General features: G+C 41.6%; 3 protein-coding genes across 7 annotated transcripts in view; all 3 read right to left on the bottom strand.

Moving 5' to 3' along the window:
- Window positions 1-41217, bottom strand: part of LOC149467327 (lethal(3)malignant brain tumor-like protein 3) — an 83095-nt gene extending 41878 nt beyond the window's left edge. The window contains exons 1-11 of one of the 5 annotated variants that reach the window (XM_089671899.1): window positions 41150-41217; window positions 29689-29791; window positions 18636-18759; window positions 18490-18550; window positions 17572-17740; window positions 16103-16157; window positions 15758-15846; window positions 12450-12554; window positions 10768-10903; window positions 7593-7684; window positions 4600-4751 (exon numbers count right to left, since the gene is read on the bottom strand). In XM_089671899.1, the coding sequence (XP_089528025.1) occupies window positions 4600-4751; window positions 7593-7684; window positions 10768-10903; window positions 12450-12554; window positions 15758-15846; window positions 16103-16157; window positions 17572-17740; window positions 18490-18550; window positions 18636-18759; window positions 29689-29778 (1073 nt within the window). In that variant the 5' untranslated portion in view covers window positions 29779-29791; window positions 41150-41217. The other 4 variants (XM_089671901.1, XM_089671902.1, XM_089671898.1 and 1 more) reach the window with 4 other exon arrangements.
- A 40529-nt stretch (window positions 41218-81746) lies between these two features.
- SRSF4 (serine and arginine rich splicing factor 4) lies at window positions 81747-97119 on the bottom strand. The gene is made up of 6 exons (XM_089671897.1): window positions 96824-97119; window positions 90722-90849; window positions 87538-87650; window positions 87175-87377; window positions 83710-83745; window positions 81747-83585 (listed from the first exon to the last, which is right to left on the bottom strand). Exons 1-6 carry the CDS (start codon window positions 96946-96948, stop codon window positions 82823-82825), a joined length of 1368 nt encoding a protein of 455 aa, XP_089528023.1. The 5' UTR covers window positions 96949-97119; the 3' UTR covers window positions 81747-82822.
- Window positions 97120-131962: 34843 nt separating this feature from the next.
- On the bottom strand, window positions 131963-143764 carry LOC149467325 (uncharacterized). Its single transcript, XM_089671938.1, has 3 exons — window positions 143674-143764; window positions 139569-139799; window positions 131963-134330 (listed from the first exon to the last, which is right to left on the bottom strand). The coding sequence occupies exons 1-3, from the start codon at window positions 143683-143685 to the stop codon at window positions 132243-132245; spliced, it is 2331 nt and encodes a 776-aa protein (XP_089528064.1). The 5' UTR covers window positions 143686-143764; the 3' UTR covers window positions 131963-132242.
- Between the last annotated feature and the right edge of the window lie 415 nt (window positions 143765-144179).

The following is a 144179-nucleotide window of genomic DNA, read 5'->3' as shown; positions in this document are numbered from 1 at the left end:
AAAAAACCCCAGTATCTATACCGCCACTTGAAAATTTTATAACTTTCACGTATTGGGATTGTTTTTTTTAGCAAAGACATGTAGCAGAATACATTTTGGCCTAAATTTATGACGAAATTTGATTTTTTTAATTTTTTACTGGACATGTTTTTACTGGACAGTATTAATAGCAAAAAGTCAATAATATTGTTTGTTTCTCAAATTTCGTCTTTTTTTTTTTTTATAGTGCAAAAAATTAAACAAAAAAACAAAAAAAAATGCACAGGCAATCAAATACCACCAAAAGAAAGCTCAATTTGCGGGGGGAAAAAAAAAGGACATAAATTTAATTTGGGTACAGCGTTCCATGACCACGCAATCGTCAGTTAAAGTAACAGCGCCATAACGCTAAAAATGGCCTGGTCAGGGAGGGGGATAAATCCTAAGGAGGGCAAGTGGTTAATAAATGTCCTGTTTTAATACTGATCTTCACTATGGGGAGTGTTCTCCTTTCTTTGATGTCTGCTTGCCAACCCTGGTCACATTCTTGAGTGCTGCTGACTTTTGGAGTGGACAGGCTGTTTGCGGGTGCCATACTTACCTGCGGGTCTGGAGAAAAGTTGTAGTGATCTGAGAGCTCCCTGGAAACATCATAAGCTCTGTTTGATCACTACATATTAGGGGTCATTCTGCTCTGGTAAGCTTCTGCCTACTCAAACGGGTGGTGTGGGGTGCATGTCCTCTGGGACCAGGAGGCTATTACCCACTTCTGTCATATATTGGGAAGATCATCTTTCCTCCAATTAGTTTCCATTAGGACTTTTTATTGCTACCATGCGAGTTTTAGAGATCTCTGGTTAATCATTCATGCTCCTCTGTGGACTCTGTTTTCACCTTTGTGATTTACATATATTAATTTGAAAAATGAAGTATAACTAAAAGGCAAAAAACTTTGACAGCATAAAACTGAAACTATACTGTATGTTGTATACACTGATCTGTATATAGCGTACAGTACAGTGTCAGGGTACAGACTGGTTGGTCTGTAATGTACAGTATGATGTAATCAGGGTGGACTGGTCTGTATATAATGTACAGTATGTTAGGGTACAGACAGTACATTTACACCATACTGTACATTATATACAGACCAGTCTGTACCCTGATGACACCATACTGTACATTAGATACAGACCAGTCTGTATACTGACACTGTACTATGTTATATACACTGGCCTGTATATAATGTACGTTACAGTGTCAGGGTAGACACCGTACTGTACATACATTAACCTGTTTGCAGGACTTGCCCCCCTCAGTATTGAGTTCTGCATCCAGGGACGCTTCCAGAGCTGCCTCACTACAGGAACAACATCCACATGCTCATGCTGTTCAGCCCCTTGGTGACCCTCCCTCTCTGTCACCGGATAGACTCTCCTATTGGTTTTCCCAGTCCAGTAAGGGAGGAGTCATGACGTCACCCCACACAGACAGGATAGGATGGCGGCACTGCATAGTAACACTAACATAAGACAGAAGGAGTTTGGCAAGCTGCAGCAGACTCACAGGCCTTTTCACTGTACTGCAAGCATGCAGGGACTTGCATCGCCCGATCGCACAGTGCTGAGTGGTGGGAGGAGGGGAGCCAGCTCCTCCGCCTGTGCAAGTTGGCTGGAAATTTTACCGCCCCCCTAATCCTGCCACCAGCCCTGGTGTCACCCGTCTTGCAGGTGTCACCCAGATGCGGTCCGCACCCCCATAGCGATGCCACTGCATCTTATAACCTGAGGGTTGTTATATAATTCTTGTTTCTGCAGTTGGGCACCAAGGGGGTGCTATAGTTATTTATTATCCAATGGCTCCCAATGCTACATCTAAGCCAATGAGGGGCGAGTGAGAGGAGAGCCTTGTGCACATCACTGGATCGCGATCAGGCAACAATAAGGGGGGCTGCAGTGAATGCTGCATGCAGAAGGTTTTTTTAGCTTCATGCATAGCCTTCATGAAGGTAAAAAAATCTTCTGCCTTTACAACCACTTTAACATGCCAAATGGATGTATAACCAAAAAGTTCTTGTTAGTTTTTTTGTTTTTTTTTGCCGTGTGCACTAGGACAGATCCTACCTCACTTCCAGGCCCAAAGACACAACTGGAACTGATGGAAAATGCAACCTCTCAGCCTTATTCCAGTCACAGCGTCCTTGAAAAGTATTTTCATTTCAAAGCACCCCAGGCTAAAGCCTGGCTCACATTACTGCGTAACAGAGAATGCATGAAAAATTGGTAGCGACACAGACAAAGATGCTATTCTTTAGCAGATACGCAGGGGTGTCATTAATTCTTAATATTCCTCCACACATTGGTAAATTCAGTGCATTTTTGTGAGTGGTACAATTTTAAAAAGAGGTCAAAAACTTCTTTCCCTGCATTTCTGTGGGTAGGGCAGCCCACTGAAATGCATGGTCTGCCCTACATGCAGCACTCAGCCACACAGATGTGAACCAAGGGCTGACTGACACACAAGGTCGGAGGGCCATAAAAACCATGCAGTTAAGTTGCGTTTATACCACCCTTAATGCTTCCCCTTTAGCTGCAGAGGCAGCAGCCAGGGTTGTTCACATGCTGTGCTGCATTTAGGGGGTTAAAACAGGGAGTGAGGAGGTGACTTGCCGCCTTTTCACAGCCTGTCAAACGACTCAGAAAATAGATCTGAGCATGGATTGCTTTTTAGAGGAGTGGCAGTCTTGGCCGCTATTACACATAAGCCCTAAAAAAGCAGTTCTGATTGATCCTACAGAATTAGGGATCAAGACTAAAAGACACACACACACACACACACCTTTCAAAAGATGCAGTATTGTACCCACACTTTCACTGCTAGCTGCTGCAATACTGGGTACTGTCCTGTAGGGGGAGGTGGAGAGGTCAGGTCTCAAGAAAGACACCTCTCACTTGCATTACTCTTCACTCACGGTCCTGATCATGCTACTGCCGTGCCAAGGTATAATTCAGAAGTGGAGCGGGAGCTTGGCCTGATCTGAATAATTTTCCCCCATCAGTATGCTGCAGCACCCCTGACTACCTCAGGCGGCATCCCTGTTGAGAAACTCTGCTGCCTAACTCAGCCTGACAGAGAAGAGCCAAGCGCTGGAACATTCTTTGTGTTCCAGTGCCTGTCATCCAAAGAAGGTCTGTACTGTAAGCTGGAGCTGTACGAGATGGGGAGAGAAGGGGGGGAAAGCGAGAGAGAGAGAAGGGGGGGAAAGCGAGAGAGAGAGAAGGGGGGGAAAGCGAGAGAGAGAGAAGGGGGGGAAAGCGAGAGAGAGAGAAGGGGGGGAAAGCGAGAGAGAGAGAAGGGGGGGAAAGCGAGAGAGAGAGAAGGGGGGGAAAGCGAGAGAGAGAGAAGGGGGGGAAAGCGAGAGAGAGAGAAGGGGGGGAAAGCGAGAGAGAGAGAAGGGGGGGGAAAGCGAGAGAGAGAGAAGGGGGGGAAAGCGAGAGAGAGAGAAGGGGGGGAAAGCGAGAGAGAGAGAAGGGGGGGAAAGCGAGAGAGAGAGAAGGGGGGGAAAGCGAGAGAGAGAGAAGGGGGGAAAGCGAGAGAGAGAAGGGGGGAGAGAGAGAAGGGGGAGAGAGAGAAGGGGGAGAGAGAGAAGGGGGGAGAGAGAGAAGGGGGGAGAGAGAGAAGGGGGGAGAGAGAGAAGGGGGGGAGAGAGAGAAGGGGGGAGAGAAGGGGGGAGAGAGAGGGGGGGGAGAGGGGGGAGAGAGGGGGGGGGAGAGGGGGGGAGAGAGGGGGAAGAGAGAGGGGGGGAGAGAGAGGGGGGAGAGAGAGGGGGGGGAGAGAGAGGGGAAGGAGAGAGAGAGGGGAAGGAGAGAGAGAGGGGGGAAGATAGAGAGGGGGGAAGATAGAGAGGGGGGAAGATAGAGAGGGGGGAGAGAGAGAGGGGGGAGACACTGTTCAACTAGGCTGCCAGCAAGAAGGTACAGAGCATAGGGGCAGTGCACACAGTGGATGGGGAAAATGACAGCACACACAGGAGAGGTGCATAACTTCTGCAGCTGTGCCATCTAATCTACAGCCTTGTGCCTCCACTGCTCTGCCTTGTACACACAGCAAAATCTATTGAGCCCAGACCTGCCCACCAGCTATTGTAGGAAGAGGGTCTAAAGTCGTGAATGATGGCAAGCTGCAGACTAGAGCCGTTGTTTATAAACCACAAGCCAGCAGCTACGACTCCAGTCCTTCTTCCCGCAGACCTGACTCAGTTGCCGGAGAGAGGAGTGCTTGCTAGCTTGTATTTTTCACAACACAAGCTTGCAACTAGTACTGTAGTAGTCTCTCTCTCCAGATCAGCAGTAGCCCTTATTCAGCCTGGGGTGGAGCTACTGCCAACACAAACATTAAAAAAAAAAAATGTGCTTTTGTAGCACAATGTAGCCAGGAATCAGAATGGAAGCAAATGTTCTGTGCAATTGGTCTCCTGAAGGATACCACAAAGATTTAAAAACCATAGTCATAGTTTTTCTTCAACTGAAGTCCTGTAGGGCATATGTGTTTGGTCTATGAAAGACTAGGCAGGTAAAGTGTAATTATATTTTAAAAGAAAGAAAAAAAGATGGCTGTTACCAGTAATCATAACTGTGGTCCCAGTTATCAAAATGAATAAGTAGTCTGTTCTCCACAATATCTGAAATTGTAGCCACACACAGTAAAGATGGATTCTTCCGATCCACAGCTTCCAGTTTCATACCCACACGGAAGCCAGATGGCGTTACTGGCTGTAAACAAATGAGTACAAAACATGAACTGAATAATAGGTTTACAAAAAAAACAGTATAACAAAAAAGATGAATGGGCAGAATTAAGGGATTTATCTCATTAAAATAAAACAAAAATCCCTACTTGAGAAGCTCCTACAGTGGACGACCCCACTTGGAGTTGCTTAGCAAGAGTGGTTCATGATCATGTTATCAATATATCAGTTATGATATAATGAGCATATGCCAGCTAGAGGCTTCAATTAGAAAAATGTAGTTTCAGCTTGCATAGGCCACTGCAGCGTGCTGGTTTAAAACTGTAATTTTCTGACACTATTATAGTATTTAAAAACAATACATTAAAATCGATGAGATGCCAAAAATATATTAATTAAAAAACATTTTCCTGGGCCCAGTCACACTGCCCACACACTAAATGCTTCGTTTTAGTGTGCGAACAGCTGTCAGTTTTCGGCTTCTGTGAGGGGGGGCAGTATAAATGTGTTTCAGTGCATCAGTTTCTTTTGGGTTTTTTTTTTTAGCATTATAAGACATGCACTTCTGCAGGCCATAGATGGGTCGTTTATCGGCCGAATTTTCGTCCGCACAAATAAATCGGCTGATAATCACGCCGTTAGTGGGGCCAGCCCGTCAGACGTTTTTTGCAGACCTCCTCATTTATTTTTATCGGTCATGCTGGAAAATCCACGAAAAACGGCCATTTTTCGTGGACATGGATGGCAGCATCGGCAACGGGGCCGACCGATTTCGGCCGAATATGGCCTGCCTTCATTCATGTCTCCACACAGTAGCACTGGGGTGGCAACCTGTGCACTGTGATAAAATGTAGCTTGTCTGCATTTTTCCACAGCTCGCTGCACTGCACTTCCTGGTTGGCTGCAGTGCAATAAGGGCACACAGAAAACAACAATTTCTTTTCTGCATTAGTGGTCACTGGCATTTGGCCAGTGCAGAAAAACCACCATTAACTGCGCTGTGTGTGTGAACTAGCCTTTACTAAACCATGAAGAGAAAGTGAAGATAGTGCTTGGTTAATGTAAACATGAAGACAATGTGTGTGCTAATTAACTTAAAGGATAAGTTCACCTTTGGGAACATGTTAACCTCCGTTTTAAGGGTGGAACATGTAATATGTTCGCAATGCTGTAGCCGCTGCACCCCAAGCCCCCGTCCCTCATGACAGAAGTATTGGCTGTCACTTTTTAAAACCAGCGCAGGCGATTGGGGCTCTGCCCACATGGGCTGCGTCATTCATTCACAGTGTTCTTTGAATGAATGAACTTCAAGTCCCAACAGCCTTAGCGGCTGTCAGCTTGTAGTTCTCAATAAACTACCACGGCATGGTGGAGCGCCATGGTAGATCATTGAATCTTCCTGCCAGTAGATCTGTTTGCCCATACATTCTGCAGGAGACCTGTATGGCACCGTCGATCAATGCCTTACAGTCTCCTGCAACCAAAAATAATAAATGCACATTTTTTTACCTGCAAAAAAATGTGCATTTATTATTTTTGGTCAAAAAGGTGAACTTATCCTTTAATACATTCCAGATGCATCAAAACAAGGTGTGCACCACTGTGTCTCACAGTTTGTTTTCTTTACAAAGCTGAGTAAAAAAAAAGCATGTTCCCTGCCAGCATGCTGCAGAATGCTCTCAATAGGGAAGCAGTGATCTTTTTGCAGAGGTCTGACACACCCTCTGTCAAACCACAGCTATAGGTTTGACTTGTCAGACCTCCACAGGGAGACCATTTCTTCCCCACAGCATGCAAAGTTCCTACTCATCTGCTGCTGAGGAGTGACTTTTTGTTTAGGCTGTGGCTGCTTTAGAAAGAAAACAAACTGTAATACAATAACCGCTTCCAGACCACCCTATAGCAGAAATACTGCTACAGGACGGCACGGGTGCGCAAAATCATATCATATATATATATATATATATATATATATATATATATATATATATATATATACACATATACATACAAGATTTTGCATCTCTGGGTGCACAGCACAGCCATCCAAAGTAGCGTGCTTACAGTGAAGCACACAGACACCGCCCCATAGTAAACACACCCAGCACACAGTTAACCCTTTGATCACCCCCCATGTTAACCCATTCCTGCCCAGTGTCAGTGCTTTTTTTTTTAGCATTGATCACTGTATTGGTGTCACTGGGAATGTCAGTGACACCAAGTCAGTTCTCCTCAGTGTCAGAATGTCCACTGCAGTTCTGCTATAAGTTGCTGATCACCGCCATTACTAGGAAAAAAAAAAAAAATCCCAGTATATATACCGCCATTTACAAATGCTACAACTTTCACGTAAACCAATTAATTTACACGTATTGGGATTTTTTTTAGCAAAGCCATGTAGCAGAATAAATTTTGGCTGAAATTTATGACAAAATTGCATTTTTTAAAAAAAAATTTCTGGACATGTTTAAATAGCAAAAAGTCGAAATTGTTGCTCTTTTATTTTTATAGCGCAAAAAATAAAAACCTCACAGGCGACCAAATACCACTTAAAGAAAGCTCAATTCGTGGGGAAAAAAAAAAAAGGACATCAATTTCATTTGGGTGCAGCGTTGCATGAGCACGCAATTGTCAGTTAAAAAAACGCAGCGCCGTAACGCAAAAAATAGCCTGGACGGGAAGGGGGTAAATCCTCAGGAGGGCAAGTGGTTAAAACACTTTTGCTTTGGTGCACCTGGAATTATTTGAGCCAATTTAAACTGAAGGTTCAGCTGGGCTTTAAATGAAGCCACAGCACCATGTACTAAAAATACAAACTAGAAATGTTTAATAGCTAAAGCATATTTCTGTATTTAGATTATCTCACCGTGTTATAACTTTTAAATAAGGTCTTTGGAGCAGCTTGTGACTTGCATTGCTTTAAGTAGGAAGGCCAGCTAAACTCTCCATCCTTATAACCTAAAAACAAAAATGTAAGAAACCATCAAACATTAGTGTGAAATATTTTAAAACTGAAATACTGATAAGTGCATTTTTTTTGTTTTTACAGAAAAAAGGTTTATTGAATATTTACAGCAAAATATACAAACTAGATGCCAGGTACAACAGATCACCATACATCAGAGAGAGCAATGTGTAATGACATTCCATCAAAATGTTAGCTCATGAAGGAAGCTAAGACATATTCAGTGTACAATAAAACAATACTTAACCAAAAAGATTCCGGAGTAACTGATCACAGTATTAAAAAGGAGGTCTTGATCACCATCACAACATACATGATCACAATCCACAGGGGGAAGCAGAGGATAATTGCCTGTGGACAGTAACCACTGCAGGTGGAAGCACATGTATTGGGGAGGGGGGAAGGAGAGAAAAAAAAAAAAAAAATAGGCCACACCTCATGTCACCTTGAGGAAGTATCCAGGCTGACCAACTTTTCTCGGATTTCCATGGCCAGTTCCTACCCTGATAAGTAAATTTGTTCAGGGGGCAGGACTCTGTTAATAGTGGCCTTCCAGGCAGCTAGGGCAGGAAGGATGGCCAGCTTCCAGTGAAGCAAGATTTCTCTTTGTGCATAAAACAAAGTGTAAGAAAAAAAAAACAAAAAACACCAAATCATAAAACCTTCCTAGAAGTAACATCTGGGGGTCTAGTCCCAGTTGTGTTTCACACAATTCATCAAGGACCGCCACCGACTCCCAGAAGGTTCGCAGAAGGGGAAAGGTCCACACCATATGGAGAAAACTACACACGAGGCACTGCAACATGCACACAAGGATACTGGTTTGACATAAGCCCTATGAAGTAATTTAAGTTGGAAAAATCTTTCTCTAGCTGTTATCAAGTAACGTACTTTTCCACATAGTCCTTTCAGTCATCCTCAGTATGGTTAGGAAAGATATTTGTCTATTTCTAGTAGATACACTCCAATTTGGCGGCATAAGCTAGAGATAGATGGAGAAATATATCAGATATTGGCTTTCTCCTTGGAGCAATCTCTCCAGAGGGTCAGATTCCAAAGTTAGGTGCAATGGGAAATGAGTCGCCACTGCATGCCGCAGCAGCAGATACCAGAAGAACATCTAGTTGGGTAGTGAAAATTTGGATTTCAGCTCATTAAAGTGCAGTAGCTTCCCATCCATCATATGGCCCATAGGTGAGGATCTGGCAAACTGGTAAAGAAGGGAGGGGCTACCACACAACAGTATTCGGCAGTTAGGTGGATGGGGGTGCACAATTTCACACTGGCATGATTCTATACTCGCAACGTAGTGCCCATCAAGCATGTGATTTGGTCATGTGATCAAAGCATCTGGTCATGTGATCAAAGCATCCGGTCATGCGATCAAAGCATCCGGTCATGCGATCAAAGCATCCGGTCATGCGATCAAAGCATCCGGAACACCAGATTACGGAGGGTAGAGCAGGAACCTAGTATAACTGCCTCAAGAGTCACCACAGGATTATCCTTGGGCTGAGAGAACCATTACCCGATTGTGACCAACCCTGTTGCCCAATAAGAAATTTGGAAAATAGGAAGGGCAAGTCCACCCTGGGAAATGGGTAGCTGAAACGCAGTCTTCGCCAAGTGAGGGACCTGTTCAGCCCAAATAAAGGAAAGGATAATGTCATAAATCATAAGAAAGAAATGTTTAGGGATAGGCACAGGAGTGTTCCTGGGAAAAACATTTTAAAGGAGATTCACTCTATTAAGAGATCACTATGAAGTTACATCTTGAGGCAAGTTATAGGAGTAATGGGTAGAGATGGGTAATGGGTAGAGATTAAATTCCAAATAGTTTGACATCTCACCACAAACTCTCACTCCAAGGTAGATGATTTCACCCACCCAACAAAGAGGAGGAGTGCCTACATCAATCTTGGGGCAGGATGGATGTAGTGAGAATATGACTTTTCTCAGGTTATTCTAACCCCAGAGTAGGAGCAGAATTAATCTAGAATATTAAGAGCTATATGGAGAGAGGAATAGGCCTCACTGGATATAGGAAGAGTTTTACCTCTAGCGGGACAACAATGATAAATAACAGGGATAAACTGAGGACCATATCCAAATTTCCATAGGATTGCCCAGAGGTATGTCCAATGCATTTTGTGTCTCCAGAGAAGCCACCACCCCTCCAGGGAAGGTGGTCCAGGGAAGCCAGGGCCATCTATAAATATTGATGTTGGTACCCCTACCCAGCATGAGCCTTGATTCGTGAATATATACTAAGGCAGTAATAACAAGGTTCAGGCTGTGGGCTAAAATCTTGGTAAGGAGTTTAGCATCAATATTAAGTAAAGATATTAGAAAATATCAGGAGCAGAGTTCTGGGTTCTTACCAGGTTTGGGGACAACAACCATAATTGCCTCCTGTATGGAGGCAGACAGAGAGCCCACCTCCAGTGAATGCTGGAGCATCGCGTGAAAGTACAGGGCTAAGTCCTCAGCATATGTTTTTAAAAATTCTGCCGGACGTCTGTCCGATCTAGGTGTCTTCCCAGACTGGGGGGGAGACCACTGTAAACAGTACCTCTTTCAGTGTGATGGGAGCCTCAAGTTTGTCTCTAAGAACAGGAAAGTCGATTTTCTCCAGATATGCCACTAGATCCGTGTCACTATAAGATACTTCAGAGTTGTAAAAAGACTGATAGTAAGAAGCAAAACTGCAGTGGATCTGTATCGGATCTGTCAACATGGGATCTGCAGGGTCAGCTAAATGTGGAATGTTAGCCGAGGGCGAACGCCCTTTTGCCAGCCATGTCAACAATCTACTGTTCTCCTCTCCCTGTTCAAAGACTCTGCATCTGGTGTAACAGCTTCCTCCTAGTCAAGGATGTGGGGAGTAGTAGAATGCCTGTCCCTTTCTAAGTACCCATCCTATAATGGACTGATACTGACCCCTAGCAAAGACTGTAAAGAAGGTATCCCACACCTGATAAGTGCATTATTAATTTCTGCTTCAAAACTACTAAGTAGAATTACATTAATAAAATACAGAAAAACAATTATCAATTGCAATTTTTTTTTTTTTTACCTTTAGGGGGAGTAAGTCTGTGTCCAGTTTTCTCACACCATCCCACTGGGTGTATATCCACGGAATCAGCGTTAACCCAAAAATCATAGCAATCTGGATATCCATCAAAATGTAGTCGCAATCGGTAACCTTGGACCTTTTTAAAAGCAAGATATGTAAAAATCCAATCTTAGCAGTCTCGTTTGATGCAGTCTTTGTTTATGCGTTCCAGTATTCAAAGAATGGAAGTCAGTTTTAATGAGCTGCTGCTTCAGCTAGGTGTGGAGTATGTTTATTGCATGGTTATAAGGCACAATAGATTTCAAGCTCTTCTGGGGTAGGCACTGGTATGAATAGTTAAAATTCTCTGGCAGATGTCTTGAAATACAATTACGCTATAATGAATACATTTAAGAATATTCATCATAGTTTTGTCCTTATTCTATTGTTTAAATCAAGCAACACGGTGCCACAAAGCAAATTAATGCTGCATATAGTTATGAGGCATGATACCACATTTCACTGTTACAGTGCCTGCCTGTCTGCTTCATACCTCACTAGATTCTATGCCAATATGAACGATCTGAAAGTCCAGATTAGGAAAGGACTACAAATTCCAACTCTATTAGAACTCACGTCTGACAGTAGGTTGCTTAAACACTTTGCACTGTATTGTGGAATGCAGGAGGAAAAGTGCAGGTTTTGCCCATACCCAAACTTTTTTTATGTTGCGCCAGGTATTGTAAAGGTGAGATGTGCTGAACATCTGTGTGTTACTTTGCTTTGCGACACAATGTTAAAAGATTAAGTCTACCTTCAAAAAAAAAAAAAAACAAATAATAATAATAATAAATGCACATCTTTTTGCAGGTTAAAAAAAGTGCATTTATTATTATTATTATTTTTTTTTTTTAATTAGGAGCCTGTAAAGCATTGCACCCTCGATCAGCATATTGCGGGTGCAATGCATGGCTCCTGCAGACTGTCAGCATACGCTGTCTGCTTGTACCTTGTACAGGCAGGGAGTTACACAATGACAGGAACCATCAATGAGCTACCGAGAGTGCTCACCAGTGCTCTGGTAGTTCATTGAAAACTACAAGTCTTTGCAGCTGACGGTAGTTGAAGTTTTTCCACTCACAGAACTCTATGAATGAGTGAATGAATGACGCGGCCGGGCAGGCGAAGCTCCGCAGGGCCATGTTGTTTTTTTAATCTGTGACAGCGAGTTCAGGGAGATGATCCTCGGCTCACTGTCAGAGGCAGTGGATCAGGGAGAAGTTGCAGCAGTGGGAACATGTTAAATGTTCCAGCCTAAAAATGGGTGGAATGTGTAACACGTTCCAAAAGGTGAACTTATCTTTTAAAAGGAAGAAGAAAAGAATACTGTGTAGGAAAATCATCTATTTATTCAAACGCTTATTTGTATAATCCTATGCTAATTGCTTTAAGTGCGTTCAACTCAAGCAAGACAGTGAACTGTAAGATTCCTGCAAAGTATTTGATCCATCTTGAACTACCCAACTCACAGCAAATCACTCTGATCTCAAGGCTAAAACCCCAAAATGCAGTAAATATCAAGAATATGAGGACTTCAAGGAGATAATAAACTGCACACAGAATGGAAGAAAAAAAAAAACACAAACACATGGGTGAATCCTTCTCAATAACTGACACAAAATGCAAACAGTGCATGCTCTTACCTCAACTGAAGTTAGGACACAGTATAAAGATGGATGTTCAGGATCTATCCCTTCAAGTTTGTATCCCACCTTAAATCCATTCCGTGACTGAGGGAAAGACTGATGCTGAAATAATAAATCAAAGGTTTTGCAGATATAAAATAGATCTGGTGAAGAATTAAAAAGGGTGTATAAGATCCAATCTTTCCTAAGGAGAAAGCTCATTCATTGCTGCAGGCAACAAAGATACCATTCTTGTGTAGTTCAATCCAATAGCTATGCAAAGAACGCATGTTTTCATCATTGTTTAGGATAGTTAAGGGCTCTTGCATGGCAAGACCACTTACTGTTATCTCACATATATATTCTTATTATTATAGCCAAATTTACCACCCTAACTCCTCCCACAGTTTTTACACTACATAGACAGTAATATTGCGGATTGTTACCGATTGGTGTGCTATTACTTTGTGGAACGTTTCGCCGAATGGTTCACGAAATATCTGCATTTTTGTGGTGAAATTGGTCCCATAGGAATGAATGGAGGAATGTTCAAAACTAGAGTGGGAGCTGACAAAACCTTTTCACAGTTACTCCAGCCACTCCAACCACACAACAGTTACTCAAGCCACTCCACCCAGTTACTCCACCCACTGCAGTTGTAGACTACTGGTGGAGGCAAGAACACTTCACACAATTTCCCCAGAAATTGTAGCTTTTCTAGTTTAGAAATGTTGTTTTTAACCACTTGCCTAATAAGGTACATTTATAAATGTCCTGGCAGTAGCAGCCATGAGCTTGGTATTGATTTTAGCAGACAACTCTCAACTTCAAGGTAAAAGTTATCGGGCAGATCTAGGGCCACTCTGATCACTTTTTACAAAGGTTTCGTCCCCCTCCCTCACATAGCACCATAGTGGCTCCTGAGCTCTCCCGTTCCTCCCATCCCCAGTAACTTTGAGAGAAGGTGATCAGGGAACATCTGTTCTCCAATTCCCCCTATGACTAGTGAACGCTGACGCAACATGCATTACGTCACTTCCTGGTTCACAGTTGTCACCCCTCAGCTACTGTAGCTGAGGACTCAGCCAATCAAGCACTATCTGTGCTTGATTAGCTGCAGTGGAGGGAAATAAACCCCTGATGTCTCCATAAGGAGGACCTGTATCTTGCCCATACTATCATGAAGCATCCTGTAATAGCAATAAAATCAAATGAAAAAAAAAATGAAAAAAATTGTAGTAAAACAAAAAGAAACATTTGAGGTATCACTATGAATGTTGTAGTGAGAGCAAAAATTCTAGGGCCATAAATGACGGTTAACGCCAAACTTACAACCTGTAAAAGTTCTTAAAGTGTAGCCTATGGAGAATTTTGGGTACCATCGTTTTTCATGATTTCAGTGACACACACAGTTTTAAGACTTGACATGTTTGGTATTGATTAACATAATACAACCCCATCTTTAGTATTAAAAAAAATGTGTGTTATATTGTGTTTGTTTGCACGAAAATTCATATTAGTGTATTATTTCCTTAAAATATACATTTAATAAAGTAAATAGTTGTGCAAATAATATGCAAAATAAAAAAAATGCAACTACCATAATTTTATTCTACATTGTATCTGCTTTAAGAAAATATATAATCATCTGGGTCCCATGCAACTCTTGCTGATTCTTTCTGTTGACCTTGACATCATTATTGTATCTTCTAATGCATGGATAATAGAAGGAGAAACCAGTGAGAGTTGCAGGGGCCCAGGAGATCAACTTCCGAACAGTGTCAGTTTTACCTACAGACTTCAACAGAAGATTATTACTGAACAGAGCACTGTTCTGGTGACGTCAGCAGCAGGACTAGTAAGTACTGAGAGTCCTCTTCTACAGGTACATTATTTTATTTTATTTACTTAACGCCTTCCTGCCAGTGTCTCCCGGCCCTTTAAGAGTTTTGGGGGCGGGCGTGGTTTAGGGATCATGTGACCGCCGTGACGCGTCGGATGATCGAGAAAGGTCCCGATCGAAAGAGCAGACCGGGATTTTTAATGAGTACCGGACATGTGTGCAGGGAGCGCGCAGGGAGCGAGCCCTCAGCACATACGTTTTTTTCTTACCTAAACGAAAATGTGCGGCCACTCGGCGTCTAGGCGTAAAGGGGTTAAGTTACAGTCAGCGCTAAATGGCCATCAATGCTAAAATAAATAACTGTTGGGAAAATAATGTTTATTATAGCCTAGTGAATTCAGTCTGTTATAATTAGTTTTTCCTGCTGTCTGAAGCCAACTATAATGTATTGTTTTCGGTTTCTCTCTCAACAAGCACTGACACTGTAACATGACAACAGCTCAACTAAATAGATTGGGATCTAGGTGTTAAAGTGTTACTAAACCCAGGACCCTGCATTCACTATATCTGGGCTCCCACAGTACACAGAACATGGAAATGCAATTATCTTAGTAAATATGAACTGCTAAATACCTTTTCTCATCAGACGTTAGAGCAGTCTTGTGGCTTCTATCAGTGTTCAGCCAAGCACTAGCTAAAGCTTGTAGGAGGAGTTTTCCTTCTGCTCTAGGAGGATGCAAAACCCCTGACCTCTGTTTGGGCAGTGATGATTGGCCCTGTGCTGATCACATGCACTCTCCCAAAAAAAAAACCCCGCTATAGCAATACACACCAAACTAAGCATGTGCAAAATTCCTACGATTCAGTCTGTCTTATCAGGAGATAAGAGATGGTTGCTTAAATAAGAGGAGAGATAGAACAATCAGGATCAAACAACCTTTTTACACCATGCAGAGGATTAACCCCTTAGGTTCCACAGTAATTATAACAAGCATGCTTTACTTCAGTTACAGACTGATTTTACTGTTGTGGGTTGAGTAACACTTTCAAGAGAAACTGAACTTACCATGCCTTGTTCTACACTATGAGGGAGGGCTTTGCTTCCCTGTGCCAGAATTCCAAGTGAGCAGCACAGTGGTGACATCACCAAATCTCCTGAGAATAGCTGTGAGAGGCAGAAATTCCTTAGATCTCAAACTGTAGTTATACAGCGATAAGGCTGTAGGTACATGAGTGCCTAGACACTTTCACACACCAGGAAGCACACTGCTAATTTTCAGGAGGAATTCCAGCCAAAAAGACACATTTTCAGGGTACTGCTTCAGCATAAATTACCATTTCTAGATGGTCCGTATAGCATAGCAAATATTCACTTTTTGAATTCTGTTCCACTTTAACTGGTTAAGGTGTATAAATCACAAGTTTTAGCATACGATACTGTCATCAGTAACATTTCCTAAGTGCACATTATTACAGAAATTACCTCTTTGAAGAGTTTTAAAGGAGCTGCTGGCATCTTCTCTTCTTCTAGGTAAGAGACCCAGTTCCATGATTTCTTCTTGGCCGTGGGTGCTAATGATTAAAGAATCATATTAAGTAATTATGAATAACATAGTGTACATTGTCTATGAAATGACAGCAGTACCACTAATACAAGTTAAAGAACAGATTGAAAAAAAAAAAAAAAAAAAAAAAAAAAATCATACCAGTTGTGGAAAGTAACCAAAGACACCAACTGGTGGGAAGATTCTGCCAAGAACTGCACACTCAGGAAATCATCTTAACCTTTAGAAAATGGTCATTAACATCACTGGCCCTTCTACCATACCTGATTTTGTTTGCTTGGAAGGTTTTCGACCTTTGTGGTGGCCTCTGACTTTATCCTATTTGTGAATAATAAGTATAAGAGTGACCGTGTTTAAGGAGATCTATAGTCACAGCATACATTTACAATTTACAACATCAGCATTGTAATATCAATACAAATAATAGTTATTGACATACCAATATAAGGCCTCATTGATATATGACTTACTAAATCATATGCCCATTGGGATACCATGTTTGCTTATGTGGGGATGCACATGTGTTCTGTGTATCCCCATGCAGGCAGTCCCATTGATGTCAATTGGGAAGCAGAGGCTGCACAGACACAATTTGACATCCGTGTGGGTGTGTCCCCCCAAACCCACACAGTACGCATTTGGGGACACGTGTGTACGGTTTAGTACTCCCTGTATGAATGAGACCCAAGCTTACTTAAAATATTTAATTTCTTGTTGTGATCTGCTGGCCATCTTTTCAAAAAATTCATGGATTCCTTGCATGCTTTGTAGCTTCTTCTCTACTCATGCCTTTGGTTTACTACATATCCCAAGGTAATGTGTTACCTGTATTAAATGATTTTATGGCATTTACTGTACTGACTGTGCCTCCTGAAACCCCTCTTCAGCACCTCTGCAGTTCAGAAGGCAGGCTCTGTGACATATGTGAGACACCAGTGCATATTTACATAATGTGTCACAGCATTCAAGGAAATAAATGTGCAGGAGTCTTCACAAAGTACATTATACAAATTTCAAGATCTTTCAGATTAATAGCAGTAGCTAGAAATAATTGAAATTTGACTTTGATTTGGGGAAAAAAAAATGTTTCAGATCTTGACCATAGATACACTTTAATACTTAAATTAAGCTTTCAAATATTGCATACTGAAAATAACAATTCTGTTTTTTCTTAACCAAATTACTCATATATTCACAGTTGTATTTGTTATCATGATAGAGTACACAGTTCCTGGATAGCCTAACCATAACAATCCTGTGTTCTTTATTTGGGTTTTCCTATCATATTCTCTCACAGCACAAGGAAAGCAGACAGAAATGTTAATTGGTTATATTTTTTTATTCGGCCTCCTTTTTAATAAAACATTTCTTAAAGCTAAAATCTATTTTTTTTGCATATCTACATTGGACCAGTTCTGACCAGTCAATTATTTATTAAATGATTTTACATTGTGCAGAAGGCAAATAGATGCATTGGGACATACAAAGGTGAGCTGGAAGACCTTAAACTTCCAAGTGGACAAGAACCGAGTTAAAAATGACAGTAAGGAGATCTCACCATTAGGCCCCATTCACACTCCCGGGGCCCCACCTATCACTAAGATAACACTTTTGGGTGAAATGGTCCTAGAAATAAAATATGGTTATCGCTGTTACTATTCTAAAAACACACTAACTCCATGCATCCATGGAAACAATCAGGATAATATAGAGCAATACAGATACAATCTACCTCTTCTTCATCAATAAAGTCCTCTTCATCCCCAGAATCCAAAAGCAGCTTTCTTTTTTTTCGCAGTCTCTGAGGACGCTCACTCTCTGTACTGGCCACCGGGGCTGTAGGCACTGTGGGTAGGGATGATGTATTTGATTGCTCCTCTACGGGTGGTGACACGCTTTCACTACAAAACCCATAACCATAAGTAATGAGTTATTCCCTTGTAGATCACACAAGCTAACAGTTTTTGTTCTTGATTATGTAGGTTTGAACCTCTGTAGTAAAGTGGTGGTCATGTGCAATTAATACATTAAATACACATACAGTACATTAAATACACATACAGGAGACTCAAGCGGGAGAACATGTCTTGAGAGTTTTAGGCAGTAATGAAAATCTAAATAAATATAGAATACTTACACATCTTCCCAAATTAGCCCACCCAACACCAGATTTTGTTAAAGGAAACCTGTAATGGAAAACCTATACAAGCTGCCATATCTGACCACCTCCTGAAAATACTAACTGCCTGGCTATCCTGCTTTTCATAGCCATGAAACAAGTATATAGGTCAAGAGTTTTTCCTTCACTAACTGCATGCTTCTTTCAGGTCTGTGACCCAGAATATTTTAAACCAGAGACAGTCAGGCAACAAGCATTCCCAGGAGGACAGCGCTGGCAGTTTACATACTTCTAGTACTACAGGCTTCTTTATTTAATGGAAACAATTAGTCACAGAATTAAAGAGCCAGGTATTGCCAACTTCCTTCTTTTCAGAAAGTAAGGTCGGCAATAGCAGACTCTCTTATTTGCAGGGCAGGTTTTCTTTTTACTTAATCTGATTTATTTCTCTGTTTCCATTTAGAAGAAAAAAAATCTCTGCTTGTTTGCTCCAGCTAAGGAAGTATGGCCTCTGTGTTATTGTGAACTTACCTCTCCCCAGCTGACTCCTTTTTCTCCATTTCAAGTCTCCCCTCACTGTTGCTTTTACTCTCTAAAAGGGAATCATATTAAAAGTCAAAGTCGGCACAGCAGGTGGAAACACGTCCACACATTAAACATAAGTTAAATATACATACCCTGTTTAGAGGCTAGGCAAATGGTGCTTGTAATGTTTTTTTCTTTATTTTGGGTGTTAGGAGCAGCGACAGTAGTGCCAGAATCTGTAATGATTTCCAGGGTGCCAAACTCACTGAGCCGAAACTGGGTGCAAAGATAGCAATGAAGGATCATAATGGTACGCTGTCACTAAATATTATTTAAAAAAGAGCTCAGGCACATCACATGGGTTTTAAATTAATTTCTGCACTTTTGCATCAGTTTTCACAAGTCCAACACATAATAAACAAGCAAAAATAAAGGCAATCCTCTGCCTTTCAAATTTAAAAACCGAGATTCATTGATGCACCCAAACTCAGTCAACAATATTTTTAAATAGGTAAACCCATGTATAAAATAAATAATCTACACTTCTTTTACATGAAACTTCATTTAGGAGGGCACAGACTAGTTGTGCCAAGTTTAAGATGTATCTACCCTGTTCTCTGCTCTGCACTCCCAAGGTTACAGATACCCATTTTGCATAAAATAATAAATGCACATATTTGCAGCAAAAAACTTACATTTATTAATTTTTTTTGCAAATAGGCCTGCAAAGCAGTTAAAACTACAATCAGTGTATCATAGATGTAATGATCAGGTTCCTACAGACTCGTCCTCTAGCTCCTTGTCCTTACAAAAAGGTATGGACTTTAAGTTAGTACTACAGTGGATATAAAAAGTCTACACACCCATGTTAAAATGTCAGGTTTCTGTGATGGAAAAAGTTCTGAAATGATTTATCTTTGTCTCTTTTTTTACACCTTTAACCTCTTCACGCCGGCCAAACACAAATGTGCGGCCTCCCGACGTCTGGGCCTAGACGCCGAGCGGCTGCACATTTGCGTTCTATTAAAAAAGAACATATGTGCCGAGAGCGCGCGCCCAGCACACATGTCCGGTACTCACGGAAAGGTCCCGATCTCCTCTTTCGATCAGGACCTTTCCCGATCATGTGTCCACCGTGACTGTGTCACGGCGGTCACATGACCCTAAACCCCGCCCCCCCAGCTTCTGAGAACCCTTAAAGGGCCGGGAGGCGCCGGCGTGAAGTGGTTAATGTAACCTATAAACTGTACAACTCAGTTGAACAACAAACTGAAATCTTTTAGGTGGAAGTAAAAATAAAAAACTAAAATAATATGGTTGCATAAGTGTGCACACCCTTAAACTAATACTTTGTTGAAGCACCTTTTGATTCTATTATAGCACTCAGTCTTTTTGGGTATGAATCTATCAGCATGGCACATCTTGACTTGGCAATATTTGTCCACACTTCCACTCCAAATCTGTCATATTGTTAGGGCATCTCCTGTGCACAACCCTTCTCAGATCATCATGCCACAGATTTTCCATCAGGCTCAGGTCTGGGCTCTGGCTGGGCCATTTCAAAACTTTATTCTTCTGGTGAAGCCATTCCTTTATTTGGATTGCTGTCATGCTAAAAGATCCTCTTCATGTTCAGCTTTCTAGCAGAAGCAAGAAGGTTTTGTGCCATTATTGAGTGGTATTTGGAACTGTTCATAATTCCCTTTCCCCTGACTAAGGCCCCAGTTCCATCTTAAGAAAAACAGCCCCAAAGCATGATGCTGCCACCACCATGCTTCACTGTGGGTATGGTGTTGTTTTGGTGATGTGCAGTGTTTTTGCGCCAAAAATATCTTTTGGAATTATGGCTAAAAAGTTCAACCTTGGTTTCACCAGACCAGAACACATTTTCCCACATGCTTTTGAGAGACTTCAGATGTGTGTTTGCAAAATTTGGCTGGGCTGGGATGTTTTTCTTCATAAGAAAAGGCTTCCGTCTTGCCACTCTACCCCATAGCCCAGACATATGAATATGGGAGATTGTTGTCAGATGTACCACACAGCCAGTACTTGCCAGATATTCCTGCTGCTCCTTTAATGTTGCTGTAGGCCTCTTGGCAGCCTCCCAGACCAGTTTTTGTCTTGTCTTTTCATCAATTTTGCAGGGATGTCCGGACCTTGGTAATGTCACTTGATGATGACTGTCTTCCATGGTATATCTAATGCCTTGGAAATTCTTTTGTACCCTTCTCCTGACTGATAGCTTTAAACAATGAGATCCCTCTGATGCTTTGGAAGCTCTCAGCGGACCCTGGCTTTTGCTGTAGGATGCGACTAAGAAAATGTCCGCAAAGATCTACTAGAACAGCTGAACTTTATTTGGGGTTAATCAAAGGCACTTTAAATGATGGCAGGTGTGTACTGACTCCTATTTAACATGATTTTGAATGTGATTGCTTAATTCTGAACACAGCTACAGCCCAATTATAAGAGGGTGTGCACACTTATGCAACCACATATTTTAGTTTTTTTAGGTTTACTCCCCCCCCAAAAAAAGAAAGAAAAGATTTCAATTTGTTTTTCAATTTGTACAGTTTCTAGGTCACATTAAAAGGTGGAAAAAGATCTGAAATGATTTATCTTTGTCTCCATTTTTTTACATCACAGAAACCTGAAATTTTAACAGGGGTGTGTAGATGTTTTATAGCCACTGTAAGTTGTAGGAAGAGTCAATGGACTGCAAGTGCAGTAATCACCGCACTTGTGTTCCATTGAGAACTACAAGTCCATCTGCCACAGTGCAGATAGGACTTGCAATTCATTAATTCACAGATTTCGGTAAACAAATGATGTAGCTGGGCAGGTGGAGCCCTGCACAGACATGCAAACTTTAAGAGTGACAGCTGCCACTGGAGAGAGGAACCCTCACACACTGACATAGGGGATTAGTTCGCTTGTCTAAATATTGGTAAAACATTTAACATGTCCTAAATGGTGGAGTTAGCTTTTAATCTTACCATCAGACATGGGAAAGAGAAACTCCAAGGAGGAACAGTCAAAGTCCTGAAACTCTAGCTCCACCTGAAATTATCTATCCTCTGAATTGCTGCTGTAGGCAGCGGTTCTGTACATAACTGCAACAAGCCTACCTAACCACAGGGTGACTCAGGACTCGACAAAGCATATACTGAGCTCTCGCTCTTTTACGGGACTGTCAGCTGGATCTACAGATTTGGATCAAGAAATCTCCTCTTCAAGGACTGAGAATTTACATGTGCTGAAAAGAGTGCAGGAAGTGGAAGATTGCCTCACTGTGAAGCTCCAAGATCAGGAATGCTCCACTTGGCGCAATACCAGATCAGCTTTCTATAAGATCAAGGACCAGGAGAACAGGAATAGGTTCAACTTGAGAATCAGAGGGCTAATGGAGGCCATTCAGGATGCAAATTTGGTGGACAGGGTATGGGGCATCTTCAATACTCTCTTGAAAAGGCCACACACCTCTCCTACATCATGACTCACCCCCCCCCCCCCCCCCCACCAAAGCAATGTGTAACAACCTAAGAGACATTCTTGTCAGGCTACATTACTAGGAGGAATGAAGCTTTCCTATGAATAAACTCAAGTTCTCCTTGGAAATAGAATTTGATGGTACTGAGCTGCAAATCTATCGTGATCTGGCCTCCGAGACCCTCGTTGGCGGAAAAGCCCTTACTTTCTTTCTGGCCCGCCTAGTCAGATTGCATGACGGCTGCTCAGCCATACTGAGATTTCTTAGGAGATCTACATGGCTACTGTGCCAATATGGATATCTCTCCACCTGCATTACCTGGATGAAGACGGACCAGATTCCACAATGGACAAACCCCCCTCCCATCTTCCACAACATTGGCAAAGTTCAAGCCCTAAACCTTAATGCTCGAGACAACGATCACACCAACCTCCATCAACCTGAGGTCTCTGATGGCCTGGTAAGATGTGAGATCTGACCATTTTTTCTCTACATGGTACCTGAGATCAAATGTTACTAATCAACATGCATAAACACTGGGGTCCTAGCCACTGAAATCCCCCAGCAGCTTTAGGTCTCAAAATATTTAGTGGTTTATGGAATACCATAAACAGTATTACAAGTTATAGTTTAGGTCTTCTCTTTGCTGCCCCTCCCAGGGTTCTATTTAATGGTCAAGACTAACAGGTCTCCTTTGGAGACTAACCCAGGCAGAAAAACACTAACGGTCCAGATATTTTACCTCTCTGCATACTGAACAAGAGTTTTAACACTGTAACACTATAGAACAAAAATACCTCTAATGGGACTTTGTTGGCAGCCATATTGTAACACAAGCTAATTCTCTCAAATGGGTTTGGAATTGTACGGTTTACGGTGCACAGTTCACACAGAAGAGATGCACCTACAGAACAAGTTGCGAGTCATCTCCATACGTGTTTTTTTTTTTGGCTACATCATTCATGAGCTGCCATGCATTCTGAATAGGCTTTGACCCTCCGATATGCCAAGCAGAGATAGGCGTGATGTCAAATTTGTGCCACTTTTTCGGCATATTCCCACTACAGGTTTCATCATTTAGCTGACAAATTATTATATTTTCATGTTCTTATACCGCTCTCCTTGTATGTCTTTCCCCATGCCTCTTCCCTCCCCCCTCCCTCTTGGCTGCAGCATGCAGCAACCCTTAATGTGGTTGTAAACCTCAGGCATGAAATATGAACAAAGCATATTTCTCTGTAGTGTGTAATTGTCTCAATTAAAAGCACCAAGTGTCATTTCTCTCTCTTTCTGCTGATTTGTTCCTTTGCTATCAGCATGAATCACTTCTGACATGTTTCCTGACACCAAGAAAAAAAAAAAAAAGGGAATGAAGAGGGGCCTCAGACACACAGCCTGTGATTGAAAGCCTCAGCTCTGTTCCTGCATGAAGTGTCACTTCCTTCCGATCAGCTCTAAGAGCTCTCCTCGCTAAGCAGTATGTAATTTAAGCTCTACACCCCCTGTTTTCTGACAGCTGACAGGTACAACTTCTGTAGGAGGATTGGTTTCATCTTTGTGTACCATATGAGGCCAGTCACTTCATTGGGTATATGTCAAGGTTTACAACGGTTTTAAGTTAATAACATATACGATGTAAGTGGCCCAAACACCGCTTCACAACACCATCAAATTCTTGATGAACATCACGAACATTCCAAAGTACCCACTATTTCCCTACTTTGTACTTCTGCATATGACAGACATGTCTGTAGGCGTGGCCTACGTTAGGACACTGGATGTGCGTACTGGGGGTTACAGTGAAGGAAATAAGTATTTGATCCCCTGCTGATTTTGAATGTTTGCCCACTCACAAAGAAATGATCAGTCTAAAAATCGAACGGTAGGTGTATTGTAACACTGAGAGACAGAATAGCAACAAAAAAAATTCAAAAGAATGCATATCTAACAAATGATGCACTGATTTGCATGTTCATGAGGGAAATAAGTATTTGATCCCCTATCATTCAGCAGGATTTCTGGCTACCAGGTATCCTTTATACAGGTAACAAGCAGAGATTACAAGCAATCTCTTAAAGGGAGTGCTGCTAATCTCATTTTGTTACCTGTATAAAAGTCACCAATCAGATTTCAAACTCTCCACCATGGCAAAGACCAAAGAGCTGTCCAAGGATGTCAGGGACAAAATTGTAGGCCTATACAAGGCTGGACTGGGCTACCGAACTATCACCAAGCAGCTTAGTGAGAAGGTGACAACAGTTGGTGAAATCATTCTCAAATGGAAGAAACACAAAACAACTGTCAGTCTCCCTAGGTCTGGTGCACCATGCAAGATCTCCTCGTGGAGTGTCAATGATCATGAGAACAGTGAGGAATCATCCCAGAACTACACGTGAGGATCTTGTCAATGATCTCCAGGCAGCTGGGACCACAGTCACCAAGAAAACAATTGGTAACACACTACACCGACAAGGACTGAAATCCTGCAGTGCCCGCAAGGTCCCTCTGCTCAAGAAAGCACATGTCCAGGCCCGTCTGGTTTGCCACTGAACATCTGAATGATGCAGAGGAGGACTGGTTGAAAGTGTGGTGGTCAGATGAGACCAAAATTGAGCTCTTTGGCATCAACTTAACTCGCCATGTTTGGAGGAGGAGGAGGAGGAGGATTGCTGCCTATGACCCCAAGAACACCATCCCACCTGTCAAACATGGTGGTGGACACATTCTGCTTTGGGGGGTTTTTTCTGCAAAGGGGACAGGACAACTGCACCGCATCAAAAGGACAATGGACGGGGCAATGTACTGTCAAATCTTGGGTGAGAACCTTTTTCCCTCAACCAGGGCAATGAAAATGGGTCGTGGATGGGTGTTCCAGCATAACAATGACCCAAAACACACGGCCAAGGCAACAAAGGAGTGGCTCACGAAGCAGCACATTAAGGTCCTGGAGTGGCCTAGCCAGTCTCCAGACTTTAATCCCATTGAAAATCTGTGGAGGGAGCTGACAGTTTGAGTTCCCAAACGTCAGCCACCAAACCTTAATGACTTGGAGAGGATCGGCCAAGAGGAGTGGGCCAAAATCCCTCCTGAGATGTGTACAAATCTGTTGGCCAACTACAGGAAACGTCTGACCTCTGTGATTGCCAACAAGGGATTTGCCACCAAGTACTAAGTCATGTGAAGGGGATCAAATACTTATTTCCCTCATGAATATGTAAATCAGTGCATAATTTGATAGACATGCATTTTTTTTTAATTGTTTGTTGCTATTCTGTCTCTCAGTGTTACAATGCACCTACCATTCAATTTTTAAACTGATCATTTCTTTGTGAGTGGGCAAACATTCAAAATCAGCAGGGGATCAAATACTTATTTCCTTCACTGTATATGGGTAAAAATTTATGTACCCTGTATACATTTTTTGTATGTTTGCATAATGCTACATTTCATATTTATAATCATGTATTATAATAATACGATTTTATGCTTGATCTTGCTAACAAGTTCCAGGTTGCTGTACTATAAAAGTAATATGTATCATTGAAAATGTATTCAAGGAGGGGAAAGAGCCTGCATGCTGTACAAGCTGTAAGCCAATATTGCTTTTGAATATAGACACTACTACCGTATTTTTCGCTCCATAAGATGCACTTTTTTCACCACAAAAAAGGGGGGAAAATGTCAGTGCGTCTTATGGAGCGAATATAAAGCGGCCGGTCCGGTATTTCTGTTGCCACCATGTCAGAATATCGGGCCAGCAGCTCAGCTCTTCTCTCCTACAGGACCTTACCTGTTCCTCGCTTCAGCGCTGCAATCTTCCCACGCCGGCTTCTGTGAGAGCCGGGTGCCCACTGCGCATGCGCGAGAAGCGCTGCGCTTGGTGAATGGTCCGGTTTCTTCTGGGACACATGACAGGTCCCAGAAGGCTCCGGGCCATTCACAAAACACCGCACTTTTTGCGCATGGGCAGTGGGCACCCGGCTCTCACGGAAGCCGACGCGGGAAGAAGGAAGGAAGGACAACTCCGCGGAAGTGGGAGCGGGTACCTGTCAAACTCAGATACTCGCTCCCCCTCCTTCCCCAAAGCTCCGCAGTCTCTGGTCAACTCCCGTGCCGTGTCCGCAGTCTCTGGTCAACTCCCGTGCCGTGTCCGCAGTCTCTGGTCAACTCCCGTGCCGTGTCCGCAGTCTCTGGTCAACTCCCGTGCCGTGTCCGCAGTCTCTGGTCAACTCCCGTGCCGTGTCCGCAGTCTCTGGTCAACTCCCGTGCCGTGTCCGCAGTCTCTGGTCATCTCCCGTGCCGTGTCCGCAGTCTCTGGTCATCTCCCGTGCCGTGTCCGCAGTCTCTGGTCATCTCCCGTGCCGTGTCCGCAGTCTCTGGTCATCTCCCGTGCCGTGTCCGCAGTCTCTGGTCATCTCCCGTGCCGTGTCCGCAGTCTCTGGTCATCTCCCGTGCCGTGTCCGCAGTCTCTGGTCATCTCCCGTGCCGTGTCCGCAGTCTCTGGTCATCTCCCGTGCCGTGTCCGCAGTCTCTGGTCATCTCCCGTGCCGTGTCCGCAGTCTCTGGTCATCTCCCGTGCCGTGTCCGCAGTCTCTGGTCAACTCCCGTGCCGTGTCCGCAGTCTCTGGTCAACTCCCGTGCCGTGTCCGCAGTCTCTGGTCAACTCCCGTGCCGTGTCCGCAGTCTCTGGTCAACTCCCGTGCCGTGTCCGCAGTCTCTGGTCAACTCCCGTGCCGTGTCCGCAGTCTCTGGTCAACTCCCGTGCCGTGTCCGCAGTCTCTGGTCAACTCCCGTGCCGTGTCCGCAGTCTCTGGTCATCTCCCGTGCCGTGTCCGCAGTCTCTGGTCATCTCCCGTGCCGTGTCCGCAGTCTCTGGTCATCTCCCGTGCCGTGTCCGCAGTCTCTGGTCATCTCCCGTGCCGTGTCCGCAGTCTCTGGTCATCTCCCGTGCCGTGTCCGCAGTCTCTGGTCATCTCCCGTGCCGTGTCCGCAGTCTCTGGTCATCTCCCGTGCCGTGTCCGCAGTCTCTGGTCAACTCCCGTGCCGTGTCCGCAGTCTCTGGTCATCTCCCGTGCCGTGTCCGCAGTCTCTGGTCATCTCCCGTGCCGTGTCCGCAGTCTCTGGTCATCTCCCGTGCCGTGTCCGCAGTCTCTGGTCATCTCCCGTGCCGTGTCCGCAGTCTCTGGTCATCTCCCGTGCCGTGTCCGCAGTCTCTGGTCATCTCCCGTACCGTGTCCGCAGTCTCTGGTCATCTCCCGTACCGTGTCCGCAGTCTCTGGTCATCCCCTGTACCGTGTCAGCAGTCTCTGGTCATCTCCTGTACTGTGTCTGCAGTCCATTGGTTCAGAATATTTTTTTTCTTGTTTTTCTCCTCTAAAACCTAGGCGCGTCTTATGGTCAGGTGAATCTTGGAGCGAAAAATACGGTATATGCACAAATATTGGCCGCTAGGATCCTCCCTTTATTCCCTTCATGGAGCTCTACAGACCAAGTGGGCTTTTTACCAGGCAGGTAGGCACGAGACATCACCCTCTGGCCCCTTTCCATAATACATGTGGTGAAAAACCCCAAAGCTAGCCATACATGGATCAAAATTCAGCCTGTTCAGCAAGAACTAAATGAATTTCAATCCATATGTGGCCACGGTTGATCTGATTGACTTCTGTTCAGCCATCTTGTCGGCATTTTTTCGCTCAATCAGCACCACGGGCAATAAACTGCAGCACTGCTCTGTGCCTTATGATAGCGTAAAAGTCTCCTCACTGTCAAAATACAAAGACACAGCAGGGAGGATTCCCCAATCCAACTCAAATGTGTGGATGGGCGAATTGAGTCAGTTTTATTTGGTCAACCCGTATGGTCAGCCTAAGTCTCCAGTTCTACTCCTGTCAACTGATGCAGAAAAAAGTGTCTATAAAAAAAAAAAATTTGATTTTATCCCAACTATACAATTGTGCTTCTCAGGAATGCCATTTGTCCCCCACTCCTGCTTGCCCTTTGTCTTCAAACCCTCCTAGCCAAAACTCATCTAAGCTCCAATAGTCAGGTGAACAAAAAATAGCTGAGTACGCAGACAATATCTGGTTTCATATAAGGGAACTCAATCTCTCCCTACCAGTAATTCTCCAGGAACTTAATATGGGGGTCTTTCCAACCTAAAAATAAACTTGACTAAATCTGAAATACTAAACATTACTGTTTCTGAACAGGCCAGTATTAGTCCTCTCTTTTAGTTTTTGTGGGAATCCAAAGGCCTATGCTTACTGGGCATTAACATTAAAATCCCCTCTACCTGATCTGCATCGTCATAACTTTACACACTTACATAATAGAGTCAAATCTGACCTGAACATATTAAGATGACAATCCTGCTGAAATCCCTTACTTCAGAGGTCACATATTCATTTTTAGCCTATTAAAAATGTAGTAAAAGTTGTAGCATATGAAGAAATTTTGACACACATTTAAAGCTACCCTGTCAGGCCACGAAAAAATCCTGCTAAAACTCCCCTATTTGAAGCTCTGTGCTTTTCACCCTTCTTCCATCACAGCGATCCAGCCTCTGTAGGGCATTTCATGCCTTTAGTTCTTCTAAATGCGTACTATGCTGTGCCCCTTGCTGCATGCCATGGTTCTATCCTTCAACCCATATGTTACTGTCTAGTCCTATACTATCATAGGGGTTGCAGAATGAAACCACAGAACATGGTGGCGTACACAGACATCTGAGACTTCTTTAGGTGTTCAATGCCAAAAAGGGTTATGGAGGCTTCAGCATTGAAATTAAAGAAGACAAGAGACACGGGCTGCTGGACAGGTGAGCATTAAGGCTACATGTACACTGGAACTGCCTTTAGACATTAACCCTATTGGCAGCAGAAAAACACTGCAAAAACGAGCACTTAGCCGCATTTACCAGTGTTTAGCGCTTGGACATTTAGTAATTTAATTGGCTAGAGTACTTGCCATTGATATGAATAAACACCCAAGCGCTAAACACGGCTAGCACTTGCCGCATTTGGCAAAAATGTTCCTCTCCTGACCGCGATTCTTCTGCGTTCAGGAGAGAGATGTTTAACTGCCCCTAAGCTCTGCTGATGCTCAACTCTGATAAAAGCCTATGTGTGCATGGACACATATGGGGTTATCTACTAAGCCTGGTGAGTGCAAAATCTGGTGCAACTCTGCATAGAAACCAATCAATTTCCAGGTTTTATTGCCAAAGCTTAATTGAACAAGCTGAAGTCAGGTAAAAAAAATTTTGAGCCTTTAGAACCAATTTAAAACTATAATTTGAGAACACAAAGCAATTCTTGAAAGAAGTTTTGATCTGTGACCAGGTAATGGCAGTAGATCCCTATACCACATTTATTACGTGGAATATCATCTGTGATGTAGGATCGTGGCCCACATCTTGTTATGATTATTGAATATTTATAAGGTAGTAAGTTCAAGTCTTCCTAGTTTCACAAATATAACAAAAAAAATTAATGTGACATAAAAAAACCAACAAAAAATAAAAAACACAGGAACAGCTCCTATTACCGGTCATAAGCAGTCTGGTTTTGAATAGTATGTCAACTTGAGAGACATTTCGCATTTCTGCTCATGGCTGAGACAGTTCCATAATTCCCATCATATGATCATATGTGAGAGTTTTAATTTTTTTTTTTTCAAATGTTCACTGCAGAGTTATGTTATGGCATAACGTGTACCCGTATTTCACTTCCAGGAAGGGTCGCAACACCGTTACTCCAGTCCAGTGCATTCATAAGGTCAAAGTCTGCAGCATGTCCCTGAGACATTTCCTTTTAACACCTGGAAACACAAAAACAAATTCATATATAAAGGTAATACACACATCAGATCCCACATATGGCAATACATATATATATATATATATATATATATATAGTAATACACACATCAGATCCCACATATGGTGAATATATATACAGTAATACCTCGGTTTAAGAACGCCTTGGTTAAAGTAATTTTCGGTTTAAAAATGAAAATCCACTGAAAATAATGCCTCGGTTTACAAATTTTGTATGAATTTTTTTCGCAATACGAAGTGTATGTCAGTGCTGATTTTTAAATGCAATTGCTGGCTCTTTTTTTTTCTTCACTATAGCTCACAGAATTAGCTGTCACTTTCCCCAAAGTTAACGGAAATGTTGTTTCTTTTAAGAAACTAAAAAGAAACATTGTTTGCCCCCCCCTTTCCTGACCTGCCAGGCTGCATGCTCTGAAAAGGGTCTGGTATGGATTTTGGGGAGGACCCCCACGCCATTTTGTTTTAAATTTTGGCATGGGAGTTCCCCTCAAAATCCATACCAGACACGAAGTGCTTGGTATGGATGGGAAGGGGGACCCCACGCAGTTTTTGAAATTATTTTTTTAATTGCCGGCAAATCTTTTACATTCAGCTGTCAGTGGGGAACCCCGCTGACAGCTGAAATATTAACACATGGTTGTCACTACTAAAATGCCGCATGACTTGATAAAATAACTCATGTGGTATTTATTAGTGTACTTTTTTCTGATCTCCGGTTTTCAATGCATTCCTATGGGAAACAGCATTTCGGCTTAAGAATCTTTCGCTATAAGAAAAGTCCTGCAGAACGAACTAAATTCTTAAACCGAGGTATTACTGTATACACACATACATACATACATATATACACACACACACACACACACACACACACACACACACACACATTTATATATATACACACACATACATATACTCATACATACACACACAGTATATTTATTGTTAACAGCCAAGGGACATTTAGGGACTGTTCAACCAGTCTTGCTAGGTGTCCTGGGTCCTGAGCCTTGTAACTACCACCCCCTACCATAATTTCTCTCCATCTCTGCACACTGTCTGGTATGTGGATAAAAGAGTCTCCTGCATCAGTGCTTTCCTGTAGCCCAAGGTGCTGAGCCAATGTCAGAAGCCCAGGTCTCTTTTCCTCACTATCTGTGAAGCATTAGTGGCACTTGATAGAATATTGTATTGACTGACAGAATATTGTATGCTGTTGTGTGATATATTTAGGTATTGTGCTCGGACATACACTTGTTAAATGATATAAAGTGCTGCTGCAATGTTCGAGAAATATTGCTGGCTAATTAAATGTTATTGATCTGATGTTGGGTGATATTACAATGGGAAATGCTTAAGTGGTGTGATATATACTATATGTACAGGTTCCGCTGAGATTATATTACATCGCAGCCATATAATATATTACAAAAATACAGTATTAAGCACAACATGCAGAAGCAACAGTTTTGACAATGACTCTGCCGTGTGAGTTTAGTGCGAATAGCACCAGATTAAAATAAGATAACTTATAAGAAAGGTAGTGATGTTTCTATTGGGTTTAAAATTTTAAAGTTTGGAGCTTTTGCAAACAAATGATATACAAATATTAGTTTTGTATGTCCTCAGTAAGAACAGAACAGTTTGTATAGAAAATACTGATACAAAATTAATAGGTACTGGCAACAACTACCCATTGAGCACTCAATCAGCAGGTCTTGTAAAATGTAGCTTGACTATGACATCTACATGTAGGATAGAGAGCCGATTCATAGCCACCAGCCGTAAGAATGGGCTGGTAGCCTATTTAGAATAGTGTGAGAAGTATGTACTAAGGCTGAGGGAGAAGTGACAGGCCAGCTACTCTTAGCTCTTGACATGAAAAATAAGTAGAGCAGGGTTTCTCAACCAGGGTACCATGGAACCCTGGGGTTCCTCCAGAGGTTGCTAGGGGTTCCTTGAGCAATAGGCAATTTCTGCCTCCTAGATAATTTCCCACTGATATCATTGATCCTTTTAGCTATCTGTAAGGGAGTAATTCTTCCCAATGACCACAAATGTAAGAAGCATTCTTCCAACTGACCATCACACTAATGTATAATGAGTTGTAGATTTAGTTTTAGCAGGGGTTCCCTGAGATTGGAAAATTATTTCAAGGGTTCCTCTGTGGTGAAAAAGCTGAGAAAGGCTGGGAGTAGACTGTCAATATTAAGTAGCAGTTATAACGTTTTCCTATCAGTTTGTGTCTCACTTACTGATACATTTAAAAATCTTTATTTGCTGCCAATTATCTTTATTAAAAGAGGTATTAAAGCCCAAAAACAAACATTATATTGCAGCTTAAAGAATAAGTTCACCTTTTTAGACAAAAATAATAAGTGCACATATTTTTGCAGGTAACAAAATGTGCATTTATTATTTTTGTCTGCAGGAGCCTGTAAGTCATTGCATCAGCGATCAGTAGATCACTGATGCCATGCAGGTCTCCTGCAGACCTGTCAGAATATCTGCTTCCTGTATAGGATGTACAAACAAGCAGATATACTGACAGGAAGCTTCAATGAACTACCACGGCGCTCCACAGCGCCATGATAGTTCATTGAAAACTACAAGCTGCCAGCCGCTAAGGCTGTGGGGACTTGCAGTTCATTTATTCACAGACGTCCATGAATGAATGACGTGGCCGTGTGGGTGGAGCCCCGTTTTCAAATTTAACAGATAGTAATGGGAGAAGTTTCCTTGAACTATCTGTCACAGGGAGGGGTGTGGCGGGCGTCAGCTGTGGCTTTGGGAACATGTTACATGTTCCACCCTAAAAGCGGGTGGAACATGTAACATGTTCCCAAAGGTGACCGTATCCTTTAACCAATTTTTAGACACAATGGCTGCATTTCGTTTTTTTCATTTTCACTCAGTGATCTAGCCAGTGAGTCTGTATTTCAAAAGAACAGGCTCCCTTTGCATATGTATCAGTTACAGAGATAATAAAAACCAATTAACACTGTCAGGGCTGCTTAAAATGATCAGCTTTTATTCACGCACAACCTTAATCCCAAAAGGAAAAACATTTGCTTTAACTGTTTATACAGTGTGACCTAGAGTTTGGTTTCAATTTGTTATGCAGGCCATAGACGAGTCAAAAATCGGCCGATTTCTGCACTGTTAATGGGTTAATTGGTCGGCTGTTTTTATCAGTAAAGTTGGAAAAAAATCAGCCGATTTTGCCGATCGGCCAATTTTCCCGGCAATGATGGGCAAATCGGCTGATCGTTTTACTGATAAAAAAAAAAAACTGCGCATGAGCCGTGACCTGCAAGAAGAAGAAAAAGAAGAAGAATTCCAGTCCGCTATTATATTTGACATGAAAAAGTCTTGCGGTTGCAATTGCGTATCTGGTGAGTGCGCAATTTTTACCTTTATCACCTCATCCACGAATCCAGGGATTGGAGCTCTTTAAGGACTCTCTTGGATCTTGAGCACGCTATGGACTATACTCATCATTTAGTCACCGTTTTGCACTCTATTAGCACTTTTATTGATTTATATTAGTGTATATTTATCAAGTATATAAGTGTATATTTATTCAGCTAGCGCTGCACCTCTCCCTTGTATGCATTTTTGATTATTGAGAAGGTTCATATGGTACCTTTTTGGTGTTCAGCTGCTATTTTCTTATCTCATTTTATTTATTAATTGATTTTATATTAGCTGTTTTAAGCGCTCACTTATTTTGAGATTTACATATTACTTTTTTGGTTTTGGGTTTATTGTCACTTTAAGACTGATGTCTTCTTCCTGACTTTAATACTACCAGTTCTAGTTAAGCTTGTAATGCTACTACAGACATGGGAAGATTTGGGTCATTTACGGAAAGGGAAGAGGTTATAAATGAAGCACCAAATCCTAGAACATGGGGTGCTTTTGATTAGCATGTGGCTGAATTTAAGGAACTTCAAGAGACGTTGTCACTATAAAAGCACTAAAAGCTGCTGATGGGTATATGTGCATGCACACAGAGGTGAAGACACATATCTGCAGCAGCATTCAGCCTTTTCTAAATGCCAGACTCTTCTGATCAGGTAAAGCCTTGTTCCCACAGTGCTTAAGCATGCCTACCCCCTTCTACCTCCCACTGGCCTATTCCTATATGTCAGTAAGACAGCCATTTATAATGATGGGCCAAAAGGTGCAGGGGCAGGTTAAGTGGCACATTCCACAACAATACTTAGAAGAGTCAGAGGTCAGAGCAAGGGCTCAGCATTAGTACAAAGCAGACCATGCCAAAAGCTCTGGGTGTTTGCACATCACAGCAGTTGGTATCTTTCCGTATTCTTAAAGTCCTGGATGTTGTCTTAAACAGCACTCTGCCGACACTGCTGCAGTGGATCCAGGCTGGCATTAGCAAAGGAAAAGCTGCCCATCAGTGACAGTCGCAGTACAGCACTATATCATGAAGCTGAACTAAATTAATATTTTGGCCAATGAAACGAATGTGCAGACGCCTGAATCTGCCTAAAGGCTTTTGCAAAATGCCAGGAGAAAAGGTGTTCAGAAGAGGGGCAGCACAGTGGCTAAATGGTTAGCACTTCCGCCTGGCAGTACTAGGGTCGTTGGTTCGAATCCCAGCAACGGCACCACCTGCCTGGAGTTTGCATGTTCTCCCTGTGCCTGCGTGGGTTTCCTCTGGGTTCTCTGGTTTCCTTCCACACTCAAAAGACATGCTGGTAGGTTAATTGGATCCTGTCTAAATTGGCCCTAGTATGTGTATGTATGAACGTAGGTTAGGGACCTTAGATTGTACACCCCTTGAGGGTTAGGGACTGATGTAAATGTGCAATATATATATATGTAAAGCGCTGCGTAAATTGACAGCACTATATAAGTACCTGAAATAAATAATAAAATAAGAGCCCAGTGTGCTTTCCTAGAGGTGCTTTTACAGGCTGAATGAAATGCCTGTAAAAGCAGCATTCTTTGACGTGGTTCTAAAGCTTAAACAATGCATTCCTTGCATTATGGTAAAAAATGTTTAGGCACTGGTTTTGGCCCCTCACCACTCCCCACCCCCACTTCCTTAGGCCTCATGCACACAGGGCGTTAAAAAAAAAAAAAAAAAACTCTCCTAGAAGCTGTCCTCCTGGCAGTAGCAATTTTGCAGAAAAAAAAGAAAAAAAAAAAGAGCCGCCTGACGCTTGTAAAAGTACACTTTTACAAGCTTTTAGGCGCATCTACAAGCATCAAGAGCTTGGGAGTTAATTAATTTCATTGGCCAGAATGATAAATTTATTCTGGCCATTGAAATTAAGTCATGATCAATCACTAAACACGCATAACATTTAGCAACATCTAGCGTTTTTTTTCCTGCTGAAACGCTGCTGCTCCTGGATGCACTGACCCTGGGGGCTTTTTTCCTGCTGGTAAATGCTACTTCTACTAAAAGCTTCTAAAAGTCTATGTGTGCATGGACACAAAGGAAAACATGGAGGGCCGTTTGGAAGCAAAAACAAAACAAAAAAAAAGAAAAACCTCCTAATGCCCCTAATAGGGACTGCAAAAATTCCCTGTGTGCATGAGGCCTTATACTTACTTGAGGCCTCATTCAATCCAGAGCTGTGCATGTCTGTAGCTTTTCTCTCCCCTCACTTCCATGTCTCACTGGCTTTGCTGGGGCCACAGGCTCCTGCCACCCAATTCTGTCAATCAAAGCGAGTGACGAGGGAGTGGGGTCGAGATCTGCTGTTTGTGTCAATGGACACAGCAGCAGGGCTCAGGAGCAAGCATGCAAAAGTGCCCCATAGTAAGAGGCTTCCTATGGGTGCACTGAACAGAGAGGAGCCAGGGGCACCAGCATGGGCCCCAAAAAGATGTTCAGGGCTGCGCGAAGATTTTTGTTTTTCCTTTACAATCACTTTAAGCCCAGAATGCATGAAGCCTAAACGTGTGTGCGATATGTGGCTTTGGTTGCATTTTATTTTTAGGCAATTCTTCTCCTGCCAGGAATTCTGGTGTTCAGAGAAGCAAAGAAAATGCCCTGCATGCAAGAGGCTTTACAGCTTCACTCCTAACCTCTCCAGGAATTTTTCTAATATGAAGGTATAGCTCAGCTAAAGGCAAACAGCTAGAAGCATAGATAAAATACCTGATGTATATGACAGCTATTTCAGCTATGGCAGTCTTATCTGCCAAAAGATTTGTATTTCTGTTCAGCTAGTCCTGACTACACTTTCCTCTGCTGAAGTCAGCAATGCAGCCAAATCGATTGTGATTGGTCAGTGAAAGACCAGCAATAGTCTAAGCAGGTCATCTCACTGCTCTCTCATCCATTTACAAAGTCCAGTGTTACTGCAACTAATTGGCCCCTGACTCTCTCAGTCTAAGGGCTCCTGTTCAGGGGGTTTACAGGACACTAAAATCAAGTCAAATGCAGGTACATATGCTATTTGTAACTAAAATACTTTTAATTATTTCTAATATTTTTAAATACTTTTATTATTTCCTCCCAAACAATGCTTGTAGGTTAATTGTCTCCTATCTAAATTAGCCCCTATGTATATGTATGTAAGTTAGGGACCTCACTAAGCGACTTTTTCCATAAATTCTCTTAGCAATTACAGGTGAAACTCGAAAAATTAGAATATCGTGCCAAAGTTAATTTATTTCAGTAATGCAACTTAAAAGGTGAAACTAATATATGAGATAGACTCATTACATGCAAAGCAAGATAGTTCAAGCCGTGATTTGTCATAATTGTGATGATTATGGCTTACAGCTCATGAAAAGCCCAAATCCACAATCTCAGAAAATTTGAATATTACATGCAATCAATAAAACAAGGATTGTACATAGAACAATATCGGACCTCTGAAAAGCATAAGCATGCATATGTACTCAGTACTTGGTTTGGGCCCCTTTTGCAGCAATTACTGCCTCAATGCGGCGTGGCATGGAAGCTATCAGCCTGTGGCACTGCTGAGGTGTTATGGAAGACCAGGATGCTTCAATAGCGGCCTTCAGCTCTTCTACATTGTTTGGTCTCATGTCTCATCTTTCTCTTGGCAATGCCCCATAGATTCTCTATGGGGTTCAGGTCAGGCGAGTTTGCTGGCCAATCAAGCACAGTAATCCCACGGTCACTGAACCAGGTTTTGGTGCTTTTGGCAGTGTGGGCAGGTGCCAAGTCCTGCTGGAAAATGAAGTCAGCATCCCCATAAAGCTCGTCTGTGGAAGGAAGCATGAAGTGCTCCAAAATCTCCTGGTAGACGGCTGCATTGACCCTGGACTTAATGAAGCACAGTGGACCAACACCAGCAGATGACATGGCTCCCCAAATTGACACAGACTGGAAACTTCACACTGGACTTCAAGCATCTTGCAGTGTGTGCCTCTCCATTCTTCCTCCATACTCTGGGTCCTTGGTTTCCAAATGAGATGCAAAAGTTGCTCTCATCAGAAAAGAGGACTTTGGACCACTGAGCAACAGACCAGGTATGTTTTTCTTTAGCCCAGGTAAGACGCTTCTGACGTTGTTTGTTGTTCAGGAGCAGCTTGACAAGAGGAATACGACATTTGAAGCCCATGTCCAGGATCCATCTGTGTGTGGTGGCTCTTGATGCACTGACTCCAGCCTCAGTCCACTCCTTGTGACAGTCCCCAACACTTTTGAATGGCCTTTTCCTGACAATCCTCTCCAGGCCGCGGTCATCCCTGCTGCTTGTGCACCTTTTTCTTCCACACTTTTCCCTTCCACATAACTTTCTATTAATGTGCTTTGATACAGCACTTTGGGAACATCCAACTTCTTTTGCAATTACCTTTTGAGGCTTTCCCTCCTTGTGGAGGGTGTCGATAGTTTTCTGCACAACTGTCAGGTCAGCAGTCTTTCCCATGATTGTGATTTCTACTGAACCAGACTAATGCAGGCCATAGATGGGTCGAAAATCGGCCGATTTTTCGGCCGAAAATAAAATCGGCCGATTTTCAGATCATTAGTGGGAGATTTGGTCGGCCGTTTTTTGGTATTTTGGCCGTTTTTTTTTTTCGGTAAAGTTGGAAAAAAATCGGCCGATTTTGCCGATTGGCCGATTTTTGCGGCAATAATGGGCAAATCGGCCGATTTTTTACCGATAAAAAATCTGCGCATGAGCAGTGACCTGCAAGAGGAAGACAAAAAGAAGAAAAAGAAGAAGAGGATGAAGATGATGAAGAAGAAGTAGAAGAAGAGGATGATGATGATGAAGAGGAAGAAGAAGTAGAAGAGGATGATGATGATGAAGAGGAAGAAGAAGTAGAAGATGAAGAAGAGGATGATGATGAAGAGGAAGAAGTAGAAGAAGAAGAAGAGGATGATGATGATGAAGAGGAAGAAGTAGAAGAGGATGAAGATGATGAAGAGGAAGAAGTAGAAGAAGAGGATGATGATGAAGAGGAAGAAGAAGTAGAAGAAGAGGATGATGATGAAGAGGAAGAAGAAGAAGAGGATGATGATGAAGAGGAAGAAGTAGAAGAAGAAGAAGAGGATGATGATGATGAGGAAGAAGAAGTAGAAGAAGAGGATGAAGATGATGAAGAGGAAGAAGAAGTAGAAGAAAAGGATGAAGATGATGAAGAGGAAGAAGAAGTAGAAGCAGAAGAAGAGGATGATGATGATGAAGAAGTAGAAGAAGAGGATGAAGATGATGAAGAGGAAGAAGAAGTAGAAGAAGAGGATGATGATGAAGAGGAAGAAGAAGTAGAAGAAGAAGAAGAGGATGAAGATGATGAAGAGGAAGAAGAAGTAGAAGAAGAAGAAGAAGAGGATGATGATGATGATGAAGAGGAAGAAGTAGAAGAAGAAGAGGATGATGATGATGAAGAGGAAGAAGAAGTAGAAGAAGAAGAAGAGGATGATGATGATGAAGAGGAAGAAGTAGAAGAGGATGAAGATGATGAAGAGGAAGAAGAAATAGAAGAAAAGGATGAAGATGATGAAGAGGAAGAAGTAGAAGCAGAAGAAGAGGATGATGATGATGAAGAAGAGGAAGAAGTAGAAGAAGAGGATGATGATGAAGAGGAAGAAGTAGAAGAAGAGGATGAAGATGATGAAGAGGAAGAAGTAGAAGAAGAAGAAGAGGATGATGATGAAGAGGAAGAAGTAGAAGAAGAAGAAGAGGATGAAGATGATGAAGAGGAAGAAGAAGAGGATGATGATGATGAAGAGGAAGAAGAAGAGGATGATGATGATGAAGAGGAAGAAGAAGAGGATGATGATGAAGAGGAAGAAGAAGTAGAAGAAGAAGATGATGATGAAGAGGAAGAAGAAGTAGAAGAAGAAGAAGAAGAGGATGATGATGATGAAGAGGAAGAAGAAGTAGAAGAAGTAGAAGAGGGTGATGATGAAGAGGAAGAAGAAGAGGATGATGATGGACGAAGAAGAGGATGATGGACGAAGAAGAGGATGATGATGATGAAAAAGAAGAAGAGGATGATGATGAAGAAGAAGAAGAAGAAGAGGAGGATGATGAAGCAGGAGAAGAAGAAGAAGAAGAATGAAAAATTAGAGGAATTCCAGTACGGCAAAAAGTGTCCCTGCAGAGAGCTCCGCTATTTCTTTGACAGTTCTCTGACAGTTCCTTGACATTTACAGCGGTTGCAACAATGTATCTATTTGTTTCCGAATAAAAACATCTGTATCCTAAATGGAAACAAATAGATACAATGTTGCAACCTCTGTAAATGTCAAGGAACTGTCAGAGAACTGTCAAACAAATAGCAGAGCTCTCTGCAGGGACACTTTTTGCCGGCTCTAGACGGGATGAAAATCGGCCGATTTTTTTTACCATTGATGGTAACGTCGGCCGCTTGAACGACCGATTTTTCGTTTTTTTAAAAGAAAAATCTGCCGTTTTTCTCCCCATCTATGGCCTGCATAAGAGACCATTTAAAGGCTCAGGAACCCTTTGCAGGTGTTATGACTTAATTAGCTGATTAGACGAGAATATTGCACCTTTTCACAATATTCTAATTTTCTGAGATTGTGGATTTGGGGTTTTCATGAGATGTAAGCCATAATCATCACAATTGTGACAAATCACGCCTTGAACTATCTTGCTCTGCATGTAATGAGTCTATCTCATATATTAGTTTCACCTTTTAAGTTGCATTACTGAAATAAATTAACTTTTGCATGCTATTCTACATTTTTGAGTTTCACCTGTAATTGCTAAGAGAATTCATGGAAAAAGTCCAGGGTAGGTTTGCCAGGTCTTTCCTCAACCCCTACCATGCAGGAGATCCCGCATGGCCAGGGATGAAACTAGGACAATTTAGACAGGAGCCAACCTACCAGCAAGTCTTTGAAGTGTGGGAGGAAACCGGAGTACATGGAGGAAGCCCACGCGAACACAGGGAGAACATGCAGGAGGCGCCATGGTTGGGAATTGAACCCATGACCCAATTACTGCAAGGCAGAAGTGCTAACCACTAAGCCACTGTGCCAGGGGTGGACTGGCCATTTGGGAACTCTGGCACTGCCCGGGGTCAGTAGGGGGCCCCATGAGATGCCCCTGGTACCTTTTTCATAGGCTTTTTTGAGTTTGGGCAAGGACACAGGGGCCCCATGATCCCCTATTGCCCGGGGGCCCCATGAGTTGTCAGTCCGCCCCTGCACTGTGATTATATATATATATGCCTCTTAGATTGTAAGCTCCAACAAGCAGGGCCTTCTGATTCCTTTTGTACCAAATTGTGTCGTAACTGTAATGTCTCTTTGTATTTTAAAGCGCTGTGCAAACTGTTGTGCTAAATAAATTCTTGTATAATAATAATAAATAGACAGCGCTATATACGTACCTGTAATAAATATAATATTGCATGCATTTTGTTTTTTAAACTGCCCACAGTTCAGCAATATGTAACAAGTCCGTGCAATTTAATCAGAATCAATTTTTGCATACTCTGGATAAAAATAAAATAAATGGAAATGCCATTTCTAGAGTGATTAGTAAGCAGTTGTTGCAGTTAGTCTTCTGCTCGCTAGGGGGCGCGTGTGCCCCCAGGTGATGAGATGGAGCAGGAGTGGAGTAGTTCTCACACTTACAACGCTCATAATACTGTCGGTAGACGAGCCTCCTTCTCTGCACTGTCTCTTCTATTCCCTCTCAGCGCCAAAAGTACATTCGTGCTCCTCGCCCACAAGTCAGTTTGGAGCTCTACTCCCAATCTCCCAGAGAGTTGGCTATACCCGGCTTTCCAATAAAACGTGACTACACTCCTAGTCCTCCCAGGTGTCTGCACAGCAATGCTCCGGAATTCTCCCACTCCATAACAAACTCCCCTCCACTTTACACGGCATCACTTCTCACCACTCTGCCGTCCCAGAGCCGCCTCTTCCAGCATAAGATGGCGTCAAAGGGCGGCGCTATGCTTCAGCCCACCTCCTTTGCTCCTGTTACTACGGCAACCGCTCCGAAGCCGTGTTCTTCTAAATCAGCTGGCCCTCTGAGCGACCTATCAGCTTCCGGTGACGTGCCGGGGCTCGGTGCTGGCTGACAGAGCCTGCCGAACAGTAATGCTTGCCTGTCTGAGCGCTGTGCACGACCAACACAAGATCCAACGTGTCCAGCTGACAAGCCGCCCACCCTGACATCCTCTCAATGGCACCGGCTTCCCAATATGTGGATTTAGCACGGGGTGCCAACATTCCTTCAGAAAATTGCTGCCGCTTTTTATACAGTGGGGTTATGGGAAGATCTATTTGTAAAGTGGGGAGCAGGGGCGGACTGACAACTCATGGGGCCCCCGGGCAACAGGGGATCATGGGGCCCCTCTGTCCTTGGCCAGACTCAAAAAAGCCTATAAAAAAGGTACCAGGGGCATCTTATGGGGCCCCCTACTAACCCCGGGCCCTCAGGCAGTGCCCGAGTTTCCAAATGGTCAGTCCGCCCCTGGTGGGGAGTGTCTGTCTTACAACTAGAGATGTATTTAACCCAGAGGCGGACTGACCATTTGGAAACTTGGGCAGTGCCCGAGGGCCCGGGGTCAGTAGGGGGCCCCATGAGATGCCTGGTACCTTTTTCATAGACTTTTCTTAGTTTTGGCAAGGACACAAGGGCCCCATGATCCCCTATTGCCCGGGGGGCCCCATGAGTTGTCAGTCCACCCCTGATTTAACCACTTGCCCTCCAGAGGATTTAGGCAGGCCATAGACGGGTCGTTTATCGGCCGAATTTTGGCCTATAAACAAAAAATCGGTCGTTGCTGGCAACGGTGCTGCCACCAATGTCGCCGTTTTTTGTGGATTTTCCAGCATGACCGATAAAAGTAAACGAGAAGATCCGTGAAAAGCGGCCAATGGTATTGCCCCACCAACGGCATGAATATCGGCCCATTTTTCGTGCGGATGAAAATTCGTCCGATAAGCGACCCGTCTATGGCCTCCATTACACCCCCCCCCCTTCCTGACCAGGCCTCTTTTTGGTACTCGGCGCTGCACTAATTCAACTGATAATTGCGCGGTCATGCAATGCTGCACCCAAACGAAATTTACATCCTTTTCGTCACACAAATAGAGCTTTCTTTTGGTGGTATTTGATCACCTATGCGCTTTTTATTTTTCATGCTATAAACAAAAAAACACAGAAAATTTTTAAGAAAAACAATATTTTTTTACTTTCGGCTATAAAAAATATATAGTAAATTTAAACTTAGTTATAAATTTAGACCAAAATGTATTCTGCTACATGTTTTTGGTAAAAAAATCCCAATAAGTGTATATTGATTGCTTTGTGTGAAAGTTATAGCATCTACAAACTGGTATAGATATTGCAATTTACGCCATTTTTCTGCTATACAGCGCTGCGCTAGTTTAACGGACAATTGCGCGGTCATGCAATATGGTACATAAACGGGCGAACTGACCATTCGAGCACTGCCCGAGGGCCTGGGGTCAGTAGGGGGCCCCATGAGATGCCCTGGTACCTTTCATTAGCTTTTTCATAGGCTTTTTTGGCTGTTGGCAAGGACACAGGGGCCCCATGATCCCCTATTGCCCGGGGGCCCCATGAGTTGTCAGTCCGCCCCTGTACATAAATGAAATTTATGTCCTTTTTTTCACACAAATAGAGCTTTCTTTTGGTGGTATTTGATCACCGGTGCACTTTCTATTTTTGGCGCTATAAACAAACAATTTGAAGATAATTTTTTTTTTTTTTAAAAATGATATTTTCTCATTTTGGTCATACAAAATAAACAAAAAACCTACAATTTCGTCATAAATTTAAGCCAAAATGTATTCTGCTACATGTTTTTGGTATAGCATCTACAAACTATGGTATAGATAATGGAATTTACACAGCTTTTGCTTTCTGACTGCTTACCACATTTCTTGAGGTGCTAAAATACCAGGATAGTACAAACACCCCCAAAGTACCCCTTTTCGGAAAGTAGACACCCTTAGGGCCTAAGCTATCTGCTCAGAGGCATATTGGGGTTTATTTGCTAAAGCTGGAGAGTCCAAAATCAGACTCCCTTCTGCATAGAAACCAATCAGCTTCCAGGTTTCATTGCCAAAGCTTCATTGAACAAGCTGAGGTTAGAAGCTGATTGGTTTCTATGCAGAAGGGAGTCTGATTTTGGACTCTCCAGCTTTAGTAAATAAACCCCATTGAGTCCATGGAAGACTTTTTTTTCCACAAGTTTCTGTCTGGAAAATGACAAAAACATTTTTTTCCCCACAAATGTGTCATTTAAATTATTTATTTCTCGCACTAACCATGGCTATATGTGGAATTACACCCGAAAATACATTCTGCTACTTCTACCGAGTATGGGGGTACCACATGTGTGAGACTTTTTGGGAGCCTAGCCACATACAGGAGCCTGAAATCCAATGACCACTTTTGAAACCCGTAAGGTGCGTAACTTCCTCATTTCACTTCCTCACTACCTATCACAGTTTCAGAGGCCCTGAAATGCCAGGATAGCACCAAACCCCCCCCAAATGATCTACTTTTGGAAAGTAGACACCCCAAGGAATTTAAAAAGAGGCATGGAGAGTATTTTGCAGATCTCATTTTTCTCACAAGGTTTTGAAATATAAAAAAAGAAAAGAAAAAATGTTTTTTTTTTCTTCATTTTCCAAAAACTTGTGGCAACAAACGAGATCTGCAAAATACTCACCATGCTTCTTATCAAATTCCAAAAAGGGGTCATTTGGGGGGGGGGGGTTAGGTGCTATCCTGGCATTTCAGGGCCTCCAAAACTGTGATAGGTAGTCAGGAAGTGTAATGAGGAAATAAAGCCCTTTAAAAGCCTGAAGGTGCTTATTGGATTTTGGGGTCCTGTACTTGGCTAGACTGCCAAAATGTCTCTCACATGTGGTACCCCCATACTCGGGAGACATAGCAGACTGTATTTTGGGGAGTAATTCCACATATACCCATGGCATGTGTGAGCAGTAAATCATTTAAGTGACAATTTTGTGGAAAAAAAAAAATGTTTTTGTAATTTTCCAAAAACTTGTGGTAAAAAAATAAATTCTATTGATTCAACATGCCTCTCAGCAAATAGTTTGGGGTGTCTACTTTCCAAAAAGGGGTCATTTTTGGGGGTGGGGGCATTTTATGCCCAGCACTAGAAGTTTATGCCACACATCATTCACTCTTATCACCTAAAGATCAAGCCTTTTCTGACACTTTCCAAAAAAGGGGTATTTGGGGGGGGGGGGTTTGGTGCTATCCTGGCATTTCAGGGCCTCCGAAACTGTGATAGGTAGTCAGGAAGTGTAATGAGGAAATCAGCATTTTTTGCTAGGAAATTAATTTAAACCCACAAATATTATATATTTGTTTAAAGCAGACACCATAGTGAATAAAATGGTGGGTGCTACAAATTTTTATGTCACATAATACTCGTGCAGCAATTTTTCAAAAGCAAGTAAAAAAAAACAAAAAACACTTTTTTTAATGCACAAAGCCAATTATTTGGTAAGATATAAAAGATGATGGTATGCCGAGTAAATAGATACCAAACATGACATGATTTAAAACTGTGCATGCCCCGTACAATGGTGACAAACTGCATACGTTTTTAATATCCATAGGCAACGTCTTAAAAGCCTTTAAAAGCTACCATTTTAGATTTCCAGAGGAGGTCTAGTGTTGGAATTACTGCCCTTGATCTGACATTCACGGAGATACCTCACATACCAACACAGGGTCAACCCTCGTGCACACAGGTGGGGGGGGCGAGGTTTTTTTTTATGTTATTTTGATTTTTTAAATTATTTTTTTATCAGTTTTAATGCTATCACAGGGAATGCAAATATCCCCTATAACTTCAATGGGCATTGTCATATATTCTTTTTTGAGAAATCTGGGGTCTATCAGATACTAGATCTCTCCTCTGCCCTTATGTTATCTAATCAAACCAAGGTCGGTGTGATCAGATGCTTTCCCAATTTACAAATGGTGCTGTTTATATCCTGCGAAACTGAAGTGATGAAATGCTTGTAGCTTCTGATTTCTTAGACTATAGAGATGATTGGCACCATTTTGATTTTCAATCAGCTCTATGGTCAGCTGGCAGAAACACTGTCTGCATTCTCAGGTTCCCCCGATGGCACGAGACTGCCCAAGAAGGCCGTGTAAGGCAGTGGGGGAGAGGGGGCGTCATCTCCCGCTGCTTGTAAAAGCAATCCTGCAGCTAATTAGACACTAGGATTGCTGTTACATGAAAGCCGATCGCCGGCTAAAAAAAATTATACCAGTATGATGCTTGCAGCTGTAGGCATCATCCTGGTATAACTATTCAAAGTCCAGTGATGTAGCAGTACACCGCGGATCTTTGTTGGTTATATATGCTATGTTCTTTTTTTTTCTGTATGCTGCCAGTGGGCTGAATGAAAAAAAGAGAAGAAATCCCGCCAGAAAAAGTGTGTGGTATGCCCACCATTAGAATATACCGCCCTGCATCCACCCACTTCTAATGTTGGGCACACATTTGGTCAGACGGTGCCACATGCGGCAGTTCCAAGATTGTACAAATGTCTAAATAGTGGCACGCTTGAATAAAAATTGTCCACGTATAAGTGGTACCCCATATGGAAAAAGGATGACACCAAGTCCCCAACTATCTTGCCACTGCTCCCCATGTAGTCTGGGCATCTGGGGGGCTCCACGTGACTATCTTTTCCCTCTTAAATCCCAAACTTATATGTATAGCCTGTTGTCCTCTCACAGATGTTCTACATCTTGACCCCATATCTGGCACGCATGCTGGGGAGAAATTGTTTGAATGCAAGGCGGCCAGAAAAATTAATACGGGACTCATCAACGCAGATTTTTTGCTGTGGAGTATAGACATCTGCAAATTTTTGGTTAAGGTGATCCCAACCACAGCACCACCTGCCTGGAGTTTGCATGTTCTCCCTATATGCAACTCACACGCCCTCTCAACCTGTCCCCTCTCACACAGCTACCCCCTTATCCCCCCTCCCCCTCGACATAACCCGCAGGGACTTCGTCGCTGCTCAAACTCTCTCCAACCCCCTTCACCCTCACTCAGCTACCCCCTCATCACCCCTCTCCCACGGCCCCACCACTGCTCTGACCTCCTCTTCCACCCCACCCTACATTCCTCATACTGAAGCTCCCCCAACACTCCACACCTTTGACCTTACTACCATCGAGGAAGTCTCCAAGACCCTCTCTGATGCCCGCCTCACCACCTGCCCCCTCGACCCTATCCCCTCACAACTCCTACGACCTTCCTCCTCCTCCATCCTACGCTCCCTCACCCACATCTTCAATCTCTCCCTCTCCTCAGGCACTTTCCCCTCCCCTCTGAAACATGCACACATCACCCCCATACTTAAAAAGCCCTCCCTGGACCCCAATGACCCGAACAACCTCAGACCCATCTCCCTGCTCCCATTTACATCTAAACTCCTCGAGCGCCTAGTCTACACCCGCCTATGCTCTCACCTCAACGACAACAACCTCCTCGATCCCCTACAGTCCGGCTTCCGTCCCCTACACTCCACCGAAACTGCCTTACTCAAACTCTCCAACGACCTGCTAACCGCCAAAGCTAATGGACACTATTCAGTGCTCCTACTCCTTGACCTCTCTGCGGCCTTCGACACAGTCGACCACCCCCTCCTCCTTAAAAAACTACACTCCCTCGGCCTCAGAGATTCTGCTCTCTCCTGGATCTCATCCTACCTGTCACAACGCTCTTTCAGCGTTACCTATAATGCTACCACCTCCCCCTCACTCCCCCTCTCTGTTGGGGTCCCTCAAGGCTCTGTCCTCGGGCCCCTTCTCTTCTCCATCTATACCTCCTCCCTTGGCCAACTCATACACTCTCACGGCTTCAACTACCACCTCTATGCCGACGACACACAAATCTATCTCTCAACCCCCCACCTCACCCCCTTGGTCTCAGCCCGAATCACACACCTACTGAGCGACATATCAGACTGGATGTCGCTCCACTTCCTTAAATTGAACCTCTCCAAAACCGAGTTTCTTGTCTTCCCCCCAGCCCGGACACCACCCCCCATTGATTTCTCCGTCACATCCAACAACGCTACCATCAAACCCGCCCTGCAGGCCAGAGTACTGGGTGTCATTCTGGACTCCAACCTATCCTTCCAGCCCCAAGTCCAATCTTTAACAAACTCGTGCAGACTCCACCTCCGCAATATCGCCAAAATCCGCACGTTCCTAACCCCAGAAACCACTAAACAGCTCATCCACTCCCTCATCATATCACGACTCGACTACTGCAACTCCCTCCTCACTGGCCTGCCTCGCCGCTGGCTATCCCCTCTTCAGTCCATCCTGAACACGGCTGCCAGACTCATTCACCTTTCCAACCGCTCTGTCTCCGCCACCCCCCTCTGCCAATCCCTCCACTGGCTTCCGATTGCGCAACGGATCAAATTCAAAATCCTAACGCTGACGTACAAAGCTGTCCACCATACTGCCCCGAACTACATCACTGACCTAATATCCAAGTACCGCCCAGCACGCACACTCCGCTCCTCACAGGACCTCCTTCTCTCTAGTTCCCTGGTCTCCTCCTCCCATGCCCGCCTCCAGGACTTCTCCAGGGTGTCACCCATCCTCTGGAACTCCCTGCCCCAACCCATCAGATTATCACCTACTCTCCTCTCCTTTAGGCGCACCCTGAAAACCCATCTCTTCAGGGAAGCCTACCCCACCCCCTGCTAACTTGCCTCCCTCCTCCACTCTTCCTACCACTCCATCCCCCACAGCTATCTCCTCCTGTGCCACCACCCCCTCCCTCCTAGATTGTAAGCTCGAAAGAGCAGGGCCCTTGATCCCCTCATGTTTTGCATTGTATTGGTATTGTTCTGTCACATGTTCTGTCTCCCTTTGTAATGTACAGCGCTGAGCGAACTATTGGCGCTTTATAAATACTGTATAATAATAATAATAATAATATGTCTGCGTGGGTTTCCTCCGGGTACTCCGGTTTCCTCCCAAACTCCAAAGACATGCTGTTAGGTTAATTGGATCCTGTCTAAATTGGCCCTGGTATTTGTATGTATGAATGTGAGTTAGGGACCTTAGATTGTACACCCCTTGAGGGTTAGGGACTGATGTGAATGTACAATATATATATGTAAAACGCTGCGTAAATTGACGGTGCTATATAAGTACCTGAAATAAATAAATAAATATGCGAGGGGCTGAATTTTGTGGAGCCGGTCAAATTCAGGGTCACCCCGAGGATGACAGTGGATTGTCATTGAAATGCATAAAACACATTATACTCTCATATCTTTGCCTGGCCATGGCAGCAGAGAACATGGGGTGAATCGGGTCTGTGGACCAATATAATCGCAATTCATTTTTTTTAGTAATGCCCAAAACAAATATAAATTCGGAGACCGTAATGAATTTCCATGCAAATGGTCTGGCAAGGTTTGGCAGCGATACATTGTTGTGCATATAGAATGCTTTGATCCACAATCAATGCATACAGATCTTCTGTGAAAAACAGCTGCAAAAAATCAAGGGGAGTAGTTAAATTTGCTATTTCCACCTGAATTCCAGGTTGGGCAGTGAATGGGAGAAGTACGTGTGCTGCAGAATTTTTGGGCTGCCAATCGGAATTTGCAAGCACATCCGGAAGGATACTAGGAGCTCTATGGGCCTGTGTGTGAATTCTTGGTGCTTGCGGGACAATACTTGTGCTCGCCACCGCTACAGCTTGTACTGCACATATGGGACTCGCCACGCCACCTAGTCATACTGCAGTGCTGGTATTATTATTATTATTATACAGGATTTATACAGCGCCAACAGTTTGCTCAGCGCTTTACAATATAACGGGAGACAATACAGCAACAGTACAGTTCAAAGAGGGTTAGGAGCGCTTGATCCTGGGATCTTACAATCTAAGAGGTATGTGAAAGACCAGGATGTACTAGGCTGCTGGTGCTCGCCAGTTCACCAAAAGGTAGCGTGGCACTAGTACTGGCACTCTGCTGCATATGAGAGTCATCAGAATTTACCGGAAAGTGCTAACAGAGATGAGGTCTGATTCTGCAAACACTGCGGTTTTGTGTGCAATGTATCAAGTGACAGTGACCTACTGACATTGCACTTGCTGGGGAGAAGGGGGGGGGTAAGCATAGGGGCGAAATGCAGGTGCTGGCAGGTGCCAGGGCTGATCCCGCTAACTCTGTGTTTTTGGAGACGCTATACTAATGTGAACGCTGGTATAGTGCTCATCTGATCAAAGATATTGATAAGTTGAGACATTATTCTAGCAATGGAGGTTTATTGTGTATGAGCGTGTTCCTGGCAATCAAGGGGTTAAATGTGATGACTGGTGTACTGATGGACAATCTGAAGCTATCGGGGAGGGGCGTGAAAACCACAGGCGTGCAAATCAGGTATATATATATATATATATGATTTTGCGCACCTGTGCCGCCCTGTAGCAGTATTTGTGCTATAGGGCAGTCAGGAAGCGGTTACATAAGCGGTTTGTGTTACAGCGCTGCGTTACTTTAACTGACAATTGCACAGTCATGCAGCGTTGCGCCAAAATTACATGTACATAATTTTTTCCCCACGAATTGGGATTTCTTTTGGTGGTATTTGATTGTCTGTGCATTTTTTATTTTTTCCGCTATAAAAAAAAAAAGACTGACAATTTTGAGAAAAAAAAATATTTTGGACTTTTTGCTGTAAAACATGTCCAGTAAAAAAATTTAAAAATCAAATTTCATCATAACTTTAGGCCAAAATGTATTCTGCGACATGTCTTTGCCAAAAAAAAATCCCAATACGTGTAAATTAATTGGTTTACGTGAAAGTTATAGCGTTTACAAATGGCGGTATACATACTGGATTTTTTTTTTATACTAATAATAGTGGCGAACAGCAACTTATGGCGGCGATCAGCGACTTATGGCGGGACTGCGGCGGACATTCTGACACTGGGGGGAACTGACTTGGAATCACTGACATCCCCAGTGACACCAATACAGTGATCAGTGCAAAAAAAAACACTGACACTGTAATAATGGCACTGGGAAGGAAGGGGTTAACGTTTGGAGGCAATCAAAGGGTTAACTGTGTGAGGGGAGTGTTTTACTAGGGGGCGGGTGTGATGATCGCGGCGTCAGACCCCAGCCCTTCTCACCAAACTCGTGACCGAAGGACTAGCTAATCTAAAACCGCGCTGTCACCTGCGTAACAATGCCACACCCAGCTGCACCCTGCACAAAGATTTTCTAGCTAATGGACTACAATCTGTGTACTTGCAGCCTGGGAGCGATTGTTACTGGGTCAGGTTAATTACGCAATTAACCCTTCACACTGCCACCACCTCCTTAATTGTACAGAGAAAGAGGAAACTCGGCAATATCTTCGATCACACTATGATGTTGAATAATTGTCTGTATACCACTGTCACCGCAGGCAGGGTATACAGAGGTTTAAACACGCACAGTAGCGCTCTTCAGAGACAGGGGTTCTTAGTTTGCATTAAAGAGCTTTAGAAACAGTTCAACTCTTTCAGAAAGTAATATTTATTACTAAAAAAAATATTTACAGAAAAAGATGTAGCCTATATATATATATATATATATATATATATATATATATAAATATACAGAGAGCAATAACACAGCAAAGAGATAACAGCAAGGAATTTGGAGAGATAAAGTACTTGCCAAAAGTCCTGGTTTAATCAGCGTTCAAGTTTCAGAGCAAACGGGCCATCTCCCAAAATTGGTTCCGATGTTACAAGGGAGAATCTTGAATTTAGCTCAACTCAGCTTAGCTCTCTAACAGCTTTTCTACGAACTCAGCAGGGTGTCTCCTTGAAGCAGAGAACCAATCGCCTCATTTAGGGAGGGTGTTGAGGCGGAGACCCAAGCTAGGACCAAAATCCCTCCCAGTTTATATCATGGTCCATAACTTACCCTCGGGGCATGTAGCCGCCTAGCAACTAGTAGATTAATATGCAGAAGCTTCTGCTGAACGTCTAGATATGAAATATGACATACCTGCTTGAGACGGTTAAGGAGATATCATTTTCTGCTCTCCTGTAGATGTCAGCTAGGGGGTGTAATATATCAGGCGACTTGTATTAAAGTGACCGATCTGAATATATGCCTGGTCTCCTTGTAAGTCTTCCATATTCCAAGATATGAAATCATAGGGGAAAATGGATTTTGAATGTGATGTCTGTTTTACGGCTTATCTGGAATGTCTTTGAAGCCCAGCGAAGGACTGGTTTATGGTTTTACGATATCCCAGATTGAGCAGCTAATGGACATCTGGGCACCAGCTAGGTTGGGATTTATAGCCATGAAGCTCTCCAACTGGGGCCTGTTGCCTTTTGAACTCAGCATACACACACACAGACCACATTCCTGAGGGAGGGGGGAAATTGTAGGCGGGAGACTGATTTGGGAGTAGATATGATACAAGATGGAAGAGCCTTAGCAAGATGGGTGACCGCATCCATCTCTGTATGCACAATTGCTACAGCGGGGTGTGTACCCTTCTGTTACACACTTTTCCGGAAGGCTGTGTCCAGCGATCCCGGAACAGTGTGCTGAAAGCTGACAGGGAGGAGAGCTCCATTGAAAACAATGCAGCCTTCCTGCCCGTCAGTGTTTGCTGGCAATCGCCGGGCTCCGGCGGGTAATCACCGGCCGGGACCCAGTGATTGACACCCGCAGGATTACGTTTATATATGTGATCCTGCACACAGGGGCCGCCTTGTAGCAGTATATGTACTGTGGGCGGTCTCCTTTCAGTGGGACCACACGGTGAAATATACAAATGTATGCTGTAACACAGCCTATCATTGTCTGTTCATTATCCTAAGTCTGTTCTCCTCCCATGTTACTGACACTGTCCCCCCCCCCCATATCACTGACACTCTCCTCTCCATGTCACTGCCCCCCTCCCATGTCACTGACACTGCTCCCCCCATGTCACTACACTGACACTGCATGTAACAGCCCCCGCCGACCACTCATCATGTAAGGGGTTAATAATTCTCTATGTGTCCCCCCCCCCCCCGATCCTGTCTGTGTCCCGCTGCCGACCACTCGGCATGTAAAGGGTTAATTTAACTCAGGTTCATGTTCGGATGCAGTAGTTCTATAATCGACTGATGGTGCCTGAAACCGGCACATGCGCAGTTGCTTCAGGGGATACCCATCTTGCCACTACAGCGGCATTTCCTTAGTTCCATGCAATCAGCTGTGATTGGACACAATTGATCACATGACCGAGCCGACGTCTTCGGCTCTTTCCATTGATGGGTGATCCGCTGTGTTCGAGGGACACAGTGCACCACCGATCGCACGCGCGGTTAGAGTGGGAGGACATCATATGACGTCCTCCCAGAAGGAGAGAAGCACCTTGCGCCCCTCATTTCTTTATATGGTGGGTGGGAGGCGGTTGAAAATGAATAGGAAATTTTTTTCAGTAAGGGCTTATTGAGCCGTGCTGAAGAGGGCGACAGAGTTGAGTGTACTGGTTTTCAGTGAGAGACTGAAGTGGACAGCGCTGTGCCTGAAACCTACACCATGCACTTCCAGGACTGGCACCTTAACCTCTTGCCGTCCGCCTGCTGTTTATAAACGGCAGGGCGGTGGCAGTCCAGGGGCAGGTTGCCGTTCATAAACGGCACCCGCCTTTTCTAGCTGTGCGCGCTCCCTGGGAGCGCGCACCACCGCGATCCGGTGCCCGCTGTGTCCTCCGGACACAGTGAAACACCGATCGTCGGACGGGACCTCTGTACGAGGTCCCGATCATGTGATCACTGATTAGCGAATCAGTGATCACATGCAAAGTAGTAAGCAAGATGTCACGTGTGAAATCTGTGAATGATCACAGAGGTCACATGGTACAAGGCTATTCACAACAGCCTTGTACCATGTGACAAGCTGTGACCAATCACAGCTCACTCAGTACTTCTCAATGACTGCAAGAATGCAGACAGAGAGAAAGAGAAATGATTGCTTTTACATCCTATATGGGTGTAAAAGCAATCAGTGTAAAAAAAAAATCTTCATCACCCCCCACAAGTAGTACAGTGTCACCATGGTGACACTGTACTGCTAGGGTGACAGTATGTAAATAAAAAATAATAATATAAAAAAAAAAAAATAAAAAATGTAAAAAAAAAATGTTTAAAAAGTATAATTTTTGGTTATAAACTAATTTGGATTTTTTTTTTTTACTAAAAAAATAACAGAATAAATTTTGGCCAAGATTTATGATGAAATATTATTTATTTGCACAATTTATTAAAAAAAACACTTTTTTTCCAAATGTTTGGACATTTTCATTTACATAGTAAAAAAAAATAAAAGTCCCAGCGGTGAATAAATACCACCAAAATAAAGCTTTATCTGTCTCAAAAAAATGGTAAAAAATTCATATGAGTACAGTATTGCATGACCGCGCAATTGTCATTCAAAGTGTGATAGCGCTGAAAGCTGAAAATTGCCCTGGACAGGAAGGGGGTAAAAGTGTCCGGACAGGAAGTGGTTAAGTACTGCACTATAGCCACTTCACATTGGGCACTTGACAGTTGGCACTTTTTCAAAACAAAAGTCAGTTTGATACAATCTGTTCTCAGCAGTGGCTGTAGTATAGTGATTAACCTCCCTGGCGGTATGATTATTTCAGATTTTCGGTGCTGAAAGCGGTACCATTTTTTTACATGGAAATATGTATTTTTTTTATTGTAGGCCTGTAATTTAGGAATAACTCCCTGAAATCTGTCCGAACAAGAGTCTAGTAAACATTCCCGGATATGATAAAACTTGAAACACGAAATCATAAATTATAATATTTAATAAATACTCATAAAAAATAATAATATAATAATAATAAATTTAATTCAATAATATAATCAAACCAAAAACACTGAAATTTGAAATATAGCGCCAAGTTCGCACATCACTGAGCAAAGTCGCAAAATCGTTTTCAGTGTTTGATGACGAATTTCCCCATGAATCATCACTCAATTCTGCAAGTGGTTCTGATTTACTATCGCTGTTCTCTAGCCGGTCTAAAACCGATTTTGACCTAAAGGGGCGCTTTTTTGGATGCCGTGGACTTTTCTAAGTTTCCAGGCAGAAAGAACAGTCAAAATGCAGGCAGGGCACAGGACAAAGCAGTATGGACAAAATGTATGTGAAATGCTTTGATACAGGAATGTTTGCTATGAAATAATCGTTTTCAAAAAAAATTTCATTTTTTTAAAATTTTCAAATTTGCCGCCGGTTCCGGAGCCCGTACGTCCAGACGTCACAGGGACCAGAACACAGAAGCCAGATGCCGCCATCGGCCGGAGGAGATGGCCGGGGACGCTGCAGGGGACGCATCGCGGGAGCGAAGGACAAGGTAAGCGCTGTAGGGAATCCCTGTGCAACGCCGCATGGTAAGCCCGAGTGTAGCTCGGGGTTACCGCTTTTGGTACCGAAACTTTACCCCGAGCTACACTCGGGAATACCGCCAGGGAGGTTAAGGTGCCCGTCCAGTAAGTGCATGGTCATAGGTTTGAGGTAAACCAAATTTTATAATTTTGTTTCTGAACAAATAGCCCAAAAAAATACAATTTTGGCATACATTTAGAACAAAATTTATTCTGCTACATGTTTTTGGTTTAAAAAATCCCAATAAGTGCATATTGATTGCTATGTGTGAAAGTTATAGCATCTACAATCTAGGGGATAGAATAGATAATGGACTTTACACAGCTTTTACTTTCAGAACTGCTTATCACATTTCTTGAGCTGCTAAAATACCAGGACAGTACAAACACCCCCAAATCACCCCTTTTCGGAAAGTAGACACCCTAAGCTATCTGATGAGAGGCATATTGAGTCCATGGAAGATTTAGTTTTTGTTCCACAAGTTTTTGTCTGGAAAATGACAAAAACATTTTTGTTTTTACAAAGTTGTCATTTAAATGATTTATTTCTCGCACAAGCCATGCGTATATGTGGAATTACACCCCAAAATACATTCTGCTACTTCTAACGAGTATGGGGATACCACATGTGTGAGACTTTTTGGGAGCCTAGTCACATACAGGAGCCTGAAATCCAATGACCACTTTGAAACCCGAAAGGAGCGTAACTTCCTCATTTCACTTCCTCACTACCTATCACAATTTCGGAGGCCCTGAAATGCCAGGATAGCACCAAACCCCCCCCCCCAAATGACCCCTTCTTGGAAAGTAGACACCCCAAGGAATTTAAAAAGAGTCATGGTGAGTATTTTGCAGATCTCACGTTTTCTCACAAGGTTTTGAAATATAAAATAAGAAAAAATATGTTTGTTTTTTTTTCTTCATATTCCAAAAACTTGTGGCAACAAACAAAATCTTCAAAATACTCACCATGTTCTTATAAAATTCCATGTGGTGTCTGCTTTCCAAAAAGGGGTCATTTGGGGGGGGGGGGGGGGAAGGGCGGGGGGTTGGTGCTATCCTGGCATTTCAGGGCCTCCGAAACTGTGATAGGTAGTCAGGAAGTGTAATGAGGAATAAAGCCCTTTAAAAGTCTGAAGGTGCTTATTGGATTTTGGGGTCCTGTACTTGGCTAGACTGCCAAAACGTCTCTCACATGTGGTACGCCCATACTCAGGAGAAGTAGCAGAATGTATTTTGGGGAGTAATTCCAAATATATCCATGGCATGTGTGAGCAGTAAATCATTTAAGTGACAATTTTGTGTAAAAAAAAACCAATTTTGTAATTTTCCAGAAACTTGTGGTAAAAAAATAAATTCTTCTATTGATTCAACATGCCTCTCAGCAAATGATTCAGCGCATTCCATGGCTCCTTCTTTTTTGCTTTGAATAAACTTTATGTGAAATTTACAAAACATACGCTTCATTCACTATAATGTAGGGCAGCTTCGCTGCCTTACGTTGCGGTGAGATTCAGCACAGTGTGTTGCGATAAAATGCAGCATGTCTGCAATCTACCGCAGCACGCTGCAGTGTGAATTGGACACATAAGAAACAATGGTTTCCTGTGTGTGCCTGCGATGACAGATGTTTTACACTGCAGTAAAATGGCTGTCACCACAAAAAGTGTGAATTAGCCCTTAGAGCTCAAGGAAAAGGTTGGTGAAAACTGAGAACTGTGTTTGGGAGGATGACAAGCAGTAGGTAGGACTGCCTGACAGGATTGTGTGGCCTGCCACGAAGAGGAAAGACATGGCCAGGTTTTGTTTTGTTTGCATTTTATTTTTTCCTCTGAAGCGCTGTACCAAAAGCACCAACAAACTCCCCACTGTTTGACACCACATCCTTGGACTGGAATTTGGCTCTGAAAAGGTTGCATTGCTCAGGCTACCCACCCCCAGCTCATATCTGGTGACCGGGGGCAGTTTTAGCAAGAAATTGCCCTGTTGCCGGTACCATGTGACCTGCTGTGACCAATCACAGCAGGTCACATGACAGTTGTATACAATGGATGGCTTCATTCATGCCATCCATTGTATATTAGTGTCTAGCTGTGAATGGTCACAGGGATCACATGCCCAGCTGTGTCATGTGAATAGCCGTGGCCAAATCACAGCTAAGCACAAAAAAAAAAAAAGCCCTGAATGAATCGATGTCATTCAGGTAAATGCTTGCTTACAGCAAAGTAATTCTTTGCTATAAGCAAATTGTGTAAAAAAAAAAAAAAATACTGATCACTTCCCCAAAGTAGTACAATGTTACAATGTCATAGTGAAATATGAAAAAAAAAAATCTTAAAAAAAAGAAAAAATGTAATACAAATTTAAAAAAAATAAAAAAAATTTAAAAAAATTAAATTTTTTTTTGTTTTTTTTCGTACTGTCACCAGTCAGTGTCCCTGATCACCGGCATGCCAGTTATATGATGATGCTGTACTCCACTGGTGACAGTATGTAAAAAAAAAAAATAGTGAAAATTATTTTTTTTTTTTTTTCAAAAAACAAAGTTTATTGAAAACAAGATTCAAATTATCACACGAAAATGTACAGATGAAGTGTACATAGGACATGCAGCAAAGTATATATCATACAAAGGCAAATGAGGTCCAACGCAAGACCAATCAGTGTGGATGAACTAGGCCACGACAGGGTTGTGCCTGTAATATTTAGGTATGCTTGTCAAGTGCTAAAAATAAAGAGACGTCTGCCCTCCTACCATAATGTCTTGCGGTAAGAATCTGTAGGGGGGAGAAGAGTAAATACGATGCCTAGGTAAGAGTCAATACTACACATTGCGATGGTGGAATTGTCCGAATGCGAATGTAGGAGTAAATTGTCGTGGAGACCGCTAATGGAGTGCGGGGGATGATGCTGGCAGCATACTCAGTATTCTACTGGAAGGATTGTCCGAAACGTGTGTGAGCATATGAGAGGAAAAGAAGAGAGAAGGCGAGAAAAAGGGAAAGAAAGAAGAAGAAGAAAAAAAAAAAAAGGGGGGGGAAGGGAAGCAAATGGGAAGGGTAAAGTAAGGGAGGGGATAACCGCCAAGAATATCTTATCCTCAATACAAACAGTAGCGGGAGTGGGTGGAATCTAAGCTATCATTGGCGTCAGAAAATTATTTTTTTCATTTTTTCATTTTCCGAAAAATTCTGACAAAAAAAATACAACTTAAAAAATCCCGCCATGCCTCTTATGAAGTACGTCGGACTGTCTACTTTGGAAAAAGGGGTCATTTGGGGATATCTGTACTGTTCTGACATTCTTGGGCCTCAAGAAATTAGATTGGCTGTCAGTACTTCAGGATTGATCAATATTCAGATCTATACCATAGTTTGTGAACTCTATAACTTTCCTACAAACTAAAAAATACATCCTAATTTGGGTTATTTTCACCAAAAACATGTAGCAGAATACATCTCGGCCTAACTTTATGAAGAACAATCATTTATTTGCAAACTTTTATAACAGAAACAAAGAAAAACGTGGGTTTTTTTTCAAAATTTTCAGCCTTTTTTGTTAATTTAGCAAAAAATAAAAACCCCAGTGGTGATTAAATACCACCAAAAGAAAGCTCTAGTTGTGTGAAGAAAATTATAAAATTTTAGTTTGGGTACAATGTTGTATGACCGCGCAATTGTCATTCAAAGTGTGAGAGCGCTGAGACCTGAAAAATGGCCTGGGCAGGAAGGGGGTAAAAGTGTCCGGTATGGAAATGGTTAAAAGGTCAGTACCTGGAATGACTGAAAATGGAGGATATGATGATGGTGTTGTCTAAGGCAGTACTGCAGCAAGCAAACACTGCACAACAACAGTTAAATTCCCAGTATGAGGACATGAGTACAGTAACCACTTCAGTACCGGGCACTTTTACCCCATTCCTGCCCAGACCAATTTTCAGCTTTCAGCACTGTCGCACTTTGAATGACAATTGCACGGCAGGGCCAGTGCTAGACTATTCTGCACCCTAAGCAAGACCAGCTACTTGCACCCAACCCGAAAGGACAGGGTGGGTGGCAGTGGGACAGGAGGGGGGCAGTGGGACAGGTGGGGGACCAGTAGGACAGGAGGGGGCAGTGTGACAGGAGGGGGGCAGTAAGATGGGGGGGCAGTAAGACAGGTGGGGAGCAGTAGGACAGCAGGGGCAGTAGGACAGCAGGTGGCAGTAGTACAGAAGAGGGCAGTGGGACAGATGGGGAGCAGCCATATGGGCCATAAAGCAGAATGGCAGTGCTGCAGAACTTAGTGAGTAAAGCATGAGTTATGGTAAAGATATCTCCTTGTTCGTACAAAAGAAAATAAAAATAAGGACTTAATAATATTCCCTCCTAGATTGTAAGCTCGAAAGAGCAGGGCCCTCAATCCCCTCATGTTTTGCATTGTATTGGTATTGTTCTGTCACATGTTCTGTCCCCCTTTGTAATGTACAGCGCTGAGCGAACTATTGGCGCTTTATAAATACTGTATAATAATAATAATAATATTGATATGTTCCCTCTCTGCCATCCCTCCTCTCAGCTCATGGGTTAGAGTGCCTGCCTGTGCTGCTCCCAGACGTCCCTAGGTGGCAGTGTGCCCTAGGAGCCTGCCCCGTTTGCCTAGTTGCCTGTTGCATGGTCATGCGCACTGTACCCATACAAAATTGTTATTTTTTTTTGGAGACAGATAGAGCTTTCTTTTGGTGGTATTTAATCACCACTGTTTTTTTTTTTTTTTGCTAAACAAATGAAAAAAAAAAATTGTGAAAAAAAACCTGTTTTTTAGTTTCTGTATTATATTTTGCAGATAAGTAATCTTCACTGATGTGTACTGATGAGATTGCACTAATAATCTCTGAAAAGTTGCACTGATAGGGCTGCACGATGATCAGTGCCCTGATTATCAGTGTAAGCAATGTACTGACAGCCTTACCGGTTAATGGTTCTCCTTTCCTTGCACTGACACACCATGTGAGGAAATGACTGGAAATAACCACCAAGTCTGTTTACATTTGATCAGCTGTGATTGGACACAGTCGATCAGATAGTAAAGGGCCACTGTGATTGTCCTTTACCTTGATCTGTGATCAGCTGTGTCCAAAGGATACAGAAATCACAGAGTGTGCCCCAGAGGTGTGCGCAGGGGGCAGGGTTCTGAGAGGACAACCATGGTTGCCCTCCCAGAACTGAACGACTGCGCTGTAGCTGTCTTTCGGTGGTGCACACGCTTACACAGAGATCTCCAGGAAGACACAGCAGGTTAACAGCTGGATCTTCCAAGTTAAGAAGTCCCCAATATCTCATCTGTTTGGCCTTGTGCAACTGGTGCAGAAGTGGCTGTACCCACAGTCTGTCTGGGCCAGGGGCAGACTGACCATTTGGAAACTCGGGCACTGCCCGAGGGCCCAGGGTCAGTAGGGGGCCCCATGAGATGCCCCTGGTACCCTTTTCATAGGCTTTTTTGAGTTTGGGCAAGGACACAGGGGCCCCATGATCCCCTATTGCCCAGGGGCCCCATGAGTTGTCAGTCCGCCCCTGGTCTGGGCCACAACTAGTGGAACATGGTGGTCCTGGATCATTACCCTAGGTCTTTGCCTATCTCCCTGAAAAAATTGATAAGCCAAGGAGATCCTAAGTCAGGTGAATAATCTTGTAGAGTTCATTGAGAGGTAATTTGTAGCTGGAATCTTGGTTTCCTCCCCTGCAACCCCGCGGATTTCCACGCAAAGCCACAGTCTCCACTGGCAACTGGTAAGATTGTTCCAAGAAAAGTGGGTGGTAAGCATGGAAAGGAGACGGGGGAAGAAACTCTGGGGTTAGGTCTGGAGACTGACATTCCAAACCAGGTAGGCCGGGGCCTGTTATCAGACCTAACTGCAGAAATGTTAAATGTTTCCATTGCCAGGAACTTGGACATGTGGCAGCAAACTGTCCATTGACTGATGAGCCTATGTAATGTGACTTCTCTTTCAGGAATAGACAGTGGTCTCTGTTTGCCACTGTTTCATGCACTGCAGTGCCTGTAATAGGAAGGCACATGTGCCAAATGATTGTGATTAAGATCTTGCTTGCCTCAGGAAGCTTGGTTACTCTGCCTAATGCTGATGTGATTGCACCTGTGGAATCTCATGCTAGAAAGAGGGCTGTCATCTGTGTACATGAGGATACTCAAGAGTATCCTATAGCAACTGTGAAGTTTGGAACTGGCCCTGGTATTGTGACCCATAGGGTTGGAGTGCTACTCTGCTTGTTGCATGATGCAGTCATTGGGAGAGATTCCCCTAAATTTTGGGAACTTTGGGATCGTCCAAGTGAGGTTAAGTATCCTAATCAGAGATGGATCCTGAATCTGTGGCTTGCACAGAAAATGTGGGCGTGAGGGATTTCTCTCAGGAACCCCCAGATTTATTTTCTCTGTTCTGGTTGGAGAACTGGAGGAGTCTGATTAAGTCCCTACAGATAATGAGAATGGACAGCGTTCTGCTACATTAGAATTTGTGGATCCTAATACACATAAGGAAAACTTTTGTACTAAAAGAGACCCTACCCCTTGCCTTGGCCTGGGAAATGTTGTAATGGTTAATGGTGTACCTGTCAAACCAGGGGTCAGGCTTTATTTTCCTTCTATCAGTAGCATTAAGGATTTGTTGTACCGAGGGTATATAAAGAATTATATAATTATTGAGCAGTTGGTCTACAGGGAGAGGCTGCAGGTGCTGGAACATGTTACATGTTCCACCCTAAAAACGGCTGGAACATGTAACATGTTTCAAAGGTGAACTTATCCTTGAAGAGTGGGGACTGTGGGCATAGGACTCGGATCTCACTTCTTAGAAAGATATCAAGCATTGGCATTCCACTTTCCACCTAGCCTATAATGGAATTCTTAATATCACCCTTGTGGAAGCAAATATAAAGGTAATGACCAGATGGTATATGGTCCCTGTTCAACTTTCAAAGTTGTATCCAACTTCTTCGCCTCTCTGTTTTAGAAGTTGTCAGTTACTGGGCATGATGTATCAGGTCTGGTGGGAGTGTCCAAAACTACGGGGCTTCTGGAATGAAGTATTTGCTCTGATTCGTAAAGTCACTGGGATTCCGGTTCCTCATTCTCCCCTAATTGCACTATTGAATGAACCGATGGAGGACGTGCTTTGCTCCACAAGAAAGCTGATCTTTTTCATGTTTCTAGCTGCCAAGCTCACAATAGATTGCTCGTGGAAAACACCTTCGGTCTTTATGTCACTGCATAGGCATAAGGACTCCTGGATAATGTTGAATGAACAGCTTACTAGTGTGCTTACCAAAACCGTCAAGTGATTTGAGGCAACGTGGGAACCTTGGGCAAAATTTGTTCATGTGAATCTTGCTTGAGGTGATTGTAGCCATATTAGTATATTTGCGACAGAAACAATTGAGTACTGTCCGTGATACTTTTTTTATTTGCACTAACATACAATTTTGAGGACAAGCTTTCGGGGAGTGTCCCCTTCTTCAAGGTCCAAGCAGTACTATACAAATCACAAAGTATTAGCAGAATGTTAGACGAAATGGAAAAAAAAAAAAAAGAGGCTAGAGATAGGACAGAGCAAAAGCAAAGGGGGGGGAAGACAACACACATATAACAGAGGGAGTTATGCTTGAGCTGATAGTCATAAAACTGTTGGAAAATGATTGAGGAATCCCATGTCCAAATTCAGACCGTTATCTCTTGTGTCAAATAGAATTATCATTCTTAGTTCAAAAGTTTTTCTTTCCTGAATGGATTCTTGTGTCTATTTGACACAAGAGATAACGGCCTGAATTTGGACATGGGATTCCTCAATCACCATCCAACAGTTTTATGACTATCAGCTCAAGCATGACTCCCTCTGTGATATGTGTGTTGTCTTCTCCACCTCCCCCCCCCCCTTTGCTTTTGCTGTGTCTTATCTCTAGCCTCCTTTTTTTTTTTTTTTCTTCATCTCTTCTAACATTCTGCTACGGCTACAATCACGTCAAGCAACATTCTGCTAAAACTTTGTGATTTGTATAGTACTGCTTGGACCTTGAAGAAGGGGACACTCCCTGAAAACTTCCCTGATTTGCAAATCCCCCCAGACAACGTGCGTGTGTACGAAACGCGTAGGAGGAGCCAGGAACGCCGTGACGTCATACCGCCGGAGCATCGTGGAGCTCCGGCGGCCATCTTTACCATTGGACGGTTAGTCCACATTGTTTATACACTGCCGTGTACACGGACTGCTGAGATTTCAATAAATTCTTTTAAATGACCTACTACACTATGGATACGTTTTGTTTTGACTCCCTTGGGGAGTATCCATTTTAGTCACTCATCTCTCTGCGGGGTAAGAATCGTATACAAATCTTAAGGAGAAGTCCGCAGGTCACCTACCAAGGGACTACAGAGAAACATCTAGGAGCTCTGGAAGGAGGCTGTCACACCATCATATCGTGTCCAGCTGATGATTCTAAGGGGAATCTATATTTAAAACGCTCATATACCTGTGCGTTCTGGTGAGTGTGCACTTCTTCAGCACTATTTTGCACAACGCCTGATCACCAGGAGGATACGAAATAGAGGAGAGCACTAAAGTCACCCATTTTTATGAACTGTTATATTTGTTCAGTTATCTAATATTGATTCTTTGATTTATTCAATAATATGTTCTAGTTTATAGCGCTGCATCTTTTGATTTACTTAATTACTTCCAGTTTCGCCATATATGAACTGGAGGTAAATATTTTTTATTTTGTAAATAGTCCACTTTTTAAAAGTAGTGCTACTAAGAACTACCTGAATCTGCAACATCAGTAAAATTACAGAAACAGAGAGCAGAGAAATTTGGATCTGGTACAAGCCATCTTAAGGGGTCACAGCCCCAGAAAAGTCTTGATAGGAATTTATTGAATTCCCCAAATTGTTACCCAAATAGTCATGCAGTCTCAACCTGCTGGTAGTGGGTCCAAAGTACTGAATATTACATTCCTCACACGTTATCAGATATACAATAGAATGTGTGTAACAAATAATAAAATATTTATTAAAGAATGAACTATTCCATGATGCAGACAAATTCCTTACCTACTTTCACACATACAAGGACAATGATTACAGCCACATTTATGTGCCCTTAAAATGGAACTGAAGGCGTTTGAGAGAAAAAACAATTATGAGCAGGCAGGCTAAATATTGCAGAAGATATACGTCTCTTCTGCAAAAAATTACACCTATCTGGCTGCTCGCAGTCTTTTATGGCATGTAAACTAATGAAACTTTTGACAACTTAAAAAGACATTTTTCAGGCACATGTGATCCAAGATGGCGGATGCATGAAGGGCTGACCCTCAGCCTTCACAGACCTCCTGCTACCCTCCTGCAGCAGCCACAGATCCGGGAGAGCTCTTCCAAAAGTCAGGATACCCACGGGCACATTCATGGGTAAAATCGGGTGTTGGAAGCTGCCCATGCCACCTCTTCCAGACCCCGGCCTTACATGCTGGATCGTTTCTTTACTAGGCCTGCATCCCCAGTCTCGAGTAGTTGCGGCGGTCCTAGTAAGTGCTCTGGAGGGTCCACTGAAATGGAGGGGACAGACACAGACGCCCCTGCTGCTCTGCTTCCCACCCCGGTGGTCCCCTCTCTGATGCTGTATATCCTGCAGGACAAACTGCAAGTATTTTTACACAATATCACCTGCATTATCTCTGCTGAAATTTGGAAACTGGCTCAGGAGCTTAGGGGGGAGATTACCCAATTGGGAGACCGCACAGACCACCTTGAGTCAAAGTTTGATGAATTGGTGCAATATGTTTATGTCCTGGCAGAGGATAATGTGAATCTGAAACACTCCGTGTCTGTTATAGCTCCAGCAGGAAGACTTGACTAACTTGGTAACCAGCGTTACCTGCTGTCTCTGTTTACCACTCTGACCCCCAAAGTCCCAGATGTTGATTGGCGCATGGACCGAACCCATAGGTAATTAGGCTCGAAGCCCCGTGAGGGCACTACGCACAGAAATGTTATCAGTTGTTTTCACTACTTTGACAGCAAAGAAGCCTTGCTCTCTTCCACCCACAACAAATTCTCCTTTGAATTTAAAGGAGACAGGCTTCAAATTTTGATTTATTCCCCATCACCTTGGCAAAAAGACGTGTCTTGAAGCCGATCACCACTCATCTCCAGCAGCACTGTATCGCTTACCATTGGGGATTTCCTTTTAAGCTTATTGTCTCCAAAGATGATGCCCAAGTCTTACTTCGTGACTTGCATGAAGCGGACTCCTTCTTTAAACAGTTGGGACTCCCTCCCCTGCCAGAAGAGGCCTTTCTGAAACCTCCTACTCTATCCAGGTCTTCTGCTACTCCACGCAAGATCTGGACACCCGCTAAACCTGGGAAGAACAGATTTCCTCACACTCCTCAGCATCCCCAACTCCCTGGGTCGGTGGGCCCTACCACCTGACTTTTTTACGTATCTGGTCTCCCACCCTGTTAATTGAGCTTCTAAACCCCCCATGTGTCCCTTAGCAATGTTTCTAATTGTTGTGTCCTGATTACAGCTGTTATGTGAATTACTGAGGTAGGCAGCTGCAGTTTAGGGTTAGCTACCGTGTTGCCCCCTTGTGCGTCAGGCTTTCAGCCTTGACAACTTAGGATGTTTCCAATATCCCGGGTACATATCTCTGATGATATCTGTGTTTCCAGCTGTAATCCCTACGGCCTCTGTTCTGAGTGATACATTTGTTTGTACTAGGCCTGTTGCCATGCTAATCAGCTTGTTCTCTACTTCTGTTGTTTTCTGTTTTGCCTCATCGATGAGAATTTTTCTGTATGCTCAGGTTACACAGCTCCTACACATATTACTGTCTCATGATGGCTTTAAGGCTGTTGTCATATAATGTCCAAAAACGGTGGATGGTTCTGAAGGACTTCAGATCCTCCGGAGCAGATATTATATTAAAAGGGTATATACCAGTGTGCTGAGGGCCCTTCAGAATTTCTAGTGTTAATATGTGGTTGCCCCCTTTTAGCACCTGATGGATATATGCAAGCACTAGCTGTTGGGATTTGAGCACAGGTATATCTTATTGTATTGTTGGGTCAGTAGCCAGACCTGAACGTGGTAGCTCTCCCCCACTTTGTCTTTTCCCCTATGTTGGCATTGTGTCCACAGTAGCATTTGCGTTGGCAGAGCAGAGTAGGACTGGCCATAGAGGGATTACTTTGACGCAGTTGGCCAGCTTAAGCATGTATTGCAATATGTGTGGACTAAATATCCCTATTTATTGCAAAGTCTGCTTGAAAGGGTATATACCAGTGTGCAGAGGGTCCTTCAGAATTTCTAGTGTTAATATGTGGTTGCATCCCTTTAGCACCTGATGGATAAATGCATGCACTAGCTGTTGGGATTTGAGCACAGGTATATCCTGTTTATTATATTAATTCACGAAACCCATTTCAAACAGGATGGCTCTTTTCGCTTTGCCTCCAAGAGCTTGCCGCAATCCTATTCGGCTTTTGATCCCTCTGGGAAAGCCAGAGTAGCTATTTTGATCCAGAAAAACTGCTCCCTGCAGGTCACCTCCTCTTGGATTGTCCCACTTGGTCGTTATATCTTGTTGGAATGTATGTACGAGGGCTCTCCATTTGTGCTTTTGAATTTGTATGCACCCAACTCTAGTCAGCTGTTATCTCTCTCAAACTCTAGCTAAATTATGTTCCCTGTCTACTCCATGCATGATTGTTGGGGGGGATTTTAACCTGGCTATGTCTCCTCATAAGGATAGGAAGGAGATTTTTGCATCCACTCCATCGAAGACACTATGCTCCTCCTCAACAGCTTTCTGTAAACTGATACGGGAGCATCGCCTCTTTGATGTCTGGAGGGTCAAACATCCTCTCCATAGGCAATTCACGTTTTACTCTACTCTACATCGCATGTTCTCTCGATGGATCATTTTTTTGTCACCACCCCCCTGATCCCCTTTTTAGTTTCCTCGGAGATCAACCCAATGACTTGGTCATATCATGCCTCCTTGTCCCTTGATCTCCATCTTTCTATCTCCTCCCCTAAGGTCTGCCACTGGCACCTCAACAAGTTTTTTGCGCTCAGAACAACTAAGAGGAGCTCTCTCAGGCCTGATGCTTATTTTCAACTTAACGTTGGCTCGGTATCTTCATCCTCAACCCTCTGGGAGGCCCATAAGGCCGTTTTCAGGGGACTCTGTATTTCCATGGACGTCCGATTAAAGAAGGCCTCTGTTTGTGTCAGACAATCCCTCTTACGCCAATTATCCTCAGCTGAACGTTGACTGCTAGATAACCCGTCTATACCTCGGCTCCAAAAAGTTTCCCATATACGGGATCAAATTAGGGCTCTTGATCTGCATAAATCTGGTCAGTCTCTAACCTGGGCTAGGCAAAAATGTTATGAATTTTCTAATAAACTGCATCGCATGCTCGTAGATAGACTTGAATCTTAAACGTTACCCTCACTAACAGGCTACCTACTCCAGTCTGATGGCAAACCCACATATGACCCGCATGTTATGGCTACAATATTTGGGGAATACTATGCAAAGCTTTACAACTGCCTAGCCCCTGATACTCACCCTTCCCTTCAGATGGCTGCTTTTGTGACTCCTTACAATTACCATCTTTGTCAACTTCCAATGTTACAGCTCTGAACGTGGACATCTCCATTGAAGAATGATTGGATGTCGTTAAACATCTTCCTACTCACAAGTCCCCAGGGCCAGACAATCTTCCTTACTCCTATTACAAGTCCTTTATTGGCATTTTAGCCCCCCATTTTCTGATTTTGTTTCGGGTCCTCCTGAAGGGGTCGCACTCGCACGATGATTTTACTCGTGCATACATTTCTGTGATCCCCAAGCCGGATAAGGACCATTCCTTTCCAGATAATTATCGTCCTATAGCGTTATTAAATCCTGACTAAAAGATTTTTACGAAAAGCCTAGCTAGCAGACTGGCCAAATGTATCTCCAAGCTTATACACAGAGACCAGGTGGGCTTTGTCCCAGCTAGACACGCCACAGATAACACCAGGAGGACCATTATCCTTATTGATCTGATCAATAAGTGCCCGACTCTTACTCTCTTGTTGAGCTTGGACACCCAAAAAGCGTTTGACCGATAAAGTTGGCCATACATGTTTCTAGTCCTGGATTTGGGTTTAGTGGTCCATTAGTAGCTACTTTAAAAGCCTTTACTCCACTTCCTCTTCCCAGGTCAAATTAGCATCATTCTCATCCCATTCTTTTTGGATGTCCAATGGTACACACCAGGGATGCCCGCTTTCCCTCTTGTTGTTTATCCTCTGTTTGGAACCCCTGGCTATATCTATCAGATCCAATCCAGATATCCATGGGATATGCACCCACAATTGTGACTTTAAACTGTCTTTGTTCGCTGATGATATCTTGCTGACACTGACAGAGCCCCATATTACTCTGCCGGTCTTACATCGTACTCTACAGCTTTTCGGTGCCGTCGGGTTATAAGGTTAACATGTCTAAAACTAAAGCATTAACGCTCCACATACCACCTACCATTTTATCTTCTCTTCAGTCAAATTATCCATATCGATGGTGCCCCTATGCCTTGAGATATTTAGGTACCAACCTTACCTCCTCTTACCACTGCCTTTATGAAGCTAATCTCTGCCCTCTGGTTCATGCTATCGTTATCTATATGGAGGCTGTGTAGGGTTAGATCAGCAATGGGCAAACTACGGCCCGGCGGACCTTTTAATCCGGCCCGCGGAGCTAGGCTCCCACTAGGCTCCTCTCACAGTCCGCCCTGAAGACCGGTGTAGCATGAAAATCTGTCTCCTATGAGGATCTGTCCCCCTCGACACATCTGCGCATGTGCCGGAGATCGCCGATCGGCTGCGAATGCCTGAAACTGGCACATGCGCAGATACGTCAAGGGGGACAGATCCTCATAGGAGACAGATTTTCATGCTACACCGGAACGGCGCGGGAACACGGCGAGAGGAACGCGCGGAGCAAAGGTAAGTGAATTGACACAGGGGGGACTTGGGGGCTTAATATGGGGGATGAATTAATATGGGGAATGAATTACTATATGGGGGATGAATTACTATGCTTACTATGGGGGAATATTACTATACTTACTATGGATGACACATACACATCATTCATCTACGCTTGGTCCGGCCCCCGGGTCCAATATATGAACCCATTGCGGCCCTCAAGTCAAAAAGTTTGCCCACCCCTGGGTTAGATTCACCCTGTCTTCTTTGTGTTCCCCCCTGACCAATGTCATACTTAATCCCAGTCTCCCTGATAGTTTGGCTTTGGCTTACGTGAGCCCCTGGGCCAAGGCCAATCTATTTCAATTGCAACACTTGGTGCACCCAGTGACCAGTAAGTTTAAACTTTTTTTCTGAGATTCAAAAAGCTACTCATATGTCACCTCACCAGTATTATGTTTTTCTACAGATACATCACTTATTCTCCTCCAAAGCCCCATCTCTAACCCTTGAGACACCTACTCTTCATGCTCGCAATCCAAGTTCTTCTGTCTGCTGGCGATGTGGCAAGGAACTGGCACTCTTCCATATTTTTTGGACTTGCCAACACGTTGCACAATTCTGGAGAGAGGTCCTTAACCTTTTGCAGCTACTTTCCCAGGCTCCTATTTCATTTGAGCCCATCCACTTTTTGCTGGGCCTACCTTTTCCAGGCCTCTCCAAATTTGCCAGGAAACTATCCTACCATGTTTTAACAGCAGCCAGGAGAACCATTCCCATGCACAGGCTATCTACTACACCTCCTTCACAATCGGAATTGGTGAAAGTTATAGCAGAGATTAGAAGAATGGAGTACCTCACTGCTTTGCATGCTAACTCTGTCCACATCTTAGAAGGAGTTTGGGAACCATGGGATCTTTCAAATTCCGATTTGCCTAGTCAATTGTCTGAAAATGATAGCTAATTCACTGTTATGTACGGACATTGTATGTACCTATATGCCTCTCATCGATGAGCCTATTTCACTTTTAATTCGCAAGTCTATGCAACTTTGATGTAAAGTTAAAAGTAAAATTAAATTAAAAGAAAAAAAAAAAAAGACATTTTTCATGTTTAGTTTAGCCGCTTTCCCACCGCCCTATATCAGAAATACTGCTACAGGGCAGCAGGGCCCTGTACGTATATATACATAATTTTGCATTTCCAGGTAGGGGCCATGTGTCCGCCCTACCCGCACCGCAATTGGAGGCCTCAGCTGTCAAAAACCGGGTCCAGGCCGGTAATTCCCCGCCAGCACATAGCAATCGTCGAGTATCACTGAGGGGGGAGAAACATGTATGTAAACAATACAGATCTCTCCAGTCAGTGCCTGCACATTGATTTGTATTGCTCTACAATACAGAGCAATGTGCGGACACAGTAAAACACACACACAGCTCACAGAAAAACAACACACAGTTAACCCTTTGATCACCCCAGATGTTAACCTCTTCCTGCCCAGTGCCATTAGCACAGTGTCAGTGATTTTTATTAGTGCTGATCACTGTGTTAGTGTTGCCCCTCCAGAATGCCCACTGCAGTCCTGCAATAAATCACTGATCGCCGCCATTACTAGTGTATATATATATGTATTGAAAAAAATTTCCAGTATATATAAGGCCATTTGTAGATGCAATAACTTTCACAAACCAATTAATTTACACGTATTGGGATTTTTTTTTTTTCAGCAAAGACATGTAGCAGAATACATTTTGGCCTAAATTTATAATGAAACTTGATTTTTTTACTGGACATGTTTAAAAGCAAAAAGTCAAAAATATTAAAAATAGACTATGGATGGAGTAGGGAAAGTCTAGCTAGAACTAAACAAAGGGGGTTGCCAGAGGAAAATACCAAAATTGCATCCATATTCAAGTTGTAGTGTCCCCAACCTGCCACTAGATGTCAGCACACTACAAAACAATAACAATCTAATACAATTCAATACAACATAGAAACATTACATGAAAGTGGGGCAGAGCAGCGGCTCCACTATGATCACATCAGCCACACTTATTACGGAATCCTAATTGTACAGTGCAGGACACAGGCAACTTATTTATACACCATGGGATGTTACCAAGCAATGAATACAAGTGGAAGTGGGGGCAACAACTAGGCAAACAGAACTGTACCAAGAGCCCCCCCTTCAAAAAAACAAAACAAAAAAGGGGTTAAAGACCCAAGTTCAAAACACAGCTGGAAAAACCTTGTGGCTGAAGCTTCATATGCACAGGGCTGGACATCCACCTAATAAAACTTTGAAAAAGTATTATTATTATACAGTATTTATATAGCGCCAAAGGGTATGCTCAGCGCTGTACAGTAGCAAGAAGGACAGAACATGAGACAAGACAGTAACAAAACAGTACATGAGGGGTTCGAGGGCCCTGCTCTTTCAAACTTACAATCTAGGAAAAAGGACCAAAGATCAGATGGTGGCCTTACAGAGTTGGGCAACAAAGGCTTGGTGCCTAATGGCCCAGGATACCCCCAGGGATCTGGTGGAGCGGGCACGTAACAGGGTAGGAGGATGTTTTTATTCAAGGGCATAGGCTTTTATAATCAAATTCCTTAGCCACCATGCAGTGGTGAATTTTAAAGCAGGGTGACCCTTGCGAGGTCTCGAGGAAAGTACAAACAGGGAATCCGCATGTCTAATGGAAGCAGTAGCTAGTTCACTCTAATGGCTTTACCTACATCCAGAAAATGCAGGGAGTAGTCCTTTGGATGCTTAGGATCAGGGAACAAGGATGGCAGAGCAGTGTCCTCAATGAGCTGGAACTCTAAAACCACTTTTGGAAGAAAGAATGGTCTTGGGTGTAATACAATCTTGTTGTGAAGTATAAGGAAAGACTCTTTACAGGAAAGGGCTGCAGGTTCAGGCATGTCTGACCTGATGGCTACTTTTCTGGCAAGCAAGTACTGTATATCCCTGTTGGGTTAAGAGGATGGTTTCTGCAGTGCAAAGAATACCAAGTTAAGGTCCCAGGGAAGCATGGGGTGCTGCAATGCTGACATGAGAAACACCTCAAATAAGGGTTTGTACAAAGGAGTGCAAAGCCAAAAGCCTATGAAAGTGGACGAATAAGGCAGATACCTGCCCTTTCAGGGTTCTAAGAGGTAGATTCTGGTCAAGCCCTGTTTGCAGGAAGGTCAGAATGCAAAGCACAGAGTAATCTCTGGACTGAATTGATTGCGCTTAAACCAGGCAAAGCAGGATTTCTAAGTATGATAACACTGTTCAACAGGTAAAAAGTTTTGGGCATAAAATTAGCTAATCTTACATAATTTTGGGGTGCTGAAAACGAAAATGACCCTAAAAAATGTTGATTGGCTCTAGTTTCCATGATATATTCACCCATCTAATGACGTAAGCCATTCAAAATTATGATGCAACTTCAGCTGCATATTGCGCAATTGATACTGGTGACCAATAGAAAATTGCATGTATACTGAGATGATGCAATATTAGCCTTTAATTGCATCACTTCACTGCATAAAAGCTGCAGTATCTGTAGCTGATTGTAGTTCGACAGCGTCTTTACATTTCGTTTTATGCTTATATAGGCTACTCAGTAATGCCTCGAACTTGTGTGAATAAAGCAGATAATTTCTGCTATATCTGCGGTGAAATAACTTTTATCTCACAAAAAAGGAGGATAACAGGAATGATTAAGAAAGCCTACAACTTGTATTTTGGCTGCAAGATAGGAGACCAGGACAAGAGCTGGGCACCACATATATGCTGCAATTCTTGTGGGACGGCACAGGAGCAATGGTTGAATGGAAAAAAGGCATCTATGCCTTTCGCTGTGCCAATGATTTGGAGAGAGCCAACAGATCATGTTAGTAATTGTTACTTTTGTATGGTGCCTCCAACAAAAGGGCTAAATAAGAAGAAAAAGTTATCTGTGCACTATCCAAATATTCCATCGGCAATACGTCCAGTTCCTCATGGAGAGGGGCTACCAATTCCTAAAGCACCAGAATCCTTCGTGGTTGAGTCACGTGAGGAAGAACCTGAAGCGTGTAGTCATCAACCGTCAACCTCACATGACCCAGACTTTCTTCCATCCACACCCACTGAACCACACCTCATTACACAAGTGGAACTGAGCGATCTTATCAGAGACCTGGATCTTCCGAAGAACAAGGCAGAGCTTTTGGGGTCAAGACTACAACAGTGGAATCTCCTAGCAAGTAATGTTCGTACGTCTTTCTACCGTCGTCAGAAAGATCTGATCCCATTCTTCGTCCAGGAAGGTGATATTGCTGTATGTAACAATGTTCATGGTTTAATCTCATCCATCGGCGTATGCTATGATCCCGATGAGTGGAGGCTGTTCATTGATGCTTCAAAGGCGAGTCTTAAAGCTGTTTTGCTCCATAATGGCAATCAGCTGCCGTCAGTTCCAGTTGCTTACGCAGTTTCAATGAAAGAAACGTATGAAAACTTGAAAGAGCTTTTAAGGTGCATCAACTATGATGAACATCAATGGTCGATTTGTGGTGACCTGAAGGTGATTGCTATCCTACTTGGACTTCAAGGTGGATATACTAAGTACTGCTGCTTCCTCTGTGAGTGGGACAGTCGTGCAAGAGAAATGCACTATGCCAAAAGAGACTGGCCATTATGCCAGTCATTGCAGCCTGGAGAAAAAAATGTTAACTATCCAGCACTTGTAGACAGCAATAAGATCTTATTACCTCCATTACACATCAAGTTGGGATTAATGAAAAACTTTGTTAAGGCAATGGACAAGAATAAAGCAGGTTTCAAGTACCTGATTAGAAAATTTCCAGCACTTAGTGCTGCAAAAATAAATGAAGGAGTCTTTGTTGGGCCACAGATTCGTAAACTTATTCATGATGATGAGTTTCTTTCTCTGTTGCGTGGAAAGGAAAAGGCTGCCTGGACAGCATTTGTATCAGTGACATCAAATTTTCTTGGAAACAATAAAACACCAGACTACAAGAAAGTGGTAGAAAAACTCATCCAGACTTACAGAAATCTGGGTTGCAACATGTCTCTAAAAATTCATTTTCTACATTCGCATCTGGATTTTTTCCCACCAAACTGTGGAGCAGTGAGTGATGAACACGGAGAGCGCTTCCATCAAGACATTGCAGCTATGGAAAGAAGATATCAAGGTAAATGGAGCCCATCAATGCTTGCTGACTATTGCTGGACAGTTGTAAGAGATAGCCCTTTCCTCGAATACAAGAGAAAAGCCAAGAGAAGCAAAACCGACACAAACTGAAGACAAAACTAGTGAGAATCCTAAGTATTAAAATGATTCAACTTAGCTTATGGCTATAATTTTTCTTGGTAATCCTATGCAATATATTATGCCATTTAGGCTTTGTTATGTGGTCAATATCACTTGCTTTATATTTGTGGAAAGACATCTATCTATATAATTATTGTGCATTATGTAGTCATTACGCCTATAGTAGAAAACTTTCCGTTTACAGAAAAACTAGAGCCAATTGACAAATTTCATTGTTATATTTGAACGCAAAAAATAAAAATTTGTTGAACAGTGTAATCAATCCTCCTGGAAGCAGTCTTTCTTGCTTTCAGCAGGTAGGAATCAGATTCAGTTGAGGACTGCAGAAATTACTGGGCAGTAAATTACTGTCAATGACATATTCTGCTGTTTCCTTTAAGGTAGCCAGGCTACTTGTGTCCCCTTGGCAGTTGATATAGGCCACTGTGGTGGCAGTGTCTGACTGCACCAGAATTGGGTGTCCGTATAGAAGGGTCCTAGTGCTGGGGGGGGGGGGGGGGGGAACAACCTAACAGCTCTGAGCTCCAAGATGTTGATGGGGAGTTTGGTTTCTTCTCTTAACTGTGTTTCCCAAACTGTCAAGGATTGGAAGACTCCTCCTCAGCCTGACAGGGACTTGCATTTGTTGTACAAACTTTCCAGTTGTAGGAAAGGAAAGATTTTCCCACTCTCAGAACTGAAGTGGTGATCAACAAGGACAAGGAAGTTCATGATTGGCTGCATAAAAGCATGAGTAAATTCAGGGAAAGTGCCTGCTTTTCAATGCTCATAGAATGTTTAGCTGGAGAGCGCTTGACTGGAATTAGGCAAAAGATACGGTTTCCACGGAGACTACCATTAGCCACAGAACTATCATTGCAAATCCCACTATTAAACTTCTCTTAGATCTCAGATGTCGAGCATGAGCTTAGAGAAAGAATCTTCTGTTTTGGAAGAAAGACTTGCTTGGGATTTATCCATGATTGCACCCAATTATTGCAGGCATAGGGAAGGCTGGAGAGATTTTTTTTTTTAATTGATCACCCAGACAAATACCTGAAGCAACTGAATTGTCTTTTGGACAATTGCTTAGTTTTGCAAGGGAGATAAATCCTTTAAGATTAGGCAGCCAGTCACTTGAATACCCTGAATTCTGAGGAGAGCAAGCAAGGGTGCCAAGACATTTGTGAACACTCTGGGAGCAGAGGATAGGCCAAAAGACAGTACAACAAACTGGTAATGATTGTCTGCCACTGCAAAGCGTAGAAATCTCTGTCGATGTGGGTAAATGGGAACATGCAGATAGACATGCAGGATGTTTATAGTGTCCATGTGTAGACCTTGATTCAGAGAGGCAATTACTGACCTTGCAGATTCAATGCAAAATTTTGGAATTTGAATGAATTTGATTTTAAAGTGGTTGAAAAGGCTTAAGTTTTTTTTAACTTCATGTATTATATGCATGAAGGTAAAAAAAACCTTTTGAGTGTTGCTCCTCCCACAGCACCCCTAATCGTGCAAAACCATTGCACAGAGCAGGTAAGTACAACTTTTTTCTTTTTAAAAAAACTGAACCTTTAAAATCACTAAGTTCAGAATAAGACAAAAATCCTCATTGAGCTTTAGTGGACAGATTTGGGTAAAATCTCTTGAATCTTTCCAGTGACTGTACTGGTACAATGAAACTGGGAGAAGAGGGGATCTGGGTATTTTGCAAATCTTACTGTCCTTGGAAGTGTTTGGTTGATTTGAAAGAGGAAAGTGGAGAGGTGGTAGTTTTGAACTCTTATCTTGTACCCTTTTGAACCACTGATTGAACCCACAAATCCATGTTGCCTGTGATCCAGAGAGATGCAAACTGCAACAGACATCCCCTAACTAAAGGAGGCTTTAGGGAAGGCTCAGAAGACTTTGTGGGTCAAGCCTTGTAGCAAAAGGAAGAGCTGCTGAAACCCAGTTAGAGCTGCAGGTGCTTTGCAGTTAGAGGAGCTACTGATGAGGGCAGTTTTGGTACTCTCTTGAGGAAGCTAAACCTTTCCACCTGTAACCTCTTATGAATTGGTCAAGTGGCTCAACAAAAAACAGATGTCTTCACTGGAAGGGCATAGGTTTGAGACACCCTCTACAGGCAGCTTCCACTGCCCAAGCCTTAAGCCATAAGATTCTGCATGTATGAATGGAGATTAGAGCTATTCTGGATATTTTTCTCAAGACATGTTCCATGGCATCTATACAAAAAAGAAGAGCTGAAGGTAACTGTAGTTGCCCAGTCACATCACGGTCCTGAAATACTGGGTCATGTTAGTTATCATTATCTTAGTTTAACCCCTTCCCACCAGCGCCTCCTGGCCCTTTAAGAGTTTCAGAAGCCCGGAGGCAGGGTTTAGGGATCATCTGACCGCCATTACGCATCATCACGGCGGTCACATGTTCAGGAAAGGTCCTGATCGAAAAAAGATCAGACCGTGAGTACCGGACATGTGTGCTGGGAGCGCGCGCGCTCTCAGCACATATGTTTTTTCTCAATTGCGCGCAAATGTGCGGCCGCTCGGCCTCTAGGCCCAGATGCTGGGAGGCCGCACATTTGTGTGCTTCCGGCGTGAAGAGGTTAATTAGCTGCATCGCTGAGGTTGCCAGGTTAAAAAAAGGTTTTGAAGACAAACTTTGTCAGCAGAATCTTTGAAACAAGGCACCTGTAAGGTGTTATCAATAGGTACACTAAAATGTTTGTTTAGGGCAGAAGTAGCAGGGTCAACCACACAAAAAGCCCACTTTTTGTCAACCCTTTTACCACTAGAGTTAAGCAAAGATTTTTGGGGGAATGAAGACCTTTGGAAGTGACCCAATCTTTATAAAATGCATTGTTTTGCAAGTTTTTATAGGTCTCTGTGCTCAAACAGAAAAAAAAAGTCAACTTACACAATGCCAAGGCTTTTGTGCACAGAGGCAAGTAGCAAGCATGTTGCATGACACTTCCTCTTCTACACAGTGATGGAGGGGAGAGAAATCTTCTGCAGCTTCCTCTAACACCACTTCAACATCCTTTTTATTCCCTTCTGATTGTGTCCTCTAGAACTGGCAGATCATGGTCTGGTTGAGGAATGGGAGAAGAGTTGTTTTTGAGCCCTGGACTAAGATGACTGTATTAAGGCCGTAATCAGATTGTTGCTAGAGTCAGATGCTGAGACTGGTGTTAGAAATGGGTCCTGCTCTGATGCATTACTGCTTTGAGGAAGGGTGTTGGGCCTTTGGCAGAGAGTGTTTGCCTGCTGTTTGAGAGAATGATTGCCTTTTTAGAACTGGCTCCCTTTTGCCTGGTCTTGCCATAGGTACAAGTGAGGGCATTCCCGTTGGGTATTTATGTGGAAGAGTGCAGCAAATACGTTACGTGCAGCCAAAAGGAGTACGTGTAAACCCACGTGAAGACTGTCCTAAGGAATGGACAAAGGGCAGGAGGAAGCACCCGAGTACCTTACAAAGGCTCTTGAGTGGGAGTGGCATTACCTTGTGCGACCAGCAGTGCGATGTAATACCTAGTCATCATATCAGATTGCACTGAGTGATTAAATTTTAGCACCAAGTTTGTGAAGTGAATATATTCCAAACATAGCCTTGTTTCACAAAGCAAGTCAAAGATACAGAGAAACCCTGTCTTACCTGTCCATGGTGCTGGACTGTATAAAAAAAAATGGAGGCTTTGCTCATCATGGTAGACAAACCCCCAAAGGGCTCCTCAGGGAGTGTGTTCCATAGCTATGAATCACATCCCTGGACCTGTATAGCACCCTGTTGCTAACAAGGCCTTGCACCAAGTGCCCAGGTCAGCATCCCATGCAGGATCCAGTGCCAAAGCAACATTACAGGCTGTCCCCACAGAGTGGAGTCTAGGTACAGTTCCCAAGGCGTAACGGACGTTGCACCAATCTGGATACACTACTACTGTGCAGGCATTAAAAGACAGATGATTGATTAAAGAATTCTCAGAAAAAATAAAATCTAGTGAAGATAATTTTTCCAGGAAAGATAAGAGGACCAACACCTTTAGACACTAACAAAAACTGGGGACTCACAGAGTGGGGTAGGTTTCTAGGGGAGGCACGCTCCTCAAGAGCTTGCCAGTGCCCAATAAGCTGAAGCTATGAGTCTAAAAACCCATGAATGAGTTGCCTGTGTCCTCTACAATTAAGATAATACCGCTTAGAGATCTTCAGAACCCATTATTTAAACACCTTTCTTGGTTAGTGACACAAAATCAAGCAAAAGGGTCAACAGGATAGTAAGGCAGCTAGCATCTGCAAAATTAAAAGTCAGCAATGGCAGCCTAACTTCTCTTAGGAAAGGGATTTCTAGATTAGTCACAAGAAGGAACAAACTATTTCAGGATAATGTTCCTCACAGTAAAATTGCAAAGACTTTGAACATATCATCTACAGTACATAATAGCAAGATTCTGAGACTCTGGAGAAATCTGTGTACAAGAAGGCCAAAATGCAATACTGGATGCCCATGATCTTCTGGCACTCGGGTGGCAGTGCATTAAAAAAAAGGAATGATTCTGTGATGGACATCACTGCATGGGATAAGGAATACTTTAAAAAATCACTGCCTGTGAAATTGGTAGCTGTGCCATCCAAAAATGCAAGGTAATGCTCTAGAATGCCAATAAGCCATATCTGAACATCATCCAGAAATGCTGTCGTCTTCTCTGGCCCATAGCTCATTTAAAATGGTCTGTGCAAAGTGGAACCTGTTCTGTTAGACTAATTGAAATTTTACATTCTTTTTGGCAACCATGGGCACCACATCCTCTGGACTAAAGAGAGGGAGCTTCCAGCTTGTAATCAGCTCTCAGTTCAAAATCCTACATCTCTGATGGTATGGGGGTATATTAGTTCATATGAAAGGGGCAGCTTGCACATCCAGAAAGGCACCATCAATGCTGAAAGATATTTCCATGTTTTAGAGCAGGAAAATTCTCAGTGTCTTTTTCAGAGAAGGCCTTGCACTTTTCAGGACAATGCCAACCTGCATACTGCAATCTTCACAACACTATAGCTTCATAGTAGAAGAGTCCAGGTGCTAAACTGGCCTGCCTGCGCTCCAGACCTATTACCAATAAGACAAAGATGCAGGACTGTTGAGCAGTTAGAATCATATCAGGCAAGAATGTGACAACATTCCTCTCCCAAAAATCCAGCAACTGGTCTCCTCCACTCCTACACATTTACAGAGTATTGTTAAAAGAGGGGATACTAGACCATAGTAAACATGGCCCTATCCCAACTTTTTTGAGATGTGTTGTCACAAACTTCAAACTACCTTATTGTTTTCTTAAAATGGTATATTTTCTCAGTTTAAACATTCTCTGTTGTGAATAAAATATGGGTTTACTAGTTTTGCAGATTGTTTTTATGTAGGAATTAGGGTTGTGTATAAAAAAAAAAAAGCTATAATTGCGATAATCCCTTGAAAAATTGATTTTTGTACTTAAAATCCTATTCTTGGAGCACATCATGGGACACAGAGCAAGCTTAATAATCATGACCATCTGAGTTATGTGCCACCTTCAGGTGTATAGACACTGGCAAATACAGGAAGTCCTTCTCTATATAAACCCACACCCCTGGCGAAGCCTAATTTTTCTAGCAATCAATATTACTCAAGGGGAGGGACCTGTGTCCCAGTGCTGTACTCCAAGAAACAGATTTCACAAGTACAAAAATCCAGTTTTCTTTCGCTTACATCACAGGCTTAATAATCATGAACACCTGGTGTGTGCAAAAGCACTGCTCCAAACGGGAGGGAATCTTAGCCACCTCTGCCAGGCCCAAAGCTACACCACAGCCCTCAAGACACTGACCAAACGCAGCATCTTCTGTGGCAGTTACATAAATCTTATAAGCTTGAAAAAGGTGTGAATAAATGACCAGGTAGTAGACGTGTGAAGCTCGTTTCATTCCAAACTGAAATGCAGACAAAATTTTCTTTATTTGGAGATTTGGATGTAAGATCATAGGAATATAGCCGTCTTCCAAAATTCGAATTTCAAAAATAGAATAAAAACAGACTAGCGTAAAAAAACAGAATAGAATAAAAAAATAAAATGGAATAAAATCCTATTCTTGGAGCACATCATGGGACACAGAGCAAGCTTAATAATCATGACCATCTGAGTTATGTGCCACCTTCAGGTGTATAGACACTGGCAAATACAGGAAGTCCTTCTCTATATAAACCCACACCCCTGGCGAAGCCTAATTTTTCTAGCAATCAATATTACTCAAGGGGAGGGACCTGTGTCCCAGTGCTGTACTCCAAGAAACAGATTTCACAAGTACAAAAATCCAGTTTTCTTTCGCTTACATCACAGGCTTAATAATCATGAACACCTGGTGTGTGCAAAAGCACTGCTCCAAACGGGAGGGAATCTTAGCCACCTCTGCCAGGCCCAAAGCTACACCACAGCCCTCAAGACACTGACCAAACGCAGCATCTTCTGTGGCAGTTACATAAATCTTATAAGCTTGAAAAAGGTGTGAATAAATGACCAGGTAGTAGACGTGTGAAGCTCGTTTCATTCCAAACTGAAATGCAGACAAAATTTTCTTTATTTGGAGATTTGGATGTAAGATCATAGGAATATAGCCGTCTTCCAAAATTCGAATTTCAAAAATAGAATAAAAACAGACTAGCGTAAAAAAACAGAATAGAATAAAAAAATAAAATGGAATAAAATAGAAAAAGGAATAGAGCAGAAATGCATAGAAAAAAAATAGAATAGATCAGAAAGAACAGTCTTTCGAAATTCGAATATAATAGAACCAGCTATTGTTCACAATGAATTTGGATTGATTCGATATTTTTGATTTGAATACTTCAAAATCCATTGGGGAAAATTTGAATCCGGTCAAAAATGAAATCCATAACTTAATAAACCGATCCTAAAAAAAGGTTTTCGTTCTGCTCATGTCTACCAGGTAGCAACCTTGCACATATGTCCCACTGAGGCCAGATGAACCTCCTACACTCCTTTTGACACTGGCGAAAAAAACTGAGGCATCCCTAGTAGGTGGGGTTATATAGAAGAGGACTTCCTGTCTTTGATTGCCAGTGTTCATTCACCAGAAGGTGCCCCTTAACCCAGACGGTCAGGATTATTAAGCCTGCTCTGTGTTCAGTAATGTATGAAAAATAATTATTTTAACTATGCTAGTTTGTCTAATCCTGCTGCCGTAGCAACCATCACTTCTCCAAGAATGACAGGATACTGAGCCAAGTCATTGTTCATAATTTATTTAGTACTCATGTCATCTATCAGTGTTCTTAACCCTGCCAAGTTCTTTTCTGTGGACTACAAAAAAAAACAAAAAAAAAAAAAAACACATAACTTTCCCCCTATGTTATGGAAATTAGGAGAGGTGTTCTGTAGTTCTAATCCTGCCTGTGGGTGCACAAAATTGCTTCTCCACAGATACAGTTCGATCAGTTGTCATGTCATCCAACTGGTAAACTGCAAATATTTAATTTTGTCTTGGGTTTAGATATACCACAAGTACAAGTAGCTGCTGTATAAAAGCTATATATAAAAAAATGTCCTAAACCTCTGAACCTCTGCGTTTTTAACATGCTCCACAGTACTTCTAAATAAATGTCCCAATGCTTTTTGAAGCAAAAATATTTTTTATTCGAATAGAATGATGAAATCCAGGAGGGCAGTCACTATCATTAAAAATGAAAATTACAAGGAGAAAAAAAAATTCATATGTAAGATAAAGGTAGAGTTGGGAAATCCTAAAGTTTTATAAACAATTTTACACAACTGGTTTCCCCTGAGCACTTCTTGACCGATTCATTGTCAAACACTTCTAAATGGACACAAATTATTATTACAGAGGTGAAAAGAAGCACACAATGTCAGCGTATTGAGATTTTCAGACTATATGCATGGCTTTACTTAAATCATCCCACATACTATTTATTCAGCATTATGCCCTTTAGTTGTATCATTAATACAGGCAGTGAAAGCTGTATTAAAAATATTAGAAACGGCTTATATTCATAAGCAATACTGAATAAAACAGTATTTCTAATTCCCCTGAACTTACTGCCGGGAAGCTAGTATGTCAGGCTTAAACCTATCGCATGGATCAGCTTATCTCTACATAGGAGAGTTTGACTCATACAGTAGTAAAAGATGGCCAAATTGTTAGACTTTGATAACAAAATATTCTTCATAATGTGACAGCCTACATAAACACAAGCAAATCAGGTATTTGCTAGCACAAGGTAGTCCGTACACGTAAAGGAGGATTGTACAAACCAGCTTATACCTGTGTGGCACACTTGTTGTAGACTGACAGACTGGTTGGTCCTTTGCCTTTTTACAAACATTGACCAAAATGGCAATGGGCTACACTTTTGTTCAGCATTACTCAGCAAGAGCAAGTTTTTGTTTCTTTTACTTCTAGACAGCCATGCTTTACTGCTGCATTTCAATGTTCCAATGAAATATTTTGTTTTACCCAAGATGCCGCTTCAATTGTGTACTGCTGCTTTAAGACTAGACAACTTTTAGTTTGTAGCACTTTTACATTCTGAAATAAAGAACATATTGAGTAGGGTGCTAACAGGCCAGAAGATATATATTAATTAAAAAAATGAAATAAATATAAAATATTCAACACGAACAGAGCCAAGTGCAGCTCATTCTAGAAAACGAAAGTCAGGGAAAAAAAGTCAAGCTTCGGTGGTGGAGGGTGACATAGATTGCGGTTTGGAAGGAGAACTGACTGCTGGGGCTTCCTCTTCCTCTTTAATTTCTGGTATGGCAACAGGTTCAGCAGGCAGGGGAGAAGGTGGGGGAGATGATGGAGGAGATGATGGAGCAGGAACATTGGCTGTTGCAGACCTGGGGTAGTCAATCTCACCTTCCTCAATTTCATGTTCCTGGTCAGATTCTGTAGTAAATGCCACTGTGTCCTCTCTCCTGCTTTTCTTGGAGCGCTCTTCACTGACACTTCTCTCCCTGCTACGTTTCCGAGCTCTCTCTTGGCTAATACTACGGCTTGATCGCCTACCATTCTTTCTACTTTCATTGCTATGGCTCCTTTCTGAGCTGCAAGATTCCCTCCTTTTCCGGCTATCTCTGTCTCTGCTGGTACTCCTCTCTCTACTATGACTTCTATCTCTTCTTTCCTTGCTCCGTCTGCTATTCTTCTCTTTCCTGTCTTTGCTTCTGCTTCTGCTCCTGCTCCTATCTCTCCTATGTCTACTGCCACTTCTGTCCCTATCCTTTCTCAGACTTCCATCACTATCACGTCTTTCCCTGCTCAAGCTTCTGTCTCTCTCACTGTGCGCTGGGTCTGGACTTCTCTCTTTACTGCTGCTATGATCTCTCTGCTTGCTACCATTTTTCTCTTTACTCCTGCTATCCCTGCTGTCTTTGCTGTAACTCCTGCTTCTCCTACTGTGCCTTCTGCTCCTGCTGCGTGATCGAGACCTGAAAAAATAAAAATAAATAATAATGAACAAATAGAAAAACAGGCTTTTTTTACTATATATCATTAAAAAGAACATAAGAATGACTTGCAGAAACAGCAAGCCTAAATAAAAAACACACTAACCTTGATCTAGAAGGGCTACTCCTACGTGAGCGTGACCTAAAGTAATGAATAGAAAAGAGTTAATAACCTCTGTAGAATAGAAACCTCCTGGAAAGATCTCACTTTGTTGTGTATCCCCCCCACCAAACATCCCCTGGTAGGATTGTGGGGGTGAATAAAATGGGCTGCCACAGGATATCATTAACAGAGCCCAACAATGCACACCCTTTAGGCCAAACTGCTCCATTCATGGAAGCTGTACTACAGCTTCTATGAATGAAAACAAGATCTGTAAATGGCAGGGCAGAGATATAAATCATCCGTCTGTCCTCTGTTCTTAGTCTAGTAAATCCTGTAGCAGCCTCTAAATCTAGTAACCTCCCAATATCGCAGTAGGGTTGATTACCCGTCACCCTGCCTATAATGCCATTCAGTAGTATCTATACTCTTTTGCTGTCAGAGCCCTTTTTCCCCTTAAGTTTTTGAACACGTGATAAAATGCACATTTTAGGCCTGAGGATTACTTAAAACCCCCAAAACATTTTCTAAAAGCAGAGACCCTGGAAAATACAATGTTGGTAGTTGTAATTTTTTTAAGTCACCCAATGACAGTGTAACTATAGCAAAATACAGTAATACCTCAGTTTACAAATTGAATTAGTTCTGCAGGACTTTTCATATAGCGAAACATTTGTAAACCGAAACACTGTTTCCCATAGGAATGCATTAAAAACAAATCTGTTTCCGAAGGTCATAAAAACAGTAAACGCTACTAAAATATTGCATGAGTTATTTGATTAACTCATGCGGCATTTTAGTAGTGACAACCATGTGTTAATGTTTCAGCTGTCAGCGGGGTTCCCCAATGACAGCTGAATGTAAAATACTTGCCGACAATTAAAAAAATTACTAAAAAAAAGGTGTGGGGTTCCCATTCCCATCCATACCAAGCACTTCGGGTCTGGTATGGATTTTAAGGGGAACTCCCACACCAAAATCCATACTAGACCCTTATCTGAGGGTACCATCCTCATTCTGGGGCCCCTTGTTAAAGGGTGCTTCCAAATTCCGAGAAGCCCCCTGCCCGCAGACCCCCACATCCACCGGCCAGGGTTGTGAGGAAGAGGCCCACGCTGCATGCTCAGATAAGGGTCTGGTATGGATTTGGGGGGGGGAATGTGGGATGACCCCCATTTTTTTTTTTTGGCTTGGGAGTTCCCCTTAAAATACATACCAGACCCGAAGGGCTTGGCATGGATGGAGGGGGGACCCCACGCAGTTTTTCTTTATAATTTTTTTTAATTGCCAGCAAATTCTTTTACACTCAACTGTCTGGTGCCAGTTTTCAAATGTAATTACTGCTTATTTTTTTCTTCACTATACAGTAGTTTAGAAATTCAGCTGTCACTTTCCCCCTCCAGCTAAAAAAGAGAAAGTTTTTTATTTTTTTTCCCCAAGTTAAAAGAAACAATGTTTCCTTTCAGTTTCTTAAAAGATACAAAAGTTTCCTGTAACTCCAGGGAAAGTGACAGCTAATGTCTTGAGCTATAGTGAAGAAAAAAAAAAAAAAAAAAAGACGGCAATTGCATTTAAAAAACAGCACTGACATGCACTTCGTATTGCAAAAAAAAATTTGTAAACCATGGCATTATTTTCAATGGATTTTCATTCGTAAACCGAAAATTACATTAACTGAGGCATTCGTAAACCAAAGTATTACTGTATAGGCTAATTAAGGGTATATATATATATACACACACTCAAAATATATAATATACCCAATTTGTTGCTAAATAACGACAAAGACAAGGTTGCTTTGAGTAAATACCAAAACACATCAAGCATCCTAGAATGATTTTTCTCACTCCGGTGTGGGTGTGTGGGGCATATGGGTAGATAAACTACAAAATCTGCCTCCTCCAATTACAGAACACTTTGCATTCTGGGAAAGAATACCATGAGTTCCTTGAAGAGCAGCACAACTTCACACTTGCAAAAGCTGATTTTACCCCAGCAGGGCTAGAAGATCAGTACTGTAGGGAGGACCTGGTGACAGTGGGCAGAATATTTCTAAGTAATCCAGCAAAAATAAAAATAAATATTTTTTTTTTCAGATTTAAAATTCTCTCTCTACTGAGGTCTGTTCAAAGCATCGACTATTTTATTTTGGTAATACTTCATAGATTTAGTTTTTAACTTTCCTCCTGTTCATCTGAGATCACGTCCCATTGTTCTGATCTTCATATTGAAGATGCTGCACTCCTGAACACCCCATTTCTTTTGTCTGTTGTCATAACCCGGCACCAAAATCTTGCCGAGTGAGATTATAAAGTAATCTTATACATTTTAAGAAGCATTTAAATGCATATCAAAGCCTCAGGACAAAAACGTCAACTAATGCAGCTGCCATATCTGTGGACTAGTAAATTGCAATATAGTTCTTTTCAGATGAAGTACAATTTTCCACAAGCCCAAATAATGGCCTTTTCATCCTACCAGGAACCTAGTGCCTTTGTAATTTCCTGTGCACTGATGTGTCTATGTTACCTTTTCCAGCGTTCTTCTCTAAACTACAGAACACCTTGTTCCTATGATAGGTGGTGAGGATGGGAGAAAAGTTATTTCAAACTAGGAATGTAGCCTAAGGAGACACCACTTCTCCACAGAAACAGTAGGATTTATTTACTAAAGCTGGAGAGTGCAAAGTCAGGCTCACTACTGCATAGAAACCCATCAGCTTCCAGGTTTTATTGCCAAAGCTTAACTGAACAAGCTGAAATTAAAAGTGGATTTGTTTCTATGCAGAAATGAGCCTAATTTTACACTCTCCAGCTTTAGTAAATAAACCCCAGTGAGTGTTGCCCCCGGAAGTACGCAACTAGCAGGATCGCTGGATGAAAGAGAAAAACCTGAGTGTAAAAATAAATGCAGACACACCGAACTATACAACATGTTTACTTCAGTTTACATACACATTAAAGTGTCTGTAAAGGAGATATATATATATATATATATATATATATATATATACACATACACACACACACACACACACACACACACACACACACACACGTCTATACTTACCTGCTCTGTGCAATAGAATTGCAGAGTGGCCCCGATCCTCCTCTTCTTGGGTCCTCCAGCCAGCACCCCTGGCTCCTCCCCTTTCAGTGCCCCCCAATAGGAAGCCAATTTCCATGGCAGCACTCGTGCGGGCTCACTCCCAAGTCCTGCTGCTGCGTCCAATTGACACCCGCTCCCTTGTCACTTCAGTTGATTGGCAGGAGCAGAAGCCAATGGCTCCTGCTGCTATCAATCTGCCCAGTGAGGAGACACAGCCAGGAGAGCCGTAGCTCTCATGCACAGCGATGGATCGCGATGTGGCGCAAGGGGAGGGTGCGAATTAAGGTACAAAACCTTAAGGCTTTAGAACCACTTTAAGTGAAAAGCAGGACAGTAAACATGGGGTACCAGAAAACATACCTGGAGCGACTGCGTGAAGAAGAATATCTGGATCCAGCCCTATCCTCCACCAAACGTATTCTCCTCCCATTAACCTGCGAACCATCCAGTTTATCTAGCGCCCGCTTCATGTCCGAATATGTACGGAACTCAATGATTCCTTCATTAGGACGACGCTGATGTGCATCTGCGTAAGTAACTTCTCCAGCCTGGCGCATGAAATCCTACAGTAAAAGAAAAACTGTATGAAGCTGAGGTGTCTAAATGCAAACGTGTAAGCAAAAAAAAAAGAAAAAGCACATCAAACTCTGATGGTACAGGTGCTGCACATAAAAATAAAAATTTTGTCTACATTATTTCAGTTCTCTCTGTATTATCACCTACCTTAAGGTCCTGCCAACTGCATCGGGTGGAAAGGTTTTCTACCCTCAGTCGGTAGATTGTTCGAACTGGAGGGCCAAACTTCTCACTTCCACTTTTGCGGTATCCATAACCACCTGGATCCAGAAACAAAATAACTCAGGGAATGCCCAAAAGCATTTATTAAAACATAGTACACGATGTACACAGTCTAGGGCTATAATTTTTTACATGGAAAAAAAAAATTCCAGGAGCAGAAAATAATATTCCAGGAGTTAAAAAACCCAGCTATCCACCCATCTAGTAGAGAATAACTCCCATAACCCTAACTACATTACAGTCATTACATTTTCAAAACCGATACAATTACTGTAAATATATATATATTCCTAAAAAGCAACCCAGTTTAAATCTGTCTATAAGTAACCCCATGCTCCCCACCAATCACTTACCTTGAAACAATGGAGAGCCCTCAGCCACCCACGCTCCCTCTGCATGCCCTGCGTCGGACGGCTGCCTTGGGCCCCCCGCTGACAGGTAAACCCAACGCGCTCACCCACGTATGTGCCCCCCCCGCGGCTCCTCCTCGGATCTCACAAGAAGAAGAGAGAGGAGGAGGAAGGGATAGGCTGCACAATGAAATTACCTGGAGACAGACATCTTGTCGGCCTCACACTAACTTATGCATTATCACCCCATAGCAGTTTAATAAAATGGCCAGTGAATGACTAACTCAGGTTTCTAGAGTATTCAGAGCCATTTTAAAAAGTATAGGGGATAAAATATAACAACAATAATGATGATTAAAAAAAAAAAAACTAAAACATTTAAGGACAGGCAAATATCAAGTTAAAATTAACCTACTTTAATAAAGCGGTTTAATTTGTAATGTGTGTGGTATTGAAATAATAACCAGTCTGGCCGGCAGCATCAACACAAACAAGAACATTTTTCAATCTAAGAGGAAGAAATAGCTAGATGCAGCACTGGTATAAAATATCTCTTAAACATGTAATTATTTGAATGTTATTTAGCCGATTCACTGAATTGAAAAAAAAAAATAAAAATGATAAACTCTAGGTGTAATCTTTTTTTTTTTTAGTTAGACAATAATGGGAGATGCTATGGCTAATCTCTTTAAAAAAAAGATGAGCTGCTTAGCCATCTCTAGATTCCATGCTTTTTCAGTGTTACTGATTCTTGCAGATTAGCATTTTCAGAAAAGTGGGTCAACAATATCAGCCACCATTTTACCTCAGTATAGTTGTTTTGGTAACCCACTCTGTTCTGAAAAAGTTGCCCCAGAGTTGCGTTTGAACAATTGTGCACATACAGCAAGACACTGCATGCTGAATGTAAAGTAGTGCTATGCCTTCACATATGCAGCTGTAAAAGCTCATTAAGGTAAAACTCCATCTTAAAAGAAAAAAACCAAAACAACTAACAACTCAAGCTATGTAATGTAATATTATTAAAAGAGTAGGTTCAAAAATCTTAAGACAGCTTTTCATTTTTTGCTGGTTGCCTTGGCTCTAAGCATCTGACCAGCGCTGTCTAGCACCAGTATTGAATACGCTGTGTAAAATAAATTAAACAGCTTAAAGTGGAAGAAAAGTCTAACTATTCTTAAAATGTTCCATCACCCTCCTCCTTATAAAAATGCGTGTGCGCTTACCTATTTTTAATCTATTCCGGTAACGTGATCTTACAGCTCCAGCTCAGGGAGTGCTCTACAACGGCTGGGAATTCTGGGAGCCCTCATGTCATCCATAGCCCAGCCAGTCAGTACTCCCTTGCAGCTCACTGACAGGGGAGCCCAAGCTGCGGGATAACAGGACCAGACCATAGTGGATTAAAAACAGATAGGTATACAAATCTTTTTTTATACAGGTTAGGCAGGATAGGTCAGAGAAGGGGGAGAGAACACTTAAGAATAGTGTCAAGCTTTTTTTCCCCCCACTTTCAAGTGAGAAAAAAAAAAAAAAAAAACTAAAAACTGCTTTATAGTGCTGCAAATGATTTTCCTGAAAGCAGCACTCTTGTCCACACCGAAAAGCACCCTAAATCTATAGATTAACAGACATATAGTTGATTTTTTTTTTTTACAATTTGGACCACACGATTTTGTCTTCGTTTAGACCATAAAAAAAAAAAAAAAAAGTGACCCGATTGGGAAAAAAATGTCAATGACGTCCTGCAGAGCAAGAAGCTTTATCTGTACCTGGTCCAGCATCTATTAGTGAAATCTGCTGCAGTGTTTTGCTGCCCCAAAATGAATGGGCTCAAATAGCACTGCAAAAAAATAAATAAATATCGCATGCGATTTCAACAGGAATACAGTGCAATTCCTGTCAAAATGGCATGCAGTTTCCCTCACTGCTCCTGTGTGATCCCAATATAGAAAGACAGGGAAACACCATCTAAGAGGTGCAGCAATAGGCAAATAATTAATGATATAACAACTCACATGTTAAAAGTACACAACATATCTTGCATGACAAAACCACAGCCGCTTGCGGTGCTCACAGGGCTGGAGGAGATGTAGAAAGTACCGGGACCCCTGTGGGGATAACCACCTATACATCTCCAACCCTGTGAACACCACAAGCAGCCGTGGTTTTGAATTTGACATGCAAGATGTATTGTGTACTTTTAACATGTGAGCTGTTATCGCATTAATAAACTGTTTGCCCATTGCTGCACTTCTTAGATAACGCTTCCCTTTCTTTCTATACTGAAATCACACAGGAGCTGTGGGGGAAGCCACATGCGATTTGGACAAGAATCGAACTGCATTCCTGTTCAAATCGCATGTGATTATTTGCAGTGCGATTTAAGCCCATTCATTTTGAAAATGTTATCAGTTGCAGGAACATTTGCACAAGTACTTGTGCAAGTACTTGGTATTAGTGCAACCCTAGAAGTTACAGTTTTAGACAATACAAAAAGTGGTCCATGCTTGAATTAACTAAGTTTCAGAAATATAACGAGCATGTATGCAACTGAATGGGCTGTCTCATGACTAACTGCTCAGAACCGTAAGGGGTGCAATGTAGATTTTAGTCTGTAGTTTAGCAATATCACATCTGTTATAGGTAAAGTGTTGTTGTATGTGGATGACAGGTCCAACTGAACCAATATTTTTTGCTCATCCAATAGCACAATTGAGGAGAAAAGAAAAGCACAAAAGTACATATGCTAAACTTACTGCGCGCTTCCCTCCTTGGAGCACGTGCATGTTCCACAATGACTCGTTCACCACATAGGTCTCTTCCATTCATCTCATAAACAGCATCTTCAGCATCACGCATATCTTCAAACTCCACAAAGCCATACCTGAAAAACATACAGGCAATTACTGAAGTGTATCTAAACCCAAGAAAAAGCAGTGTTGCAGCCTGCATGTCCTTAGATATGGCGACGCATTAGTTTATTTTTTTCACACTTACTCTCCTAGGATCACAACTGTACTGAACAAGATTGTTGCCCTATATACGTGATTATGCATTTCTGGGTAGGGGGTGCACGCGAGACACTCCCTACCCGCGCCGCCAATCACTGGGCCCCGGACGGTAATTACTCGCTGGCGCCCAGTGATTTCTAAGGATCTCCGACGGAGGGGAGGACTGTTTTGTTTTACTAACAGTCCTCCTCCCTGTCAGCCTGGACACACTGCTGTGGATGGCTGTCCAGCGCTGCCCCCTGGACCGCCATGATAGATCCGCCTCTGAGCAGGGTGGTCGTCACGGCAATGTGACATCACATGTGCGCCCCGTCCCTTTCACTGACTCTCCAGGTCTAGGGCCATCCTGTGCCGCATTGGCAGGTCTGAGACTGGTACCTGCTGGGAGGCTGGGGCTGTCCTCTCCCACCCCCCAAGCCACACTGTGCCCCCGTCCCCACATGTAGTGGTGAACGCATACATAGGCCACACCCACATATGTAAACGGTGTTTAAACCACACGAGGTATCGCCACAAACGTCAGAGCAAGAGCAATGATGCTAGCACTAGACCTCCTCTGTAACTTTACGCTGGTACTCTAGAAATTTTTAAAGAGTCACGAATGGAGATTATTTAAGTACTGTTGTTTGACGCTATTCCACGTGCATGCACAATTTTAAAGCATGACATGTCAGATATCTACTCGCCATATCATCTTTAATATTTTTTTTTTTTTAATTCGGGTATATATTATGTTTATTTTAAACCTAAAAGTGTATTTTTTCCCTCAAAAATATATATTAATTTTTAAAAACCATCCATTTCAGTTTTGGTTTTTGGCCAAGTGCATCCTGAATTTTTGGTTTCGGCAGCAGAATTTTATTTCGTTGCACCACTAGATAATTGTTAGGCACCTGGAGAGAGAGATGGAACAGAGTGAAAATAAACCTTATTAGGTGATCAGAGAGGAAAAGGATTGTGAGGTTGCACGGAGTGCATAGATAGGAGAACACAAAGTCAAGGGTGTGTCCATCGGAGTGAGTAGAAGCCTGTATCCATTGCTTCAGGTTAAATGAGGTTAGACTAAGAAGTTTAGAAGTAGCAAGAGTTTTAGTACGAACAGGGGTTTTGATATCGCAATGCTGCAAATGATAGTGGGAACTTCAGGAGAGAGAAAACAGGGTAGTCATGAAGGAAAGTTGATATCAGTCCGGGGAAAGGGGGGGGGGGTTAAATCACAGCAACAATTAAAGAAATTGGAGAAAGCAGAGCTATACAGTGAGCTTCAAATGATGAGAGCAACACAGAGGAAACCTGAAAGGTGCTGTGTGGGGATAGGAGGATTCCCACTCCACCTTCCTTGTGTCCACTGGGTCTGGGGGAGCGAGTCCAAAGAAGGCCACAATGGGGGAGGGAAGCAGTGTCCAATTCATGAAGCCAGGTTTCGGTGACAGCACGTGGATGAAAAGAATTTGCGACAAAGAGGTCAAGAACAGAGGCGAGTTTGATGCAGAGAGGAAAACGGGGAAGCTGGTTTTGGGAAGAAGAGGAATGGAAATATGAGGGGACATGTCTCAGCATCCCGGGATTTTATTAGCATGTGGGATTAGAATTAGGACAAGATGATGAGTGCAGTAATAAGTAGAGGACCAAGGGCCAAGACCCGGTGAGTGACATCCACTGCATCCAATAGCAGTGCGAGTAGGTGATTTTGCACAGTGCGGCCGCCCTGTAGCAGTATATCTGCTATAGAGCGGTAGGCAAGTGGTTAGTTTATTTGGACCAAGCTGGAACAAATTATTTATTTCACTAAGTGCAGCACTGGCTCTAAGCACTGTATGTAGCATACAGTACCTAGTGCTGGGTTCCGGCTGTGAGACAGACTTCCCGTCTCACACCTGGAACAATGCAGAGTCGGTCTAAGCAGCACTCAGAGGAATCATTGTATTTGTTCACCGAACAATGCAGAGTCGGTTTAAGCAGCACTCAGAGGAATCATTGTATTTGTTCACCGGCTCTTGTGTTCCAGGTGTGAGGGGGGAAGGATCGGTCTCACAGCCAGGACCCAGCACTGTGTACTGTATGTAGGCAAAGCTACATGCAGTGCTTAGAGCTAGCACAGCACTTAGTAAAGAAAATAGTTTGGACCAGCTTGGTCTAAACAAACTATTTAACCAGTTCAACTCTTTGGATGTACTATGTTTGTCCAAAGAATGAACCTCTAATTAGAAATGCATTGATATATATCGGTGGCCGAAAATAGCATTATTGGCATTTTGCTGATAGGAAAAAAGTGCAGATAATGGTCACCGAAAACTAGCGATTTTACCACGTTTAGGGTGCGTTTTTCATAGGTCATGTTACTTAAAAAAAAAAAAAAAAAATGCATCAAAACGCAACACGTGGGTTTTCAATGCATTTTCAGGCCTGGTTCATACCAATGCAGTTTGTGTTTTGCAGTGTGTTTTTGCATGCATTTTTGTGGCCAACTTATTGCTGGACATATTAAAAATGCATAATGTGCGTTTTCAATGCATTTCAGGTCTGGTTCACACCAAAGCAATTTGCATTTTGCCTGTTTTGAAGTGCATTTTTGCTGCTTTATTTTTTTATTGGCCAACTTGTTGCTGGGCAGATTAGAAACTTAATTTTGATGCGCTTTCAATGAATTTCAGGCCTGGTTCACACCAATGAAGTTCGCGTTTTGTCTGTTGTGTGCACACGTTTTTGATGTGTTTTGCCTTTTTTTAAAAAAAATTTTTGTCCAACTTTTTGTCGGGCAATTTAAAAAAACAAAAATGCATCAAAAACCGCGGTAAATGCATGAAAACACGCTACATGCATCTCCATTGAAGTCTATTGAAGCAAAAACGCAAGGTTTTGCGCTTAAAAAAGTCCCCTGACCCTTTCCAAGACTGCATAGATGTGAACGTGTTCTACAGGAAACCATGTTAAATGGACTGTAGTGCATTTCTGCAAAAAGCCCTAAAAAATACATAGATGTGAACTACGCCTCAATGGGGAGGTGCACATTTTTTTTTAGTTGCCAAATATGCACCAAAAATGCAGCAAGCAGGGAAGCGCAACGGACCAGTGTGAAGACATACACTGAATATTAGGGGTGGCTGAAACTTTTTGGCCGAAATAAAAAAAAAAAAAAAAAAGCACCAATACAGGTGCCAATTAAACCCCGCCCCTCAGTAGTTCCCAGCTTTCCCGAGAAACCATCAATCCCAGCGCTGGGCATAGAGATGAGTGAAGGAAAGATGGCCGCCACTCATCTCTGCCCTTGGAGGACCAGAGCTATGTCGCTTCCCGTTCCGGCCATTTTTTTTTTTTTTTTAAAAAGCACTAGTTCAATGCATTTTTTTGATCCAATGCTTTACATTGGAGAGATGCAGGGTTTTATTGACCCCATATCTCTTCATAAAGAGGACCTGTCACTAATTATTTCTATCACAAGGGATGAATGCATTTCTTGTGATAAGAGTAAAAGTGATTAAATTTTTTTTAAAGGGACAGTGCAAAAAAAAAAAACAAAAACATTTTTTTTCAAAGTGCCTCCGTCCCCCCGTGCTCGCACGTAGTGGTGAACGCATAGGACATGCCCACATATGTAAACCACACACGAGGTATCGCCACGAACGTCAGAGCAAGAGCAATAATGTTCGCACTAGACCTCCTCTGTTACTTTACACTGCTAACCTGTAGAAATGTTTAAATCATCACCCATGGAGATTTTTAAGTACCCCAGTTTCATGCCATTCCACAAGCATGTGCAATTTTAAAGCGTGACATGTTGGGTATCTATTTACTTGCCGTAACATCCTCTTTCATATTTTATAAAAAAATTGGGGTATATATATTTTTTTGGTTTTTTTTTAATCAGTGTATATTTTTCCAAAAAATATATATTCCTTTTTAAAAACTGCACATTTCGGTTTTCGGCCAAGTCCATTTTGAATTGTTTTCAGCACCAGAATTTTCATTTCGGTGCACTACAATTGAATATAAAGGGATGCATTTTTCTTTAGCCTTTTTTTTTTTTTTAGTTTTAAATGTAAAAGCGCTGCAAAAACTGCTCAGTGTGAAAGCAGCCTACTGGTTGAAAGGAGCTGAAAATAAATTAATATTCATATTAATTAAAAAGTTGAATACAATTAAATATTAAAATGCATATATATTTTTTAAAAAACTGTCCATTTTGGTTTTCAGCCAAATGCATCCTGAATTTTTGGTCCAAGAATTTTAATTTCGGTGCACCACTACCTTTAATCACAAGCTGATGGCTGTAGAAGCAGCCATCAGCTTGTGTGTTTAACGTTCAGCCGGCTTGAAAGTGATGCGGCAGCTCCATAATTGCCAATCACTTTCACAGAGCTGGCAGCATGGTGATTCCCCCCTCATGGTCTCCATAAAGAGAACCTGTCACCTGCTGCTATCACAAATGGGTTTATTAACCCCATGTGATAGTCAAGTAAAAATAAAGAAGTGTTAAAAATGAAAATATATATTTAAAAATATGCCGTAATCCCCCCCCCCCCCCCGTTGCCCTGCATACCTGTGCAACCGCAAGTCCATGGTGTGCACACATATGTAAACCACGGCTGCACCACACGTGTGACATATCACCACAAACATCAGCGTGAGAACAATAATTCTACCACAAGAGCTCCTAGTTAACTCTAAACAGATGAGCTGTAAACACTTTTAGAGTCACCTATGGTGATTTTTGGGCACTGTAGTTTTCAAAGTGATTTCACAGCAAAATAAAAATGGAGACAAAAATGGATGGGGGAGTATGCTTTGAATATTAAAAATGAATTAAATTGCGGTTTTGATTATGGTGCTCGGATGCAGTGTAGTTCCACTGTAAGTATGGGAACGACCAGTGCAAGTGTGAGAAGGGTGTATTTATTTATTTCAGGTACTTATATAGCGCCGTCAGTTTATGCAGCGCTTTACATATATATTGTACATTCACATCAGTCAATAACCCTCAAGGGGTGTACAATCTAAGGTCCCTCACATTCATACATACACATATTAGGGTCAATTTTAGACAGGATCCAATTCACCTACCAGCATGTCTTTGGAGAGTGTGAGGAAACTGGAGTACCCAGAGGAAACCCACACAGGCACAGGGAGAACATGCAAACTCCAGGCAGGTGGTGCCGTGGTGGGATTTGAACCAACGACTCTAGTACTGCCAGGCGGAAGTGCTAAGCATTTAGTGTAGAAGATTGGGCGAGACCTAAGATCAGAGTCAAAGGGTGACCATAGCAGTTGTAAAGGAACGGGGTCTAGGGGGCAGGTGGTGAGGTAGGCCTCAGAAGTTTAGCGACTTTCTCCCTGGTTACAAGGCCAAAAGAGGAAAGTCTTGGGGGCGATAATTGGCAGGACCGTACGTCTGCAGAAGCGTCACAACAATGTTTAGATGTTGCAAAAAGCTTGCCATATTTCATAAGTTCCCGCAAAGCACATGAATGTCGCCGTAGAGCGAGGGCGATTGCACACGGCAATTAAAAACTAAAGTTTTAACCCTGCATGGTTGCAAAAAAAAAAAAAAAAAGTTTTGCCTTTAGATCTAAAGAGCAGTCACAAAAAGTAATCCCATTCACTGGTTGGAACAAAGCAAGGCACCGGCCTGACTGCACACAGTAACCATCTCAGGCTGAGGAGGGGGCACGGTGAGCCAGAACCCACACAAAGCTCTCCTCTTCGGGTCGGCCATTGCAGGACGATGTGCGGCTCTTCTAAAAGCCCGCCCCGCTCCAACACCCCGCGCACCGCTTCCTAAAGCTCGGACAACTTAGTCGGGAAGCTCGGAGACGGCCATCGGAGCACTACCCATCGATCGGAACTCACCCGTTCTTCAAATCCACCTCTACGATCTTCCCAAAGCCCTTGAAGAAACGCTCCACGTCCCTCTCCCGGGCCCGATGGCTGAGGCGCCCGATATAGACCCGCGGTAAGGTCGATAGGCGCGACATGGAGTCGGCAGGCTGGCGGTATGCTCTAGGAGAGAAGCAGAAGGAAGCTTGGTCACCGCTGTCCGCCTTACAGCCAACGTGCTACCGTCTCACCCGAACACACGCTCGGGATTCCAGCTGCAAAAGCAAGCGCGGGCTCCAGAGCGGAAGCAGAAAGCGGAGAGGAAGTGATTCTAGTGGAACGCATAGTGAGTACGGAGCACTTCCGGGGCACGTGTGCGCTCCATGTGAGGAATGTGTCCGGGGTTAGGAGGGGAGACGCCACGAGGGTGGAGACAATTGGGATTTCATAGTTCAGTTGGTATGGACAATATGGCAGTTACATCCATTACTTGGGAAAAAGTACTGAAGTATAAGCCCTCATGTATACTTTACGTTTTGTTAGCTCTGGTAACGTTAGCTGTGTAAACGTGTGTTAAAAACGTGAGTTTTTTTAGTGTTTTTGCATTAAAGTTTTCCTTGTTTTTTCACGTTTGTGTTTTGTTTGGTCAAAATACGCCGGTTTGTCACATTTTTCAGTGTTGGGACTCGTTCACACGACTTTATTTCTAACTCTTGCCAAACGCCCCTATAGCGTTTGACAGGCGTTTGGGAAGCATTTTAAACGTTCCCCAATCGCCCTATGTGCGCTTTTGAGGCGTTTGAAGCGTTAAAACTGCATCACAAATGCCTAGAATGAAGTTAAATGGTATTAACGCTCCGCAAACGCCTGCCAGGCCTTTGAGGAGCGGCACCATAGGCTTCAACTCCTCCTGACTCTACGTGAGGCATCAGTTTTGCCGCGATGCTGACGCTTCAGTGTGAACTGCACTGTGCTGCCATGTGCAGAATTTTCATAGGCGTTTGAGAAGCGTTAAAAACGCTTCCCAAATGCCTGTCTGACGCCTGCTGACAAAGCTAGTGTGAACGTAGCCTTAGAGCGTTTTTACAGTTAAAAAACTCTAGAAACTAGTTCTGGGTTTTTATTCCAGCCAAAAAACGTTGATTACAGTCTGTGTGTGCATGGACACATAGGATAACATGCTGGGGGGGGTTACTAGGTGTAGAACAAAACATCAAAAGCAAAAAACAGCAGCTGTAAAAACATCCAATGTGCATAAGGACTTAGAATATGCTTGTTAACCTCCCTGGCGGTCTGATTATGTCAATATTTTTGAATGTCAAAGCATTAAATTTTTTTTGCATGGAAATTTGTTGTTTTATATTGTAGGCCTGTAATTCTTAGGAATAACTCACTGAAATCTGTCCAAACAAGAGTCTAGTAAACATCCCGGGTATGATAAAATTTGAAACACGAAATCATAAATTATAATATAATAAATAATCATAAAAAAATAATAATATAATAATAATACATTTTATTTAATAATGTAATCAAAACAAAAACACTGAAATTTGAAATAGAGCGCCAAGTTCGCACATCACTGAGCTCAGTCACAGAATCGTTTTCAGTGTCTGATGACGAATTTCCCCATGAATCATTATCACTCAATTCTGCAAGTGGTTCTGATTTACTATCGCTGTTCTCTATCTGGTCTAAAACCGCTTTTGACCTAAAGGGACGCTCTTTGGACGCCATGGACTTTTCTCAGTTTCCAGGCACAAAGAACAGTAAAAATGCAGGCAGGGCACAGGACAAAGCACTCGGGATAAAACTGAGGTGAAATGGTTTGATACAGTAATGTAATCCTAAAAGATTGCAATGTATTGTGTGTTTGTCATATTTTTACTTTTTTTAATCTCCCGCTGGTTCCGCCCCCCGCGTCGCAACGCTCGTAGGGAAGGGAGCCCGGAAGACGGATGCCGGCATCGGCCGGAGGACATCAGGACAAAGTAAGGATCGGGGGTTCACAGGACAAGGACTACAGTGTAATCCCGAGTGTGGCTCGGGGTTACCGCTTTTGGTACTGTAAATTAACCCCGAGCCACACTTGGGATTACCGCTAGGAAGGATAAAGTGGTTCCAAAGCTAAAACAGATTTTAATGCAAAGCAGAACTGCAAAGGGGAGTTTACCTACCTAAAAGGGGGAGTTCTGCTTTTCTTCTTCCTCACCCCTCTGTAACATTTGGGATATTTTTTTATTTTGAGCAGGTAATTGAAGTAGAAGTTAACCCTCACAAAAAAATCTAATTTTGTCAAAAATTTAGGCCAAAATATATTTTGCTACTTGTCTTTGCCAAAAAAAACCCCAAATGCATGTAAATGAATTGATTTACGTGAAAGTTATAGCGTTTACAAATGGCGGTATACAGTATATACTGGATTTATTTTTCTTTTTAATAGTAATGGCAGCGATCAGTGACTTATAGCGGGACTGCGGCGGGAATTATGACACTGGAGGGAATTGACTTGGTGTCACTGACATCCCCAGTGACACCAATACCGTGATCAGTGCTGAAAAAAAAAAAGCACTGACACTGTACTAATGGCACTGGACAGGAAGGGATTAACATGAGGGGCGATAAAAGCGTTAACTGTGCACTGGGAGTGTTTCACTGGGGGGACGGTGTGGGTGCCTCACTGTAAGCACACTGCTCTAGATGGCTGTGCAGTGCACAGACATCCAAAGCAGTGTGCCCGAGCTGACAGGGAGAACTGTTAGTAAACAAAGCAGCCCTCCTCCCTGTTGGAGATCCTCAGTAATCACTGGGCAACCGGTAAATAACCAGCTGGGACCCAGTCATTGACAGCCGCTGCCGCCAGGGGGGCACGCACCCCCTACCCGGAAATACAAAATCACACATATATACGTGATTTTGCAGACCCCTATAGGGCAGCGGGGAAGCAGTTAACATAATTTCAGACACTTGTTTTGTGCGTATTCATGCACATATGTGCATTCCCGAATGTATTCTTAGGGCCAGTTCACATCACAAAAATGCACTCCAGATGCATTCCGGATACGTTTTTGCTTACAGTTCTCAACACACACAGTTTTGGTGCAGTTTTGAGAGACGAACTAAACTGCATATTGTGATGATTGGATTATTGGCTGCAATGCTCAACACTCTCATTAGGTGTCAGTATATTTTTACACACCTATATGGTAATGATTTTGTTGTTACTCAAAATATGTTTTTCTTTTCTGCAGTGCTTGATACTATGTTGCAAGTAGTAGTGGCTGATGTTTAACACTTCATTTACTGATATATTTGCAGCTGTAAAATGGCATCATAGTAAATTATATAGAAATAATGGAAACATTACTCAATACATTAATAGGAATAGATTTACTGATTTCATATGGTACATGTCTGTGTAAAGCACTACATTTTGAACTGTTTTATTAGGAACCTGGAAAATGATGTTTAAAAATGAAGGTGAAAAAAAATGAAGATTAAAAATTACAAACACCAAGGAAAAAATTAATAAATTTCTGATGACAATGTGGTTATTATGGATCTGCATGGGGATTATGGCTGGAATATAACGGTTACACATCCCATACAAATGAAATTTCACCTTTTTAGATAAAAATATGGGTAAAATTACTTTTATATCTGGGGAATATGGGGGGAATATCATGGTAACTCTTTCGGTTAAGCAAATGCATATAATTATTTTTCTACATGGGGATTATGGGTGCATTTTTTGTAGATACACATGCCAAGGATCATATTTCATCTATTTCTGACAATATTATGGGTATAGTTAATTTTTTATATGGGGATTATGGGTGGAATGTCAAGGTTAAACATGCCTGGGAACACGTGACCCCTTTCTGATAGTAATATGAGAATAGCTTTTTTTCTAGATGGGGATTATGGGTGGATTATTGTTGATACACATGCCAAGGATCATATTTACCTGTTTCTGAAATGATTATGGGTATAGTTATTTTTGTACGTGGGGATTATGGGTGGAATATCATGATTAAACATGCCTAGGAACACATTTGACCTCTTTCTGATAATAATATAAGAATAGTTATTTTTCGACATGGGGATAAGGGTGGATGATTGCAGATACACATACCGAAGACCATATTGAACATTTTTCTCCTAAGAATATGGGTATAGTCAGGGACAGACTGACCATTCAGACTCTCGGGCAGTGCCCGAGGGCCCGGGGTCAGTAGGGGGCCCCATGAGATGCCCCTGGTACCTTTCATAGGCTTTTTTGGGAGTGGTTTGAGTGTGGCGAGGACACAGGGGTCCCATGATCCCCTATTGTCCGGTGGCCCCATGAGTTTTCAGTCCGCCCCTGGGTATAGTTATTTTCCTGTATGGGGATTATGGGTGGAATATCATAGTTAGACATGCATAGGAACACATTTGTCCCCTTTCTGATAAGAATATGAGAATAACTAATTTACTACATGGGGATTATGGGTGGAATATTGTTTTTAAAGATGCCAAGGAACACATTTGACCCCTTTCTGATAAAAATGTGAGAATAGTTATTTTTCTACATGGGGATTATGGTGTATTATTGTGGATACACATGGAAAAAACGTATTTGACCTGTTTCTGAAAAGATTATGGGCATAGTTATTTTTCTACATGGGGATTATGGGTGGAATATCATGGTTAAACATGCCTAGGAAAACATCTGACCCCTTTCTGATAAGAATATGAGAATAGTTATTTTTCTAAATGGGGATTATGGATGGATTATTGTGAATATACATGCCAAGGACCATATTTGACCTATTTCTGTAATAATAATAATAGGTATAGTTATTTTTTTTAAATGGGTAATATGGGTGTTATATCATGGTAAACATGCCTAGGAACACATTTGACCTGTTTCTGATAAGAATATGAGAATAGATATTTTTCTACATGGAGATTATGGGTGGGATATTGTTTTTTAATATGCCTAGGAACACATTTTACCCCTTTCTGAATAAAATATGAGAATAGTTATTTATCTACATAATTATGGGTATATTATTGTGGATACACATGACAAGGATCATGTTTGACCTATTTCAAAAATAATTATGGGTATAGTTATATTACACATGGGGATTAAGTGTATAATATCATGGTTAAACATGCCTAGGAACACATTTGACCCCTTTCTGATAATATGAGAATAGTTATTTTTCTACAAGGGGATTATGGGTGGAATATTGTTTTTAAACATGCCATGGAACACATCTGACCCCTTTCTGATACAAAATATGAGAAAAGTTATATTTCTAAGGAATTATGGGTGGATGATTGCAAATACACATGCCAGGGGCCATATTTGACATGTTTCTCCTAAGAATATGGGTATAGTTTTTTTTCTATATGGGGATTATGGGTGGAATATCATGGTTAAAAATGCCTAGGAACACATTTGACTTGTTTCTGACAAGAATATGAGAATAGCTATTTTTCTACATGGGGATTATGGGTGGAATATTGTTTTTTAACATGCCTAGAAATGCATTTGAACCCTTTTGAGAATAGAGATTTCTTTCTGCATGAGGATCATGGGTTTGTTTTGGTGGATACACATGCCAAGGGCCATATTTGACCTATTTATGAAATGATTATGGCTATATTGGTTTTTTTTTCTACATAGGGATTATGAGTGTATTATTGCGGATACATATGCCAAGGAACAGATTTAACCCGTTTCTGATAACAACATGAGTAAGGACCATAGTTGACCTAATTCTAAAATGATTACGGGTTTAGTTATATTTATACATGGAGATTGTGGGTGGAATATAATGGTTAAACATGCCTAGGAACACCTTTGACTTTCTTCTGATATGAATATGAGAATAGTTATTTTTCTACATGGGGATTATGGATGGATTATTGTGGATAAACATGCCAAGAAACAGATTTGACCCATTTCTGATAACAACATGTGTATAGTTATTTTTTACATGGGGATTATGGGTGGAATATCATGGTTAAACATTCCTAGAAACACATTTGACCCCTTTCTGATAAGAATATGGGTTTAGGTATTTTTCTACATGGGGATTATGGGTGGAATGTCATGGTTATACATGCCTAGGAACACATTTGACCCACTGATCACTTTGCCCAGAAAGTCATTACAATTACAGATGTTTAGGCATTCTCATGTTTATTTCTTTTGTTTGTATTGGTATGACACAAAAAAGTGGAGAAACAAAAACATAAATCTGACACATTCCACGCAAAACCTTAAAAAATGGACTGGACAAAATTATTGATACTTTATCAAAATTGTACAAAATAATTGCATTCCAAGTTTGTGATGCTCCTGTAAACTCACCTGTATCAATTAACAGGTGCTGACAATACAGAAATCACTCCGGCAGCCAGTTAAAATGGTGTCTGAGGGTTTGAGAACAAACATTGTGGAAAAGCATGGACAATCTCAAGGTTACATCTTCAGAGTCCATCTTCAGAGATTTTAATGATCCTGTGTCCTCTGTGCACAACTTTGTCAAGAAGTTTACATCCCATGGCATTGTAGGTAATTTCCATGGAAATGGTCAAAAGAGAAAAATTGATCAAAGATTGAACAAAGGATTGTTCGAATGGTGGCTAAAGAACCTTGATTAACTTCCAGACAAATTCAAGCTGAGGGTACAACTTTGTCAGCTTGTACTATACGTCACCATCTGAATGAAAAGGGAGGCTATGGTAGGAGACCCAAGAGGACCCCACTGCTGTCACAGAAACCTAAAAAAGCCAGATTGGAGTTTGCCAAAACTCACCTGATGAAGCCAAAGCTCTTTTGAGAGCATGTGCTGTGGACAAACATAACAAAATTACAGCTTTTCGGTAAAGCCCATCATTTCACTGTTTTCAGAAAAAGCAATGAGGCCTTTAAAGAAAAGAATACAGTCCCTACAATCACACATGGTGGGGGGTCACTGATGTTTTGGGCTTACTTTGCTGCTTCAGGCACTGCATGTCTTGACCGTGTGCATGGCATTGTGAAATCTGAAGACTACCAAAGAATTCTGGGGTGCAATGTAGAGCCCAGTGCTGGAAAGTTGGGTCTCTGTCAGAGGTCATGGGTCTTACTGCAGGACAATGACTCAAAGCACACTTCAAAAAGCACCCAGAAATGGTTTCAAACAAAGCACTGGAGAAGGCCAGCAATGAGTCCAGATCTCAATCCCATAGAGCACCTGTGGAGAGTTCTCAAAACAGCAGTTGGGAAAAGGAAACTTTTCAATCTGAGATAGCTGGAGCAGTTGGCGAAAGAAGAGGGGTCCAAAATTCCAATAGAGAGAAACTCATTGATGGTTACAGGAAGAGATTGAGTTCAGTTAATTTTTCCAAGGGGTGTTCTACTAAATATTAAATTGAGGGTGCCAATAATTTTGTCCAATCCAATTATGGAGTTTTGCGTGCAATGTGTTAGATTTGGCTTTTTGTTTCTCTTTTTTGTGTCATACCAATACAAACAAAAGAAATAAACATGAGAATGCCAAAACACTTGTCATTGTTACAAATTTCTGGATGAAGTGGTGAAATATCTAACAAATGCAGGAGTGCTAATATTTTTTCCATGACGGTATATTAGATGGGATGTTTAACCATGATACTCTACCCATAATCCTCCACATAAAAAAAAAATGATATTCCACTTTTAGGCGATCCCTGAAAAACCTTTTTTTTTCAGAGAAGCCTATTCTTCCTCCAACTAACAACTGTACATTTATTTTATGCATCAGCTCATTCCCCCATCCCCCATCCCCCCCCCCAATTATTACATTTTGTATCACCTGTTTGTCCCTTTCAGATTGTAAACTCAAAGGAGCAGGCCCTCTGATTCCTTCTGTATTGAATTGTATTTCTAACTGTACTGTCTGCTTTCATGTTGTAAAATACTGTGCAAACTGTTGGCGCAATATAAAACCTGTACAATAATAATAATTCCCATATTCCTATAAGAAACAGGTTACATATTTTATGCTGGATGTGTACCCGTGATATTGCCCCCATCATCCTCATAATAAAAGTAATTTTACCCTTACTCTTATCTAAAAGGGTAAAATGTATTATGTGGAATGTGTAAAAATGATATTCCACCTATTTTTCCCATGTGGAAAAAAAAAATGATATACATGTTCTTATCAGAAATAGGTTGAATATAATCCTTGGCATATGTATCCACAATTATGCACCGATAATCCCCATGCTGATAAATAACTATACCCATAATCCTTTCAGAAATAAATCAAATATGGTTTTTGGCATGTGTATTCACAAAAATCCACCCATAATCCCCATGTAGATAAATAACTATTCTCAAATTATTATCAGAAACAGGTCAAATGTGTTCCTAGTTATGTGTAACCATGATATTCCACCCATAATCTCCATGTAAAAAAATAACTATACCCCTAATCATTTCAGAAATAGGTAAATATGGTCCTTGGCATGTGTATCCACAATAATCCACCCATAATCCTCATGTGGAAAAATAACTATTCTCATATTCTTATCAGAAACAGGTCACGTGTGTTCCATGTTCCTAGGCATGTTTAACCATGATATTTCACCCATAATTCTCATGTAGAAAAAAACCTATACACATAATCTTTTCAGAAATAGATGAAATAGGATCCTTGGCATGTGTATCCACAAAAATGCACCTATAATCCCCACGTAGAAAAATAATTATATGCATTTGCTAATCCAAAATAGGTAAAGAGTTGCCATGGTATTCCCCCCATAATCCCCAGATATAAAAGTAATTTTACCCATGTTTTTATTTAAAAAGGTGAAATTTAATTCGTATGGGATTAGTAACCGTTATATTCCAGCCATAACATTATCCCCATGCAGATCCATAATAACCACTTTGTTATCAGAAATGCATACATTTTTTGCTTGGCATTTATCATTTATAATCTTAATTTTTTAAAGGTTCCTAATAAAACAGTTCAAAATGTAGTGCTTTACACAGACATGTACTGTATGAAATCAGTAAGTCTATTCCTATTAATATATTGAGTAATGTTTCCATTATTTCTGTATAATTTACTATGATGCCATTTTACAGCTGCACATATATCAGTAAGTGAAGAGTTATTCATCAGCCACTACTACTTGCAACATAGTATCAAGCACTGCAGAAAAGAGAAACATATTTTGAGTAACAACAAAATTATTATCATATATGAGTGTACAAATATACTGACACCTAATGAGAGCATTGCAGCCAATAATCCAATCATCCCATCATTCCAATATGCCGTTTAGTACGTCGCCAGTTTCGATGCAGTTTGCTATGTTCCAGTGCATTTCTGTGCAGAAAAAATGCAGCATGTTCTACTTTTTTTTTCTGCACCGGAAATTGACTACTGGGACTGACTGCACAGGTGTGAACTAGAACCATTGGAATACATGGAAAATACTATGCATGCATTTTTGATGCAGAAAAAATTGCACTGAACTACATCTAATGTGAACTATTCCTAAGGGCCATTTCACAGTACAAAAATGCACTCCGGATGCTTTTCGGATATGTTTTTGCTCAGGGCCGGTTCACATAATAGAAGTGCAGTCCAGATGCATTCCGGATGCGGTTTTTTGGTGCGTTTTTATGCGTTTTTGACGTGTTCCATTGTGTTTTGTATGCGTTCCAGTTCATTTTTCCCCTCCTTTTTTTCTTCAGTGTAAATAGGGACATTTGTGTTCCAGTGCATTTTTTTGGTGTGTTCTGGTGCGTTTTTGATGCATTTTGCTGCGTTCCAGTACAGTTCTGTGCAGAAAAAATGCAGCATGTTCTACTTTTTTTTTTCTGCAACAAGAACACAGTGGAACTGCAAGTACTGATGTGAACTATGACATTGACAACCATATCACCTAATTTCTCTGCATTTTCGATGCAGAATAAAAACAACTGAAACACATGTAGTGTGAACTGGCCTTTACAGTTCACACCACACGCAGTTCCGATACAGTTTTGATGCAGTTTGCTATGTTCCAGTATGGTTCTGTGCAGAAAATATGCAGAATGTTCTACTTTTTTTCTGCACTGCAAAACTGGATACAAATGTTATCAATGTTCCCCCATTTATAACATTTGTATCATGTGCTTTTCTGGATTTTTGGTTGATATTCTGTCTGTTATTTAATACGTACCTAATGAAAAATTATAGACCCTTCATTTATTTGTAAGTGGGCAAATTTACAAAATCTGCAGGGGATCAAATAATTATTTTCCCCACTGTATATATTGTATATAGTTAGTTTTTAATTAAGCTTTCTGTTAGGTATTCTGTCACTGCATTTTTTATTCACTTGTATTTTTATATTTGCTGTGTGCTGGTGTTTGGATGGATTTTGTTTCACTGTAAATAAATCTTACCACGTGCCCCACTAAGGATCTACCCCCCTTCCTGACCAGGCCATTTTTTGCATTACGGTGCTGCGTTACTTTAACTGACAATTGCGCGGTCATGCAACGCTGCACCCAAATTAAATTTACATCTTTTTTTCCTACAAATTGAACTTTTTTTAAGTGGTATTTGATTGCCTTTTTGATTGCCTTTTTAATTTTTTGTGCTATAAAAACAAAAGACTAACAATTTTGAGGAAAAAACAATATTTTTGACTTTTTGCTATTAACCAATTCAATACCGGGCAATTTTACACCTTCCTGCCCAGGCCAGTTTTCAGGTTTCAGCGCTCTCACACTTTGAATGACAATTGCGCGGTCATACAACATTGTACCCAAACTAAAATTTTATCATTTTCTTCACACAACTAGAGCTTTCTTTTGGTGGTATTTAATTACCGCTGGGGTTTTTATTCTTTGCTAAATTAACAAAAAAAGACCAAAAATTTTGAAAAGAACACGTTTTTCTTTGTTTCTGTTATAAAAGTTTGCAAATAAATAATTGTTCTTCATAAATTTAGGCCGAGATGTATTCTGCTACATGTCTTTGGTGAAAATAACCCAAATTAGGATGTATTTTTTTGTTTGTACTTTTGTTTGTACTTTTGTTTGTACTGCACCGACCCCACGGCTACCGACTCGGCTTGTCTGACCTTGCACCTGCTCATCCCTCCATCCATCCATCCGTCCATCCCGTTGGGATCTCCCGGCCTCCTCACATCAGGCTCTCACCCTGCAGGAACCTCTGGTGAGCTCCTCTACCACTGGTGGGTATACCCGGGGGCCGCGACCTGGTCTCAGTTCGCTCCAAGTCCATCCCCACCATCAGGGGCCCTGGTGAACAAGTGGACCAGGGACTTAGACTCCGCGCTTTGGGGAAGCCTGACCAGTGGGCTGCTAGAGGTACCGGCAGGCGGTTCCTTACACATATGCAGTGCATTTTTGTAAAATAATGATATAATGAAAAATGTTAATGCAAAAAGAATTGGCTGATCCAAGAGTCAAAGACTACCACGCCGCTCTCATCTGAATGAAATGAAAGATCCAAATAAATTGGGATAATTTGTTATGTCATTATATTATTTCAAATTCTTCAAGCATTAAAATTAAAACAAAAAGCCCAAATGATCACATCATGTCATTCAAATAAAACAAATGAATATGAAAGAATTTATTGTTTTTATTATAATTTATTTTGAATTTGAAGAATTTCATTACTATTGTGAATTGGAAATTCGGATATATCCTAATCTCCGAATAACAAAAATTTTGTCCGAATTTCAATTTATAACAAAACGAACCGCACATGTACCTTGCTTGAGCTAGATCAAGTATATGAAGCTCTACACCCACGCAACTTATCATCTGATGTCCCTACAGATGTCATATGTCACCTTCATTATTATGAGGAAAAAGAGACACTGATGTGCAAACTCAGGAATTTACCATCTTACAACTTTTGATGGGGCTATGTTTACCATATTTCCAGATCTGAGAGACACTTGAATTTCTCAGAGCACTAAGACCACTGCTGGATAAGCTACAAAATGCTAACATTTCCCACTGCTGAGGCTTTTCAGTGTCCTTAACCACTTGCACTCCTGAGAATTTACCCCCCTTAATGACCAGGTCTGTATTTGCTACTCGGCGCTGCACTAATTCAACTGATAATTGCACGGTCATGCAATGCTACACCCAAACGAAATTTACATCCTTTTTTCACACAAATAGAGCTTTCTTTCGTTGGTATTTGATCACCTGTGCGCTTTTTATTTTTCATGCTATAAACAAAAAAGACTGAAAATTTTGAAGAAAAACGATATTTTTTACTTTCAGCTATAAAAAATATATAGTAAACTCAAAGTTAGTTATAAATGTATTCTGCTACATGTTTTTGGTAAAAAAAAATCCCAATAAGTGTATATTGATTGCTTTGTGTGAAAGTTATAGAGTCTACAAACTATGGTATAGATACTGCAATTTGTGCCATTTTTTTTGCTATACAGCGCTGCGCTAGTTTAACAGACAATTGCGCGGTCATGCAATACGGTACATAAATAAAATTTATGTCCTTTTTTTCACACAAATAGAGCTTTCTTTTGGTGGTATTTGATCACCTGTGCACTTTTTAATTTTGGTGCTATAAACAAAAACATTTTTTAAGAAAATAGTTTTTTAAAATAAAAATATTTTCTCATTTCAGTCATAAAAATTATCCAAAAAAACTAAAAGTTCATCATAAATTTAGGCCAAAATGTATTCTGCTACATGTTTTTGGTTAAAAAAATCCCAGTAAGTGTATATTTATTGCTTTGTGTGAAAGTTATTGCATCTACAAACTATGGTATAGATAATGGAATTTACACATCTTTTACTTTTCTGACTGCTCATCACATTTCTTGAAGTGCTAAAATACCAGGATAGTACAAACACCCTCAAATTACCCCTTTTTGGAAATAGACACCCTAAGCTGAGAGGCATATTGAGTCCGTGGAAAATTTTTTTTTTTTCCACAAGTTTCTTGAAAATGACAAAAACATATATTTTTTTTTTACACAAAGTTGTCATTTAACCACTTGAGCTCCAGAGGATTTACCCCCCTTAATGACCAGGCCTCTTTTTGCTACTCGGCACTGCACTAATTCAACTGATAATTGCGCGGTCATGCAATGCTGCACCCAAACGAAATTTACGTCCTTTTTTTCACACAAATAGAGCTTTCTTTCAGTGTAATTTGATCACCTGTGTGCTTTTTATTTTTCACGCTATAAACAAAAAAAGGCCAAAAATTTTGAAGAAAAACAATATTTTTTATTTTCAGCTATAAAAAATATATAGTAAACTCAAAGTTGGTTATAAATTTAGGCCAAAATGTATTCTGCTACATGTTTTTGGTAAAAAAAATCCCAATAAGTGTATATTGATTGCTTTTTGTGGAAGTTATAGCGTCTACAAACTATGGTATAAATACTGCAATTTACGCCATTTTTTTGCTATACAGAGCTGCGCTAGTTTAACAGACAATTGCGCAGTCATGCAATATGGTACATAAATGAAATTTACATCCTTTTTTCCCCACAAATTGAGCTTTCTTTCGGTGGTATTTGATCGCCTGTGCGGTTTTTATTTTTTGCGCTATAAAAAAAATGGCTGACAATTTTGAGGAAAAAAAAACAATATTTTGGACTTTTTGCTATAAAACATGTCCTGTAAAAAGAAATGCAAAAATCATATTTAGTCATAAATTTCTGCCAAAATGCATTCTGCGACATGTCTTTGCTAAAAAAAAAACCAATACGTGTAAATTAATTGGTTTACGTGAAAGTTATAGTGTTTACAAATGGCGGGAAAGATGCTGGGATTTTTAGGGTTTTTTTTATACTAATAATGGCGGCGATCAGCGAATTATGGCGGCGATCAGGGACTTATAGCAGCGACCAGCGACTTATGGAGGGAATGCGGCGGACATTTTGACATTGGGGGGTACTGACTTGGGGTCACTGACATCCCCAAAAACACTAATACAGTGATCAGTGCAAAAAAAAAAAAAACTGACACTGTACTAATGGCAATGGGAAGGAAGGGGTTAACTTTATTTTGCAGGGAAGGGTTATAGGAGTGAGGGGAGTGTTTTACTAGGGGGCGGGGGTGTGTACTGGGCGGGACAAGGCTGATCGAGAAAGAGAAACTGTTCTTTCTCGATCAGCTCATCCGAGAGCTGAGAAGGAAGTGACAGACAGCACAGCTACTGCAGCTGTGCTCTCTGTCACTGTTTGCCGCCGATCGCCGGGACATAGCCGCTAAGGAGCGGCTGTGACCCAGCGACTGACATCTGCAGCAGTGATCCGCGGGACAAATAGGGCGGCGGTGCGCCTCGCGCGCGCCCCCTATTTGTTTACAAAACACACGTCTTAAAACGTGGTTTTGCCTGTGAGTGCCGCCCTGCCGCCGTATATGTACAGTGGCTGGGCGGCATGCAGTTAAATTATGAATTTCTCACACAAGCCATGGGTATATGTGGAATTACACCCCAAAATACATTCTGCTACTTCTACCAAGTATGGGGATACCACATGTGTGAGACTTTTTGGGAGCCTAGCCACATACAGGAACCTGAAATCCAATGACCACTTTGAAAGCCTCATTTCACTTCCTCAATACCTATCACAGTTTCGAAGGCCCTGACATGCCAGGATAGCACCAAACCCCCCCCCCAAATGACCCCTTTCTGGAAAGTAGACACCCCAAGGAATTTAAAAAGAGGCATGGTGAGTATTTTGCAGATCTCATTTGTTCTCACAAGGTTTTGAAATAGAAAAAAAATAGAAAAAAAATGTTTTTGTTTTTTTTCTTCATTTTGCAAAAACTTGTGGCAACAAATGAGATCTGCAAAATACTTGCCATGCTTCTTATAAAATTCCTTTGGGTGTCTACTTTCCAAAAAGGGGTAATTTGGGGGGTTAGGTGCTATACTGGCATTTCAGGGCCTCCGAAACAGGTAGTCTGGAAGTGTAATGAGGAACTAAAGTCCTTTAAAAGCCTGAACGTGCTTATTTGATTTTGGGGTCCTGTACTTGGCTAGACTGCCAAAACGTCTCACATGTAGTACCCCTATACTCGGGAGAAGTAGCAGAATGTATTTTGGGGAGTAATTCCACATATAGCCATGGAATGTGTGAGCAGTAAATCATTTAAGTGACAATTGTTCGTAAAAAAAAAAAAAATTTTTTTTGTAATTTTCCAACAACTTGTGGCAAAAAAATAAATTCTATTGATTCAACATGCCTCTCAGCAAATAGTTTGGGGTGTCTACTTTCCAAAAAGGGGTCTTTTGGGGGGTGGGGGCATTTTATGTCCAGCATTAGAAGTTTATGGCACACATCACTCACTCTTCTAACCACCTGAAGATCAAGCCTTTTCTGACACTCTTTGTTCACATGAAAAAAATCAGTATTTTTTGCTAGGAAATTAATTTAAACCTCTAAACATTATATATTTTTTAAAGCAGACACCCTAGTGAATAAATGGTGGGTACTACAATTTTTTTATGGCACATAGTACTCGCGCAGCGATCTTTCAAAAGCAATTTTTAAAAGAAAATACACTTTTTTTACTTTTAATGCACACAAACACAAAATATTGGTCAATTATTTGGTAAGGTATAAAAGATGATGGTATGCCGAGTAAATAGATACCAAACATGACATGCTTTAAAACTGCGCATGCTCCATGCAATAGCGTCAAACTGCATACATTGTTAATATCAATAGGCAACGCTTTAAAAGCCTTTAAAAGCTACCATTTTAGATTTACAGAAGTGGTCTAGTGTTAGAATTACTGCCCTTGATCTGACGTTCACGGCGATACCTCACATGTACGGTACAACCGCTGTTTACATACCGACACAGGGTCAACGCTTTTTCTTTTATTTAAGTTCTTTTGATTTTTTTTATTATTTTTACACTGTACCTTTAATTTTTTTTTTTTTGATCACTTTTAATGCTATCACAGGGAATGCAAATATCCCCTATAACTTCAATGGGCATTGTCATATATTCTTTTTTGAGAAATCTGGGGTCTATCAGGCTCTAGATATCTCCTCTGCCCTTACATTATCTAATCAAACCAAAATCGGCATGATCAGATGCTTTCCCAATTTACAAATGGCGTTGTTTATATCCTGCAAAACTGAAGTGATGAAGTGCTCGTAGCTTCTTCTAATTCTTAGACTATAGAGATGATTGGCACCACTCTGGTCTCCAATCAGCTCTATGGTCAGCTGGCAGAAACAACGGCTGCATTCTCAGGTTCCCCCGATGCCACGGACTGCCCGAGAAGGCCGTGGAAGGCAGCGGGGGAGGGGGGCATCATCTCCCGATGCTTGTAAAACCAATCTTGCAGCTAATTAGCCACTAGGATTGCTTTTATATGAAAGCCGATCACCGGCTGAAAAAAACGATACCAGGATGATGCCTGCAGCTGTAGGCATCTTCCTGGTATAACCATTCAAAGTCCAGTGAAGTAACAGTACGTCGCTGGTCTTTGTTGGGTGTATATGCTATGTTCTTTTTTTTTTGTATGCAGCCTGTGGACTGAATGAAAAAAAGAGAAGAAATCTCTGCCAGAAAAAGTGTGTGGTATGCCCACCATTAGAATATACAGCCCTGCATCCACCCACTTCTAATGGTGGGCACACATTAGGTCACACTTTGCCACATGTGCCAGTTCCAAGATTGTACAAATGTCTAAATAGTGGCACGCTTTAATAAAAATTGTCCACGTATAAGTGGTACCCCATATGGAAAAAGGATGACAGTCCCAAACTATCTTGCCACTGCTCCCCATGTAGTCTGGGCATCCCGGGGGCTCCACATGACTATCTTTTCCATCGTAAATCTGAAACTTATATCTATAGTCTGTTGCCCTCTCACAGATCTTCTACATCTTGACCCCATATCTGGCACGCTTGCTGGGGAGAAATTGTTTGAATGCAAGGCGGCCAGAAAAATTAATGAGGGACTCATCAACGCAGATGTTTTGCTGGGGAGTATAGACATCTGCAAATTTTTGGTTAAGGTAATTTGGGAGGGGCTGAATTTTGTGGAGCCGGTCAAGTTCAGGGTCACCCCGAGGATGACAGAGTGTATTGTTGTTGAAATGCATAAAACTCATTAAACTCTCATATCTATGCCTGGCCATAGAGAACACGGCATATGATGAATTGGGTCTGTGGACCAATACAACCGCAATTCATTTCTTTTAGTAATGCCCATGTTGAGGGTTAGGCCCAAAACAAAAGTAAATTCAGAAACCGTAATGAGTTTCTATGCGACTGGTCTGGCAAGGTTTGAATTTGGGTTGGCGGCGATAAATTGTTATGCATATAAATTGCTTTGATCCACAATCAACGCATACAGATATTCCGTGAAAAACAGCTCCAAAAATCAAGGGAGTAGTTAAATTTGCTATTTCCACCTGAATTCTGGGTTGGGCAGTGAATGGGGTAAGTACGGGTGCTGCAGAATTTGTGGGCTGTCAATCGGGATTTGCAAGCACATCCGGAAGGAAACTAGGAGCTCTATGGGCCTGTGTACGAATTCGTGGTGGCTGCAGAACAATACTTGTGCTCGCCACCGCACCGGCTTGTACTGGACTTATGGGACTCACCATGTCACCAAGTCATACTGCAGTGCTGGTATTATTATTATACAGGAGTTATCTAGCGCCAACAGTTTGCTCAGCGCTTTACAGTATAACGGGAGACTATACAGCAATAATACAGTTCAATACAAGAGGGTTAGGAGGGCCCTGATCTTGGGAGCTTACAATCTAAGAGGTAATTGAAAGACCAAGATGTACTAGACCACTGGTAGTCACCAGTTCACCAAAAGGTAGTGCGGCACTAGTACTCGCCAGTTCAACAAAAGGTAGCGTGGCACTAGTACTGGCACTCTGCTGCATATGAGAGTCCTTAAAATTTACCGACATGTGCTAACAGAGATCAGGCCTGATTCCACGAACACTGCGGTTTTGTGTGCAATGTATCAAGTGACACTGACTTACTGACACTGCACTTGCTGGGGGAGAAGGGGGGGGTAAGCGTAGGGGCTAAACGCAGGTGTTGGCAGGTGTCGGGGCTGATCCCGCTAACGCTGCATTTTTGGGGACGCTATACTAATGTGAACGCTTGTATAGCGCTGATCTGATCAAAGATATTGATCCGTTTAAGCACTATACTAGCAATGGAGGTTTTTTGTGCATGAGTGTCTTCCTGGCAATCAAGGGGTTAAATGTGGTGACTGGTGCACTGACGAGCAATCTGACGCTATCTGGGAGGGGCGTGAAAACCACGGGAGCACAAATCATGTATAGATATACTGTATATATACAGGTGAAACTCGAAAAATTAGAATATCCTGCAAAAGTTCATTTATTTCAGTAATGAAACTTAAAAGGTGAAACTAATATATGAGATAGACTCATTACATGCAAAGCAAGACAGTTCAAGCCGTGATTTGTCATAATTGTGATGATTATGGCTTACAGCTCATGAAAACCCCAAAACCACAATCTCAGAAAATTAGAATATTGTGAAAAGGTGCAATATTCTAGGCTCAAAGTGTCCCATTCTAATCAGATAATTAAGCCATAACACCTGCAAAGGGTTCCTGAGCCTTTAAATGGTCTCTCAGTCTGGTTCAGTAGGAATCACAATCATGGGAAAGACTGCTGACCTGACAGTTGTGCAGAAAACCATCATTGACACCCTCCATAAGGAGGGAAAGCCTCAAAAGGTAATTGCAAAAGAAGTTGGATGTTCCCAAAGTGCTGTATCAAAGCACATTAATAGAAAGTTACGTGGAAGGGAAAAGTGTGGAAGAAAAAGGTGCACAAGCAGCAGAGATGACCACAGCCTGGAGAGGATTGTCAGGAAAAGGCCATTCAAAAGTGTTGGGGACTTTCACATCAAGAGCCACCACACACAGATCCTGGACATGGGCTTCAAATGTCGAATTCCTCTTGTCAAGCCGCTCCTGAACAACAAACAACGTCAGAAGCGTCTTACCTGGGCTAAAGAAAAACAGACCTGGTCTGTTGCTCAGTGGTCCAAAGTCCTCTTTTCTGATGAAGGCAACTTTTGCATTTCATTTGGAAACCAAGGGCCCAGAGTATGGAGGAAGAATGGAGAGGCACACACTTCAAGATGCTTGAAGTCCAGTGTGATGTTTCCAAAGTCTGTGTTGATTTGCGGAGCCATGTCATCTGCTGGTGTTGGTCCACTGTGCTTCATTAAGTCCAGGGTCAACGCAGCCGTCTACCAGGAGATTTTGGAGCACTTCATGCTTCCTTCCACAGACGAGCTTTATGGGGATGCTGACTTCATTTTCCAGCAAGACTTGGCACCTGCCCACACTGCCAAAAGCACCAAAACCTGGTTCAATGACCGTGGGATTACTGTGCTTGATTAGCCAGCAAACTCGCCTGACCTGAACCCCATAGAGAATCTATGGGGCATTGCCAAGAGAAAGATGAGAGGAATGAGACCGAACAATGCAGAAGAGCTGAAGGCCGCTATTGAAGCATCCTGGTCTTCCATAACACCTCAGCAGTGCCGCAGGCTGATAGCTTCCATGCCACGCCGCATTGAGGCAGTAATTGCTACAAAAGGGGCCCAAACCAAGTACTGAGTACATATGCATGCTTCTACTTTTCAGAGGTCTGATATTGTTCTATGTACAATCCTTGTTTTATTGAGTGCATGTAATATTCTAATTTTCTGAGATTGTGGATTTGGGGTTTTCATGAGCTGTAAGCCATAATCATCACAATTATGACAAATCACGGCTTGAACTATCTTGCTTTGCATGTAATGAGTCTATCTCATATATTAGTTTCACCTTTTAAGTTGCATTACTGAAATAAATGAACCTTTGCACGATATTCTAATTTTCGAGTTTCACCTGTGTGTGTATATATGTGTATATATATATATATATATATGTATGTGATTTTGTGCACCCATGCTGCCCTGTAGCATTTTTCTGCTATAGGGCGGTCAGGAAACGGTTTGTGTTACGGCGCTGCATTACTTTAACTGACAATTGCGCGGTCATGCAACGCTACACCCAAATTAAATTTACGTCCTTTTTTCCCACGAATTGTGCTCTCTTTTGGTGGTATTTGATTGTCTGTGCGTTTTTATTTTTTGCGCTATAAAAAGAAAAAGGTTGACAATTTTGAAAAAAAAAACCCAATATTTTGGACTTTTTTCCATACAACATGTCCAGTAAAAAAATTAAAAAATCAAATATCGTCATAAATTTTGGCAAAAATGTATTCTGCGACATGTCTTTGCTAAACAAAACCCCAATACGTGTAAATTTATTGGTTTACATGAAAGTTTAGTGTCTACAAATGGCAGGAAAGATACTGAGATTTTCTTTTAAACTAATAATGGCGGTGATCAGTGATTTATGGCAGTGATCAGCGACTTATGGCGGGACTGCGGTGGACATTTTGACACTGGGGGGGAACTGACTTGGGGTCACTGACATCCCCAGTGACACCAATACAGTGATCAGTGCAAAAAAAAAAAAAACTGACACTGTACTAATGGCAATGGGGAGGAAGGGGTTAACTTTATTTTGCAGGGAAGGGTTATAGGAGTGAGGGGAGTGTTTTACTAGGGGGCGGGGGTGTGTGTACTTCACAGGAACACACTGATCCCGAGTGTTAGGAACTGACAGGGAGCAGAGCTGCATTGTAAACAGTGCAGCTGTGCTCTGTGTCACTGTTTGCCGACAATCACCGGGACCCGGCGATTAATGACTGGCCTGGACCTGGTGATTGACTCCCGCAGCCGCGATCGGTGGGACGGGTAGGGCGGGCGCACGCCTCCCACGCGCCCCCTACGTGTTTTGCAATATCACGTTTTAAAACGTGATTTTGCCCAGCGGTGCCACCTTGTGGCCATTTTTCCACAGTGGCTGGACGGCAAGCAGTTAATCATACAAAAAGATTGCCGTTCCACTACCTATCACTTCCCTGAGCACTTAGAAAAGTTCTGCATGGATCTTCCAATTAAATCCCCAGAGCTTCCGGTCTAGCAATATGGCCTCTCATCCTTTGACCCACAATCAGAGAAATAGTGCTTTAAATCCTATAAGAAACCCCACTCCACTAGTCCTAGCTCTACTTACAGAAATGGGTGACATCTCTCCAGTTTTATTCAGCAACACTCTATTGTTACTTTCAAGCCTTCATACATTGCTCATCGGTTACATTTATCAGTGCAGAGATTCTTACTGTCGGGTGACTTCCCTCTGTGGAAATCTTTGGACTATCGTACTCTGTTTATTTCACTTTAGAATGCTCAGTTCCAGTACTTTGTCTCAGTTATACCTCACTTAACAGTCTAATGACTATGCCTCTCTAAACCATCATTACGAAGAAATGAGTATGCCATATTTCTCCCCCTCTGATTGTATTACCTCTCTTTATTTATGGCCTGGTATTTAAGAGTTCTATTAGTTTAAGCTGTGAAACCTCAATTAGACGCCTCTAAGATGGCAAGTTCCTTTATGGTTTTACTCTATAGCCAATTGTGGTCCCCCCCTTCAGAGGTCTACCTACCACTGGTATGCTATTGGCATATCGCATTGGTGGCTGTTGGATATCCAGCTGGTGAACTAGTCCCCTGCTCTCATACTGCACCTGGTTGCCTGATTTACCCAGGCTTATTTGTCTGTTATTCCTCTTTTTGCTTTTCTCTAATCTTTTTGTCTTTCTGCTTCTACACCGTCTCCCCTCCCTACTCCTTACTCAAAGGTTTTTTCTCTGGTCTCAGTATGGTGGTCAATATTCAAGAGGCACTTCTATACCCTATGGTGACCATAAACTTCATTACATATAATGTCAGTCTGCACTTTACAGGTAAGAGACATCAGCGTTTCAGAGGACTATAATGTCTCTCATGTGATGTAGCTTTCATCCAGGAAACCCACTTAATGTATACTACAAATACTAAACTGAATTATTTTTATTTTCCAGTGTGGTAGTATGGCTTATCTGACATTAACAAAGCCAAAGGAGTTGCCATAGGTTTTAATAGAAATGTCTCTTTTCAATTTTTTCACATACTAGCAGACATTCATAAATTGTTGTTCCTAAGAGGTGCCATAGGGTCATTCTATGTACTCTAGCTTCTATTTATGCTCCTAATGAAGACCAGACTAATTTTATTTCTCAGACTTTCACCAAATTAGCTGACTTTGCCAATGGGCTTTCTGTATTAGCGGTGATCTAAATATAGCCATAGATCTCTCATACGATACATCCACAAGTTTTTCCTGTATATCTCATAAACGTCTTGCATACGTTTGCAGATGGTTTCATGACAACCAGCTCAGGGACTCCTGGAGAATTTTACATTAGAGATAGGGGCTATGCTTATTACTCCCCACTACATATTTCCTACTCTAGAATTAATTATATTTACATTGACCACCACCATTTGAATCTATTACAAAGTGCATCAATAGGGATTATTACCATTTCTGATCACTCCCCAATAACAGCTCAACTTCATATCCCTTCTCTCCCTCGCTGAATTGAACAGTTGGAAACTAAATGCTTCACTTGTTTCAGATCCATTTGATGGCCTAGATTGATGCAGATCTTAAACAATATTTCTCTGAGAATAGTTTATCTGAGATCCCCCAAGCACACATGGGAGGCCCATAAAGCCACAATTGGGTTTCTGGAAGAATAAAAAACATTCTATACACCAACCTGAGCTGCTCCAACAAATCTGAGAGTTGAAACACATTCATAAACAATTTCAGCACCTTTCCTACCTTGATCAACTGACTTTAAAAAAAGAAATGAAAACTCTAAACTTCAAAACCAAACATGCCTTGCATTTAGTCTCCTAGAATCTAAGTGAATGGGACAACAAACCCAGGAAAATACTAGCCCATGCTCTACAAGCTTAAAACATCCTCAGGCAGCATAGTCCATAGCACAAATGATATAGAGAACACTTTTAACAGCTTCTATCAACAATTCTAAAAAATGAATAAAGATAATCCAGATATCTTTCCTACAGATCATTGTAAACTCATATATGATTATCTTTCTCTGGCTCAACTTCTATCAATACCCTAAAGAAGTACTACATGTCATGGTACCAGATATCTAAAGGTAAAGCTCCAAGCTTTGATGGATATACTGTTATTTACTACCAAACATTAAAGAATATTCTGATTCCATGTCTTAAATCTTACACATATTCAATCTCTACTGATGAGAACTTTAGATCTGAAGCCCTACATGCTCACATTACCATCCTCCCCAAACCTGGGAAGGACCTCACCTCCTGTAGTAGTTATAGGCCCATTTCTTTATTGAACTTTGATGCAAAAATATACACCAGTGTTAAGCAAAAGGCTGCTTCCTCTTCTTCCTAAATGGGTAGCGCTTGAACAAACAGGCTTCATACCAGGTAGGGAGACTAGAGACAGCTGTCTCAGTACCATCCCCCTGATAGTCCATCACCACTCCCAGCCCAGCCTACTCCTTTCCATGAATGCTTTTGATAGGGTGGACTGGGAATGGGAATACCTTCTGTCTATTCTAGCATTTCTAGAGCTAGGCCCCCAGATGCTTTGCAGGATATCTACAGTGTACTAATCACCATTTACCCAATACGTATTTGTGGTGCTCTAAGCAATTTCTTTACTTTATATAATAGAACCCAACAAGGCTGTCCCCTTTAATCGAAGTGAAGGACTTAGAACATAGATGTGCGACATATGCAGATGATATCTTATTCTATATCCAACAGCCCTTAATTTCTCCCAAATGTAATGTAAACCTTTGCTGCTTTTGGAGAAATATCACATTTAAAAATTATTCTTAATAAATCTGACGTTCTCAATATTTCCCTTACAGTAACTGAAATCCATCCTTTCCCTTCACTTGACAACCAAAATCATTGAAATACCTGAGGATCTTTCTAACAGCCAGCCTATCTAACCTTTTTAAAGCTCATTACAGTTGCAAGAAAAAGTATGTGAACCCCTTGGGATTACGTGGAGTTTTGCATGAATTGGGCATAAAATGTGCCTTGAACGTCATCTAAGTCACAACAATAGAAGAACACAGTCTGCTGAACATAATACTACACAAACATTAGATGTTGCCATGGTTTAATTGCACATAACATGTAAACATTCACAGTGCAGGGAGGAAAAAGTATGTGAGGCCCTAGCTTAATGACTTCTCCCAGAGCTAATTGGAGCCAGGAGTGAGCCAACCTTGACTCCAATCAGTGTGATGATATTGGATGTGTTGCTGACAGCTGTTCTGCCCTTAAAAAACACACACCTGTTTTGGGTTTACTGGTTTCAAGAAGCACTGTCTGATGTGAACCATGCCTCGCAGAAAAGAGCTCTCAGAAGAACTACAATCAAGAATTGTTGACTTGCATGAAGCTGGAAAGGGTTACAAAAGTATCTCCAAAAGCCTTGATGTTCATGTGTCCACGGTAAGACAGACTGTCTACAAATGGAGAAAGTTTATCACTGTTGCTACTCTCCCTAGGCGTGGTTGTCCTGTAAAAATGACTGCAAGAGCACAGCGCAGAATGCTGCATGAGATAAAGAAGAATCCCAGAGTGTCAGCTAAAGACCTACAGAAATCTCTGGCACATGCTAACATTATGTTGACATATCTACAATAAGGAAAACATTAAACAATAATGGAGTACATGGAAGCACACCACGGAGGAAGCCATTGCTGTCCAAAAAGAATATTGCAGCACGTTTGAAGTTTGCAAAATAGCACCTGGATGTTCCACAGCACTACTGGCAAAATATACTGTGGACAGATGAAACCAAGATTGAGTTGTTTGGGAAGAACACACAACACTATGTGTGGAGAAAAAAAGGCACAGCACACCAACATCAAAACCTCATCCCCACTGTAAAACATGGCGGAGGAAACATCATGATTTGGGGCTGCTTTGCTGCCTCAGGGCCTGGACGGATTGTTGTCATTGATGGGAAAATGAATTCCAGAGTTTATCAAGACATTTTGCAGGAAAATGTACGACCATCTGTCCGCCAACTGAAGCTCCGCAGAGGATGGGTGATGCAACAGGACAATGACCCAAAGCGTACAAGTAATTCAACAAAACAATGGCTGCAACAGCACAGAATACGCCTTCTGGAGTGTCCCAGTCAGAGTCCTGACCTCAACCCGATTGAAATGCTGTGGCATGACCTTAAGAGAGCGATTCACACCAGACATCCCAAGAATATTGCTACACTAAAACAGTTTTGTGAAGAGGAGTGGTCCAAAATTACTCCAGATCGTTGTGCAGGTCTGATCTGCAACTACAGGAAACGTTTGATTGAGGTTATTGCTGCCAAAGGAGGGTCAACCAGTTATTAAGTCCAAAGGTTCACATACTTTTGCTGCCCTGCACTGTGAATGTTTACATGTTATGTGCAATTAAACCATGGCAACATCTAATGTTTGTGTAGTATTATGTTCAGCAGACTGTGTTCTTCTATTGTTGTGACTTAGATGACATTCAGAGCACATTTTATGCCCAATTCATGCAAAACTCCACGTAATCCCAAGGGGTTCACATACTTTTTCTTGCAACTGTATATGCCTCTTCTGAACGTTATCAACTAATACTTACAGTGATGGACTTTGTTGTCCTGCTTCTGGTCAGGAAGGATGAATAATATTAAAATGAATAACTTGCCTAGAGTACTTTTCTTTCTTCTTTTTCAGATGTCACTTTATGGAGTCCCTCCAGGTTTCTTTTTCCTATTGTTCTCCCTATTTACTAGGTATTTCAGGAATAGATGTAACCCAAGTTTCTCACGGTCTGTCCTCATTAGAAAAAAGATGTGGAAGCCGGGAGCTGCCAGATTTAAAAAAAAAAATACTATCAAGCTGTAATTCTTAATAGAATCTCTTACCGCTCTCTCGGTGGTGCCACATGGATACCTAAGCAGTTTAGGAAATTTATACATAAAAATCACCAGCACCAAAAAAAGTGACATAATTACTAAATATATGCTGCTGCTCATTAGTGTAAACACCAAAAAAAATAAAATATAGAACATCAAAACAGCGCAAATAAAAATCAATATTCAGTGAAGACTTTATACCAAAAAAAACTTAAATAATATAAAAATTAAAAAAAATATTAATTATATGAAATAAATTAGTCCCACTCCAAATCAATAAAGTGAATAAAATAAAATTGAAAAAGTCCTTCTCCAAACAGCCTTCGACCCGTGTTGACACTGTATTAGTGCTCAAATAACATACCGCACTCACCAGATAATGGTGAAAAAAACGCCTTTTTGGTTTTTTTTTTGGGATCCTAGACCAGTCAATAGGCCTCCAATCACCGGATTTAACATGGACTTCCCCCACTCCAGGTAAGGATGTAAACCAGCCTCCAACCTCCAGGATCAACAGAAACCACTCGCCAAAAAAGGGTATGATTGATGCAGAGAAAAAAGAATATATATATATATATATATAGTGTAATGCTGCAAACCTCTTGACAGAATGAATTTTCAAGTACCAAACCACTCACATTGTTAAAAGATATAATCAGCATTTATTGTATTAAATGGAGCCAGAACGCCACATCACCAGGGTATTTTAGGATCTCACAGTCAGCAATAGATGACAGCATAAGAATCACCCTCAAACAGGATGGCCCCTGAGAGCACCGCACACCGGCGTGTGCGCTCCACTCACCGGAAGTGACGTGGTACGTTGGACGGCAAAGCCAGAAATGCGTCAACGCATTTCACCCCTCCTCCAGGGCGGTTTCACAGACTGTCAAAGTGCTCCTTGGATTTTGGGCCCCTCTATGCATCTAAACAGTGAAAAAAATCTCACACATGTGGTATCCTCATACGTGACAGGAGTAGAAGAATGTGTTTTGGTGTTTATTTGTAAGTATGTCTTTGCTGTGTGTGAGAAATAACTTGTTAAAATGACAACATTGTGGAAAAAAAAATAATTTGATTTACTTTTTTCCTTTTCCAAAAAATTGTGGCAAAAAAATTAAAACTTAAAAAACTCATCATGAATCTTACTGAATACCTTGGAATGTCTAATTACCAAGAAGGGGTCATTTGAGAGTACTATACCATAGTTGCATAGAATGCATGAAGGTACAAAACCTTGAGCCTTTAGAACCACATTAATACCATCCATAAATGTAACCCCATAGATACTTAAAGGGCACTCCTTTAAAGAAAGAAACCCCTAACCCCTTTAAGAAGGACTTATCCAAATTCATAACTTTCATTAAACCCATCCACAAAAATTACAATTTATCCAAACATATGAAAATATTTCAGTTTCTCCCTCGAAGATAAAGAAATAATTTCTTGGCTCTTTAATTATTACCATAGCAAAACACGATTCCTGAAAACAGCGTCAATGTTCAAATGGGAAGAGGACCTACGAAAGGTGTCTGCTACTGAAGTATGGCAAAAACAATATCAAATAATTATAACAAATAGTAATTATTATAAGCTTCTTGCTATATTAGACATTGGGAGAATGCTTAAAGGATTGGTTCACCTTTGGGAGCATGTTATATGTTCCACCCGTTTTTTGGATGGAACTTGTAACATGTTCCCACTGCTGGAGCTGCTGCCGCTCCACTCCATATAGTGACAGCTAGTAGGGAATCTTCTGCTCCACTTGCTGTCACTATATTTAAAAAACAAAATACATCAGTGCTGGGCTCAGCCCGACACTTCATTTTTTCACAGAATTCTATGCGGTTGTTGGCTTGTAGCTCTCAATGAACTGCTGTTGAGCACTGTGGTAGTTCATTCTTTCTTCCTGTTAGCGTATATCTGCTTGACCATTTGCGGTGAGCATTCAGATACACTGACAGATTTGCCAGAGTCGTGCATGGCACCCGCATTCAATGCTTTCTAGGCTCCTAGTAAAAAGAATAATAAATTCACATTTTTTTTTACCTGCAAGAAGATGTGCATTTATTTGTTTAATTTAAAAGGTGAACTTATCCTTTAAAATTTTCATTGATGGTATATGGCTCTCTATAGACTCTCCTGAGATTTTCCCAAATCGCTCCCTACTTTGTTGGTGACAATGCAGCTAAGTGGGAAATTTACTTCATGTCCTCTGGGAATGCAGAGGCCTGAAGAGCTTCTGGAACTCAGAATTTCACTAATATCCTCACTAACAGGGATACTCTAGATATGCCCCAATTGGCCATATTGGGGATCATCAACATATGTTAGAAAGAATACAGAACCATTGTATTGTATTTTTTTGCTGCTAGGTTAGCTATTACAAACAAGTGAAAACAAACAGATGCCCCTAACCTCTCAGAGGTAAAACTTTGAGTGAATTTACAGTGGTAATATGAAAAAATGCTAGGATATAAAGAACATACTTCTGTTAAATTCAGGCTTCAGTGGGATGCTTGATTATATCACCGTAATGCTATTACAGAAGTTTGAAATAAGCAGCAAACAAGGCTAATATCCTATGAGCTCTCAATTATAAGATTTTGGGGCAAGGTGAATGTTAAACTTTGGCATGGTATACACTGTATTGCCAAAAATATTAGGACACCCCTCCAAATCATTGGATTCAGGTGTTCCAATCACCTCCATGGCCATGGGTATATACAATCAAGCACCTAGGCATGCAGACTGCTTCTGCAAACATTGGTGAAAGAATGGGTGGCTCTCAGGAGCTCAGTGAATTCAATTGTGGTACCATGATAAGTTGCCACCTATGCAATAAGTCCATCTGTGAAATCTCTTTGCTACTAAATATCCCACGGTCAACTCTTAGTGGTATTATAACAAAGTGGAAGCAACTGGGAACAACAGCAACTCAGCCACGAAGTGGTAGAACACGTAACATGACAGAGCAGGGTCAGTGCATGCTGAAGTGCACAGTGCGCAGAAGTTGCCAACTGTCTGCAGAGTCAATAGCTAAAAATCTCCAAACTTCATGTGGCCTTAAGATTAGCACAATAACAGTGCGTAGAGAGTTTCATGGAATAGGTTTCCATGGCCGAGCAGCTGCATCCAAGCCTTACATCACCAAGTGCAATGCAAAGTGTCAGATGCAATGGTGTAAAGCACGCCACTACTGGACTCTAGAGCAGTGGAGACATATTATCTGGAGTGACGAATCATGTTTCTCTGTCTGTCAATCTGATGGACGTGTTTGGGTTTGGCAATTGCCAGGAGAACGGTACTTGCCTGACTGCTTTGTGCCAAGTGTAAAGTTTGTTGGAGGGGGGATTATGGTGTGGGTTTTTTTGGGGGGTTGGGCTTGGCCCCTTCGTTTCAATGAAGGGAACTCTTAAGGCGTTAGCATACCAAGACATTTTGGACAGTTTCATGCTCCCAACTTTGTGAGAACAGTTTGGGGATGGCCTCTCCCTGTTCCAACATGACTGCGCACCAGTGCACAAAGCAAGGTCCATAAAGACATGGATGAGCGAGTTTGGGGTGGAAGAACTTGACTGGCCTGCATAGAGTCCTGACCTCAACCTGATAGATCACCTTTGAGATGAATTAGAGTGGAGGCTGCGAGCCAGGCCTTCTCGTCCGACATCAGTGCTTAACCTCACATATGTGCTTGTGGAAAAAAGGGTCAAAAATTCCCATAGACACACCCCTAAACCTTGTGGACAGCCTTCCTGGAAGAGTTGAAGCTGTTATAGTTGGTGGTTCATCTCAATATCGAACCCTATGGATTAAAACTGGGATGCCATTAAAGTTTATGTGCATGTAAAGGCAGGCGTCCCAATACTTTTGGCGATATAGTGTACCTCATACTTTGCAAATTACATGTTATAGCTTGTTCTTCATATTTTCTTTATTACGATTAAGAATGGATTCACATATATGCAATTGTGGAAATGCACAGTTTTGCTTGACAAGGCAGATGTAATGTTTTCCTATTGCTGTGGTTCATACAGATGAGATCAACGGGCATTGCGGTTTGAAGGTAATTCCAAAAAGGGTCCTGTGCGAATCTGGAATGGTACTTTTCGAAAGTTGCAAGTGATAAAGTTTAGTGGATATTGAAAGAAGTGTTCACGTATGATTGCGAATGACAGCCGTTTCTGAATTGAAATTAATGGAAGGTATTTCTTCATTGCAATGAATGGGAAACAAAATCCTTTGAAGCATGCTGAAGTCACAATCACACCTGAAATTGCACTTAAAATGGAATACTATTCACACAAAATCGTATGCTTAAATCGCATTGTGATTACAGTATGCATATGTGTGAACCCAGGCTCCACTGATTTACTCTCTACAGTCTAATCCATAATACAATTTACAGTTGCAAGAAAAAGTATGTGAACCCCTTGGGATTTCGTGGAGTTTTGCATGAATTGGGCATAAAATGTGCTCTGAACGTCATCTAAGTCACAACAATAGAAGAACACAGTCTGCTGAACATAATACTACACAAACATTAGATGTTGCCATGGTTTAATTGCACATAACATGTAAACATTCACAGTGCAGGGAGGAAAAAGTATGTGAACCTTTGGACTTAATAACTGGTTGACCCTCCTTTGGCAGCAATAACCTCAACCAAACGTTTCCTGTAGTTGCAGATCAGACCTGTACAATGATCTGGAGTAATTTTGCACCACTCCTCTTCACAAAACTGTTTCAGTGTAGCAATATTCTTGGGATGTCTGGTGTGAATCGCTCTCTTAAGGTCATGCCACAGCATTTCAATCGGGTTGAGATCAGGACTCTGACTGGGACACTCCAGAAGGCGTATTCTGTGCTGTTGCAGCCATTGTCCTGTTGCATTACTCATCCTCTGCGGATCTTCAGTTGGCGGACAGATGGTCGTACGTTTTCCTGCAAAATGTCTTGATAAACTCTGGAATTCATTTTCCCATCAATGACAACAATCCGTCCAGGCCCTGAGGCAGCAAAGCAGCCCCAAACCATGATGCTCCCTCCGCCATGTTTTACAGTGGGGATGAGGTTTTGATGTTGGTGTGCTGTGCCTTTTTTTCTCCACACATAGTGTTGTGTGTTCTTCCCAAACAACTCAATCTTGGTTTCATCTGTCCACAGTATATTTTGCCAGTAGTGCTGTGGAACATCCAGGTGCTCTTTTGCAAACTTCAAACGTGCTGCAATATTCTTTTTGAACAGCAATGGCTTCCTCCGTGGTGTCCTTCCATGTACTCCATTCTTGTTTAATGTTTTCCTTATTGTAGATGTGTCAACAAAAATGTTAGCATGTGCCAGAGATTTCTGTAGGTCTTTAGCTGACACTCTGGGATTCTTCTTTACCTCATGCAGCATTCTGCGCTGTGCTCTTGCAGTCATTTTTACAGGACGACCACGCCTAGGGAGAGTAGCAACAGTGATAAACTTTCTCCATTTGTAGACAGTCTGTCTTACCGTGGACACATGAACATCAAGGCTTTTGGAGATACTTTTGTAACCCTTTCCAGCTTCATGCAAGTCAACAATTCTTGATCGTAGGTCTTCTGAGAGCTCTTTTCTGCGAGGCATGGTTCACATCAGACAGTGCTTCTTGAAACCAGTAAACCCAAAACAGGTGTGTGTTTTTTAAGGGCATTACAGCTGTCAGCAACACATCCAATATCATCACACTGATTGGAGTCAAGGTTGGCTCACTCCTGGCTCCAATTAGCTCTGGGAGAAGTCATTAAGCTAGGGCCTCACATACTTTTTCCTCCCTGCACTGTGAATGTTTACATGTTATGTGCAATTAAACCATGGCAACATCTAATGTTTGTGTAGTATTATGTTCAGCAGACTGTGTTCTTTTATTGTTGTGACTTAGATGACGTTCAAAGCACATTTTATGCCCAATTCATGCAAAACTCCACGTAATCCCAAGGGGTTCACATACTTTTTCTTGCAACTGTACCTTGTTATTCAATGTCCAAGCTATATCTTGACTCCATGAACAGATGTACAGTATATACTAACATTGTTTATCATATGAAGTATGGTTGATCTAACATTGGATTAAATTATTGCATCCTTGTAATGTAATGTAATGATACCCTACATCTTATTGAACATAAAAGAATAACGATAAGTTGACCTATTCTATTAAAAGTTTATCAAGTTTGTGATATGCAATGAAATGTTTCAGCAAAAAAAAAAAAAAAACACTTGCAATTAAAAGGTCACATTTTCCATTTTAATTAAAAGGTAAAATTATGATATATGGCTTGGATGCACTCACACAGATGTGAAGGCACTCACAGGTCTTGAAACAGGAGCTAGCGCAAATCAGCAATGTTTATTGTATCAACATTTTGATGGCATGTATCCTCAGAAAGATTGCCAGTGCACTGTCAAATCGTTGATCCAATAAACATCGCTGATTTGTATTAGATTATTGTACTAGTCATTTTACAATACATGGCATAGTGACTTAGAAACAGAAAAAAATTATGCATTTCTTTTGTCTTTTCTTTGCTTGTTTTTTTTTATTTGTTAACTTTATTTTCTCTGAGTATGGATCTATGTTTGTTCCAAGCATGTTTGGTTCCACTTACTGTCGACTGACTCACCACATCTGCTAGAAGTCTGTTCCAATCTTCAGCTAGCACCAGATTGCCTGCCACACTATCACATTCCCATTATAAGTCGCTGATCACTGCCATTGCCAGTATAGCGCCATACAGTTAGGTCCATATATATTTGGACACATACACAATTTTAGTTTTTTTGTTCAGGTATTTACTAAAACATATTCAAGCTATAGTTATATAATGGATATGGGCTGAAAGTGCACACTCAGGTTTAATTTGAGGGTATGTACATCCAAATTGGAGGAAGGGTTTAGGAATTACAGCTCTTAAGAGTAGCCATCCCCCCTTTTTCAAGGGACTAAAAATAATTGTACAATTGAATATAGCATAAATAAAATGTTCATTTCTAATATTTTGTTGAGAACCCTTTACTGGCAATGACTGCCTGAAGTCTGGAACCCATGGACATTCCCAAAGACTGGGTTTCCTCTTTTTTGATGCTTTGCAAGGCTCTACCTGCAGCTGTCTTCAGTTCTTTGTGGGTCTTTCTGCCTTTAGTTTTGCCTTCAGCAAGTGAAATGCATGCTCTGTTGGGTTGAGATTAGCTGATTGACTAGGCCATTGCAGAATATTCCACTTCTTTGCTTTCAGAAGCTCCTGGTTTGCTTTTGCAGTGTGTTTTGGATCATTGTCCACCTGTACTGTGAAGCACTGTCCAATGAACTTTGCTGCATTTGGCTGAATCTGGGATGACAGTATATCTATGAACACTGCAGAATTCATCCGGCTGCTTCTGTCTTCTGTCACATCATCAATAAACACCAATGACCCAGTGCCATTGGAATCCATGCATGCCCATGTCATCACACTGCCTCCACCATGTTTTACAGATGACGTTGTGTGCTTTGAATCATGAGCTGTTCCAAGCCTACTCCACACTTTTTTCCTCCCGTCATTCTGGTACAGATTAATCTTAGTTTCATCCGTCCAAAGAAGGCTTTTCCAGAATTGGTCTGGCTTTTTTTAGATGTTTTTTGGCTTTTTTATTCTTCAGGCTTATGAATGGTTTGGACCTTGTGGTGAACCCTCTGTATTTGCTCTCGTGAAGTCTTCTCTTGATTGTAGACTTTCACAATGATACTCCCACCTCCTGGAGAGTGTCCTTCACTTGTCTGGATGTTGTGAATGGGTTTTCCTTTACCATAGAGAGGGTCCTGCGATCATCCACCACTGTTGTCTTCTGTGGACGTCCATGACTTTTTATGTTGCTGAGCTCACCAGTGCGTTCTTTCCTCAGAATGTACCAAACTGTTGATTTGGCCACTCCTCATGTTGCTGCTATCTCTCTGATGGATTTGTTTTGTTTTTGAAGCCTTACAATGGCCTGTTTCACTTGCATGAACAGCTCCTTTGAATGCATGATGTAAGTTCACAGCAATAGATTTCAAATGCAAATACCACACTTCGAATCAACTCCAGACCTTTTACCTGCTTAATTGATGAAGAAATAACAAATGAGTAGCCAGCACCTGACCGTGAAACCGCTTTTAATTCAATTACTTTTGGTCCCTTGAAAAAGGGGGGATGGCTACTCTTAAGAGCTGTAATTCCTAAACCCTTCCTCCAATTTGGATGAACATACCCTCAAATTAAACCTGAGAGTGTGCACTTTCAGCCCATTATATAACTATAGCTTGAATATGTTTTGGTAAATACCTGAAAAAAAATAACATTGTGCCTGTGTCCAAATATATATGGACCTAACTGTAGCTGCTTAAATTCCAGTATACATACCATAGTTTGTAGATGCTAATATTTTCACACAGACCAATTATTATACACTTATTGTGAATTTTTTTCTATCAAAGACATGTAGCGGAACACATTTTGGCCTAAATGTAGGAAGAAATTAGATTTTTTAATTGGATATGTTTTATAACAGTAGAAAATATTGTTTTTTTTCCCCAAATGGTTGGTCTTTTTTTATTTATATAATAAAAAACCCAGCAGTGATCAAATACCACCAAATGCTCTATTTGTGTGGAAAAAAATATAAATTTCATTTGTGTACAGTGTTTCATGACTGTGCAATTGCCAGTTAAAGTAGCGCAGAACTGAATAGCAAAAAATTCCCAGGTCATGAAGGGGGTGAAACCTACCAGAGGTCAAGTGGTTAAAGGTTTTGTGATAGACCCAATCAGAACAGGGGCTTTTGGAGGGGACTTCAGGCTAGCCTCTTGCCTACTGACCACAGTCCTGACATCTGAAGGGGCTCTATTCTTTGTGAAGGGGCTCTATTCTTTGGTGGGTGCCTGGGGGGCATTTGACTGCTTCAACCCTCCCTTCCTAAACTCTAAGAAGATGTTGATATAATCAGCTCAAAGCAACCTGATACTGAGGACTCTTCCTCTAATTCATTTATTAAGATCATCTACAGCAGAGTGAGGAGGAGAGCGGAGCTAACAATACATTATACCTACCCGGGTTAAAAAGGGAAGGCACTATTTGACCTATGCAATTTTGGTCATAAAAGGAGGTGAGAGTATATATGTATGTCTCTGGTGGAGGAACACATCTAAGAATATATGTGGACACAAGGAAAAAGAAGCACCTGTCTGGCACAAAGTTTTATATATGCATGAATAAAATCACATATGAAGGACTATAAGTTGTGGTTATTATTACATTCACAAGTGTTAAAGTTACATGTTTTTTGATGCACTTAGTAGATTGTGTACAGTATATGGAGATATATGCGTGGCACTAATATAAGATATATGTAAATTACAGCTTGGGTGAAAGCTTCTTCCATTAGATTGGTTGGCCTTGGGGTAATCATAAATATACACAGGTTTTCTGATCCAGCTCTAATTAGCTATATCAGCCAAGGGCCTTTACTGCTGAGCAGGAACTAACTTAAATTTCAAGTTATATTTGTATCTCCATGGCAAACTCTCTTTTTTTCTAATACCAACCACAAGCAATCTTTCCATTACTGGGCCAACAGTTTCTTTAACAGGCATCTTGCCAGAGGAAAACAGGTTTTTACTGAGGAAATTAAATAAGATATCATATTTCCTATCTGCACAAGAATTGGAAATATACAGCGCTACACCTGCACTATAGTTCCGTGTATTCAGAAAGAGACAAGGTTTATGAACCATAGTCTTGTAAGTTTTAGTCCACAGAACAGTTTCAGGCACAATATATAATTGTTTAGTCTTTCTTCCAAGTGCTTGATATCTTTCGCAAATGCATATATCCAGATCAACAGAAGGGTCTGCACATGACTGGTATGTACTGAAAGGTGTCAGTCGGTGGTAACCCAGGAAAAGTATTCCCTCTCTCTGGGGTGTAGAATCTAAAAACATAGTCACTGTAATTTTATCTTCATCATACTGCTCACTATATGATGATTTCACATAAATGTCTAATACAATCATGGTACTACCATTGTCCATGCTGATTTTTACATTGCCAAATCTGGTGGCAACAAGTGCTAAACAAGATCCTTTGTTGTTTTTCTGCTGTTCAGCAATGCGTTTATTAATACAGTTTAATGCAAACTCTGCAAATAAAGAATAATAGGAGGAGTTATTTTCTGTTCTGTAGGAGCCCTGGCAGATACACAGGTTTGGGTGCAATCTTGGTATGTCACTGCATTTTCTAAATTGAGATACTGGGCTTAAAAGTCCATCATTGTTTACACTGTACTTTGAAATATTTCCATCAAACTCTTTATTATTAGGAAGGAGTCCTTTTAAAGTATAATGTACATCTATGAGGCTTACTAATCTTCTCTGGTTTATATGCAATGCCTTCATTTTTGTATCGCCGATGATTTTGGATGCAAAGTCTGGTACAATCATAAACAAGGAAGGATGAAAAATTTCCACATAAGATTCAGGTGATGCAGAAAGAAAATGGCCGTATGTATTACCATGATCTGAAAGAATAAAGGATACAGTATTTGCTTGACCTGCAAGAAAAGATACATATTTAGCTAGGTCCTCATCAATTTGCTTTATTCTGATGCCTGTGTCCTCATGGGCTGTGTCCAGCATCATAAAAGTAAATGTAGGCCTATTTAAACTGGCAAAACGATTTATAAAGTATTTTACATACTGTAGAAGATAGGTGTGCTGATGAATGCCATTGTAGCATATAGACTTTGGACCATGAAAGTTGTTTTTCACTTTGTTCTCCTTAAGAACTAAACAGCTACTATATGTAACATCCACTCGGTCAATCCCCGCCCTATGGAGAGCTTCATTAAACATCTTTACTCTCTCTGGGTAGGGTGCGCTCAGATTCATGGCTCCCTGTTCCTTAACAAGACCCCATTCAAAAAGCCAACATAAGTCTTCCACGTACAGTGTCTCATAGCCATAGGCTTTAAAACAACCAAGGGTTTCATTTAAATCTACAGTCTTATGAGGCACACTGAAAGCATCAGACAAGGTATGAAAATGTTTGATCCCTTCAAAAAGTGCTTGTAAGGATTCCAATGTTTGGCTCCTAATCCCTTGAAAGAGTTCAAAATCAAACACATGTCCGGCTTTGAAATGCCTTTCATTCAGATTTCTAAATTCTTGTATAGTTTTTGGCAAAGATCTATAGAAATGGTGCCTGGAGAGAGAATCCAGTAACAAAATATTAACATTTAATAGCAACCTTTTGCTGTAAGTTGTTCTCATTTGTTTACTGTTGGCATGCAACACGGGTGGTAAGATAAGAAGCTGTGATACATATCTTCCAGCATTGGTTACACATTGAATTATACAATACCCATTGTTTGGATAGTGGGGGTTGTAATCTGTAAGCAACTCCAAATTAATGAATATTTCAAGTTCTTCAGTGGAGTTTAGCCTGTGCCATCTGTACTTTCCTAGGTCAGACATGTATATTCCGATGGCTACGTATGAGAACCTTTTGCAGATATCATGATGACAAAATACATGTTTTTCCTTTGGATTGGAGACCTAAGCAGATGTGTTTAAAATAAAAGTAAGCAAAATGAACAGTGAATATATACAATTTAAATAAATGTTTTTCAATAAAATGTGTATATCTTACTACTTTTTACATAATATGCATATTTTCTGAAAAACACGACTAGAGAAATGTATTCTTCGTATGGAGGAGGAGATTGAATGTGAATGGAAAATAAGCAGCATCTGTCAAATTGGCTTCAATGGGTACACTAATAAAAATGTTTCTTGTGACAATGGCAATGCCAAAGCCATAGAAAGGCATGCAACTACTATGGGGCCAGCAGCACTGATCCTGTCTGGCTACAAAGTGATGTAAGCAGGTAGCAATATATTTGGAAAATACATCTGGGAAAAATAATCGTGCATATAGTTTGTGAACTTATATTACAAAGAAGGAAAATAAGATTCAGTATATCTAGAAGGATTACTTTGAGATGGATGATAAAGAGGCAGAGGTCCCTTAATGGTTAATGCCTTTGCTGTGGGGAGCTATGACACATAGGGGTCTATTTACTAAAACTAGAGTGCAAAATCTGTTGCAGCTCTGCATAGAAATCAATCAGCTTCCAGTTTTTTTTTGTCAAAGCTTAATTGGACAAGCTGAGGTTAGAAGCTGATTGGCTACCATGCACACCTGCACAAGATTTTGCACAGTTTTAGTAAATCAACTCCATAGTTACATGCCTGGTTTATTACAGGAAACTAGGCCTGTCTGCCTAACCTGTATTGTCATATGCTAGATAAACCTCTAAATATTACATTTATTAATCTAGATTACCAGCATATTCAAAGCTGTATATCATGCTGCTCCAGGCACGCATTAATAAGGACACTTTATTGTACAGAGTGGATTACAGCAAAAGATCCAATATTGGCTCATTTTCCTGGTTATCACTAAGCACCACTATTGTTTTACTACTGACTTTAATACTGTTTCTCTTTATTGTTCTGAAAGCTATTTTGTGCAAAAATTATCATACATTATCTAGAAAGCTGGAAAATTTGTGTGATTAGAATTTTTAATTCTGTTATATCAGTAAGAGGAATATGGCGGCATTAAAAAGAAAGATATTAAATTGACTAATTTTAAAAAAGACACCTACCCTGAAAGAAATATGTCTGGGTTGCTGACCTCCCTCTGAAAGTTTTAGTGGCTCAGAGGCTCTTTTCTCACAGTGTTCGGTGACATTTTTCTGTGCTTCCCATTCACACTGCAATGCAGCCAGTAAAGTGCAGATATGCTGCATTATATTGTAGCACATTTTACAGAATTGCATGGCACTGTACAGCAGCACAGCGCATTGCGCTGCTGTACAGCACCATGAATGAAGTGTACGTTTTGTACACTTAACATAAAGTTTATAAAAAAAAAAAAAAGGAACCATGTGGTACACCGAATCACCCACCACACCACCCCCTAGTGCAAGTTAACTAATTCAAAAGAACAAACATGCAGATCAGTAAAGTTGGTGTAAAGTCAAAACTCTGTATACTTGTTCCAGGTTAGTTGCTCAAGAGCTACTAAAGCTACTAAATCAAGAAAGTTACAAGCACAGCCAGTCAACTAGCATTTCTAGAAGGAAGCAGCCTCAGTGTTTTTCCTATGAGCGGTTTCCTTTATTTCATAGATGGATACAATGCTATACCAGATTATTTTGTTACTTGTATTCAGGCCTATTTCCCACATTCCCCCTGTGCAATATTCACACTCCCCTGTAGCCTCACTATTGTGAATAAACCGGAAATCTGGGCTGAAAACAGCACAGGGGTTGATTTATTAAGGCAATTAGTCTTTGCACTGCAAGTGCAGTTGCTCTAGATCTGAGGGGAAGCTCTGAAAGGAGGGAAAGCCCTGCTGATTTCTATCAGCCTATCATGTGCAAACAATAATGCTTTTTTTTAAAAAAAATTCCTTGCATGTGTAGCGAACAGCAAAATTTAGGACGATTATGGAGATGTGACGTCACTTCCGGTGTGGGCGCCATTTTGGTACACCCAGAGAGTACACCCAGCATTTTACACATCAGGCTGTGTAAGCTTGTATTTTACAATGGAAATGTGATTGAGCATTTTGCTGGTTTATGATATTCAAAATAAACATACAGTTTTACGCTATGGGAGGATTTCTCTTATTCTTTCCAATATATATGTGAGTTGGCTGAGCTTAAAAGAAACTTTGATATCAGGATTGGTCATATCTACAGTATTGTTCCACAAGGGGGATACCACCACTATTGCTAAACCAGATTTGTACCTGCTGATTGGCCGTATTGCTGTATCTTATATTTTGAAGGCTTATTGGCCCCTTGGAGTCGCTACATGAAGGTCAGGGGGCAATCCAGCCAGTGACGGATCCCAGTTTTTTACACCTGTATTACCGTGGAATTTTTCACTTTATTCAGCTGCTTGAATATTTCACATGGGGACATTTGCTGTTTATTGTTGTCATATTTTTTTGGTGGCACATTATTTGTTGCATTTCGTGGTTTAGTAGAGTTTTTTTATGTATTTTGGAGCACATTGTGATATAGATTTTGTGGCACTTTTTATGTGTTTGTGTTAACACAAATAAATCCCAATTAGGGATTTGATCTCGAGTTATAATTGTTCATTTTGGTCACTCATCACAATCTTGAAACACATTTATGTGGAAGGACTTTGTGTGATCCGAAAGTCTTGTCTTGAGTCGGGTTTTTATCCTGACAGCCTCACCATATATTTCTTTAGATATTATTCACGGCAGTTGTGAGTTTTTTGTCACGGCACATTTGCAGGCATAATTTATACCATTTATTTATCACTTTTTCTATTTGTGATTTATGTCACTTTTTTCCCCTTTTTTAAGGGATGCATGTACATTGTCTCACCATTTTCTTTAGTGTTTGATTTTATTTCTCCTTTATATATTGATATATTTTTGCATATTATCACATGATATTGTCCTTTTTTGATGTGTATATTTCTTATATTAGAATTTATTTGAGATTTTATATTCATGCATTAATTATGCCATTTGAGTGTATTTAGGTACTGTGTATGGAAGCGAAACACCATTTTCTCTTTATGTTTGCAACGTATTAAGGTGTATAGCCAGGGGATAGCAGCCTCCTGATCTTTATTTTACATCCTAAGAGGATAGTGCTACACATATGATTAGGTATTCTTTAGTAAATGGTACCCCATTTACTAATCTATGGAGCAACTGCACTTGCAGGGCACAGTATATTTGCCTTCAGTAAATCAACCCCACAGTCTAACGAGCCATAATTTAATCTGTTTTTTTTTGTGTGTGTAGTTATTCCATATCTGTGCAGTAACCCAGTATGAAACAACCTCTGCCATTGTGTGGGAGTGTCCTGTAATAAAGACCAGTCCCTGCTACTCTCTCTCCTTTTGTACAGTGACTGGTCTTGTATGCCCCCTGTAGTGCAGCCTGCCAGTAGTGGTTAAACATTTATGGGTTCTTCCCAGGACTCACCTGTACAGGCTGTACAGAACAGTTCTAATGTTTACAAGGTAATATCTGTGTTTACAAAGAAATTCGATGCACACAGTTTCGCTTTATTATTATTATAAAGGATTTATATAGCGCCAACAGTTTGCTCAGCGCTTTACAATATAACGGGAGACAATACAGCAACAATACAGTTCAATACAAGAGGGATAGGAGGGCCCTGATCCTTGGAGCTTACAATCTAGGAGGATATATACTTTGTGTCAATTGAGGAATATGTTTAAATGAAAACGTTTGTTCCTGGGGGTCCGCTTTCAAGTGGTATCAAATCCAAAACCATCATTATGGCTCTGTTAGGATATCAGAGATTTCTGGGACAGACCCCAATTTTAGGAGACTGACTTTGCATGCAAAGCATCACTGAATTTGTCCCCAATTTAATTGTTGCATACCCGCTTTAGGAAGTAACTTGACACTGAGTCCCTGGACCAGGAGCGCTTCATGATCATAGCTTTCCTATTGGCTGCAAGGATATGAATGCAGTAGCACCCCACATTAATTGTAGCACCCACATTAATGATGTCAATGCTCACATGGTGATTGGCCTACAGAAACAGATGAATGCCTTTTGCTGTCTCCCAGCTTGTGTGCACGCGGAGTTCACTTGGACATGCAGATGCTGCCTAGTTGTGCTTGTGCTGTGCAGTGTGGGCAATTGAACTGTGGACTGGGGCCACAGTAGATGAGCAGTTTGGGGTTGATTTACTAAAACTGGAGAGTGCAAAATCTGCTGCAGCTGTGCATGGTAACCAATCCGCTTCTAACTTCAGCTTGTTCAGTAAAGCTTTGACAAAAAAACCTGGAAGTTGGTTGGTTTCTATGCAGAGCTCCACCAGATTTTTCACTCTCCAGTCCATGCACACTAGCGTTTTTGTTAAGCTCACAAAATGCTAGATAAAAAATGCTGATAATAGCATTTTTAAGTAGTGTTTAGGAGTGTTAGCAGTTTTTTTGTGTTTTTGCAGTACATGTAGAAAAAAGCTAGAAAAAAAAGCTGTTAAGAGCGTTTTAGTAGCGTTTAGGAGAGTTTAGCATTTTTTATCTGCTGGAAAAACGCTTAAAAAAACTCAACAAAAACAATTTTTTTTCTGCTCTTAAACACTGTTCAACAAAATGCTTATAGCCTAAAGTAGTGTGCATGGACACATAGGATAACCCTATTTAACTTCTAGAAGAATAAAAAAATATGCTGATAATAGCTTCTAGGAGCTTAAAGGATACGTTCACCTTTTAGACAAAAATAATAAATGCACATTTTTTTGTAGGTAGAAAAATGTGCAATTATTATTTTTGTCTACAGGATCCTGTAAAGCATTTCTCCAGGGATCAGTATATCACTGATGCCATGCAGGTCTTCAATGCACCGTGATAGTTCATTTGAAAACTACGCACTCACAGCCGCTAAGATTGCTGGGACTTGAAGTTCATTCATTCATGGAAGTCCATGAATGAATCACGTGGCCGTGTGGGTAACATGTTCCCAAAGGTGAACTTGTCCTTTAAAAAAATGCTAGTGTGCAAGGAGCCTTAGTAAATCAACCCTGTACAATGCTACAAGCTTTGTCAAGCAGCTGCCTGTGTGTATAATATGAGGATGACTTTATAGAGCCTTGGTAAAAAAAAAATCATTTGAGGTACATGGAAAGAGATTCAAGCAGCCATTGCTACTAAAATTAAAGCATGTAGGTGAATTCTGGCAATAATGCAAATACCTGGCAAATAATGTGAGTCTGTTGATGGGCACAGTCCGAAGGCTTTTCTCTGAAAATGACTTTCATTAGACGACAGGATCCAGGAGCAAACTCTACCCGCTTGCAGGAAACCTCATCAGATGTGTTCTTAGTTGGCATTAGCTGAAAGACTGGGCATGAGTCCTCTTTTTTTATGTTAACTTCATCCTTCACAGTACTGTATTTATTGTTTGGATTTCGAACTTGTGATATCTTAAGCAAGAAAAAAAGAAAAACTAATCTTCATGGGACAGACATGGTTAACCACTTGCCTACTGGGCACTTTTACCCCCTTCATACCCAGGCCAATTTTCAGCTTTCAGCGCTATCACACTTTGAATGACAATTGCACGGTCATGCAACACTGTACTCATAAGAAATTTTTATCATTTTTTCCACACAAATAGAGATTCCTTTTGGTGGTATTTAATTGCCACTGGGTGTTTTATTTTTTGTGCTATAAACAAAAAATGCTAAAAATTTGAAAAAAAAAAAGTTTTTCTTTGTTTCTATTATAAAATTTTGCAAGAAGGTAATTTTCTTCTTCACTGATGTGCGTTGATGAGGTTGCAGTGATAGGCAGCACTGATGGGCACTGATAGGCAGCAATGATGGGCACTGATAGGCAGCAATTATGGGCACTGATGAGGTGGCACCGATAGGCAGCACTGATGGGCACTGATAGGCTGCACTGATGAGGTGGTACTGATGAGCGGCACTGGTGGGCATTGATGAGGAGGCACTTATGATGCTGCACTGATATGCCGTAATGATGGGAACTGATGGGCAGCGCTGACTGACAGCACTCACTGATGGGCGCAACTGCTGGGCAGCACTGATGGGTGGTACTGCAGGTCACTAATCATCAGTGCCCTGATGATCAGTGCCGATCTGCTCTGTGATAGTTGCTGGTTATGGGCAGTATTTTCCTCACGCTTTGACAGCATGAGGAAAGTACTGCCAATAATCGGCAACTGTATTTACTTGGTGATCTGTAGTGTCATTGGACACAGCTGATCACGTGGTAAAAGGCCACTGTGATTGGCCTTTTACCTCATTTCGTGATCAGCTGTGTCCGTAGGACACAGCGATCACGGAGATCGCCGGGTGCGTGCCGCTGGGGACGCGTTCTGGGAGGACGTCACATGGCGCCCTCCCAGAACTGGACAACCGCACTGTAGCCGTCATTCGTCTATAGCATGGTAAGGATGTGGTCAAAGTGCATGTTACCCCAACATATCCATATCCTGATATGTGTATGATGTACCAAGTGCTTGATTTAAAAAGTATCCTGTTCTCTTTGTATAGCTTTCCTTGTGCGAAATACCTGGTGATCCTGCCAGTCCCTCTTTCATTCCTTTTTCAATCTGTCTCTCTGCAAATACAGGTCTTTTTATACAAAACTTGCTTTTCTCACATTTCTTCAAAACTAAAATGGTCTTTTTTCAAATTATATGCAACAAAAAAAATAATTTATTCATTTAGAATGTTTATTTGTTAATACTACAAAATGCACAAAAGTCAATGCGCTATTAGTATTAGTGCTTTTCCTATTATCCTGATCCTTAGATTATTTAACCTTTATTCAACATGCAACTAAATCTTTTCTTGGTTTACAAGTACCCTGCAGGGTTTTAGATCTGCATGTGTCCTCCACTAACTTTCAGCTCAAGACAAAAGGCAAAAAGAGCAAGGCAGGGAGAAAAAACAGCCAAATCTCTTACACGTGTTAGGCACACAGTTAAAGCGCTAGTAAACCGCCACAAAAATAAAAACAAAAACTGGCCCCTTGCAGGTTTAAGTCATAATGTACTTTAATGCATCACATACTAACACATTATGACAGACTTACCTGCACACAGAGCATTCCAGCACAGCTGTCACGGCTCATCAGTGCTTCCATTTTCACTCAGTCTTCCTTTGGGGTTTGCAGAGGATTCGCTTTATGAATGGCTGGGACTGCGATGACGTCACTTCTGCATATGCGTGCGAGAGACCTGGCCCCGGCATGAAGCTGCAGCATAAAGGTACAGCACAGGTATGCCTTCCCTTCAGAGTGCATACGTCGTTGACAGCACCATCTGCATCCCATGTGAATATCTCCTAAATGGTGCAAGTTTAGGAGATATTCACTGTACCTTCAGGTAAGTCTTTTTATAGGCTTACTTGTTGGTACAGGTTAAAAACTAGACTTTACCTTTTCTTGCCTCTGGATGTCAACCCCTTCTCATCCAGTGTCATTAGTACAGTGACAGTGTACCATATTAGCACTGATCACTGTATTATATTACATCAATATCACTATTGATGTCAGTGTCAGTTAGTGTACAGGCGTACCTCGGTTTACGAACGCCTCGGTTAACATAATTTTTGATTTACAAATGAAAATCCATTGAAAATAATGCCTCGGTTTACAAATTTTTTTTACAATCCATCGTCGGGAGCAAAGCCTTTTTTTTTTAATTCTTTTTTTTGGGTCGGCGGCGGCGGACATCGTGATTGGCGTTGGTTCTACTGCGGGGGACATTCTTTTAGTTTTTTCTTTTAATAAAGGACTCCTGTCTTTTTTCACACTACACTTTTGTTTTTTTTGTGAATGAGTAGCGGGAGCATGTACCCCATATTCATTCACATGGGGGGGCTGGGATCTGGGCGCCCCCTTGTTAAAGGGGGCTTCCAGATTCCGATAAGCCCCCTGCCTACAGACCCCACAACCACCGGCCAGGGTTGTGGGGAAGAGGCCCTTGTACCCATCAACATGGGGACAAGGTGCTTTGGGGGGGAGCCCCCCTGCCCCTAAGCACGTGGTCTGGTATGGTTCAGGAGGAAAGGGGGTGCTCACTCATCCCCCACCCTTTCCTGACCTGCCGGGCTGCATGCTCAGATAAGGGTCTGGAATGGATGGGAGGGGGGACCCCAACGCCATTTTTTATAAATTTTGGCATGGGAGTTCCCCTCACAATCCATACCAGACACGAAGGGCTTGATATGGATGGGAGGGGGGACCCCACGCCGTTTTTTAAATTATTTTGTTAATTGCCAGCAATTTTTTTGTTTACATTCAGCTGTCAGTGGGGAACCCCGAAACAGCTGAAACATTAACAAATGGTTGTCATGGTGTGGTGATAGATAGTAAAAATATGCACTCACCATATATATATTATAATAATAGCATATGAAACGTAAATATACTAATATAGCTCGGCACTATTAGTATATTTATCTTTCAATCACAGAACACTGTTTAATGAGTTGGTGTGAGTGCCAGCGAACCACTGGTGTATTATATATTTTGTTTGTCACTTTATCAAGATAAGCAATTGGAATATTTTAGGTAAACACCATAGTAGCTCACAAGTATATATATAAGTTTTATAATAATAGCATATATTTTTACTATCTATCACCACACCACTGGATCGTGAAGTCACTAGCAACTCCTGTATTAATCCCTTATCACAAACTGTCACCATTCTATTTACATTATTTTAATTATCATTTATATGGATATAGTATTTCTGGACTGTAGCATATAATACTATTTATAATATGATTTTATCTTCCCATTGATACATCATTATTGGACTGCAGCATATACTTTTTAGCGCTGCACTTTTTTATACATGTAGTTATGAGGTTTGTGTTTTGGTTGCCTTTTATGTGCTATAGCTGCTACAATTTTAAGCACTCACTGATTTTACTTACTATATATGTAGCAGGATACATTTTGGCCAAAAAAATTAGATTTTTTTGCTGTTTTATTGGATATGTTTTGTAACAGAACATATAAAAAGTTGTTTTTTTTTTTTTAAATTTTAGCTTATATAATAAAATATGGTGATTAAATACCAAAAGAAATCTCTATTTGCATGAAAAAAAAGATAAATATCTCATCTGGGTACAATGTTGCATGACTAAGCAATTTACACAGCGCAATGCTGAATAGCAAAAAAAGTGCCCTGGTAGTGAAGGGGTAAAACCTTTTAGAGCTGAAGTGGTTAAAGCTGTAGTTATCAGTTTTAAACATAATAAAAATAAATATATACAAAACACTATACATTGCTTTTTAAACAATGAATAAGATTACCTGGGCTTTCATAGTGACAAGTGTCAAATTGTAGGAAGAAGATGACCAGATATTATAGGAATTATCCAGAGATGTCTGTAGTAGCCACCGTATACACTGCAATACAAAGTGCTGTTGAAGTAAATGGAAAACTTTCTAAAACTCAAAACGTATATGAATGTATACACATTATGGGCCAATTCATAAAGGAAGGCATTATCATAATTTCACCATTGCAGAAGAGTGGTAAAAATACTCTCCACTTCACAATATGGAGCCTCCAAAGACCCGCTAAAACAAACACTGAATAGGAGAAGAGGTCATGTGACACGTTTTCTCTTTCTGTCTGTTTCTTTTCTCCAGTTCATTAGAATGAATAGGGTTTTGCCAACATTTAGGGTTCTGACTCCTGAAGAAAGAGAAGCACATTTATGGCCGGTTCACACCATAGAAACGAAGTCCAGGTGTGTTCCAGATGCGTTTCTGCATGTGCGTTTTTGATGCATTTTTGGCACATCTGATGTGTT

The sequence above is a fragment of the Staurois parvus genome, unplaced genomic scaffold, assembly GCF_062004578.1.
Source record: "Staurois parvus isolate SC_StPar_1 unplaced genomic scaffold, SC_StPar_1.0 ptg000115l, whole genome shotgun sequence".
In the NCBI taxonomy this organism is placed as follows: domain Eukaryota; kingdom Metazoa; phylum Chordata; class Amphibia; order Anura; family Ranidae; genus Staurois; species Staurois parvus.
Note: the sequence above shows the minus strand (reverse complement) of the source record. Positions and strands in the feature narration are given on the sequence as shown.

Coding starts and splice junctions, on each gene's coding strand:
- SRSF4 (XM_089671897.1), bottom strand. CDS start 96,948: ATGTCGCGCCTATCGACCTTACCGCGGGTCTATATCGGGCGCCTCAGC. Junction 90,850..96,823: donor GAGGTGGATTTGAAGAACGG/GTGAGTTCCGAT, acceptor TATGTTTTTCAG/GTATGGCTTTGTGGAGTTTG. Junction 83,746..87,174: donor TCTTCACGCAGTCGCTCCAG/GTATGTTTTCTG, acceptor TCATTACTTTAG/GTCACGCTCACGTAGGAGTA.
- LOC149467325 (XM_089671938.1), bottom strand. Junction 134,331..139,568: donor AGACTCACATTATTTGCCAG/GTATTTGCATTA, acceptor ACATCTGCTTAG/GTCTCCAATCCAAAGGAAAA.